Below are 138,327 nucleotides of genomic sequence, written 5' to 3'. Positions count from 1 at the left end.
CACAAACTCACACTCTCACACACACTTACACACACTCAAATGCTCACACAAACTCACACACATTCACGCACACACAAACTCACACACACACATTCACACAAATTCACACACTCACACACAAACCCACACTCACTCACACACTCACACACACTTACACACACACAAATTCACATACACAAATTCACACACTCACACACAAACCCACACACACTCATGCACACACAAACTCACACTCACTCATAAACACACATTCACACACACAAATTTACACACTCACACAAACTCACACACACACTCACTCACTCACATGCACACACACTCACACACACACACACTCAGTCACAAACTCACACACACACTCACTCACACTCTCTCTCACACACACACACAAACTCACACTCACACATTCACACACACATACACACTCACACATGCTCACACAAACTCACACACACATTCACACAAATTCACACACACACAAACTCACACTCACTCACACTCATGCAGACTCACACTCATATACTCACAAACTCAAACTCACACACACACACAAACTCACACTCACACACACACACACTCAGTCACAAACTCACACACACACTCATTCACACTCTCTCTCACACACACACACAAACTCACACTCACACATTCCCACACACATACACACTCACACATGCTCACACAAACTCACACACACATTCACATAAATTCACACGCACACAAACTCACACTCACTCACACTCATGGAGACTCACACTCATATACTCACAAACTCAAACTCACACACACACACAAACCCACACTCACACACACACACACATTCACACACACAAATTCACACACTCATACCCAAACTCACACACACTCACACAAACTCACGCACACACACACACACACTCACACACTAACTCACACTCACTCACACACAAACTCATACTCACACACACACACGTACACACAAACTCACACACGCACACACACTCACACACAAACTCACACTCACTCACACACAAACTCATACTCACACACATACACTCATGCAGACTCACACTCACATACTCACACACTCACACTCAAAGGCTCACTCACATTCACACACACACAAACTCACACTCACTCACACACTAACTCACACACACACAAACACACTCACACACACACACACACACACATTCACACACACAAATTCACACACTCATACCCAAACTCACACACACACACAAACTCACACTCACACACAAACTCACACTCACTCACACACAAACTCATACTCACACACACAGACTCATGCAGACTCACATTCACATACTCACACACTCACACTCAAAGGCTCACTCACACTCACACACACACAAACTCACTCACTCACACACTAACTCACACTCACACACACACTCATGCACACTCACTCTCACATACATTCATTCACTCACACACACAAACTCACACTCACTCATAAACACACATTCACACACACAGAAATTCACACAGTCACACAAATTCACACTCACATGCACACACACGCACACACACTCACACCCTCACACACACATACACACACACTCACACACAAATTCAGTCACAAACTAACACACACACACTCACTCACACTCACTCTCTCTCTCTCACACACACACACACAAAAACAAACTCACACTCACTCACACACACTTACACACAAACTCACACACACTCACACTCACACATTCACACACACCTACACACACAAATTCACACACAAACACACACACACAAACTCACACACACACACACATGCTCACACAAACTCACACACACACATGCTCACACAAACTCACACACACACATTCACACAAATTCATACACACACACACACACACACACTCACACACAAACTCACACTCACTCACACTCATGCAGACTCACACTCATATAATCACAAACTCAAACTTACACACACACACAAACTCACACACACACACACACACACACTCACACATGCTCACACAAACTCACACTCACACACACTCACGCACACACAAACTCACACACGCACACACACTCACACACAAACTCACACTCACACACACACAAACTCACACACACACTCATGCACACTCACATACATTCATTCACTCACACACACAAACTCTCACTCATGCACACACATCCACACACTCACACAAATTTACACACTCACACACACTAACTCACACTCACACACACACTCATGCACACTCACTCTCACATACATTCATTCACTCACACACACAAACTCACACTCACTCATAAACACACATTCACACACACAGAAATTCACACAGTCACACAAATTCACACTCACATGCACACACACGCACACACACTCACACCCTCACACACACATACACACACACTCACACACAAATTCAGTCACAAACTAACACACACACACTCACTCACACTCACTCTCTCTCTCTCACACACACACACACAAAAACAAACTCACACTCACTCACACACACTTACACACAAACTCACACACACTCACACTCACACATTCACACACACCTACACACACAAATTCACACACAAACACACACACACAAACTCACACACACACACACATGCTCACACAAACTCACACACACACATGCTCACACAAACTCACACACACACATTCACACAAATTCATACACACACACACACACACACACACTCACACACAAACTCACACTCACTCACACTCATGCAGACTCACACTCATATAATCACAAACTCAAACTCACACACACACACAAACTCACACACACACACACACACACACTCACACATGCTCACACAAACTCACACTCACACACACTCACGCACACACAAACTCACACACGCACACACACTCACACACAAACTCACACTCACACACACACAAACTCACACACACACTCATGCACACTCACATACATTCATTCACTCACACACACAAACTCTCACTCATGCACACACATCCACACACTCACACAAATTTACACACTCACACACACAAACTCACACACACAAACTCACACTCACACACACATTAACACACACAAATTCACACTCACACAAACTCACACTCACATGCACACACACACACTCACACACATATGCACACACACCCTCACACGCACACACTCACACACACTCAGTCACAAACTCACACACACACACACACACACACAATCACACTCACTCTCTCACACACACACACAAACTCACACTCAATCACACACTCACACACACTTACACACACACATTCACACACACAAATTCACACACTCACACATGCTCAGACAAACTCACACACATAAACTCACACACACTCAGTCACAAACTCACACACACACACAATCACACTCACTCTCTCACACACACACACAAACTCACACTCACACACACTTACACACACACATTCACACACACAAATTCACACACTCACACATGCTCACACAAACTCACACTCACACACACAAACTCACACACACTCACACACACTCACACAAACTCACACTCACGCCCACACAAACTCACACTCACTCAAACACACACCTTCACACACTCACACACACACTCTTGCACACTCACACTCACATACTCACATACACACTCACACAGTCACACAAACTCACACTCACACACACTCACACACAAACTCACACTCACACATAAACACAAATTCACACACACACAAATTCACACTCACACAAACTCACACTCACACACACTCACATGCACACACATACACACACACACAAACCCACACTCACACATAAACCCACTCACTCACACGCACACACTCACACCCTCACATGCACACACTCACACACACTCAGTCACAAACTCACACACACACACTCACACTCACTCTCTCTCTCTCTCTCACACACACACACACACACTCATGCACACATAAACACACATTCACACACTCACACACACACTCATGCACACTCACAGTCACATACTCACACACACTCACGCACAAACTCACACTCACTCATAAACACACATTCACACACACAAATTCACATACTCACACTCACACACACACATTCACACACTCTCACACACACACTCATGCACACGCACACTCACACACACACTCACACACAAACTCACACTCACACATAATCACACATTCACAAACACACAAATTCACACTCACACAAACTCACACTCACACACACTCACATGCACACACATACACACACACACAAACTCACACTCACACATAAACACAAATTCACACACACACACAAATACACACTCACACAATCTCACACTCATACACACTCACATGCACACATACACACACTCACACACACACTCACACCCTCACATGCACACACTCACACACACTCAGTCACAAACTCACACACACACTCACACTCACTCTCTCTCACACACACACACACACGCACACACAAACTCACACTCACTCACACACACATTCACACACTCACACACACACTCATGCACACTCACATACTCACACACACACTCACACACAAACTCACATTCACTCATAAACACACATTCACACGCACAAATTCACACTCACGCACACTCACACTCACTCACACACACACATTCACACACTCTCACACACACACTCATGCACACGCACACTTACATACTCACACACACACTCACACACAGTCACACAAACTCAGACTCACACACACTCACACACAAACTCACACTCACACAAACACACATTCACACACACAAATTCACACTCACACAAACTCACACACACACACACACACACACTCACATGCACACACATACACACACTCACACACACTCACACATGCTCACACAAACTCACACTCACACACACTCATGCACACACAAAACACACACTCACACAAACTCACACTCACACACTCACACTCACTCACACACACATTCACACACACACGCATGCACACTCACACTCACATACTCACACACACACTCACACACAGTCACACAAACTCACACACACTCACACACACACACATTCACACACATACAAATTCACACACACACACACACACAAACTCACACACACACACTCACACGCACACAAACTCATGCTCACATACACTCATGCACATACACACTCACACTTACATACACTCACACACAAACTCACATTCACACACTCACACACACACACACACACACACACACACACTCACACTCATACTCTCTGGCCTGCGTGATACAAACAAAACTTGAGATTATATTGCTTATATTAAGATCTTTCAACATAAATGCATTTCTGGATCAATAACACAACATAATTAAAATGTTTTTATTATATTAAACATAATAATCTGCTTTTGTCAACTTCCGTTCTTCAAAACACCCTCAGAAACTGTAGGGGAATTGTGCTGTGATTGGTCAGAGGGGTTATTTGGATATTTGAATATTTAGCGTTATGCGAGAGGCCAACATTGCTACATCGATTGACAGTCGATATATCCTAGCTGTCATGTCTGAACCTCCATATCTCCATAACAGTAACTTTAAAAGAGGAGGAAGAAGCTTCTTTTGAATGGAAGTCATTGAGTATTTTTACATGCAATTCATAATCTGATAACAGAAGAGAATCAGATTTTGTCAGTAATCTGATTAATGGGTTTACATGCACTTGAGTAATCAGATAATGGGGAAACTCTGAGTTCTGCATGAGTCAGACAGTAATCAGATTTCTGCTTTACAACCAGCCAATAAACTCACAGAATAAGACATGAATGTAACATGAAACTCAAACTTCATGCCAAGGCTTTTTTTAATCATCGCACCACTTTACCTGAAAATATGAACATACATCATCTAGATTATGAAGAATCAAGCATGTATTTTGTTTCACTGTACTGGAAATAAGCGAGCAGCGTCACCGTGCTCACTTATTTCCGGTACAGCATTCTGTTTTCATACACGCTCAGACTGAGAGAAATGAAAGAAATCAGAGTAAGAGTTCACAGCACTGAGAAATGGATTTCTTCATCAGATTTCTGGACCTTACTCTGATCTAAGAAATCAGACTGTGCTGTTTACATGACCATTTAAATAATCAGATAACTGCAGAAATCAGATTATGCACGGATTATTGAGTGCATGTAAATGGAACTGGTGCACAAGTCACTGTGAGGACTTTATGGACTGCATGCAAGGGTGCTTCAACAATCCGCTGCCGTTCAGCCCTGATAACTATATAATTCTTTTCTGGCAGTTGCTTGTTTTTTAGCATACACACTTAAAATCTGGTCTATATAGAGTCTAGATAGAGCCAAATCGTGCTTAAAGTGTTCATTGTGAATTGTTTCTTCAGATTGAAGGAGAGTGTGTTGAAGAACCTCTATATAGCACCAACAAGTGTTCTGTTACTGTTACAAGCTTGACATCATAAGAATAGCAGAACCCTTTTGGGTGCTATATAGGGGCATTTCAAAAGGATTCTATGTAGAACCATATACAATACATTCTACATCAATCTGAAAAACCTGAAAAACCATTATAGAACTTGTGGTTCTAAACAGAACCACTCCTTTCACTAAAAAACGTTTTTAAGTTAATTCTGATGATTTTCCTGGCATTTCTATTTGGATTAATTACTTTCAATACCTTCTCAGTCAACGTCACAATATCAGTGAAAATAAATGCATGGAATTATATGGAGAAAACAGACTTTTCATCTTCACATGATCTTCAGGAAATCTGACTGATGCCAGCAGTGTTGAGTGAATGTAGAGGGACAATATGTACATCTTTCATAACCTACACTTGATGACTCATGAAAAAAAGGCAAAGAAAAAAGAGGTTTAAAACATGAGATGTTAAAGGGTTTTAACATCAATGCATATATATATATCTATCTATATCTATCTATCTATTTATATATATATATATATATATCCCAAATAGCACCACATTTGTAAAATCACCCCACACAATTCATTTTTCTTACTTATAAAATAAATTACATATTGCATATACATATATTTCCGTGTAACACATATGGGGTATATTATTATTTAAATATTCATGCACATTTTATATATTACACATTTATAATACCTATGGAACATATTATTACATACTGTTACTATATTATATATATATATATATATATATATATATATATATATATATATATATATATATATATTTATATTTGTGACATAAAAAAGGTATGTATACATATGTAACATGGGAAATTTTATTAAATATATATATATTATGCATATATAATACATTCTGGGCATATTCTTACATGTAGTTACTTACATATATATATAACATATAGATGACATAATAGTGTTAAATACATATGTATATATTACACATGAAACATATGTATGACCCCACATCCTGACGAGGTGTATGTGTGTGTGTGTGTGTGTGTGTGTGTGTGTGTGTGTGTGTGTGAGCCGACAGCCGCTGCAAAGTGAGAGTATAAAAAAAAGAAAGAAAGAAATGAGTGGAGCAATGCCAAAAGAGTCCCAGGAGAGAGAGAGAGAGAGAGAGAGAGAGAGAGCGCGAGAGAGAGCGAGCGCGAGAGAGAGAGAGAGAGAGGGAGTCACAATAGATACCAATCTAACCCCATACCTCTCCCTCTCTCTCTCTCTCTCTCGCTCTCTCTCTCTCTCTGTCCCAGCCGCGTGTTTTCCGTGTCTTTCTCGTGTTCTCTCTCTCTGTCTTCCACGGCCTTTTCCTTCCCTTTTTCCGCGCGGTGCGATCGCTGTATGCAAATGAGCCGGTTATTACCCCACTGCTCATCAAGCAGCGCGTAGGAGACATTAATAGGCTGATGAATATGCATGCGAATTTGTTAATTAAGTTAATTATTCTGCTGAAAATGCATTCGTCTTCCAAGGACATCTTCCCCAGGATCCCAACCTGCTTCCCTCATTAGTCATGCGATATTTCATACGGAGAGTGTGTGTGTGTGTGTGTGTGTGTGTGTGTGATGGAGAGAAAGAGACCAAGACAGAAGGAGAGAGAGAGAGAGAGAGAGAGAGAGAGAGAGAGAGAGAGAGAGAGAGAGAGAGGGAGAGAGAGAGAGAGAGCAACTTCGGAGGCCGTCCAAAGCAAAACTGTCCAGGATCCCATTAACTCTGCTTAGGGCCATTTCAACATAACATACGTAACATTTTTTCCTTCTTACCTCAAATGTGGTCATTCAGCTTCGACACCTTTGGTGTCTGAAGTTTACTTCTTTAGTTTTGCACTGGAGCTTCAAGGCTAATGTAGATAACGAGTAATGGAAGCTTAAATCTCAGTTAGCACTGTGCAGACAGCATGGCTACATCAGCACCAAACCATTTTGACTCACTGATCTCAAATCGACTTGCTTACATGGTTTCTGAGACTGAAAGACCAGCATTAAGACATGATTATCAGCGCTATAGGTCTTCATTTGTGGGCAATAACTGTCAAAACTGGGTAAACAACAAGGAAAACGCATCTTTCTACAAAAAAGCTTGTTTCCGCTAGCACACCTATGGGATTCTAGTAGTATGTTCACATTGAATTCACATTCAAATTTTTGACGCTCTGGAGATTTTATCTGAAGCTTGTAACGGACATTAACATATATCACTGCTGATGGAACAAAACCTTGTATCTCCACAATGGTAACTTTACAGGAGAAGGAAAAAACATACTTTACTTTGAATGTAAGTCAATGGGACCAGACGTCTTTCTGGATAATTTTGAGCCGTTTCTTGTGGTCCATTCATCATGAAATTTTACACATGATGTAAAAGTCAACAGGCATTTTCAAATGATGGTAAAAACTGAACAGCAGCGATATTTGCCACATCAGATGCAGCGTCTTCACAGAAATTATATTGATTTTAATACATGGCTGGTGTTGGAACAAAACCTCGTATCTGCATTTTTGTAATTTTTCAGGTTTTTAATTTAAAAATGCCTGTTTATGGGTAAATTTCATCATGAATGGACCAATAGAAAGGACGCAAAATCAAAAAATGACTTGGAATAAAATCTGGTTCCATTGCCTTACATTAAAGCAAAGTATGTTCCCATTTTGGAGAAACGAGGTTTTGTTCTGACAGCAGTGAAATATGTAAATGTTTAAGTCTTAACAGTGGACAGATCATCTGGGTGAAACAACATTAGACTGTATTGATTTATTTGCATTTCGCATTGATTTATCAAACTTTTCTGGTGAACGTGACAACAACACTGCAAAAAATGGTGTCTTGTTAAATGAAATGATCTTAAATGTAGCCGATATACGTCATATATTGCATTTTGAGACAGTTGTGTACTGATTATAATATTGCCTATCTTATTTCTAAGTATTTTTCACTTGTTTTCAGTCGTTTTATTAAGTAAAATTATCTCACAATAGTGGCAGATAGTTTTGCTTATTTAAAGCACATTTATTAAAAATGACCTTCCAATACAGTGAGATACTTTTACTTAAAAAAAATACTCAAAACAAGGGAAAAATGCCCAGAAATAAGGTAAATAATCTATATTATAATCTAAATTATAAATAATCTTACAGCAATCTCAACGGGAGAAACATTAGATTTATTGACTATGTTTAAAATCATTTTACATAGTGAGCCCCTCTATGAGGTTAGCTGTAACGTCTGCACTCAGCTGTTCACACAAGGTAGATGCTGGAAACGAACCTCTACAGTACTTTAAGAGATGAAATACAAAGCGTGTTGATGATATTAAATAAAAATGAACTAAATTACAGGCATGTATCTTATTTCACAGAAGTCATTAGCCCCTCTCTGAAGGCCTAGACAACCCTGAGGGTCCCTCATTGCGCGTAACACAATGATATCCACAAAAATGGACCTTCTTGCAAAACAAAAGTCTTTTCCGTTTTCTTGCGTAAAGCAAAAGCCGTTATAAACCCACCCTCCCGAAGCGAGTTTTCTGGCTGACGGTGATCCTCCGCCGCTCGCTCACTCGTTCGCCCGGTTGTTTTCCCCTAATTGCTTATTAAAACCCTCTTAAATGAACTTTTTGTGCCAACTTTCCAACACATTAATTAATTGTTGTAGCCAATTAAGTGCCGTCGTGCAAATGAGCTTCAGCGCAAATAGTCCTGCAGGGGCCGCCCCGAACCCCCAAACGCCCCCCCGCCTTCACCAAACCAGCCCCACACACACACACACACACACACACACACACACACAGCCTCACATGCTCGCATTCAAATCCGCACGCTGAAGGCCCTCGTCTCCCGGACCTCCCATTTGCTTTCCCACAAGTCTTTGCTCCCTTAAAGACGTTGGCCAACCTGCGCTACTTCTGGCTGCAGTTCAGCTTTTAATTTACAGTTTCGGGGGGGGAAAAAACGTTAGTGCACTTTTCACACACTGCCGCTTCCGAAAATATCACTTTACGTGGGATTAGCTTGGGAACAACACAGGATTGATGATAAGCATATGCTTACGTTTCATGCTCTTCATTCAAAATGATAAAAAAAGACTCAGCTTCAGGCCTAACTGAGATTTACTGCACACAAATGTTTTCTTTCGACATTTTCTGAAAAAGAATCTAAGAAAGAAACTTTCGTAGCTGTTTGTTAGCTTATATGAACCCTTCTACCAGCTATGTATCATTCAGAGCTCAGATATTTACAAGGATTATGTTACGATCTATGTAAAGCCAAGGCATTAGTGGAATAGTAATAAGCTAAATATCTACAAACTTGTGAAAATAATGCTTATATATCTTTTTAATTTTTTAAAAAATGGAACATTTTAGATTTAGCATGACTTTTATTCATATATATATATATATACTTTGTTCAAAAAGTACTGTCCTGTATTTTCATTTAATACCATTCATTTAATGGTGAGCAGTTAGATCCCATTGTTTTGAAGTAAATGTGTCCCAAAGTCTGAAAATCAGTGAGGAGCATTAAGAATTGTTACTACCGAAACACAGATTTTCACAGATATATATATATATATTACAGTGTTCAGTGAGTCACTCTGTCACGATTGGCCCCTTCCAGTCCTCCATGTGCTTTTGTTTTGGTCTTGTCCATGTGCTTTCTTTGTTTTGATTCTTCCCTGTCCTGCCCCCTTGTTTCTTGACTCCTCCCTTGATTGTTCTCACCTGTGTTGTCGACCTGTGTATTGTTAACCCTCATTTCCCTGCATTTAAGCCCTGTGTTTTCCCCTGTGAGTTTGCTTGTCTTTGTATTGTTTGAAGTGTTTGATATTGTTTGGTGTTTGTTTCTTCTGGTCTCTGTTGTATATATCCTGTGTTCCTTGTCATGCCTGTCTCACAATCTATCCATGTTGGCTCTCTGACCCTGTACTGTCTTGACCCTGATTATGGATTTGCCCCTAATAAATCTCGCTTCTCTCAACGTGTGCGTCCGCCTCATCGCTCCCATGTTATACACTCTCTACCTTTATTTCAGCTTCCATTCTTTCCAGGAGACTCACTTTCAGCTCCTCAAAGAATCTGCAGACATGCCTCCAAGATTCAGTTTTAGAAGCTGGTTGATGATTTTCTGAAGTAATCAAACCTATTCTGTGTTGTTGAGGTCTGGACTTTGGGGTGGCCAGTCCATTGTTCAGCTAAAGCTTAATAACAAAAGGGTGGTCTCTGACTTTTGCACTGTACTGTATAGTCATGTACAGGTCCAATTATGACATATGTTTCCTATTAAATACCCAAAATCTTCATAATTTTGAATTGTACAAGCAGTTTTTTGTTACTGTGCCTTTAAAACTGAGAGCTTTGTCTTGATTGGCTGCCCTGTATTGGGCCTCATGAAAACAGTCCAGGCTGAAACACTCTTTATAACTTCAGCGTGACAGGCCAGCCCTAAAACAACAAATTTAAATGGGCTGTTATCACATGGTTTTTTATACATGGACTCGTGGACTGGGGTGTAAACTGTGTTTTTGAAACTTTAACCATGTTTACATACATTAACCACTCTTGAAATCAGTTTACAGGGTGCCCAAACTTTGGCATACAACTGTGTTTAAGGAATTCTGCAGCTGCCCAATGGCTTCTATCATAAGAGATAAGAGGAAAATTACTGTGTGACCAGATAGACAAACACTAGAGTATTCCTTTAACCATTTAAATGACTGGAGTCCACTGGCAGGCCCAAGGTTTTGTTACACAATCCTCCCTGTAGTTACTATATAATAAGCCTTACTATGTAATAAGCCTTGGATTTTAAAGAGTTAAACCTTTAAAATAATTTTCAATAAGCCACTGGCCTCCAGTCAGCTACTGGTCGCTGACCTCTGCTTATTAATTTGAAAGAGCCACAAATCTACAGCCTGTTAGTCTGGCTTTATAGCAGATTAAAAGGTCATGTGGTGGTCAGGAAGATGCCAGTTGGCTATAAACTTGATACTGAATGAAACTATTAAGCAAATTAATTTGTTTTGGCACCATATATAAGAAGCATAAAGCTAAAAAACACTGCTGAGTTCAGCGTACGGCTGCTTCCCACTGAACTACAACCATGTTCCTTAACTATGTAGGCTGAGGCCAGTGGGCTGTATTCCAGTAAAGCCTGACTGAAACACGTATTTCTCTGCTTTTCACTATCTCAGCAAATAGTGAAGTCAAAACCCTTCGGCTATTGAGTCCTTGAAGGACTCATATGTAAAACTGCCCTACCTCTGAACTTCCTCTCTTGTGGTTATAAGGCCCTGATCAGCCCTGACCTCAACCCCACTGTGAACACCTTTGGGATAAACTGGAATGTCGGTCGTGAGCTAGAACATCAGTGTCTGACCACACAAATGCTCACACGCACACTCTGAAATCTTGCGGAAAGCCTAATAAAGAATAACAAATCTTAAGGGTAACAATAAAAAAGAAACAGAATTGTTTTCAAGTGGTGGACGAAGTACAAGTTAAAGTAGAGATACCCAAGGTAAAATATTACTCCAGTAAAAGTAGAAGTTCCTCCCTTTAGACCTCCAATTGAGCAAAAGTACTGACGCATTTTCCTTCAAATGTACTTAGTATCAAAGTAAAAGTACTAAAAGAGTTATTATGGCTCTGATGTCCTGTTATCATTTTTATAACAAGACTCGCTTCATGAACTCATTTCAGGTGAAAGTCCTCCAGTGTCTCTCTTAGTAAACCAGTCTTTTAATAGAACGTCATTAATTAGTGACGCTGACGTCTATTAAAATGATCATAAGCGCAAAACACTGAAGGTAAACAGTTTCCATCAGGGAGAACCGAGTGGCTCTGAAATCACTTTTTACAAACAAGCAAAGTTTCAGTTTCAGATTTATTTACAACTTATTTCCAAGTTTAAGCTTAATAAAAACTGGCTTTAAACTCAGGATCACAGATGAGCTCCTTTACTATGTTGATCTGTAGGCCTCTGTTCATAAACATAAACCAGCCCAAACTAATTTACTATAAAATGAAATGGTGTTTGTATAAATTCAGAAAAAAGCCGCGTCAGTCACGACTGCATATGTGGACATATTTCTATATTGTGCTCTATTTACACAAAGTTAGGTTAGTTCATCATTTATGTTGAACAGACTCCCAAAATTTTACACTGCTGCGCTGACATTGAATCATGTGCTGCACTGGGTCGGTATGACCAACAGGTCAAAACCAGCTCTAAACAAAGTGACCGCTGTGCCCTGATTGGTGCTCTTGCTTTGTGCTTCTTTCGTTTTGACATGTTACGTTTTTATACACATATAAACCAAAAGGAACGACAGATTTCTCAAAATGTCGTGGAGGGAAAAGTCAGATATTAGACTTTCAAATGTAGTGAGTGAAAGTAAAACGTCACCCAGAATGGAAAAACTTCAGTACAGATACACAAAAAATACTTAAGTACAGAAACTAATTACATTTACTTAGTTACTGTCCACCAATTGCTTCTACATACAAAATTCACTGCCCCAATGTCAATATTTAATGTTTACAGATACATTACGTGGTGGGCACTCAAACATATGTAGATGCGGCAAAGATTTTCCAAAAAATGACATTTTTAAGCATTAACATCGTTTTTTTCTTTCCTGCGGGCCTTCATGCTTTGTAGGGATAACTTGGTATGCGTTGAGATGGAAAAAATGATCAAATGATCAAAATCAAAGTATTTCAATATGTGAGTTCTGCTGATTTCTTCTCAGTGTTGTTTATTGGTGCTGTCACTGTAGCTGCAGCACATTTGGATGTCATTTTCATGTTGTTTTGCTCCTGTGTTGGTGAGTTTTCCTCTTCTGCGTTCATTCAGAGAGGAATGTGGAATTAACTTTGACTCAGTATTTATAAAATACACTATATTCCCAAAAGTATTCGCTCGTCTGGCTTCATAGGCATAATAATTTGAGTGACATTCCATTCTTAATCCATAGGGGTTTAATATGATGTCGGCCCACCCTTTGCAGCTATAACAGCTTCAACTCTTCTGGGAAGCCTTTCCACAAGGGTTAGGAGTGTGTTTATGGGAATTTTTGACCGTTCTACCAGAAGCGCATTTGCGAGGTCAGACAGTGATGTTGGACAAGAAGGCCTGGCTCGCAGTCTCCACTCTAATTCATCCCAAAGGTGTTCTATCGGGTCGAGGTCAGGACTCTGTGCAGGCCAGTCAAGTTCTTCCACACCAAACTCACTCATCCATGTCTTCATGGACCTGAACATGAACATGCACACTTTAAGCTATGCAAAAAAAAATCATTAATATATGAAATAAAAATATTGCTCCCTGATACATTTAAATACTTTATAAAGATATAAATCATAACTGCACTCTGAGGCACAAATCAACCATGTATGACTCATATATAATACTATATGTCCAATATTTGATACTTACATATATGTACATATAGCCTGACTCTTTATGATATGAGTACATACATGACCATATATCAGATTTCCTTATAAGCCTTTGCATTTTTTGGCACCAACTTGGCACCGAAGTTCTGGTTCTTGTACTTCAATCTTATAAATGCTAAGCTAAGGCAATGCGAAATGCAAAGTATAATAGCATGTTTATAGTAGCAGCCATCAGTTCTAATTTCTGAATAGCGAATTATACAATGAAGACCTACAGTCCACTCAAAAATATGATAGCCCGCCTTTTCACGCATATAAAGTCAGCTAAGGAGAGCAAAATGGTGGCTAAGTAGCATTTTCCCAACGTGGTTGGGAAAAACATCAATTCCCATAGAAATTTTACCCATCCACAAACTGAGAAGCAGATCTGATATCAAGTTTATGAAGATAAAAAGTGTACACAGCAGTAAAATCCATCGTGCGCTAGACTCAGATCCAAAATGGAATGAAAGAGATTGCTGGTTTTTCCGTGCCCACTGTATAACAGGACGGGTGGGGCAGGAGAGGGTTATTTAGCACCACTGAACGTGCCCCTCTAACCCACCCCATGGCCCAATAGGGGCTAACAGTAATAGAAAGCTTTTCAAGCCATCAGTTAGCATGGGTCCATAATGCTAACTGATGTTTGCTTTCATTCACTGTTAGAAAGATTAGCATTATTTGGTTTTGTTTACTTCATTCTAAGTAGCATTTTCCCAACGTGGTTGGGAAAAACGTGAGTTCCCTTTAGAAATTTTACCCATCCACAAACTGAGAAGCAGAACTGATATCAAGTTTATGAAGATAAAAAGTGTACACAGCAGTAAAATCCAGCATGCGCTAGACTCAGAACCAAAATGGCGGATCAATGAAGATCTTGATGGCATGGAATGAAAGAGATTGCTGGTTTTTCCGTGCCCACTGTATAACAGGACGGGTGGGGCAGGAGAGGGTTATTTAGCACCACTGAGCATGCCCCTCTAACCCACCCCCATGGCCCAATAGGGGCTAACAGTAATAGAAAGATTTTCAAGCCGTCAATTAGCATGGGTCCATAATGCTACCTGCTATTCGCTTTCATTCAGTTTTAGTAAGATTAGCAGTATTTTGACTTTGTTTACTTCCTGAGAAGTAAACTGAGAAGCAGATCTGATGTTAAGTTTATGAAGATAAAAGGTGAACACAGCAGTAAATTCTCTGGTGTAGCCTGTCCTCAAGTAGCCCAAGTCTTTTATGCTAAGCAGTTAGCGCCTAACAGCAAAGTATCTGCATAACAAGGCAGGCAAACCTGTAAATAAACTGACTAAAAAACATTTTACTCACCCACCAACCAACAAGCTTCCACCGTGAACCCAATTCACATCAGACAGAAGACTAGCGTTGGAGCCAAGATGGCGGCTTATGGCGCATGGGTGGTGCCAGCATGCGCTAGACTCAGAACCAAAATGGCGGATCAATGAAAATCTTGATGGCACGGAATGAAAGAGATTGCAGGTTTTTCTGTGCCCACTGTATAACAGGACGGGTGGGGCAGGAGAGGGTTATTTAGCACCACTGAACGTGCCCCTCTAACCCACCCCACGGCCCAATAGGGGGGTCCCTGCTGCCATGGCGGGGTGAAGTACCCTCTGATTGATGGCACGGCTTCAGCTTGAAGCCTCCGTGCCCATGTGCAGTGCCCCCTCCTTCCTTTATTCTACTGATATGCTGGCACTCATGCCAAGCCCATCCCCTGCCAGCTCCCAGCAGACACATCAATTATAGCGGGCATCTCTTCTATCGCTCTTCTCCCTCCTTTCCTCACACACAACCTCATGCAAACACACCTTTTCAGCCTGTTTCGTGTTCCCTAACTTTGCGTAGGCCACATTCCCATTTTCTCATTACCGCTTTGAATCACAGCATCACTATATAAAAAAATGTTGATGGGTTTTTATAAGCATATGCTTATTTGTTATCTGATGATCATTTTATGGGATGGATGTTCTGGAAAAAAAAAAAAAGAATTCCAAGCTTCTTCATACTCAGGAGCTTCCACTCAACCGTAGCGTCACAGCCTGGACATGACGGTCTGCGCTGCTCTCTGCTGTTTGGATCGTGTTCCTACAATGTGAATCTTGTGCATTCAGTCTAAAACTGAAGACGTGTGTTTGTTCACCAGTTATTCTGATATTAAGTACAATGCTTGCTTTGTAGACATCGCAACCCCTGGTTTCTTTCACCACCACCGTAAAGAAACCAGAGTTGGTAGATTTTTCTCCAATGCAATTTTACAACCAGAGACATCATGACATTGTTTACTTACTCCTAACTACTGAATTATGTCAACATTCTGAAAAAATTGTGGAATGTCTCAACCAAATATGCTAACTTGGCTAACGGTCATAGAAAGCTGATAGCTATCAATTAGCATGGATCCATTTTCATAATGCTAACGCATTTGCTTTCATTCACTGTTAGTCAGATTAGCATTATTTGGACTTTATTTACTTCCTAACTCCTGAATTATGCCAACATTTGGGAAAAATGGTGGAATTTCTCAACCAAATATGCTAACTTGGTAGAATACTGTTAGCCAGATTAGCATTTTTTGACTTTGTTTCTTCCTTAACTCCTGAATTATGCCAACATTCTGGAAAAATGGTGGAATTTCTCAACCAAATATGCTAACTTGGCTAACAGTAATAGGACGCTGCTAACTGGCATTTGCTTTCATTCAGTTTTAGTAAGATTGACATTATTTTGACTTTGTTTATTTCCTACCTATTGAATTATGCCAACATTCTGATAAAATTCCTAATAGCAATAGGATAGTCGGTCACTGTCGGCCCACTGATGGGAAAATGGGTGGTCCGCTGGTGTTTTGCTCAGCGTTTTCCGGGCAGCCCACCAGTGGTTAAGCAAAGTGGGTGTTAGACAAAATTCCACTTATCATCACTCATTTACCACTCACTGTGCAATTTACTGATGTTTCTATAAAACCATTTTATATCAGGACTAGTTTTTTCTGTCCCTGTTGTTTGTAACATTTGTCTTAAGACTATTTTCATTCAGAACTGGGCAGCTTTCAAAGATGTTTTCTATCAACATCTATTCTGGCCTCTCTGTTCTCCTTTTGAAGAAAGAACCAAACTGTTGAATTCCTAAAGTTTCTGCTGTCTCTCTGATGGGTTTGTTTTGTTCCTATGAACAAATGCATATGCATATTCCAGATGCATATTTAACACTCAGAATCAGCTCCAGACCTTTTATCTCATTAATTCTTCATAAAGAAGCAAGGGAACAGGCCACTGGCTGTGAAACTGCTTATCAGTCAAAAATACAGTTTCTATCATGCCTATGAACATTAAGGCACTGTGTAAAAATGGCTGTAATTCCTAAATGGTTGATGTAATATTTTTGTTAATCCCTTGAATTAAAACTGAAAGTCTGTGCTTCAATCACATCTTGACTGCTTCATTTCAAGTCTATTGTGGTGGTGCACCGAGGCAAAATTCCAAAAATTCCAAAAAAAAAGTTACAAAAATTCTGTCACTTTCAGAAATACTTACGGACCAGACTGTATGTTGTATTTTGGATGCAAAATCTCTAATTTTCCAAGGAGATCTTATCATATTTGATCTTTACTCAAACTACTTTGTTTTTGTCCACTTTGAGGATTTTGTCCACTTTGAGGACCCATGAAATATTAGTAAAATAATGTTAATATTGCTAACACGGAATGAAAACAAATATCAGGTAGCCTTAAACTAATTTAAAAAAGGAGAACAGCGAGGACAGAATAGACGTTGATAGAAAACATGTAAAAAAGCCTGCCCAGTTCTGACACGCTCAAGTGGTACAGCCTTGGTTTTTTCAGCAAAAACGTATTGTAAAGTGTAGATTAGCTTATTGCAAAGGCCTTCAAAGAGTTCCAGTCCTGGATTTTGTATACACTAGTAGTTAACTGAACTGTTTATGTAACTGACTGGCTAACTAGAGTCATACACACCAGTGGTTACAAAATCCAGGACTGGAAACTGGATTCAAGGCCTGGATTCAAAGCCCTGTGGCCTATCAACTTTGCTGCAGCAGTACAAAGCTAGAGTTATTTGATATAACAGACAGTGCTCTACAAATACATAAAAAATTATGGTGAGTAAGCAAGATTAAAAACATATATACACTTGTGGAGCATGCTCTAAAATACTGTGTATATTGCAATATTGCAAGCAGGTGGGCAGCATTTAATGCTGACGGGAACTTAATTAGATAACATTAATTTGAAGCATATTAACTGTAATTATATGACATTCCATATACAAATGTTCTCCAGTTTTACTTTTATCACTAGCTGAAAACCTCACTATATAACATATAACACTAAAAATGCTGCCGTGAAGAAGATAAAAGTGACTAGATTTTAGGAAAAGCACTGAGCTAACCCAAAATCCTGATTTGAGCGTAGTGTTTAATTAGCTCATAGCTTTCTCTCTTAGTTTTTAGCAAGTAATAATTAGTGAATGCACATTACAAAAAAATGTCCCATAGGAATGAATGGGGTGGAAAAGGTTGTGCACCCAGCTTATATCACACTGACACTGATAAGTCTATAAGCATCACCCTATTTAACCATAGCAACCGCCAGCAACCACTTAGCCACCGGCTAGCAACCACCTGGGATTCTACAGCAACTGCCAGTAACTGCCTAGCAGTCACCTGGGAAACCACAGCAACCATCTAGCAACACCTTAGCAACCACCTGGAATACCATAGTAACTACATAGCAACACCCTAACAACCACCTGGAATACCATAACAACTGTGCAAAAATTACTTGAGATACCACAGCAACATCATAGTAACAACCAAGCAACCATCTGGGATGCCATAGCAACTACATAGCAACATCCTATCTAGCTTAAACTGTGCACTCTGCTTTCTCTCCAAAAAATGCACTTTTCAAGTTTAGCTGTTTCAAACTTACTGTGTGAGCTTTTTGATTTACCTGGCCAATTTAACGAGCTGGGTGACTGTAAACCTTCCCAGGATGAACACAAGGGAAAAACTGGCACTCCCAGTGCTCCCTTAGTGTGAAATTTGAGACAAGGCGTCACTGACTGTTTGGTGTGTGATTTGGGATAGAGCCAAACACGGGCCATACCTTACCATAGCAACAACCTAACAACACCCTGACAACCACCTGGAAAACCATAACAAACTGCGCAAAAATTACTTGAGATACCACAGCAACATTATAGTAACAACCAAGCAACCATCTAGGATGCCAAGACGACTACATAGCAACATCTTATCTTTAAAAAAATGCACTTTTCAAGTTTAGCTATTACAAACTTATTGTGTGGGCTTTTTTTCTTTTCATTTGCCGAAAAAAATGACCGTTTTGAACTCAAAGTCACTTTACAAAAGCATCATACATAAAGTCAGAAACAGAAAACACAAGGCAAGATTCTGTCCCAAATCAACAAAAGGTCCACTCACCTTGATTTACTTACTTACACCTGGACAATTTAAAGAGCTGGGTGACTGTAAACCTTCCCAGGGTGAACATGAGGGAGAAACTGGCGCTCCCAGTGCTCCCTTAGTGTGAAATTCGAGACAAGCGTCGCTGACTGTGTGGTGTGTGATTTGGGACAGAGCCAAACACAGGCGCCCTCATTGCGTCACATTTGCCGTGAGGGAGCGAAGATGGCTGCGGTGCCGATGGCCGGTTGCAGCCCCGCCGCGGAGCCCGCAAACCCCGCCGCGGTCCCGGGGCCCCCGGACCGGCCCAAACTAGAGGAGGGAACCGGTACGTCTGCTCGGCTCACATTCACCCGACTGGACAAGAATAAAAAGCTTTCTTTAGAGCGGATTTGTCCTCTGAGCTGAGCTCAGCTCCGTTAGCCACATAGCATCGTTAGCATTAGCTGTTTTTAATGCCAATAGATGAGCAAAGCGGCTAGTTAGCTTAGCATGTTTAGTTATAGTTCATCTACTTTACTTGCTTAATTAAAGTCCACACGACTTCTAATAGCAACGTGTGACCTTTACGTGGGAATTGGATAACTACAAGCTAACTTAACGTCAAAGTGCTAACGTTAAGTTAGTGACAGTTGTTTCGCCGCTTCAACCCTGAGGGAACGAGTAAAGGCAGCTGACTCGAGTCAAAACACAGTATTTGTCCTTGGAGGCTTTAAGTCTGAATTAAGAGACTCCAGGACTGACTGTTAACATATCAGCATTACTGGCCAGCACTTCAGTGCGTTGATATGTGTCTGTGCATCTTGTCTTACTGTTGTGGTCACTGCTGCACTCTTGAGGTTGGTTCTTCAAGAGTTCTCCAGCACAGAAAACGGTTCTGTATAGAGTCCTGAACGCTTAAAGAACACTTCGCATGATTCAGGAGCTGTTTGCATGACGAAAGGGTTCTTCAGATAGACGGATAATGTTCTGTAGATGATCTTATGTAGAACCTTTGTGAAGAAGGTTGTGTAAACGAGTTCCTCTATTGATACAAGCTTAATATCATAACAACAACAAAACCCCTGAGGTTGCTAAATAGAACCCTTTTAAAAACGTTGCATATAGACTCACATTCGTCATCAGTCTGAAGAACCCTTTCATGGTGCATAGAACTGCATAGAACCCTTTGATCATGCTAAGGGTTCTTTGAGTGTTCATGGTTCTGTGTAGACCCATTTTCTTTACTACTGAACCCTTAAAGGACCATCAGTGTTGCAGTCTGGCTGCATGAGCTGGAAAAAGTACTGATTTTGGCATCAGGGTTTTTTCTAGAACTTGAAAATATCTGGTGCTTTGGAGAAAACGTTCAGGGCTAGTATGGTTATCATGCTGTTTTAAAATCAGCGTTTAGGACCTAGGCCAACCTAGATAACCTAGTCTTGTTTATTAACAAATTACATTACCTAGTCATGTCTCAGACACCCACATTACTAAGTTCTCATGCTCCACAGGCTGTGATGCACATCATGTTGACAGAGGATTTTGTCTACTGAGCACATAAAGTGTCGTAATTTATGAACGATTCGCAAATGATATACATTGATGTACATTTAGGAGCAGAATGATCCAATATGGATCCAATATGGATATATATATAGTATGTGTGTGTGTGTGTATATATATATATATATATATATATATATATATATATATATGTGTGTGTGTGTGTGTGTGTGTGTGTGTGTGTATATATATATATATATATATATATATATATATATATATTATTATTATTATTATTATTATTTTTTTTTTTTAGTACTATGCAAAAGTTTTAGGCATCAAAGCACATTTTTAAACAATTGACCTCAGCAGTGAGTTTAACACAATATACATTCGAATAAAGTCATATTCATAAATCAAATAAACATAAAAACAATAAAAAGTAAGAAGAATTTCTTGGGTCCATATTTTTCCTTGACATCTTCACAGCCGCCACAGAGACTTGTTAATATCATCAATTACATCATGAGCACAATTTACTGAAGCACTGATTGGTCAAACCAGGAGCTGCTTTTTAACTACATATAATACTGGGCTTCCTCGAGGAGAAGTTTGAAAATGGGTAAACAAACATGCAAACACACTAACATCCAGAAAATCACTATTTATTATTCACACACACACATATATTCTATACATTTTGTTTATTCAATTAGTAACACTTTTCTCAACAAATAAACACAAACTACACAAATATATAGAAAATGTGTGTGTGTGTGTGTGTGTGTGTGTGTGCGCGCATATGCTTAAAATGATCATGTAAATATTAATCTCATCAAAATGACTTATCTGTTTCTAGCACATACATATCACTACTGTTGGAACAAAACCTCATATCTCCAATATAGTAACTTTACAGGAGAAGGAAAAAACCTTCTTGACTTTTAATGTAAGTCACTGGAACCAGAATTTTTTCCAAGTAATTTTGGGCTGTTTCTTTTGGTCCATTCATCATGAAATTTACACACAATGTAAAGAACAGGTATTTTCAAAATATGTCAAAAACTGAAAGATGACAAAATTGGAGATACGAGGTTTTGTTCTGGGTTTTGTTCTGACAGCAGTGACAATACATTAACCTTTCTGGATGGTTTTGTCTCTGCATGTCTAATTTCTGTCACTGCTGTGGTCAAAATTTGCTTTACCTCCTAGAAAACCGTGAAATAAACATAACTAGCTATAAAGGGAAGATTCCCTTCTTCATGAAAATGCAGTTATTGGGCATCACTTCCTTTATATTCATATATTGTTTTTTTATTAAGTTAAACTTTTTATGTGCTTTCACAACTCAAGTTCACAGTTTATTGTCACCAAAAATCAGACAGAAACATTTGTGTTCAAGAGAGAATCTTCACTTTCTAGTTCACTCAACAACCCACCCTTATCTGAAAGTGAATAAATAATGACAACCAGCCTTACAGTAACAGGCTGCTAGTTATAGCCGGTTTCTCTGCACCTTGAAGAGCAACATGAGGCCTCTCTGTGAGGTCCAGCCATTCTACTGTGCTCTTGAGTGCGGTTTTAACAGGGTTTTGGTACGACTACCATATGTATGAACGAGTGGTATATGTGAGGTCATGTGGAAGACATCTGTGATGTATAATAAGATCTTTGTTGTTTTCAGAGGCGGAGAAGCAAGGTCGGGTGGCTGCTCTGCTGGAGAGACTGCATGCCAAGCACAACGCCTCTCGGCCCTGGCAGGAGACCAGCAAGATCGTCAGGCAGGCCATGGTGAGATCAGAGAGGCTGAGGGGGCTGGAGTGGTGGGAGACACTGAGCGGACAGTATGGTCTCTTATTCCCTGTCTGTTTCTAACTGTGACTGTTACTCTCTCTGCTCAGGAAAAGCGGGGCGTGATGAATTCAGCTGGACACCAGCTTTTGCTCAACTGCTTAGAGACGCTACAGAGGGCACTGAAAGGTAAGGTCTCGAATGCATCTAGTGGGCATTACATACCATATGTATGCATTTATGTTACACTGATCAGGCATAACATTCTGACCACCTCCTTGTTTCTATGCTCATTGTCCATTTTATCAGCTCCACTTACTGTATAGCTGCACTTTGTAGTTCTACAGTTACAGACTGTAGTCCATCTGTTTCTCTGATACTTTGTTAACCTGTTCTTCAGTGGTCAGGACCCCCATGGACCCTCACAGAGCAGGTACTATTTGGGTGGTGGGTCATTCTCAGCACTGCAGTGACACTGATGTGGTGGTGGTGTGTTAGTGTGTGTTGTGCTGGTACAAGTGGATCAAACACAGCAGTGTTGCATGAGTTTTTAACCTCAGTTTTTAACCACACCAACCAAAAATATCCAGCCAACAGTGTCCTGTGGGCAGCGTTCTGTAACCACTGATGAAGGACTAGGGGATGACCAACACAAACTGTGCAGCAGCAGATGAGCTATCGTCTCTGACTTTACATCTACAAGGTGGACCGACAAGGTAGGAGTGTCTAATAGAGTGGACAGTGAGTGGACACAGTTTTTAAAAACTCCAGCATCACTGCAGTGTCTGATCCACTCCCACCAACACAGCACACACTAACACACCACCAGTGTTACTGCAGTGCTGAGAGTGACCCACCACCCAAGTAGTACCTGCTCCATGGGGGTCCTGACCACTGAAGAACAGGGTAACAAAGTATCAGAGAAACAGATGGACTACAGTCTGTAACTGTAGAACTACAAAGTGCAGCTGTACAGTAAGTGGAGCTGATAAAATGGACAGTGAGCTTAGAAACAAGGAGGTGGTTATATTATTATGCCTAATATAAAAATATAAACTGCAAAATATGTGCGAACTTCATGTTTTCTTCTCTATTTAATTTCCACTTGGACAGTGTCCTCGCTGGCCTCGATGACTGATCGTCTAGAGTCTATTGCTCGTCAGAACCTGTAAGTTTGTCTTTATGCTGTTTGTTTATATGCTGCTTTTTATTTTTCCCTGAAAGAACAGCGCCTTCATTAACTTATAGAACTTATAGAATTATTGTTGTCATTTTTGTTATGCGTTTCATTTACATTAGTTATTTAAATGTAATTTACACCGTTTTATGAGTAGTTAGGAATTGAATTTATGTTCTGCATCAGCAGGTTTGGCTTTTTTCCTGTTAGTTTCAGTTTCACACATGAAAAAAGTGGCAAAAATATAAAGGCTGATTTTCTTTTCCACAGTACAAGACTAGAAAAACTTCAATCAGAACAAAAATATCCCCAATTTATAATATACATATAGATGTGGTGTGGATTTAATTCTGCACTTCCACAGAATTTCCCTGTTTCAGTGAGACGTAATTAAGCAAACTGCAAGAAGAGGAATTTGGTGTTTTAAGCCTATGAAGGTGCATCTCATCCCTGTTATAATCCCTCCCCCCCTGCAGGTTAGGCTCTCACCTCAGCCCTTCAGAAACCGAGTGCTACATCACCTCCGACATGTTCTACGTGGAAGTGCAGCTGGACACGACGGGACAGCTGGTGGACGTCAAAGTGGCCCATCATGGCGAAAACCCTGCGGTGAGAGAGGAGCTGACACAGATACTCAGAAGTACAGCATGGATTGGATCAGGCAGAATAAAGATATTTTTTGCTTTTTTAGTTTTTATCTTAACATTGAATGTTTTTGTTTTCTGTAGAGTTGTCCAGAGATGATACAGCACCTAAGGTAAGCACATTTCACCTGGATATGCAGATTTGGCAAATAATTGTTTGTCAAAAGTACTTGAAATAATTTACATAGAGGTTTGATTTATCATAATGAGTTCTAAACTGCATGGTAACAGTGGTACTGCTGTTTTTGCTATTTTTGCCAGCCCATTATGCAGTGAGCGTATTTTATTAATTTTATATGATTTTTTTTCCTTTTTTTTTAAAGAAGTATTTAGAGTTTCAAACTTCAGAAAACTATCACTTAGTGTTTCTTGTGTTTTATATTTAAAAAAAAGTTTCTTCAGTTTTGTTATTTTTTTGCCAAATTGCCTGACTTCTGTTAGTGTAAAGTGATTGTATTGGATTTTCACAGGGAGAAAAAGTTTGAGGAATTTTCTAAACACCTTAAGGGTTTGGTCAACCTGTACAAGCTTCCTGGAGATAAGTAAGTTTTTTTTAGCATTATTATTATTATTATTATTATTATTATTATTAGTTTGCTTCATGCTTGTTCCATTGTACACTTTACGTTCAGCTCATCACAGTTCAGAAGTGAACTTGCAGACCATTTTGGTTTTTGTTTTTAAGTAAACTGAAGACAAAGATGTACTTGGCCCTCCAGTCTCTTGAGCTGGATCTTACTAAGATGATGCACATGTTCAGGTATGTAGCATCCTTTTGGGAATATAGGTAAACTCAATTTAACATGTACAGTAAAATTTATATGTGTAGTGTACTGTATATTAAATTCTATCATTTTATTTTTGCTCAAGGTTGGCCACCAACGCTAACACTGTCGAGACTATACTGCATGGCAGTGTTGGTCTGCTGACTGCGAGGAGTGGTGGTCATCTCCTGTCCCTACAGTGTTACGTGTCTCCATATGACATCTTTGAGGAGGGCACTGGAACCCAGCTCAGTTTCACAGATTCATCCAGTGAGTAATCCAGTAGTCATAAACAGTACAGAACATTTTGAGTTTCCAACTAGGGATCTTCCAAAGACCTGATTTTTAAGTCATACAAAACATTGAACTATAGCATGGGTGGGTAATGTACTTCTGGCGCCGGCGAGAGCAGCAGCCTGTTACAACAGCTCCTGCTTACTTTCGTGTTTTTTCCTACATTTTGTACTTTCTTCCTCTCTCTGTTAGTATGAAAGTGCACTGTGTGTCTAGCGAGTGTGAGTGCACTGTTTGTCTTCTGCACTATGGACACCAAACTAGTGGATTTTGCTCTGGTCCTCGCTCTACTTTTTTCTTTGTTTACGACCGCATCTGGAGACAGCGTGCAGAGCCACGGCTCTATTGTTTACAACCGGGCTCAGCTGTTGGTGCTGCACCACACGGTGGTGCTGCCGGACGAGAGACCTGACATCCCTCGCGAGCTGTGGAGGAAGACACGCGGGTGTCGTGCCGGAGCTCTACGTCGGGCTAAGAGGAGACACTACAGACCTGTTCTCCCCTCCGTTGTTATGGGGAATGTGAGATCTCTCCTCAACAAGATGGACGAGCTGGCGGCGTTGACACAACACCAGAGAGAATATCGCGAATGCAGTGTTATGCTGTTCTCAGAGTAACTGTATGCCCCCTCACCCCCCCTCTGCCAACGCTGAGACTCATCTGTGAGCATACTGCAGACACAGCACCCACAAGCCCTCCTTCTCATCTCCGGGGACTTCCACCACGCTTCTCTGTCCTCCTTTCTGCCCACCTTCACCCAGTATGTAACCTGCCACACCAGAGACAATAAAATACTGGACCTGTTTTATGCCATCACAAAGGAGGCATATAAGTCATCACCCCTCCCTCCCCTGGGAAGATCTGATCACAACCTGGTTCATCTCCTGCCTGTGTACAAACCTCTTGTACAGAGGGAACCAGCAGTCACCCGCACAGTAAAGAAATGGTCTGAGGAAACTGAAGAGGCTCTGAAGGACTGTTTTAGCACAACAGTGTGGGAAGTGCTGTGTGATCATGAAGAGGAGGACATAGACAGCCTCACACACTGCATAACGGACTATGTGAACTTTTGCGTGGAGAACACTGTACCCACCAAGACTGTACGGTGTTTCTCTAACAGCAAGCCGTGGATTAACCCTGACATAAAGGCTCTTCTGAAGGAGAAAAAGAGGGCCTTTAGATTAGGGAACAAGGAGGAGCTGAAAGCTGTGCAGAAGGAGCCGAGGAGGAAGATCTGGGAGGGGAATGCTAGCTACAGGAGGAAGATGGAGGAACAGCTAAAGCAGAATAATGTCAGCGGAGTCTGGAAAGGCCTTAAAGCAATCTCCGGCCACAAGAAGCCCGACTCTCAGGTGGTAGGGGACCAAAAGTGGGTGAACGATCTCAATCTGTTTTTCGACAGGTTTGATCACTCACCCGCCCCTCCCACTACACAGACATCTCTGCCGAAACCCTCCTGTCTGGCTCTTCCTGCATGCTGCTCTACCCCCTCACTCACACCCAGCCCCACAACTTTCAGCTCACACCCACCCCCCACTGGTTCTTCTGCTGGTTGCCGTAACCCTCAGTTCACACATTCCAACACTCAGCAACCCCCGCTCCAGTCTGACCTTCACAATGGCCCAGGTGAGAAATGAGCTCAGGAAGATCAAGGCAAGGAAGGCTACAGGGCCGGATGGCATCAGTGCCAGGCTCCTCAAGTCCTGTGTGGGATAGTGGAGCACATTTTCAATACAAGCCTGAAGCTGGGGAGAGTACCAGAACTGTGGAAGACATCTTGTGTGGTGCCATTGCCAAAAACGCAGCATCCAAAGGATCTCAGCAGCTACAGGCTGGTGGCACTAACATCACACCTGATGAAGACACTGGAGAGGCTGGTCCTTAGACAACTCTGGCCTGTGGTGAGCTCATCTATGGACTTCCTGCATGGAGCTCTTTCTCACCTGGAGAAGCCTGGGTGCACTGAGAGAATCATGTTCTTTGATTTCTCCAGTGCTTTCAACACCATACAGCCTGGGCTCCTGAAGGACAAGCTGGAACAGGCAGGGTTGGACCATCACCTAACGCACTGGATCTTGGACTACCTCACCAACCGTCCACAGTATGTGAGGACAAGGGACTGTGTGTCCGACATGGTGGTCTGTAACACAGGGGCCCCTCAGAGGACGGTGTTAGCACTGTTCCTCTTCACCTTGTACACTGCAGACTTCATGTACAACTCACCAAACTGCCACCTTCAGAAGTTCTCTGATGACTCAGCGATCGTCGGCCGCATCACAAATGAGGACGACTTAGAGTACAGAGAACTGATACAGGACTTTGTGGACTGGTGTCTGCGGAATCACCAGATCAATGCGGGGAAGACCTAAGAACTGGTGGTGGATTTCCACAGGCGCACATATCCCCCTCCAGCAGTGAACATCCAGGGAACGGACATTGAAAGAGTGGACTCTTATAAGTACCTGGGTCTGAACCTTAACTGTAAACTGGACTGGTTAGACAACACTGCTGCACTTTACAGGAAAGGACAGAGCAGACTCTACCTACTCAGGAGATTGAGGTCGTTTGGAGTGCAGGGGTCACTCCTGAGGACCTTTTTTGACACAGTGGTGGCATCAGCCATCTTCTATGGAGTGGTCTGCTGGGGCGGCAGCATCTCCACTGCAGACAGGAAGAAACTGGACAAACTGATCAGGAGGGCTGGCTCGGTCCTGGAAACTTCTCTAGACCCAGTGCAGGTGGTGGGAGAAAGGAGGATGCAAAACAAGCTAGCATCCATGCTGGAGAACAGCTCCCATCCCATGCATCAGACTCTGGCAGCACTGGGCAGTTCCTTCAGTGACCGGCTCCTTCACCCCAAATGTGTGAAGGAGCGCTATTGCAGGTCCTTCCTTCCTGCTGCTGTGAGACTGTTCAACCAGCACTGCTCCCAGTAGATCATACAAACATACAACATACACAAACACACAATATACACACATACAATATACACACATTCAGAATGCAAATATTTTTCATTGTGCAATATGTTCGTAAGTGCAATACAGATCTTATGCAACTCTTATTTTATTATTATTCTTATTTTGTTGTAAATAGTCTAGAGATTTAACTTTAATGTTTATTATTTATAATGTTTGTACTGTTTCCCGTTTCTATTACTGAGTGCCTTATTTCTATTACTCTGCTGCTGTAATACTGTGAATTTCCCTGCTGTGTGACTAATAAAGGATTATCTTATCTTATCTTAATATGGCACAAATACCACAACAGAGTTTTAATAAGTTGGAACAGGTTAAAAATAAACATAGTAGTGCACTGCACCAAGGCTGGTAAAGCATGACTAATTATGCTTTCTTTTTAATGAAGCATGCAGTTGTTCAGTGTTTTTTAAGTATTAGTATCCACTCTGAAAAGCATATTGTGATATAATGTGTTTATCATGATCGTCATATTGTCAATGCCTGTCTTGCACTATAAATGAAAATATTCTAAAATATTTGGGAAAAGAAACATTCATCACATTAAGGTACATTAAAAAGTACCAGAGAGCATAATTTTTTATTTTACTCTTTTGAGGAGTTCACATTCCACCTTCTTGGAATCATCTTCACAAATTTCAAAAGTGCCCCCAGGATTTTTTCACATTATAAAAAGGAAACAAATAAATTTGAGTACATTAATGCTACAGAATCTTAAATGGCCAAAAGCATTATGACTGATGAGTCAGCTTAGAGGGGAGAGCCCTAGTTTATCTTATCTGGTTTAACATGGTGGTATGAGAAGCTTTTTTTGTTTCTTCTGCCCCTCCTCCTACTCCTTTGTGACTCCTTTCTTCTTCGGTGCAGTCCCTCGTTCGCTGGGAGTGAGTGTGTCCGTGACTGTGGAGGGGACGTCATCTGTCTATAAGCTTCCCATCGCTCCTCTCATCACTGGATCACACCCAGTGGACAACAAAGGGTGAGTTATATGACATACTATTTTACAACAACACTGCCAAACATCAAGCAGGGACTTTTCTGCAATCTCAGTCTTGTGTGAGAGGTATGTGTTATGATTTATTTAGGAAGTTGTGTATTTGATGTAGAAAGGCAGTGTGTTGATTGTGGCTCAGGTTATGTCTATCCGTATGTCTGGGTGTAATTCTGTTTTGTAATAACTTAAGACAGTATAGCAGGGGATGAGCAAAATTATGGAAATGGTGATTAGGAGATGACATCAGCAACTGGCCTTTGGGCAGTTTTAGAGCAACTATAGTCATTTTGGGAAATATCGTACATAATTTTAACAGTATGAGGAAATAGAGCCGTTCTTCACGAATAGCTGGCCACCAGGGATATTCACTAATTGAGAGCACACACACACACACACACACACACACACACACACACACACACACACACACACACACACACACACACACACACCTACCTTCTAAGCCGATTCTCCTTCTGGGTCGCGGGGGGTGCTGGAGTCTATCCCAGCTGTCATTGGGCGAAAGGCAGGATAGACCCTGGACAAGTCTCCAGTCCATCGTCTGAATGTGTATCTGCTTTGGATGGGAAAAAAAGGTTTTTGTTTCTGAAAGCCTTAAAAGGATGTAAGGTTATTTTAAAGCTATTTTCCTTGTGTTTATCTCAGGACTCCAACATTTTCTCCAGTGACGAACTCAAACTGTGTCGACTTGCCAGCATGTTTCTTCCTGAAGATGAACTGCCCCATGCCTTTCTCGCTGTCTTTCATTCAGAAAATGGGCAATGTTACAGGTAGGAAAGCAAGAAAAATTCAGGTTTGTTGGTAATGCCCTGTTAAAAGACTAGGGAATATGTTTGTATAAGTCGGTGTATGTTTTCTCCTTTTGACCATGCATTATGTCTCAGGTATCCCTGTGTTTGAGGCTGCCCCTGCCTTGTCATCACTTTACGATCTCATAATTAAAAGCCAACTCAATGAAGAAGAGGGAGTCAGTCCTCCAGCTTCTGCCCGATCTATGCGCTTCTATGCAGTAAGTTCTGATCTCTTTATCAATGTGTAGTGCAGAGTCTAATGTAAAGGTATTCAGACCTGAATCTCAAATCCAAATCTGTTTCTGTTTCTGTGCTTAAGGTTAGTGTAATGTAGGTTAACTAATTTCAAGGTCTAGCGGGGATGAATAATCTGTAGTATTGAGGCTTAAGGGCTCTAATTAGGGCAGGATGATGTCTAAAAATAATTATTGCAATTATTTTGCTGTGACTATACCGTTTGCTTTTCAGTAACCTTGTAGCTTATTCATTTTCTATGACAGTGCATTATTTTTATTGTCTTTGGTCAATAACAGTAAAAGAGAATTAACATGTTACATGTAAATATTATTTAATTAATATGGTGAACAATTTAAATTAAATTGATATTAAATCTGGTTATTAGTTGTCGCCTGTACAAAAGATCATCAGTCTGTTGCTGCGATTTACCACTGTCTTAGCTGAAACGTGCTTGTTGAATTGCTGATTTAATAACTCTTCTTATCTGATCTTTTTGACTCTTCTTTGTATTTGTTCATTTAATCTTTGCGCTTTGTAAGTCTTTGCCAGGACAACAGCATTGTTATTTCCTGAATGGAGACGCCCCTGTGCAGGATGGGAGATCTCTGCAAGGAGCACTGGTATCCAAAATTCCCTTCAGACACCCTGCTCATGTGCCCCCTCTCCTAGACATCATACGACACCAGGCAGCTTATAACACATTGATTGGCAGCTGTGTCAAAAAGACTTATATAAAGGAAGGTGGGTGTCCTTTCTTAAAGAATTTGCTGAAAAGCTTTGTGTTGGCTTGTTTTGTTGTTGCGGTTCTCATCTAGGTCTGTGATCACCTTGCAAAACTTAAATTCTAGTAGACAGAACACCAGGAGACAAAATTAAGTTAAACAAGTAAGCAAAGCAGGGAAAGTACACTGTACAATAACTGTCTGCAAGTGGCCACAAGCTCTTTTAAAAAGCACATGCCTAAAATGTAGGTTGTCAGAATTAAGCCCTCCTTAATTTCATCCTTTATGCATACACTAAGTGTCTTATTTTGCTTAGTTTCAGCCTTGAGGTTGGCTACTGCTGTCCATCTCATATTGGTGATGGACTGTATAGTGGCATAATTTATCAGGCCATTGTCTGTATTGGACTGAAATATTTGTGCAAGATCAACTTTTTGATTCTCTGTTTCATTATCATGTTCATACATTACCAAATAAATGTTATATATTTGTTCTATGAAAATGTTTCTCAGGTCCTCAAAAACTATGATGTAATCATTTATGTGGTACTGTAATGTGTCTTGTTCTTTTTATAGATACCCCAGGGCTTCTGCAGTTTGAGGTCTGCCCACTGACAGACTCCAGTTTCAGTGTGTCCTTCCAGCACCCTGTGAATGAGTCACTTGTTTGTGGTGAGAACATGTTTAATCTACTTTTATTTTCATAAACATTTAATCATCTGATTTTAAATTTAAAAAAATTTGAGGTAGGTGTGGTACCTCAGATTGGTTGGTTTTATGATTTTTCCATGTCTTTTTCCCCTCCCTCCCTTCTTCTGCTCGTCTTAGTGGTGATGGAAGTGATTGACTCTAGGCAGGTGGCCTGTAAGCTGTACAAGGGCTTGTCGGATGCTTTGATCTGTACAGATGAGTTCATTACTAAGGTGGTTCAGAGGTAAGTACAGCAGTCTGCTTGTGTTGAAGACTTTTAATTTGACTTAAACCGTAGAACAGGTGTGTGCAGTTTTACTCTCAGAGGGTCAATGATTTAATGAGTGGAATCAGGAATGCGCCAGCTGCAGAGCTTTTGTATGGTTTTAAGAGAGGTATAAGTGTCAAAAGAGAGGTACAAGATAGTGGAACGGATGTCCGTTTATTTGTGTTTAGTTATGATTTCCTTCTTTAATTTTTGCCTCCTTAGATGCATGTCCATTCCCGTGACCATGCGAGCTATTCGACGCAAGGCAGAGACCATTCAGGCAGACACCCCTGCTTTGTCTCTGATTGCTGAAACTGTGGAGATAATGGTAAAGAAGAACTTGCCCCCAACAGGCAGCCCAGGTTATATGGGAATGGGCCCAGGGCCTGATGGGAATAATCCCATGGGCCTCCCAGGTGTTGGAGGATGCACCACACCTACAGGAGGCAGCAGTGCTGGAGGTATGGGTGCAGGTGGGACATTCCAAGGCCCAATCACCTCACTGTTTAACATGAGCCGTCAGGGCAGTTCAGTTGTTGATAGTATGGGACAAGTGGGAGGTCAACAACAGATGCAGCAGCAAGCATCCCAGCACAGTCATAATTCGGATGACTTCAGCAAAGTGACTCAGAACCCAATATTAACCAGCCTGTTGCAGATAACAGGCAGTGTGGGCTCTAGTCCCACACCCCAAGCCCCTGCAGGTTCGCAACCACACCAGACACCTCCACCAACCACCTCACCAGCTAGCAACACCAAAAACCATCCCATGCTGATGAACTTGCTGAAGGACAACCCATCACAAGATTTTGCTACGTTGTATGGTAGTAGCCCTCTGGAAAGACAGAATTCCTCTGGGTCTCCTCGTACAGACAGCCAAGGTCAGCCTTGTCCAGTAGGAGGTACTAAGGGCAAGAAAAAGCGTCCAAGGGCCTCAGACAAAGGTGTGATGGGAGTAGGAGGAGGGATAGGGATGAAACAGCAATCTCAACAGCAGCAAGTGGGAAGTTTGAGTCAACAGCACCATCACATGCACCACCCTACTGAAGACGACTTCCACCGTGAGCTGTTCTCCATGGATGTTGATGCCTCTCAAAATCCTATCTTCGATGTCAATCTTCCAGGTGACGGACTAGACACTCCTCACAGTATCACGCCAGCCCCAAGCCAATGTGGGACCCCACCCTCTGGTCCTGGAATGCCATACCACCCACAGTCTCATGTTCAAGCTCAGACACAAGCTCAGTCCCAGCCACCAGGACCTTTACCTCGCATGGTTCGTCTCTCTAGCTCTGACAGTATTGGGCCTGACATTAATGATATTCTGTCTGATATTCCTGACCAGGCCACTAAAGGAAGCAGTGGTAGCCATGGGCAGCATCATATGGGTGGGGAAGACGGTGGTTCCTTGGGCACCCCATTACGGGATTCATCCAGTTCAGGTCAGGGTAGTGCGGTATTTGAGGCTGACCTGTTTAATGCCAATAGCAATGAGAATCCATTTACTGATGCAGCAGATCTAATTGCAGAGGCCACTACTGCAGCAACGCCAAATAGTGATGCCTCCTCAAGTAACTTCTTCCCAGACACAGACTTCAATCCAGAGTTGCTTCCTGGACAGGGAACCTTCTCACAGAGCTACTTTGAGGACAGTTCACCCAGCCCAGAACCAGATCTTGACCTTGTCAAAGGCTTTAGTGGGGGAAGTCAACAGAACACTCCTTCGGGCACTCCACAGAATCCCACCTCGCATGGACGTAGCACACCTGATGCCTCATTAAAGGACCCTTTTGACATGGGCTTGGTTTTCAGTGGGAATAGTGGAGGAGGAAAGCCTCTGCTGGGCCCAGCACCAGACATGGGAGATTCACATTCTTCTCATGGTGGTGGTAGCCAAAGTCCGCTCTTGACTGGCTTAGGAGGAGTGGTCACTGATTTCAAGAGTAGTGAAGTAAAAGTCAAACAGCAGCAAATGAGGCCAAAAGAAGATAATGGGGGAGGAAACTCTGGAATGGTGATGGGAGGAACAGGCTCTTCTGAAGGGAAACAGATGAAGCGTAGTCGTACACCTTCTAGTGAAGGAAAATCAAAAGACAAACCACCCAAACGTAAGAAGCTGGATCCCGATGGCAAGTCTCCCTCTCACAGCTCAGGAGGTAGGCCCTATACTCCTCCGAGTGGGAGTGCCAGTTCAGGGGGATCATTGAGTGGAGGGGGATCCAAATCACCAGGGAGCTCAGGTCGTTCTCAGACTCCACCAGGAGGTGCCACACCACCTATACCTAAAATCACAATACAAATCCCCAGGACTTTAACTGGGGGAAAAACATCTTCTCACGGGGGTTATACATCAAGCAGCTCAACAAGTGGAAGTACTAGTGGGGCCAGTGGCACAAGTAGCAGTAAAAGCCACCATTCTCACTCCTCTTCATCCTCGGGAAAGATAAAGAGTAGCAAGATGGAAGGTTCCATGGGTCAAGGAAATAGTTCCAAGCCACCCAGTGGAGGAGGTGGGAGTGGCATGCCTTCTCAGTCAAAAAGCTCTTCCCTAGGCATGGGCTCAGGCAAACCAGGCTCTTCTCCAATCACCAAGCATGGTATGTCAGGTTCAGGTAGTGGTAGTAGTAGTGGATCAGTTAGTGGTAATAAAATGAAGCCCCAAGGAGGCAAGCCTCCCGGATCAATGATGAACCCGAATATTAAACCTAACATCTCTCCTTCACACTCACGATCTGGTGGTTCTGACAAACTTTCTTCCCCAATGAAACTTCAGCAGGGCCAGGTACCTGGGACCCCACCATCCTCAAAAGCTAAGTCGCCAATTGGTTCTGGAAGTGGGAGTTCAGGGGGGTCCAAGTCCTCTTCCAGTGGTGGAATGAGTTCCCAAAAGCAGTTAGGAAGTGGGTCTTCCTCTGGCTCTTCCTCCTCCTCCTCCTCTTCTGCTAGCTCCTCCTCTTCCTCAGGTTCCATGTCTTTTTCCTCCAGTGGTCAGTCCCAATACGGAGGCAGTTCAGGTAGTGGTGGAGGTGGCGGAGGTGGTGGAGGAGGAGGGGGTGGGAACAATCCTAATGCCAAGGGTAAGTCCCCAAGTCGAAACAAAAAGCCCTCTTTGACTGCTGTCATAGACAAATTGAAAAGTGTAGGTAGTGGAGGCATCGGAGGGGAAGAGGGTGAAGGAGGAGGGGGTGGCAGTGGCGGCAATGTTGGGAGCGGAAGTGGCGGAGTACCTCCAAATGTTGGCTCTGCTTCCTCCAAGGGAGGAGAGTACCTAAGCAAGCGAGAAAAGGTCGATAAAGAAGGCAAGTCTAAAGTGTCTGTTTCAGGGGGCAGCTCGGGCGAGAAAAAGATGATGGACCCAAAGGGTAGTGGGGTGAGTAGCACTGGCGTGGCTAAGATTATCATCAGCAAGCCAGACGGAGGTTCTCCAAGCATCAAGTCAAAAGTAACCCTCCAGAAACCTGGAGAAGGGGCAGGAGAAGGCTCTATGCGCCCCCAGCATTCAGGCCTTAAAGCGTCACCTCTTTTCAGTGGTTCAACCCCAAAACATGACCGCAGTTCCCCAAGCCATAGTCGCTCCCCAGGGTACACCCCTCTGAACCAAGACAGTGAAAGTGAATCAGGTAGCAGTTCCGTTGCAGAGAAGTCCCATCAGAATAGCCCCAGCTCGGACGATGATCAGACCATGAGGCCACTCCAGCCACCGCAAGACTACATGAGCTCCATGTCCGTCAGCCAGGGTGAGAAACACAAGAAGCACAAAAAAGAGAAGAAGAAGCAGAAGGACCGGGAACGAGAAAGGGATCGGGACCGAGACAGAGAAAGGGATCGGGAGAAGGAGAAGAAGAAATCAATGTCCTGTGGTCCTTCCTCTCACCCAATGAAAGCAGACAGTTGGTCCAGATCCCCCATGTCTTCCTCAGAACCCTCCATATCTATGCTGAGCTCCGAGCGCCCCTCACGACCAAGTCCTATGTATATGCACACAGAAGATGATGATCTCATGGATTCAGCCCTAACTGGCAACCTTGAACCGTTCAAATAGACAGAACTGTTACCATGTGGCTCACATGGGCCGTGAACCTTTTCCACCGTTGTGTTTTGTTTGTTCTTTGCGTTAAGAACATGGCATTTCGGAAACTCAAAGATTTTAATGTTACACTCGCCGCTTTTTTATGTGTACTTAGTGTGTTTCCCACTTTTTAAGAGGGGAGGTTTTTAAGGCTCTGAAATGACAAGAATTTTAAAACCACTGGAAAATATGATGATATTGAGTCGCCATCATGCTTTTTTCGTTCCGACTTCGTCAGCCTCTGCCAATGATTACTGAAACTCAGATTCGCGTCCTGATCCTGTCAATCAAAACATACACTGTGAAATTGGGCCCGATTAGGCTGTGTCTAAAATGATCTAAATTATTTGTAATCACTGGTTCGCATGGTAATTGAACTAGTGTTTTTTTTTTTTTTTTTTTTTTTTTTTTTTTTTATTGTAATCTGTTAACTTTTTAATCTGAAGAAGAAAGTCCATGTATTTTTAAAAGAGACTGTAAAGGAGCTGCTTTGCCACTTCAAATGCTCTCCAAGTGTTGAAACAATTTTTTTATACTGTTAGGCCTAATTGCCTTAAAACTTTGTTAAAGTATTTTAATACATTCTTTATGCATTTCACCATGATTATTTAACAGTGTAATTTTACATGTAGCTTTAGATGTGTAGAGGAGCATCGTACATTAGACGATTGTTTTCCTTCTTGTGTAAATAGACCAATAATTTTACAGGATGGAAATAAACATTTCTGAGAAATGTAAATATTTTTTGGAAGTGCTTTACTAAACACAGCCTACCAGCAGGTGTCACTGTTGAATCATTGAAAAAAGAGCTCAGTTAAGGCTGGCATGATGAAAATATGAAAGCATATTCTGATGACACATTACCCTAGAGTTGCAAGCTCATGCATATCAAGCACATCCCAGCTGAAGGCTCCTAGTGCAGGATCAGTATTCTTGCAAATATAATTACATTAATGGTATGAAAATTAAATAACTGATCCTTATAATCTCTGGTCAGTTTGTCTTTGTCTACTAATAACATGCATGAGGCCTAACATTCTGACGACCTCCTTGTTTCTACGCTCATTGTCCATTTTATCAGCTCCACTTACTATATAGGTGCACTTTGTAGTTCTACAGTTACAGAATGTGGTCCATCTGTTTCTCTGCATACCTTATTAGCCCCTTTTACCCTGTTCTTCAGTGGTCAGGACCCCATGGACCCCCACAGAGCAGGTACTATTTGGATGGTGGGTCATTCTCAGCACTGCAGTGACACTGATGTGGTGGTGGTGTGTTGGTGTGTGTCGTGCTGGTCTGAGTGGATCAGACACAGCAGTGCTGCTGGATTTTTTAAACACCTCAGTGTCGCTGCTGGACTGAGAATAGTCCACCAACCAAAAATGTCCAGCCAACAGCGTCCTGTGACCACTGATGAAGGACTAGAGGATGACCAACACAAACTGTGCTGCAGCAGATGAGCTGTCGTCTCTGACTTTACATCTACAAGGTGGACCGACAAGGTAGGAGTGCCTAACAGAGTGAAGTGAGTGGACACAGCATTTAACAATCCAGCGTCACTGCTGTGTCGGATCCACTCATACCAGCACAACACATACTAACATTCCACCACCACATCAGTGTTACTGCAGTGCTGAGAATGACCCATCCCAAATAGTACCTTCTCTGTAGGGTTCATGGGGGTCCTGGCCACTGAAGAACAGGGTAAAAGGAGGTTAACAAAGTGTCAGAGAAACAGATGGACTACACTCTCTAACTGTAGAACTACAAAGTTCAGCTATACAGTAAGTGGAGCTGATAAAATGGACAATGAGCGTAGAAGCAAGGAGGTGGTCATAATGTTGTGCCTGATCGGTGTACGTCATACAATATCCAGTAAAAAGGGAACTTATCCATAGGGCAGTGTACCCTCAAATGTGCTACATGGTCCTTAAGGCCCAACGGTGTACCGTGAGTAAGGTAAGTGTAAATGTTCAGCATGTTTATATGATACTAGAAATGTCGTATTAAAAATTCAGGAGTGTAAAATAGACAAATAGAAACCCAGAATGAATCACATGGTCTAATATTCTGTTGAGCAAGAATAACTGAGCCCTCAGACCCACCGCACTGAAGCAGAACCAGACAGCGTCAGGCTGTTGATACACAGGTATTGATTGTACCCTCACTGTTTCCACGACTCATGAAAAACAGTTGTCTGGTTTTTACGCACTGACGTATTAAAGAAGGTTCTAATTTACTTTACTGCTGGATGTGCATCCAGGGAATGCCGGCGTGGCTGGTTGATTGAACGAACAGGCACTACAGAAATGTATCGGTGTAAAAGTGAAACTGTAATGTGTAAAATTGCAATGTATTTGTATGACTTTCATTTAAATTTCCTGCACAAATACTGAGCTCAAAACGAAAAAAAATCTGATTCAATTCTACAATTAAGATTTACTGAGGTTTAGATGCTACAGGTTTAGACATTACACTGTTAGAAATGAAGGTTCTGTCCATGTACATTTTTCGTTCATCAAGGTACAAACAGTGTAAATGTTCCCTCAAAGCTGGTTTTAAGGTCTGATTGTGAACCTTTTAATCAGTTTCTCCAGGTGAAAATTTGGTATTTGTATCTTTTCATAACCGAATGTTTTAAAACAGAACATATAATTTCAGTGGATTATGGTTGTTACGTTACCTGACTAAAGGTACTGAGATTGTACCCTTGAGGGTCCCACCCCAGTGACCGTTTACTACCTTTTTCCTGTGACTGGATGTCATGAAAAGGTACAAATATGTACTTTTCACCTGGAAAAACTTATTTAAGCTTCATAATTGAACCACTGCTGTAGCTTTGAGGGAACATTTACATTGTACCTTAATGAATGAAAAATGTACCTGCACAGAACCTTCATTTCTAACAGTGTGCATTGTTCCTAACCTAAATGTACTGAAGGTACAACCCCAGTGACGTTGTACATATATTTTAATATTGCTGTTTTTATTAAGCGCTCTTTAAGATGGGTACTAAATGTTCTTGAATGAGACATAACCCTTCATTTTGAAGGTGTATAAAGGTTGCCATGGAAAATGACTGTGTTTTAGTTTTTGGACATTAAAATTAAATGTTTATATTTTGATGATAATAATAAGAAGAATGAAGTAAGTGCTGTTGCCTCACAACAAGAAAGGCCTGGGTTCGATTCCCCGGCCGGGCAACCAGGGTCACAGGGTTCTTCCCGTGTTTGTGTGGGTTTCCTTTGGGTTTCCTCCCACAATCTGAAGACATGCAGTCAGGCCAATTGGACACGCTAAATTGCCCCTAAGTGGGAGTGTATATGTCTCTGTTTGTCCCGCCCTGTGATGGACTGGTGACCTGTCCAGGGTGTATCCTGCCTTCCACCCAATGGCTACTGGGATAGGCTCCAGCACCCCATACCCAGAAGGATAAGTGGCTTAGAGGATGTGCGTGCGTGCGTGCGTGCGTGCGTGTGTGTGTGTGTAATCATGACTTCCAGACCCTATTTCCTTTTGTCCTATTTGTGTTGACTTGTTAGAGGCAGCTGTTGAGATTTCTCTGAAGCAGACGTTTTTGTGTTTCAAGCTTTTTTTGGATCAAACATGGTCTGTTTCTAGAACCTTCCTGTTTCTTTCATTTTTTGCTTCCTTTTTAGCTCCTTTGAGCTGAAAATAAGCTATTTGAACACCTGCCAACTCCACAGAGGACAAGACCATGACATTTAATAGTGAGATTTTATTTTAAGACCTGTGGGAAAGTGTGATATTTTTGTGGCAGCATTTTTGGTGCGGTTATATTCATGTCACCAGTACTGATGAATTGTTTCTGGTCTTCAGTTTTATTAAGATTAAGATTAAGTGACCCTTATTAGTCCCACGACGGGGAAATTTCACCTCCACATTTAACCCATCTGTGAAGTGCAACACCACATACACACTAGGGGGCAGTGAGCACACTTGCCCGGATCGGTGGGCAGCCCGATCCGCAGCGCCCGGGGAGCAGTTGGGGGTTAGGTGTCTTGTTCAAGGACACCTCCGTCATGTGCTGTCGGCTCTGGGGATCGAACCGGTGACCTTCCGGTCACGAGGCTGGTTCCCTAACCTCCAGCCCACGACTGCCCCATCCATATTGTGCTTATGGATAGAACCAGGAACACTCAAGAGAACCCTATGCACAATTACGTGGTTCTTTGCATTGAAAATTGATTCTTCTGATTGAGGGAGAGTGTGTTGGATATGGTTCATAGTACACCCTTAAAAGTTATGTTTCAAGGGTTCTTTAGTAAAGAAAATGGTTCTATTTAGAACTATGAATGCTCCACAAACCCTTCATGAAATGGTTCTTCAGATTGATGAAGAATGTGTTGTAGATGGCTGTGTCTAGAATCTTTTTGGAAACTGTTCTGCGTATAGTTCTTTATAGAACTATACGCAGCTCAGTGTGAAGTACCACATCATTATGCAATGAACCCTTTAATCATGCAACCATGAATGTTCGTGGTTCTATATAGAACCATTTTCTTTACAGGAAAATCTTGATGAACCATAATTTAAGTGTGCAGAAGAACCCTTTTTAAAAAGGTTCTGAATAGAACCATCAACAGCATATTTTACATCAACTTTTCATCATGCAAAGAACCTAACCCTAACCTTTATGTTTCTCTATCGAGAAACCCTTGAATCATCTTTTTAAAGAGTGAAGGGCAGCTGGAACTTCTGGGGAAAATAATAGGAACAGTCAAATCCACAACCTTTTCCCGAGTTACATCCGTAGACAGGAAAACGGTTTGGTCCTGACTAGGGATGTAGTTCGGGATAAGGTTTCTGTTTTCAGTTTATTAGAAACAAATGCTGTAATGTCTCGATATTCGTGGGCAGTTGTGGGCTGGAGGTTAGGGAACCAGCCTTGTGACGGGAAGGTCACTGTTTCGATCCCCTCAGCTCACGGTACATGACGGAAGTGCCCTTAAGCAAGACACCTAACCCCCAGCTGCTCCCCGGGTGTCGTGGATAGGGCTGCCCACCACTCCGGGCAAGTGTGCTCGCTGCCCCCTAGTGTCTATGTGGTGTTTCACTGCACAGATGGGATAAACGCGGAAGTGAAATTCCAATGTGTTTAAACACAATTGGCTAAAGGTTCTGAATTCAGTTCAATATAGTGTTTGAGCCACAAACTAACATGTAGCTAGACAAGATAATGAAATACAATACACTGTGTTTTATCCAGAGACCCAGACCTAACCGAACGTGCTGTTCGTTGGCTACAAGTTCACCGAAACCATTTATGAATGTATTTCATATTTTGTTGTTGAGGCTTTTGTGCAGTTTTCTGTAAAATGTTTTCTGCTTTTTTTCCATGATAACACTGGAAAATGAATAACTTGTACATAATGCATGTTGTGACTGGAAATTATATAAATGAAGGGTAGTCTCTGACTTTAGTACAGTACCAAACATTATTAATTTTTCCTTCTAAACTTGCAACTTGGATACATTTCAGTTTTGTACTGATAGGATTGACAAAGAAATCTGTCTTGTTATTCAAGCCCACATTTTTAAACACATCACATTGTGTTTAAGACAAGTGTCTTGAAAATATGTTAGTGACTTGCAGTTCTTGTTTCTCATCTTGTTTCTTTCAATTGAGGTTAATTAAGCTTTTCTCTGTTTATAAATCAATTCATCGATCTCTCTATCTGTATGGAAATGGCTGCTGAAGCACCTCTGGGCCTTTCCCTTCCTCCTCCTTAAACCCGCAACCTTCTTCCACACCTCTCACTTTTGGCCATCTTCTGGCTTTGGTCCACTCTTTTAATTAGTTCACACCCCCATCCTCCCTGCTATGTATTTTCCTCTGTCCTTGCCGTCCCTTCTTCTGGGTGGCTGCTTTCTCTACCTCCGCTCTGCTCGCAGTGCCTGGGGCTGGTTGTGGTTGAGTGGGACTCCGCCTGGCTGGCTGCTCGTCTGCTTGAGCTTTGATAAGCCGTTCTGTCCTCAATCCCAGTGAAGGCCTGGCAGAGCCCATGGCCATCCTTACATGGCCTTTAAATCTCGTCTGCATGTGTTTCGCCCTGTATTTTCAAGCCTGTCAAAAATGACTCCTAGATGGAGAATAAGGGCACAACAGCCAACCTGAAGCCTGAATTGTTGCACTTTTGTTCACTACTGACAATTAAATAGACTCAAATACACAGCAAGGAGAAATTCCCTACTTATTTAAGATTTTTACCACCACTCATAGGTACAGATCCAATGTGTTAAATTTATCCTGTTTATGCTCTATGGTCTCCCATAGCAACTGTTGTGAGGAACACTACAAAAACAAACAAAAAAACATTCGACCTAATAAGTAAATGTGGCACAACTGAGACGCATTATGAATTTTGAATGAAACAGTTGCCACAAAGTTAGAAGCATATAATTCTCAACAGTGTATACTGTACCATTGACATTACCCTTCACTGAAACCCAGAAAAACCGCCCCAACCCATTGTCCCTCCTCATCCAAACTTTACTGTCAGAACTGTGCATTCTGATAGTGTTCTCCTGGCATCCACCAAGCCCAGATTCATTCATCAGACTGACAGATAGAGAAGTTGATTCATCACTCTAGAGAACACGTTTCGATTTCTCCAGAGTCCAGTGGCGGCCACTCCAGCCGACACTTGGCATTGTGCATAGTGACCTTAGGCCTGTGAGCAGCTGCTCGGCAATTCATGAAGCTCCTGACTCAGTTCTTGTGCTGATGTTGCTTCGAGAGGCAGTTTGCAACCCTGTAGAGAGCTGTTGTTGCTCCTAGACACTTCCAGTAACAGCACTTCCAGTTGTCTGGGGCAGATCTAGCATGGCAGAAACTTCACTAATTTTGGTAAAGGTGGCATCCTATGACAGCTCACTTTTAAAGTCAGCTCTTCATTACAATTCATTCTACTGCCAGTTTTTGTCTAGGAGACTGCATGACTGTGCTTGATTTTTATACACCTGAAACATCTGAACTTAATAACTAGGAGGGGTGTCCACATACTTTTGGCCATATGGTGTATAGCAGTAAAGTATAGTTACAGATGCTCAACAAGCCGCATGTAATTTAACCTAATAACAGACTCTAAATTGAATTTGATAGTTTGTAGTTTCTCGTTGGGTATAAAAGGGAATTTTGCCAACGTTCTGTCCAACCTCACAACAGTAGCTTCAAAAGAATACATTTGTAGGTGGAGCCTGAGCAGATCAGTTAGGTTGTCAGCTAGGTTGTGTCAGCAGCCTGGATATAAAAAGCATCTCAACAGGCACACCAGATTTGCATGTCAAATAAAGTGCTGAAGTGTCCCAAAACAGTGTAATGTTTACTGTGAGAGATTTATGCTGGCAGCAGTGTTCAACTCCACAGCGAAGGATTGCTACAGTGGCAGATTAACCCGCGCATGCTGAACAGACGCACTTCAAACGCCTCACTGTGGCTCTACGGCCTCTCACTAATGAGCTGTTTGGTACGAAAATAACTTCCATGCACACGCCATTGGCTTAGAGCAGGCATAACGAAGCAGTCTGCCAGGTAAGCTTGAGGCTACAGAGAATTGTCCTCAGGGAGGAGAAAGAGGATGGTATTTTTGTCCCTGCATTGTGGAGAAATCGTTAAGGATGTTGGGACGTGCAGTTTATAAGCATGAGGACTGACATTTCATAGTAAGACTTTGTTTGAAGTGCAGTGGAAGTAGAGATGGGTGGCAAAACCAAGTGGCCTTCAGAAGAGCTTCAGTGCTTGAAGCTACGTTCACATAACAAGCCTCATTGCTCAGATCCAATCTCTTTGACACGATGGTTCACACTCATTAAGGTAAGTGATGTTTTCATGATGGTGGTAGAGAGTGCTGGTCCAGAAGCTCTCTTAAATGTTGAAGGGGTTTGAGATCTGGTGGGATTTTCATACTCATCAAACTACTGAGTGACCCCTCATGCCTTGTGAATGGAGGCATTGTCATTTACATTTATGGTGTTTGGGGGATGCTCTTCTCCAGAAGTGTAACTTACAATTGGATTATTTTACACAGGTAGGCCAAGATGGTGTTAGGAGTCTTGCCCAAGGACTCTTATTGGTATAGTGTAGGGTGCTGGCCCTGGTGGGGGATTGAACCCCAGTCTACAGTGTAGAAGGCAGAGGTGTTAACCACTACACTATACTACCATCATCAGTGTCATCCTGCAAGAGACTACAATCCTCTTGATAGGAATGTTTGAAGTCCATGCAAAGGTAAGTCTGAGAAAACACGTTCTTGTTAGTTGCTTTGTTGACTACTTTGTCTGCAATTTTCCCAAAAGCTAATGCAAAATGATCAGCAATAAAACTTTGATATAATCACAACAGTGCCCTCAAGGCCTTGTTACCACAGCAACAGCATACCGGTGCCGATAGCTCATAGTACAGCAATCCCACTATACTATAATTGCATATGTAAAAAAGTTGTACAAACGTCCTTTACAGTCAGGTCCATAGATATTGTTATAGTAGCTGTCTGCAACAGCATATTGGAGTTGAAATTAAATATCTGTTGAAAGTGCACAAGCAAGCCATCATAAGGCTGAAAAATCAGGGCTGTGGCCACATTAACTGATATTCTTAAAAAGAAATAAACACCAGAAAGAGCCCGGAAGATCATGGAAAACAACTATGGTGCATGAAAGAAAAGTTCTTTCCCTGGTGAAGAAAAACACCTTGGCCATATCAGGAACACCCTCCAGGAGGTAGGCATATCGGGGCCAAAGTCAACAATCAACAGAAGACTTCACCAGATTTAATACAGAGGGTTTAGTGCAAGATGTAAACCATTGGTATCCCTCAAAAACAGGAAGACCAGATCTAAAAAAAAAACAAAAAAAAAAAACACCTGGACAGTTCAGGAACATTATTTTATTGATACAAGATCAACTTGTACAGGAATGATGGGAAGAGACCAGTATGGAGAGGGAACTGCTCATGATCCAAAGCATATTGCCTCATCAGTGAAGCATGGCGGAGGTAGTGTTCTGGCAGGGCCATGTGTAGCTGTGAATGGAATTGATTCCCTTCTATCTATTGATGATGTGGGTGCTGACAAAAGCAGCAGGACAAATTCTGAAGTGTATAGGGCTGTACTATCACAGTGCAAAGCATTTTGTAAGATCAACCTTCAAGTCTTTTCGAAGCCATAGAAGTGGAATGTTCCTTAATGGCCAAGTCAAACACCTGACCTTAGTCCAACTGAGCATGCATTGCAGCATTCAGGAACTGAAGACAGCTGCGGAAAAGGCCTGGCAGAGCATCACCAGGGAGGAAACCCGGTGCCTGGTGATGTTCCAGACTTCAGGCAGTCATTGACTACAGAGGATCTGCAACCATGTATTACAAAAGTCAATTTAATTTTATATAGTTTGTCCAATTACTTTGTAGATCCTAAAAATGGGAGGCTATGCATTGAAATGATTGCAGTTCCTACAAAGTGCACCAGTCTGTATCTCTGTGCCTCATTCAGAAGACCTTTTAATTTGAAATAAATATTCCTGAAGTTTGTACTTTAGAGCACTTCATTCAATTCAAATAATATATATTTTTTGCAATAAGGCTGTTATTTTCTGTTCTAGTACATTATAGTATGACTTGCTTCAGCCTTATTCTGCAGCGCTCTGAGCTAAGCATCACAGATTCCTTTCAAATTCCTCACATACTTGGCTGCAGCTCTACAACCTACAATCAAGGACACAACCTGTGGCATTTAGCTGAAAATGACAGACACTTTTCAGACCTTTTTACTGGGTGCAGTGAAGAATTTCACTCCTACAGCTCACACCTTTTGCTAAAATCGTGTGAAAGTGTGTTTAAAGTAAAAGCAGAGTAGCTGAAGCGAAACTTAAATGAAGCTGTGACTCTATGATGCTAACATGACCTTAAATGTGACCTCCACAGAGAAAGCACATGGGGAGCAATTAAAATGACTGAATATAGACAAACTGGGCTTAGGATGTGGAGGCCACATTAAAGGGTGTGTTAGCATTAGAGTGTGGCTTATTATTCAGTAATTATGTGGACTACAATGCAAACTGGTTAGAAATGTGTGATAAAAGTGGGTAGCATTGTCACCTCATAGCAAGAAGGGCATGGGTTCCATTCCCAGCTGGGCAACCAGAGTCCTTTCTGTGTCCAAAGACATGCAGCCAGGTCAACTAGACATGCTAAATAAGCCCTCGGTGTGAGTGAATGTCTGTCTGTCTGCCCTGTGATGGCCTGGCAACCTGTCCTTTGTGCATCCTGCCTTCCACCCAATGACTGCTGGGAGATGCTTCAGCACCCGCCGTGGCCCAAAAGGATAAGTGGGTTCAGAAAATGTATGTTTCTATATGTACATATATTAACATATACACACCAATACAGAATAAATCAAATTTTCCCACACAAATCCATCTTTTCTGCACGCTAACTGCAGCATGCTGTTCGCATCCACTCACCAGTAGAAATGGGCCACACAGTCCCATGTGAAAGACCCCAGAAGATGAAAAATTCTTCAAAGCTGTAAATAAAAAATCTGCACGCTCTGCTATTTTGTACAACGCGTTGTTTTATAAATGAGGCTTGAGTGCTTTCTTCCACTTTCCTTTCATGTACTGGAATGTACTGAATTGACCAGGGAGAAAGCAATTACTTACCACACGCAGATTTAATGACGAATTCAGTGCTGCAGAAGCTGCAGCTCAATAGCTTTGACTTTTGATGTGGTACCTTCTGGTTCCTCTCTGTGGAGCTTGGACATGATTTTTAGCTTGTAACTTGAAGCTCGTTCACCTTCAGTATGATTGCTACTTGTTGCGTGGTTTTAAATATACGTGTTTAAATATGAAGTGGACATACGATTAATTCTCCCGCAGTTCCAAAAAAACGTAATTGTGATCTGTTTAAAGGCATTAATTGAGATAGTAATAAGCTAAACATATACAAAATGATCATTTATAGGGTGCTTCTTCTTTATTGGGAGGTACTACATTTCAAGTGAAAATAATATTTATATTATTATATATAAATATTTTTATTTCTTTGGATTTATTTGATTTTTTATGTTTTTTATAAAGCTGAAAGGTTTAGATTTATAATGAGTTCATTTTTTTTTAAATTAAAAAACTATTAAAAAACTGCTGTCCCACACTTTCATGTCACTTGCGAAAAAACAAGGCGTTTTAGTCCATAAGCGGGACCTTATTTCAGCCATGCCCCTGCATTTTAGAGCAGGATGTGAGGCTGCATCCCTGTCCCTCATGGCCACATGGTGAGCACTTAGATCCCATTGTTTTGAAGCAAATGTGTCACAAAGTCTGAAAAACAGTGAGGAGCATTAAGAATTGTCACTACCGATACACAGATTTTCAGCAATTAAGTGATTTCTTTTGTGTTTTAATGGAAAATAGTATGATTTTATGTGTGCACAGCTGTTTAAAGCTGTGTTTGCTGGTCCTGCTCAAAATGAGCTAAAATTGTCACTACTGAAACATTTGGTTTTGTTTTGGTAGTGAAGTAAACACAATCGAATTACAGGGTCACTCAAAGCAAAGCATGTTATGCTAAAATCCAGGTCAGTTAAAAGTCCAAAATGTGGCTTCAGTACTGACTTTGAACCAGTCCAGCAGAATGAGACACATATACTATAAATCCTAACTGCAAATGGAATATATATTGCTTAGAAAATGGATGGATGGATGGATGGATGGTACACAGATTAGTAGAAGCTGTGTAGTTATAAATAAAGAATAATACATGCAGGGGGAAAAAAAGGATGTGCAGGAGGTCCGCTAAAACAATGCAGATGCAAAAGGTGAATTAATTCAAGTGATATGGGTATAAAAGAGCATTAGGTAATAGAGGTACAGAGATAAAGAAGGGATTCAGAAAAAAATTAGGGCAATGCAGGGATAGAACAGCGGAGACTGACAAAGGAAAAAGCAAAAATAAATATGGAAATCAGAAGCAACAAAAAGAGGACGTGCGAGTTTGGAGCGAGAGAGGGACTGAGAGAAACAAAAAGGTGATGGAGGAGCAGGAGATGGAGCAGAAAGAGAGGAGAGAGGAAGAAGAGAGGGTGGAGAGCGAGCGAGAGAGTAAAGCATGTATGCAAATTCAGCAGGGAAGAGGATCAGGTGTTTTCAAAGGTTCAGCAGGATGCTCCTGCTCCGTGAGCTGGGAGTCTAATCCCGCATCTCTTCTCACTGCGACGCCACACATCCGAACACGCCCAGTCCACATCCTCTGATACATACAAACGCACACTCTAACGGCTTGACGACACATGCAAGACTTTTCATTGCCTTTTCTCTCGCTAAGCTGATCTCTCGGCTTAGAGAGAGAGAGAGAGACATATATGGTAGGCAACAATGACGAAGGTGAAAATGACAGTTAAATAGAGCCACAAATGATATCTGTCCAGCAAAAGTAGGATTTGTTCGCTGCTTTTGCAAGCAAGGCACCAGAGCAGCAGTCTCTCTGCAGTTGAGTAGGTTCCCGGGAAGCACATCTTGCGTTTCGCTTATAGAAGAACTCAAAATGATCTACGCTAATCTGTTATCAAGCACATAGCCATGCAACCGCCATCTAATATCTAACACTGGCAGTAGAATGGATCATACTGAAGAGCTCAGCAACTTTAAACGTGGTGTTGTCATAGGATGCCACAAGTCAGTGAAATTTCTGTCCTGCTAGATCTGCCCCAGACAACCATACAACTTTTACTGGGAGTGTCCAGGAGCAACAACAGCTCAGACCATGCAAACTTACAGGCTGTCGTGCTGAAGCATTTAGGGCATAAAAACCACCTGTCCTCTGTTACATCACTCGCTGTGGAGTCCCAAACTGCCTCTGGAAGCAACATCAGCACAAGAACTGTGTGTTGGGAGCTTGATGAAATGGGTTTCCAGCCAAGTAGCTGCATGGATGCCTAAGATCACTACATGCAATGCCAAGCGTCGGCTGGAGTGGTGTACAGCACAAAACCACTGGACTCTGGAGCAGTGGAAACGTGTTCTCTGGAGTGATGAATCACACTTCACTATCTGGCAGCCTGATGGATGAATCTGGGTTTGGTGGATGACAGGAGAATTGCACAGTGCCAACAGCAACATTTGGTGGAGGGGGATAATGCGCTGGGGCTGTTTTTCAGGGTTTGGGACCGTTAGTTCCAGTGAAGGGTGTTGTTAGTGATGGATGGATGGATGAATGGATGGATGGATGGACAGACAGACAGATAGACAGACAGATAGATACTTTATTGATCCCGAAGGAAATTTAGCAACAATATACAAAGAAACATCCTGAGCCAGAATTATTCCCAATTGTGGTCATATGAACCAGATGTCTGGAGACATGTAAAGGCTTTAAAAGCTGCCTCACTGAAAGCTGCAACCTCAAATGCTTTCGAACTGAATCTTTAAAAAATGAATGAATTTGGATTCCCCTTCAAAGCTATTCTACTGTAGATGACCTCTGGATGACCTTTCACCTAAACTGGACTGAACTGCTTTAACACCAGCCATCGTGGCAGGATAGCCGAGAGTTCACCATCAGTCTACTCATCAGTCCAAGCCAACCCCGCTAGCACATTAGCTGTTTCAGTGGATTAGAATATCCTATAAATAAACAGGTTTTTCAAAAGAGCTGTTATCCGAGAAGTGGCCCTCTGGGGACGTCATACAAAGCACCACTCTCTTCTTTCTCTTGTATTAAACGACAAACTGATACTAAATCTGCATTTTCAATGCATGTCGACAGAAGTAAAGCTCGATGTGTTTGCTCCAAAATTAGCTTAGGACGTTTGCCGATAAGCTAATTTTAAACCTTAAGTAAAGGAGGACAGGTGACGGTGGACATATCAGGATCTGTAACGGGAACTGCATACTCTTGATCTTGTGTAATCCCAGGTTAAGCCTTCACCACACAGTGTTCTGGAGAAAGTCCTATATCTGATTATAGGAGTCTGATCTGTCACCATTAGAGCAAATCCAGACTCACCACCCTTCCCAAAGCCTACGATATACCCTAATACAGTCGAATCCACTCAAGCATATTTGTAGGGAAAGTCATCTGCTTCCTCGGTTCCACTGTAGGCCTTTATGTTTAGTCTCTAAGTCTCTTTTTTGTTTGTTTTTTTTTTCATTCTATTCTTTTGGTAACAACACCTTGGTTGCTATGCTGTTGCTCACACATCCCATGTTGGAGCTTCAGCATTTTATTTTGTACCAAAATGATCCAAAAGGAAGAACAGAGCTCAAAACACTTCAGTTCATATGCTGATAGAGGGTTGATGTGGTTCTTCAAGGGCTCTATAGTAAAGACAGTGCTTCAATAAAGGTAAAGGGTGGTTGAATCTGGAAGCATGAACACTCAAATAACCATTTGCATGCATAAAGGGTTCTTTGCATGGTGAAATGGTTCTTCAGTGTTGTCTGTGGTTCTGCATAGACATGGTTCTGCTATGGTTACGATGTCTAGCTTGTTGCTATAGCGGAACCCTTTTTTGCTGCTATACTGAGCCATTTTTAAATGAAGCATCTCATTCCATCATAAAGAAAAACATAACCATCCAAAGAACCATTTCATTGCATTCAAATGGTTCTTTGAGGTGTCACGGTTCTACCTAACCATTACCATTACTGAGCAACATTGGACGAAGCCCTTTTTTAAGGGTGTAAAGAAAGTGATCCTATATAGAACCATGAACACTCTTGTCTGACTCAAGGGTTTTTTGCATCATGACAGGGTTATTCAGACTGATTGAGAATATGCTGTACATGGTTCTATGGTTCTATATAGCAACGAAAGGGGTTCTGCTAGTGTTTAGATGTCAAACTGGTAAGAATAGAAGACGAAGAACCCTTTCTGGTGCTATATAGAACCCTTTCAAAAAGGTTCTACATAGAACAATCTACAGTACAGAAGACAGTCAGTGGTGATGCTGAGATAGAAAGGTACACACTTCAAGGGTTACTTAGTAAAGGCAATGGTTCTAATTAGAACATTGAGTATGTATAGAACCATTTGTAGTGGTCCTTCAGATTGATGGAGAATTTGAAATGGTTCTATATAGAACCAAAAGAGGTACAATGTCAAGCTTAACAACAGAAGAACTCTTTTTGGTGCTAAATTAAAAAGGTATATAGAACCGTATACATCACGTTCTCCATCAATCTGAAGAACCATTTCACCGTGCAAACAATCCTTCAAGCATGCAAATGTTTCTGTATAGACTTGATGGTTCTAGAACAGTTACTTTTACTAAAAAGCCATGAAGAACCATGTGTTTTAAAGCGATACTGTGAGAAACTACAGGATTTATACATGTTTTCGTCTCTGTGCTGTACTTGTCTAGTACGCTGTATAGTAACGATCTATATGATTGCTATAAGGTTCTAATAGGAGCCCTGCAGAAATGTATGTAATATTTATTGTAAGGGAGGCTTTGGCTTTGAAATTTGTAGCTTAGACTAGTCTGCAGAGCTGGTTTATAGGTAAAAAGACACACAAACGCTAAATGAAAGTGTAATGTACTGAGCTCGGGCGCTGAAATCATACATATACAGTGTTAATCCAACATTAGACTCACTCTCACTCAAAGCGCGGCAGAGCACATAAACAGCGCGTTAATAACGAGTTCATTAAGAAACACGCAGCCGTTGCTGACTGATTTCTTTGCGTCATCCCAAAACAAAGTGCGCAGTGATCCCGCCCCTTCTGCCTACGTCACCGGCCTGGACCAATCCAATCACAGCACTCAAGCGACGCGGTGGAGCTCTGTCCAATCAGAGCGGAGCTCTCTGGCAAATCAAAGTTGTGAGAGCGCGAGAGCGAGGCAGTGCGTTGTGGCGGTGGGGTTGAGAACGCGCGCCGTAACGGTAAATAACGGTCGCTGCGCGCTCGCGTTTTAAATGAGCGGATGGAGGAAAGTACTCGACCGGCTGAGGGGCTTTAAAGGAGACCACCGAACAGAGAAGCAGATTTCACGGATAAACCGGACTCTTGTTTTTAAAAAGAGCTCTTTTTGTAGGCGGACTTATTTTGGCGCTTCACTGACAGGACGCGCGCGAGCTGGTGGAGTGGCGGCTGGTGCAGTAAATGCTGATAAGGTAAATGTTGGCCAGTAGCCACTGTTAAGTGTTTCTGTTGGTCCCTGAAGGTTTTGTAAGGTGTTTTGACATTTTTAATGGGTTGATGTTAAGTGTGAAGGAGCTTAATGATTTAACGGGTGACCAGTGGCTGATTCTCAATCCATTTGATGGTTTCCTAAAGATGCTCTACAGGGAATTACATAGTGGCCTCTATTGGAAACCATTCAGCCAATTCCCATTAGAAAGCAAAACCATTAGGTTTTAATGGCAGTTGTTTTCTCATAGTTATTTTTCATTAGGGAGGTAATGTTAAAGACTGAATGGAGTATATGTTGGGGATGCATACGTTGGTGTTGGTAAGGTAAATGTGGGTGAGGTGTGGTAATGGTGAGGTAAATGATGGTGAGATAAATATTGGTGTTGGTGAGGTAAATGTTGGTGATAGTGAAGTAAATGTTGGTGTCGGTGAGATAAATGGTGTTGGTGAGGTAACTGTTGGTGTTGGTGAAGCACATGTAGGTGAGACAAATGTTGGTGTTGGTGAGGTAAATGTTGGGGATAGTGAAGTAAATGTTGATGTTGGTGAGATAAATGGTGTTGGTGAGGTAAATGTTGGTGTTGGTGAAGCACATGTAGGTGAGACAAATGTTGGTGTTGGTGAGGTAAATGTTGGTAAGATAAATGTTTGTGTTGGTGAAGTCAGTGTTGGTGTTGGTGAGGTAAATATTGGTTAGATAAATGTTGGTGTTGCTGAGGTTAATGTTGGTGTTGGTGAGATAAAGGGTGTTGGTAAGGTAAGTGTTGGTGTTGGTGAGGTAAATGTAGGTGAGATAAATGTTGGTGTTGGTGAGGTCAGTGTTGGTCTTGGTGAGGTAAATGTTGGTAAGATAAATGTTGGTGTTGGTAAGGTCAGTGTTGGTGAGGTAAATGTTGCTAAGATAAATGTTGCTGTTGGTGAAGTCAGTGTTGGTCTTGGTGAGGTAAATGTTGGTAAGATAAATGTTGGTGTTGGTAAGGTGAGTGTTGGTCTTGGTGAGGTAAATGTTGGTAAGATAAATGTTGGTGTTGGTAAGGTCAGTGTTGGTGAGGTAAATGTTGCTAAGATAAATGTTGCTGTTGGTGAAGTCAGTGTTGGTCTTGGTGAGGTAAATGTTGGTAAGATAAATGTTGGTGTTGGTAAGGTCAGTGTTGGTCTTGGTGAGGTAAATGTTGGTAAGATAAATGTTGGTGTGGGTAAGGTCAGTGTTGGTGAGGTAAATGTTGCTAAGATAAATGTTGCTGTTGGTGAAGTCAGTGTTGGTCTTGGTGAGGTAAATGTTGGTAAGATAAATGTTGGTGTTGGTAAGGTCAGTGTTGGTGAGGTAAATGTTGCTAAGATAAATGTTGCTGTTGGTGAAGTCAGTGTTGGTCTTGGTGAGGTAAATGTTGGTAAGATAAATGTTGGTGTTGGTAAGGTCAGTGTTGGTCTTGGTGAGGTAAATGTTGGTAAGATAAATGTTGGTGTTGGTAAGGTCAGTGTTGGTGAGGTAAATGTTGCTAAGATAAATGTTGCTGTTGGTGAAGTCAGTGTTAGTCTTGGTGAGGTAAATGTTGGTAAGATAAATGTTGGTGTTGGTAAGGTCAGTGTTGGTGTTGGTGAGGTAAATGTTGGTGAGATAAATATTGGTATTAGTGAGGTTAATGTTATTGTTGGTGAGATCAAAGTTGGTGTGATAAATGTTGGTATTAGTGAGGCTAATGTTCGTGTTGGTGAGGTAAAAGTTGGTGATGGTGAGGTAAATGTAGGTGAGGTGCATAAATGTTGGTGTTGGTGAAGTACATATGAGGTGAATGTTATTGAGGTAAATATGAGATAAATTGTGTTGGTGAGGTAAATGTAGGTATGTTGGTGTAGATGAGATAAATATGAGGTAAATGTTGGTGTTGGTGAAGTAAATGGTGTTGGTGTTGGTGAGGTAAACGGTGATGGTGAGGTAAATGTTGGTGTTGGTGAAATAAGTGTAGGTACGTTGGTGTAGGTGAGGTAAATATGAGGTAAATGTTTCTGTTGTTGAGGTAAACGTAGGTGAGATAAATGTTAGTGAGGTAAATTATGATAGTGAGATAAATGTAGGTCAGATAAATGGTGTTGGTGAGGTAAATGTTGGTGTTGGTGAGGTAAATGGTGAGGTAAATGTTGGTGTCTGTGAGCTAAATATGAGATAAATGTTGGTGTTGGTGAGGTAATAGTAGGTGAGGTAAATGTTGGTGTTGGTGAGGTAAATGTTGATGTCTGTGAGGTAAATATGAGATAAATGTTGGTGATGGTGAGGTAAATGTTGGTGTCTGTGAGGTAAATATGAGATGTGTTGGTGTTGGTGAGGTAAATGGTGATGGTGAGGTAAATGTTGGTGTCTGTGAGGTAAATATGAGATAAATGTTGGTGTTGGTGAGGTAAATGTAAGTGAGGTAAATGTTGGTGTGGGTGAGTTAAATGTAGATGAGGTAAATGTTGGTGTGGGTGAGGTAAATGGTGATGGTGAAGTAAATGTTGGTGTCTGTGAAGTAAATATGAGATAAATGTTGGTGTTGGTGAGGTAAATGTAGGTGAGGTAAATGTTGGTGTTGGTGAGGTAAATGGTGATGGTGAGGTTAATATGAGATAAATGTTGGTGTTGGTGAGGTAAATGTAGGTGAGGTAAATGTTGGTTTTTATTACATAAAATGGTCCTGAATACACTGCCTGATATCTGAGACATTGTTTTACAGTAGATTTGTGACAAATATTTTAGTCTAAAACCTGTTTTATTCAGTTTATTTTAATCCATTCTTGGTGGATGGGTACCATAAGGGTAGTCTAAGGCAATAGCCCTCCTTCTCAAATTTTCCACTATTCCAGTATTATCAGGAGGCAAGTGCAGGTTCGCTGGTGGCTTTGGACTGTAAATAAAATGGCTATATATTTTTTGTAGTCATCAAGATTCCTGGTTTCTATCACCAAATGTAAGTCAGTAAGTTTGTCTGTAATGAACCATTTCACACCAATCCACTCTGGATGCTTTTGTTTACATCTTAACCACTGAATCATGCAGAAATTTTGAACGGTCAGCAGAATTCCTTCAGTGGTAATGAAGTGAGGTAACCATTGGTGAGGTAACTGCTAATGACTGAACTGGTTCTTTATCAAACACAGCCTGCCTGATTTGGAGAAAATGACGGAAATCAGCGAGAAGGAGAACGAACCTCAGAATCAGCGAGACTTCCAGCGCTCCCCTGGGACTGTCACCGGCCAGCCTGAGTCTAAGGTGAGCCAGAGCTGTCAAACTCACAAAACGCTGCTTACAGTAAGGGGGGGGCGAGCACAGCTGTAAAATGGTGAAAATAAATGACTTTATTCCCATCGGTTACTTTAGAGAAGTCAGCAGTGCATGATTTGCCTCGCTGGCTGACAAGAGACTGACAATCAATGGCTGCGGTCCGTGCACTGTGAATATGTGCAGAAATGAAAGTGTTGAAGAGCTCTGTAAGTCTGAAACATGGGCATGAAGAGAGGAAGCAGTAGTGGAGTCCAGGCTATTGTAAGAGTTCATGATAGATAAACTACAAAGCTGAAACTTAGACAGAACAACAGAGTAGAACCAAATGAAGAACAGTCAAACAACCTGGAATTAGCCATGAACCGAATACCATTCGCCAAATGTGCAGTCAGTTTGGGAATTTGGTGTAAGGAGCTGGAGAACGAACTGCCGGCTGTGCAGAGAGTGGGCAGAGCTCGTTACTCTGACGTAGCAACAAGCTGCTTGTTAAGGAACCGTAATTTGGTGGAAGGAACTGAACATTAAAACATATTAAATGACCCAATTTATTAATTTCTTACTTTATTTATTTAGCTGTTGTATTAAAGCAGTAGAACACTCGAGGAGTGTGTTATCGTGAAATAACATCACGGCTGTAATTTGGTCGCTGTAGATCATCACAGCCATGATGTTATTTCACGATAACACACTCCCTCTCGGGTTCTATTTCTTAAATAGAAGAGTATGGAATAGCTTGATAGAACAGAACATGATAGAACATGCTAGGATGTCATGAGATAGAACAGAGTAGAATTTAACTGAATGTATTAATAATGAGTGATAGAACAGAACAGAATGGGGTAGTGTAGAATGGAGTTGAATTGAATAGTATAGAATAATAGAACAGATTGGGCTAAAATAGAACAAGAGAATAGGATAAGACATCATGGACAAGCATTTACTTGAATCGGATAGCTCAGAATGATTGAACCGAGTTGAAAGGAGGGCAATTGGATAATAAGGAACAGAATAGGACAGAATTGCAAAATAAAATGGCATAGGATGGAATTAAATATAACTGCATAGTGTGCACAGTTCATTGAGGGTTCTTTAGAAAGGAAAATAGTTCTATATAGAACTATGAACACTCAAAGAACCCTTTGCATGATTAATGAGTTCTTCAGATTGATGGAAAATGTGCTATAGGCAATTCTATACAGAACTTTCTTGAAAATGGATCTATATAGCACACAAAAGGGTTCTTCTATTGTCACAATGTTTGGCTTGTAATAACATAAGAACCCTTTTGGGTGCCTTATAGAACCCTATTAATAAAGGTTCTCTGTAGAACCATCTGTAGCACATTCATACATGTTTTCCATCAATCTGAAGAACATTTTCATGAGGCAAATAACCCATTAGTCATACAAAGGGTTCTTTGAGTGTTTATCATTGTATACAGAACCATTTTCTTTACTAAAGAACCCTTGATGATCCATCTTTTTAAAGAATCTAGAGTAATAGATCTGAATAGATTGGCATAGAATAAAGCAGATTAAAATATGAACTTAATAACAATATACACTCACCGGCCACTTTATTAGGTAGACTGTTCAATTGCTTGTTAACACAAATAGCTAATCAGCCAATCAGATGGCCGCAACTCAATGCATTTAGGCATGTAGAGGTGGTCAAGCCAACTTGCTGAAGTGCAGGCCGAGCATCAGAATGGGGAAGAAAGGGGATTTAAGGGACTCTGAACGTGGCATGGTTGTTGGGTTCAGACGGGCTGGTCTGAGTATTTCAGAAACTGCTGATCTACTGGGATTTTCACACACAACCATCTCTAGGGTTTACAGAGAACGGTCCGAAAAAGAGAAAATATCCAGAGAGCAGCAGTTGTGTGGTCGAAAATGCCTTGTTGATGTGAGAGGTCAGAGGAGAATGGGCTGACTGGTTAGAGATGATAGAAAGCAACAGTAACTCAAATATCCAACCAAAATCTCTGAGGAATGTTTCCAACACCTTGTTGAAAGTCTGCCACGAAGAATTAAGGCTTTTCTGAAGGCAAAGGGTGGTGTACTTAATAAAGTGGCCGGTGAGTGTATGTAATGGGACTGAATGAAATACAGCACCTTCTAGAATTACCAGCCTTGAAAAAGTGCAGAATTATCAATAATTGAGAGGTGTTTTTTGAGAAAAATGTTTATTTTTGTATATTGATTTATTTTAAATTGAATAAATTTACCTCAGTTTCCATCAAGCTGGTAAAATTAATTTCTTCATAGGCCTTTGCCTCAAGGGTGCTAATAATTGCGGAGGGCACTGCAGAATATTATAGGTCCTAAAGTGCAGTAATGCCATAAAACCTGTCAGGGTTTCAGCTCGTTATTCCGACCCTGAGTCTTTAGCCATCAATCCCAGTCTCAGTGTGACAGTCCTATCAGCCTGTAACACTGGAAGACCAATATGCTGCTATGCCTCATGACTTCTTACGTAACAAGGCATATCTGCTGATGGTGGGGAAGCAGGGAGAAGAGTTAGGGCTAGAGCTCTGTGGCTTCTTGTGGAGAAGTTGGCCTAAAACTGTTTGCATGTTCATTGTCAACTGCTCTGTGTTAAGCTAGTTACACCTACTTTATACCTGCTCTGATGTGCCATTTTATTAGAGTCACCTGTCATATAGTTACACTTTGTAGGTATAAAAATAATGATTCTTTTAACCACCTCCTTCTATCTTGTCCATGAATAGAAAGGACCCCCCTATAACCACCACTGACCAGATATTTTGAGTGGTTGACCACTCACAGCACAGCAGTGATACAAATGTAGTGTAGTCAGTGAGTGGGTCAGAGAGTGTATATGGTAGGTTTCCCAAGTAAACTATCCGTTTAGTAGCCACATTTATATGCATCTTGATAGTCTATTAATAATCAGACTAAAAGCTCGATTGGAATAGAATACGTCCATGTATACACTTAAACTGGACTGGACTAGTCCCATTAAGGCGATACAGTTTGTGGGTAAGGTGGGTAATCCTGCAAAAAAATCCTTTAAGTACACTCTCAGAAATAAAGGTACTAAACTGTACCTAATAAAGTGGCCGGTGAGTGTATATAGTAAGTTGAGCTGATAACATGGACAATGAGCGTAGAAACAAGGAGATAATGTTATGTATATAGCACCCAAAAGGTACTTCTATTGTTACGTTGTCAAGCCATTTTCAAAGCGGTTCTGTATAGAACCATCTACAGCACAGTCTAAAGAACCATTTCATGATGCAACAAACCAACAAATCATGCAGTGGGGTCTTTGAGTAGTCATGGTTCTATGTAGAACCATTTTGTTTACCAAAGAACCCATAAAGCATCAGCAGCAGCAGATCTTGTATCTTTACCCTGTAACTTTTTTCCGGTTTGTGAAGAATTAACTGACACCAAACCTGATAAATTAATCAAATGATGGTGAACGTTTTACTCTAGCAAGTCTATATGGGTGTGAAATGTAAACTGGTGCTCTCGCTGTGAGGTGTTTTATCAGGTGTAGCTGCACTGTGCGCTGCCTGCTTTACTACACAGCTGGAACACCAACTGCCAGCGTCAGCACATTTAAGAGAACTTATTCTTTTTACCCGGAGTTGATCGACGGTGCAAGTTAATTTCTGAGGCTTGTGTCGAACATCTTGTTTGTTTGTGCTTGTTTGTCTCCGAACCTGATTACGCTGTTGTGTCTGTGCATTCGTTTGTGTATCTGTCTGTGTGAGTCGATGTCTGTGTTTGGGCTTCAGAAGCACACGGTAAGATGGATGACTCTATCAGGTAACAGATGCTGTGCCTCTCTTCCCAGCGGCTGTGCTATAACTCAGAGACACTTAGAAAGCAGCAGTCAGGCCCAAACAAAATGCAGGCCCTGTCTTCATGCAGGTACTCTCACCAGGAGAGCTTACACATCTCCCGCTGAACTACTGCTGACGCACTTTGAGGAGCCTTCTATAAATCTTAAAAGGCCACTGGAAGACACCACTGCTTTATCTTTAGGCGTATTTTGATTGCTTTAGCACGATGGCTGGGTGTTAAAAGGATACAATACAGAATGTGTTCATTAGCAGCTATAAGCAGAATCTTATGTCTTGTGCATTTGCTATGGTATAGACTGCTGCATACAGCTGAAAACTGTAGAAGGCAGCGTGAAAATGAAATCTTCATTTTAAATGAAGATAAATCTTGGCATTGGTTGTGTTTTCGTGGTTATACATGCAGTCTTGTCAAAGCTTTGGCAGTTTGGGGCCCAGCTGCTTGTAGTTTGGAGTACATGTATTAGTGGTGCCCACTTGCGGTTCTTGAAGAAAGAGCTCTTGGAAAACGTTTAAAGATAAATCTTTAGGCCACAACACACCCGCCTAAACACCAGCAGTCAGTCTGAGTCACAAAACTAGGTTAATGATCCAGAGTTCTCACAATACTTTAATAAGCTAAATTAGGAATTTATTTTAATCATATTTTTGCACAAATTGCTAAAGACAGTAGAGCTGAGAGACAAGAGAAGTCCTGTGTGAGTTCCTGATTGGTGCTGATCACAAACTTCTCTGTTCAGATTATTCAGTCACATTATGGGACATCGTAGTTCGGCAGGAGTTTGGTGCACTGGGAACAAAGCAACAGAACACCCAAATGCATAAGACTAAATTTATATTATACTGACAGCAATTGCAGTTTATGACGAACTAGTTAGCATGTATAGCAGCAGGCAAACTCGTTAAGAGTCTTTGATTTGAATTAAAACAAATTATGACATTTTGTTTGGCAGTTGAGCAGTGGTGGACAGTAACTAAATAAATGTAATTAGTTTCTGTACTTAAGTATTTTTTCGTGTATCTGTACGTTTTCCTACTATTGGGTGACTTTTTACTTTCACTCCACTACATTTCAAAGTCTAATATCTTCCTTTTTCCTCCACTACATTTTGAGAAATCTGTTGTTCCTTTTGGTTTCTGTGTGTATAAAAACGGAACATGTCAAAACGAAAGAAGCGCAAAGTAAGAACACCAATCAGGGCACAGCGGTCACTTTGTTTAGAGCTTGTTTTGACCTGTTGGTCATACCGACCCTGTGCAGCACATGGTTCAACGTCAGCACAGAAGCGTAAAATTTTGGGAGAGTCTGTTCAACATAAATGATGAACTAACCTAACTTTGTGTAAATAGAGCACAATATAGAAATATGTCCACATATGCAGTCGAGACTGACGCAGCTTTTTACTGAATTTATACAAACACAATTTCATTTTATAGTAAATTAGTTTGGGCTGGTTTATGTTTATGAACAGAGACCTACAGATCAACATAGTAAAGGAAACTCATTTGTGATCCTGAGTTTAAAGCCAGATTTTATTAAACTTAAACTTGGAACTAAGTTACGTTAATTAATATTTTAGTACTTTTACTTTCGATAATTAAGTACAATTGAAGGCAGATACTTTAGTACTTTTACTCAAGTGGAGGTCTAAAGCGAGGAACTTCTACTTTTACTCTAGTAATGTTGTACCTTGGGTGTCTCTAGTTTAACTCTTTAACTCTACTTTAACTTTGCTTTGTATACCTCGACCAGCACTGCAGTTGAGAGAGTCTGCTACCGTCTGCTCACTGTTTACTCACCATTTGCATTAGATAACAACCGTATTTCTGTTGCTTAGTAACAAAATCAAAATCATAGTGTTTCAGATAAAATCAAAATATTTTACAGTGTAAAACCAGATCTGGTTACAACAGTGAGAAATCACGTGATTAAACGAGTAGATAACAGTAGATAAAAAAGGCTAAAATATTTTTGATATTGAAGCGTTAAAGGACGAATATCAGCCAGGCCTAACGAGACCTAATGTCTCCGTCCATTATTAGAGCTTTGACACAAGCAGCACTTTAGAGAATTAAGGTAGTGGCAGGAAGATAATTAGATAATAACAACTGAATTACGGCCTTGATTCAGAGCGCTGGATTAATGATGTATGCAGTGCAGAGATTACTATACCAAATGACCCTGCCGTTAAACAGGAACCTTCAATAGTGTCAAGCATACAGCTAAATGACCTGCACATGCACTTTTACTGTGGGACACATGGGTAACAACAAAACAAGACCACACAGGCTGTACAAGCTGCAGCTGTGAGAAATCTCTGTTCTGACACCGCCTGTGTGTCCTCCAGCGCACCAGCAGGAAATTCAGTACGAGGTGAGAGAGGGAGTTTGGCGAAAGCTCAGGCTGACGGAGCAAGAAACTATAGACTGGGAGTCATGAATGATTTATTCTGTGCTTTACACCTGTTACTGAATAAACTCAAACACTAATTTGATTGTTCCCACAAAATGAAGACACATATTATAATATGTAGTTATTCACTCAAGTGAGAGTTTAGAGTTAGTCACTGTTTCATTGTTAGAAATGTTCATTGCCATTTAATGCATTTAGTAATGTTTCACATTTTTGTTGTTTATTAATTTTACATTCTTTTTGATTTGATTTTTTTAGACGTCCAGTGTGTATCAGATCATTTACACAACAGCAGAGCACATCAAACAGCCTAATTTGTAGGTTAGGTGTAAGTAGAGCGGGGAGATTCTTGCTTTCACAGTAAAAATAAAAATGCACTCAGTGTGTTGTTACACCAACATGAGCACACTTTCAATCATTGATAAGTTTGCTAGTGGTTAGAGTTAGTCACCATCTTATTGTTTTAAACTATTCATTACCATTTAATGTTTTCTTTACATTTCTGCTGTTTGTTACAGGGGTCGCAACCCAAATGTTAAGAAGAGACATTTTGTTCTTTCAACAAAAATAAAACCACCTTAGGAGCCACAACATTTATTGTCAGTTTTACCATTTTGGCTGTAAATCTGTCTCTGTATGTGCTGATGTACTAGTACAGACTAAAAATATAAAAGAAAACAGACTCACTTTGTTCTGCTTTAAGCTTTCGCTCAGTTATAGCTGCTTTTCTCGCATCTCCAGCAGGAAACTTTTCCACAAAATAGAACGGTTTCTCATAAAATGTCTCTCAACGTTTGACTTTTTACGAGGCTGAAGTCGCTTCTCAATCGCCAGCTTCTTGTTCAAATTTTCCCTTTCCACCTTAAATGGTGCCTGAGGTCCCAAAAGCACCAGAAATCAACTGCTGCATCATTTATGGTGGAACAGGAAAATTCAAATGAGAAACTGATTTCAGCTTCATGACTTTTTAGCATCTGACCGTTTCTTGTTGCAGATTAAACATATCAGGAGACCAGCTGGAGTGATTATAAATGTAAATACATCCATTATTGACTCTTTGCTGTTTCGTTAGCTACTAGCTGGGCGAGACTGTTGTCTGTTGCTATTGTGACCAGCAGTCTTTATGCATATCTTCAGGGTTGAAGGGTGAATTAGTAGTTCTACATTAACTCCAGCGTTTAAGACCATTTACTGTTAAACTGTGTTGAACGATCAGCAGAGCTTTATTTTACTGTAAAGGAGGATTATTTTATTATTACCTACTGTGCTAATTCTGCTGTGGAGCCACAACAGGACAGTAAAATAGCCGTCTGTTGCCAACCCCTGCTCCAACATAGTAGAAAACAGAAAGAACACAACACAAAGATTGCTCTAGTAATGTTTACATAAAGCGTTCCCAATAGCCCAGTCAGAGCGGGTAACTGAACCACACTGAAACGATTTTTCTTCCAACTCCTCAGTTCTTCGTTTCACTCTCCGTCTTTAATACAAACAAAACAGAAAAGCAGCACATGAAACGTCTGGGTCAAGATCAGTTTCATGCTACCAAACAATAGCAATGAAAATAATGAAGTAATCTCTGTGGTTGCGACTTCTTTAGTAGCTTGAAGGATTTTGGTAGCACTGCAGTTCGAAATGCTGTTGGCAGCGAGGAAAATAGAAAAGAATAGCCTTTTAAAAGCATTCTGTCGCTGTGGCCTTGGCACCACGCTGGCTATTTGAGTGTCTGAGCAGCTTCAGCAGCACTCAGGACGGTAAGAGGATGCGAACAGAGAGAGATTCGCTGCCACCTTCTCCTCCTCTGGCCATGTGACATTTATGCTTTTTTATCTTTTTTTTCCCTATCTTGCCTTCATTTCACACTCTTCCTCTTTCAGAGAATCTGATTGCAGTGATGGAGATGGGATTAGAATAAGAGCTCCAGGGATGCTGTCAAGTGGCTCTGCAAATCGAATGCTTTACAGGTTGCTGATGAGAGCTTTACTCATTCCATTATGCGTGTATCTCAGTTGCGGCTCGATTTTCAGCACAGTTAATGCAATGAATTGTTTCTGAGAAGAGAGTAGGCAAAGTTGCAAAAATCTGATGCTGCAACTAAAAAAACTAAAAAATCTCTGTCACAGATATCAGAAATTTGTTTGTGACTAGAAGATGGAGGATAAAGTCACTTGGCTTTAGGGACGCTGCCTAAATTCTTCTAGGCTATTGTAAGTAAGTAAGTCAGTAAGTCAGTCAATTTTATTCATAAAGTGCTTTACAATAAAAAACGATTTTGCTTCCGATCACCACCACCGTACATTAACACAACAGCGTACAGTCCTCAATCCACAGTTGAACAGTTTAACAGCTGCTAAAAGGTTATCAATAAAGATGTGTTTTATGCTTGGTTTTAAAAACAGTCACCTATGAGAACTTTCCAAAGTCTTGGGACGACGACAGCAAAAGAACAGTTCTCTTTTCGTTTATTATGTGACCGTGGAACAGTTAAAAGTCATTGAAACACAATTTAGTGCGCATACATACAAACATGTTCACAACATTTCGCCATTGTCAGAACAAAACCTCATATCTCCAAAATGGTGACTTTACAGGAGAAGGAAAAAACCTACTTTACTTTTAATGTAATTTTTCCAAGTCATTTTAGGACGTTTCTTTTGGTCCACTCATCATGAAATTTACACACCACGTAAAGGGTAACAGGGATTTTCAAATTATGTCAAAAACTGAAAAAGAACACAAATGGAGATACAAGGTTTTGTTCAAGGTGTCACACATCCCTCTGGTTCCAGCTCACCATTGGCCTCCATGTCCCAGAATCCCATGTCTGTTGGACTTCCACAATCATCCAGTCACCAGAATACTGATGTGTTGCACCTGCTGTATGTATCATATGATCAGTCTTAGTTCAGTTTAAAAGCCGAGGCTTTAGATTAGTTTACTTGTAAGATGTTGCTTCTCCTAATAGAGCTACGGAACCTTTTTCGACCTGGTTGCCTTTGTTCTGTTTGTTCTTTTGATCTTCTGGCTCTTTTGGATTTGACCTACGCCTGTTCACCGACTACGATACTTGTCACACCCTTTTTAAGTGAAGCCTAATTTCTGTTTTTACTTCTGTTTTTATTTCTGTCACGTTACACAAGGTTTTAAAAACCATCAATGGCATTCTATATTAAGCTCTGTAATGCACTGGGAGTCAGTGTAAGGATGCTAAAACTAGACTAATGTGCTTAGTAATAGAAAGTGTATTTTTTTAGACGTTTTGATTTTTTGGGTTGGCTTATAGCTGGGCTGTCCAATCTTATCCACAGAAAGGCCAGTGTGACTGCTGGTTTATGCTCAGCCTCATGTTATGCTCATTTAAACCATTTACAGTTTATTGCATTGTTCTGTAATGAAAAAAAAAATTGAAATGGGATGAATCTTTTTGAGTCACCCTGTTTTGTGGGGAACAGGCGAGTATGTCATTGCTGTAGGTACAAAACCTTGTATTTGCCGTTTTTCAGTTTTTGACATAATTTGAAAATCCCTGTTGCTCTTTACACTGTATGTAACTTTCATGACAAATGGACCAAAAGAAACGGCCCAGAATGTCTTGGAAAAAAACTCTTACATTACAAGTAAAGCATGTTTTTGCTTTATTATCATTTTAGAGATACTAGGTTTTGTTCCGACAACAGCAATATAGTGGTCGAAAACTATAGGAGTGAAGCTGAGTAAAGCAACGGGTCTCACTGTTTAAATTCATTCAAAAGCAGCAGTGGGTTCTAGCTAAGGAAGGTCATTTAACACAGTAGTGGTAGCTTATGCATTGTATTTGTCACAGTGTGTAAAAAGAAAGAAGCATTTCTTTGTTGGCCTGGTGACTCAAACACAACGTGACCTGATGAAATGGATCTGAATGCTAATCCATAGCTGGGTGTAATCTCAGCGAGGAGTGAGATCTCAGTGAGTGAATTCAGTGAACAGGATGTCCTGCACCATTATTGGTTCGACTACTGGTGCCTCAGTTTTTCTCTCGAAGTACATTAAATAAGTGTGATATTGTCTCAGATTCAATTTCATGTGGTCTCTGACATCACATCTCACACACACTAAAAAATACAGGGTCACTGTGGTGATGCAGGGCTTGCATTAAACTAAGGTTACTTGATGTTGCAGCAGTATAGACAGGAACACAGCAAAATGGGTGGGAATTTTTGGTATTTAGGACATTATCGCTTGAAATTTGGCCTTAAATTGCATTTGAAGTGACTTTTACACATCTTATAAACATTTTTTAACTCATGGATACCTGTATGAATTATGGCGCATTACAAAATCAGCACCTCTTTAATCAAATGACATTTAGGACCTAATAAAGTCTATTTCCTGATTTTTTTAATTGTTTCTTGTTTTTTTTATTTTTTCTCTTTTTTTTTCTTTTGCTTTTTACTGAAACTGCTGACATGACGTTCAGTGAGATCCAGAATAGATTAAGAAATCAAATTGAAATCATAATTGAAATTATTGAACCTCTCTCTAGTGTTTAGCCTCCACAAGGGGGTGCTATAAGAATTAAACTTTACTTTGGGTACTTAATTGAGAGAGAGTAAACCACCATGAACTCAGAACCTAACACAGGGCGTCGCAACCCAAATGTTAGGAAGAGCCATTTTGTCCTTTCAACAAAAATAAAAGCCACAACATCATATGTCCATTTTGCCATCTTGGCTGTAAATGTGTCTCAGTATGTGCTGATATACTAGTAAAGGATAAAAAATAAAACAAAAAATGAAAACACAGCCTTACTTTGCTCTGCTTTAAGCTTTAGTTCAGCTATAGCCGCCTTTCTCACATCTCCAGCAGTAAAATTTTCCTTAAAAGTAGAACAATTTCTTGTAAAATGTCTCTTAACATTTGATTTTTCTGCAAGGCTCAAGTCGCTTCTCATTCACCAGCTTCGTACTCGAATTTTCCCATTCCGCCTTAAACGTATGTAGAATGTAACTGCTGCACCATTTAAGGTGGAACAGGACAATTCAAACAAGAAGCCGGGGAATGAGAAGCGACTTCAGCCTCGTGACTTTTTAGTGTTTGACAGTTTCTCGTTGCAGATTAAACATATCAGGAAACCAGCTGGAGTGACTATAAACACTAAAGTCCATCTGTCTCCAAATTATCGATGTTCGTCTTAAATCTCTCTTTGCCGTTTCGTTAGCTACTAGTTGGGCGATATTGTTGTGTGTGTTGCTATGGTGACATATGGTGACTGAGGTTAGGGTTAAAGGGTGAATCAGCACTTCTATGTTAACTCCTTACTGTTAAACTGTGTTGAACGATCAGCAGAGCTTTATTTTACTGTAAAGGAGGATTATTTTATTTTTACCTACTAATCTAATTCAGCTGTGGAGCCACAACGGAGCAGTAAAGAGCTGTGTGGTTCCAACCCCTGACCTTTTAGAACCTCACGCATGTCAGTGGTTTCATTACTTCTTAATTCAGTCACCTAACTAACCTATGAGCCTTTCTGCTTCATTTTGGAAGTGTATAAAGTAAAAGGCTGAATTTACATCACATTCAAATACACTGTATTCATTGCTGCTGCTACTGCAGCACAAAGACTGTTCATTCGTATGAGAGTTTACTCGACCGGAGGAGCAGAACCTCAGCTACACTCTACTCAACTGGGTTATCAGTCAGTGATGTTGCGTGTTCGAGTTTTAATGTTACCTCTTAATTCTCACAGTCAACCAGCTAACCCTTCAGCCTTTATAGGGTTTACAGGGGGCTCAGGGGGCACTTCATATTTTTCCTTCCACCCCTATTAGACTTTCAGCTTGAAATCGAAAGGCAGTGCTTTTCTCTAGTTGGACAGTGATAAGTTTGAGGTGGCAGGTTGAAGGTGCTTAAGGACAAACTAAAGATAGGGCTCACTCTCTTTTTCACACACACACACACATGGACACACACACTGGTTTCTGCTCCTGCCAGCCTGAATGAGCTTAACTGATGCTGACCTTTCAGTCAAGCTGGAGTCTATACTGGGAATAAATGAACAGAGGAAGCATAACGAGAGAGAGAGAGAAAGGGAGAGATAAGAGCTGATGGGCTTGGCATGTTTTATTATTTAATTTGTGAATAGTTTTTGTTTGTTTTTTAGCAAGCAATGCAGCTTCTTTTGACTACACTGCATAAAATGTTATCTTGTCAAGTGAAATGATCTTAAATCTAGTCGATGTATCTAATATTTCCCACTTTGAGATGCTTGTGCACTGATTACAAGATTATCTAGCTTATTTCTAGACATTTCTCACTTGTTTTAAGTAATTTTATTACTGACATTTTTCTCACTATACTCACCTCACAGCAAGAAGGGCCTGGGTTCAAATCACGGCTGGCCAACCAGGGTCCTCTCTGTGTGGAGCGTATGTTCTCCCCGTGTCTGTCTGGGATTCCTCCCAAAGACATGCAGTCAGGCCAATTGAACGTGCTAAATTGCCCCTAGGTGTGACTATGTGTGTGAATGTATATGTCTGTGTATCTGCCCTGAGATGGACTGGTGACCTTCCGCCCTATGACCGCTAGGATGCGCTCCAGCTGACCCACGACCCAGAAGGATAAGCAGCTTAGAAAGTGTATGCATACTGGCAGATAGTTTTGCTAGTTTCAAGCTCATTTCTTACAACAAGCAAAATTATCTTCCAATATTACTGAATTGCAAGTAAATAATGTCTAGAAATGTAAAGATAAATGATCTTAAATTAATCTTACAACAATCTCAACAGGAGAAATATTAGGTTTGTGTATATTTAAGATAATTCTACTTGACAAGATGCCATTTTTTGCAGTGTATGACACGTGTGGCTTAATTTATAGGGAACCTGTTATCTAGAGGATCGAGCACTCATGCACAGAGATGCACTTTCAGGTCCATGTTTGCGTGGCACGTCGAGATGTGATGACAGGATTAGTGGAGCCGTCAGTTTATTTCAGCTGATTGTTATCATGATTTTGTGCCCACGTTCTAAAAATACCTCGACAAGTAGAAGCGTCTACCTTTATCTTTAATTTATCTGCTCTACTAACGCATTATTTTTAGCCACATCTTCAAACGCAGCCGTAAGAAGGCCACTGCATCTGAGAGCGTGTGCACAGCTGCATGCGTACACTCGCTAGTCAGCTGTCTGAGCTCAGAACTGATCAATAAAGAAACAGGGACACGATTTCAGCTTATGTTTCACCCTCAAACCTCACTCTCTCTCTCTCATTCTCTCTCTCTCTCTCTGTCACTCCTCTGTGCTCTGAGAGCGCTGTCAGTCTTTAGAGGGGTCCTCGGCTCATTGTCTAATAATAGCCACCCGTGTTTTTGAGGGACGCACACAGATGCACAAGTGTAGCGTCGCAGTCAGTCTGGATCTGTATCGCCTGGACGTTGTCTTCTCCAGGTTTCTGTTTCAGGACGTTCCACGTTTCACACACTCTCTATCTCTCTCTATCTCTCTTTATCTCTCTTTTTCATGCATGGCAGTCCAGCTTGGTCAGTGTGACAGAATGCAGAACAAGCAGTTCCTTGATTCTGTTGTGTTCTCGGGTTATTTTCACAGGTTTAGTTTATTTGGCCAGATTAGATCTTAGCTGCTGTATTTCAGTAAAATTGCAGTAGAGCCTAAAATATTGAGTATATTTACATGCACTTTATAATCTGATAACTTTAGAAAATCAGATTTTATCAGTAATCTGATAAACATGTTTATATGCCTTTGAGTAATCAAATAATGGGGAAACTCCAGGTCTACATGAGTCAGACAGTAATCAGATTTCTGCTTTGCAACCAGCCAATAAACTCACAGAAGAAGACGTGACGTAAATATAATGTAAAACTCAAACTTCATGCTGCCGCTTTACCTGACAATGTGAACACACTTTATCTAAAAGATGAAGAATGTTTAAATCCTTAATTTCATCAAGCATGTATTTGGTTTCAGTGTCGCTCTAAAAGTGTTTTGCTGCATCTCGTGGCGACGCTGCTCACCTATTTCTGGTACTGCCATCTGTTGTCGCACATGCTCAGACTGAGAAATCGGAAAGAAATCAGAGTAAAAGTTTACAGCACTGAGAAATCTGATTACCGAGCTAAAATCCAGCCTCTTCATCTGATTTCTTAGCCAGATTTCTAGATTGGAGGATGGTGGCACGACCATTTGAATAATCAGATAACTGCATAAATCCAATTATGACTGGATTATTGAGTTCATGTAAACACACTCACTGTCCAAACCCCACAGGACCTGACTGCTCACATTAGGTTGGATGTCCTTTCCTGAAAATGTGTCAGACTCCAGTTAAGTTCAAACCCTGATTCATGAAAATGTTCTTAACAAAAAACTTTAAAGGTTCAAAAAAGGTTCCTAAGACAAACTCTAAGTTCATAAGAATGTTCTTAAATGCAGTTCTCCAAAAAATGTAAGAAGTTCTGAAATATTCAAATAATCTTAAGAGTATCTTAAGAAAATATTGTTTTCTTATGTATACTTTTTTTTTTTTTTTTTTTTTAATGTGACCTGAATTTTGATTCATGGCCATCAGTGCATGAACCGATTTTGTCCTGAATAGTCTGCTGCTTCACTGGTTCAACAGCCAAACTGCCTTTTGTATACCTTTCCAGCACCTTTTTCTACTTTTTATGTATTTTTGAATAATACAGAAAGGAAACAAAATCAGTTCACTGCTAAATTTGTAAACCAAATTCTGCTTTTGACATTAAATCGATATTTTCTACACTGATTAAGTTAAAATGTTATTCCGTGTATTTCAGAGTGCACTAGTTTATATATAAAATATCTGAATTCCAGTCAGTGGGGCCAAAAATTTATTTAAAAATGATTTACTACACTGCTCAAAAAATAAAGGGAACACTTAAACAACACAATATAACTCCAAGTAAATCAAACTTCTGTGAAATCAAACTGTCCACTTAGGAAGCAACACTGATTGACAATCAATTTAAAAAATCAATTTGAATAGACAACAGGTAGAAATTATTGGCAATTAGCAAGACACACTCAATAAAGGAGTGGTTCTGCAGGTGGGGACCACAGACCACTTCTCAGTACCGATGCTGTCTGGCTGATGTTTTGGTCACTTTTGAATGTTGGTGGTGCTTTCACACTCGTGGTAGCATGAGACGGACTCTACAACCCACACAAGTGGCTCAGGTAGTGCAGCTCATCCAGGATGGCACATCAATGCGAGCTGTGGCAAGAAGGTTTGCTGTGTCTGTCAGCGTAGTGTCCAGAGGCTGGAGGCGCTACCAGGAGACAGGCCAGTACACCAGGAGACGTGGAGGAGGCCGTAGGAGGGCAACAACCCAGCAGCAGGACCGCTACCTCTGCCTTTGTGCAAGGAGGAACAAGAGGAGCACTGCCAGAGCCCTGCAAAATGACCTCCAGCAGGCCACAAATGTGCATGTGTCTGCACAAAAGGTTAGAAATCGACTCCATGAGGATGGTATGGGGGCCCGATGTCCACAGATGGGGTTGTGCTCACAGCCCAACACCGTGCAGGACGCTTGGCATTTGCCAGAGAACACTAGGATTGGCAAATTCGCCACTGGCGCCCTGTGCTCTTCACAGATGAAAGCAGGTTCACACTGAGCACATGTGACAGACGTGACAGAGTCTGGAGATGCCGTGGAGAGCGATCTGCTGCCTGCAACATCCTTCAGCATGACCGGTTTGACAGTGGGTCAGTAATGGTGTGGGGTGGCATTTCTTTGGAGGGCCGCACAGCCCTCCATGTGCTCGCTAGAGGTAGCCTGACTGCCATTAGGTACCGAGATGAGATCCTGACCCCTTGTGAGACCATATGCTGGTGCAGTTGGCCCTGGGTTCCTCCTAATGCAGGACAATGCTAGACCTCATGTGGCTGGAGTGTGTCAGCAGTTCCTGCAAGATGAAGGCATTGAAGCTATGGACTGGCCCGCCCGTTCCCCTGAATCTGATTGAGCACATCTGGGACATCATGTCTCGCTCCATCCACCAACGCCACGTTGTACCACAGACTGTCCAGGAGTTAGTGGATGCTTTAGTCCAGGTCTGTGAGGAGATCCCTTAGGAGACCATCTGCCACCTCATCAGGAGCATGCCCAGGCGTTGTAGGGAGGTCATACAGGCACGTGGAGGCCACACAAAATACTGAGCCTCATTTTGACTTGTTTTAAGGACATTACATCAAAGTTGGATCAGCCTGTAGTGTGTTTTTCCACTTTAATTTTGTGTGTGACCCCAATTCCAGGCCTCCATTGGTTAATAAATTTGATTTTGTGTTTTTCAATCATCATTGATGATTTTTGTGTGATTTTGTTGTCAGCACATTCAACTTTGTACAGAGCAAAGTATTCAATGAGAATATTTCATTCATTCATATCTAGGATGTGTTATTTGAGTGTTCCTTTTATTTATTTGACCAGTGTATATTATTCAACACCATTAGTCGAGCTGACTAGTGTCAAACACCAAACCACTGCTGGCCACTCAGAAGGCCTTGTGGGCGTTAGCTGCTAGTTGGTTGAATAAGTGTGAACAGAGTTACGTGGACTAATATCCTGCTCATGCAGTGTGGGGTATCGAGAGAGATACTGGTCTGGCAGGACCCGGAGGACAGAAGAAGGATCCTTGAATTAAACTCTATAGTTCAGCAGTTCTTAATCTTGGGAACCTCATGTTTGGCACATGTTTAGCTGATCAGTTGTTTTAGAATTACTGAGATAGTTAAAACACCCACAGTTCAAATCTGTATAGTGGCCTCTCATAATGTGCAACATACTCAAACATAAAAGAGCTGTGTTATTCTTCTCAGTCTTACATAAAGCTCATTATTACACCTTCGTTGTATCACCTTCAGCTGCCACAGTGCCTTGGATTAATACCTGTGGGAAAGTGTTTTATTGCATTGGTACAGAATATTATGAGGAGAAAAATATTTGTAGTGTTCAAGGTTGAGAAAGATCTGAGGCCGTGTTACAGGAAGTTCTTAAGTCTGAAATCTTATCTGCTTAGTCACCATGACAACTTTAGTTAGGACTGAATTTAGGACAGAAGCTATTATAGAACAAAAGTTCTTAAATTCATAATCTTATCGTTAACTCTAGATAAGAAAACAGCATCACACAAACATCGTAACTAGACTAAATCTCCTAAATACTGTCCTGACTTTAGGATAAACCCCAGAGCGTCTTAACTTCTGTCTTAACCGTCTGGTTCTATTGTTTTGAACAGTAACAGGCAGCACAGCTCACTATAACTAGCATAATGGCACTACATTTATGTAGTTTTTTACACTTTATTTATTACACTGCGTTTAAAATCTCGTACAAGACTCGATCTCCACCCCCCCCCTTTATTACTCTTATTACGTGTGTCAATATCAGATAAAATATTACAGAGATGGTGGTGAATAAGGAGGAGACAGAGCTGAACGTGTGTCTGTTTATTAGGAGGAATAACGTTAGTGCGCTCGGCTGAAGCGTTTGGGAAATGGAGACTGAAACTATGGAGCAGCAACACAAAGCGCTGACACAATACTATTTACTTCAAGTTTTGTTTGACCTTTTTAAATCAGTAACAGCAGCTAACTTTAGCTGCCTGGCTAAGTTGCCTGATTATTTTGATGACGTGTTTACGTTTCAGCTGTGCGTGTATGGTCGGTTGCTAGGTATCAGACCTGACAGTTGATTGCCGACTTCCATTAAGTGAGTTAAGATTTCCTAACCGGATATAAGAAGCTGTAAGATAAGATTCCTAAATCAAGATCAGATTTGCTTCTCTTTTACAAATGTGTGAAAAATCTTATCTTGACCTGTCGGATCTGAAGTTAAGCCAAACAGATAGGAAGTTTGTGTAATACGGCTGCTGGTTTTGCAGGTAGAGTAGGGAGGTTTTATCATTATGGTGGCAAATTATATCCTGATATGCTTTTCTGAGCATGCCACAGATATCAGTACTCAATGAACCCCCTGACTAACTATGTTTCATTACAGAGTGAACACAGTTAGGCTGTTTAAGTGGATATAGTGCAGTGCAGTTAAATACCAAATAAAAATCATTGTAGGTTGTGGTTGTAAGTGTATTATTAAAATCAGCAAAGCAAGCAGTGATGCAGTGATGCACGTCATATGTCGTGAGAATGTTTTGCGGTATTATGATGGTAAATTTAGGCCCTTCACTGCTTTTTTGTATGCATTAAAAATCTCAAACCCAGTTGTTCTACCAGACAAGGGCACTACTGCTGCGAGTTCTTAATAGGTTTGGCATGTATCACCAAGGATGAATATTGAGAGCTGTGCTATGTCAGTATTGCTCTCACCCAAAGCAATAGAAAAATATGTGAGGTAATTTATTCTGCTTTTTAACAGGCTGTATGAATTACTGGCCACATCAAAAATGCGTCGCTAAACGGTTGTTCTTGAGAGCCTAATGTTTTTCTTTGGCTTGAGTGCAAAGTACATCACAAACAATCCTATATCAGAATCAAAATCAGAATCCTTTATTGATCCCAGAGGGAAATTGCAGCTGTTACAGTTGCAACCATTTATGTAAAAGAATAAACACTTTAATAATTTAAAACAACAAAAGCTACCAATGGTACATGCTAAAGACATTGTAGTGAAGTAACCTGGATTAATCTATTTACAGCTGTAGGTTTTGTGCTTTATTTTTTTTTGTTTTGTTTGTTTGTTTTTGTTTTTGTTACCAAAACAAAATATAGAATCATTACATGACTGTAGAGGTGGGTAATCCAGGTCCAAAAAGTAAAAACCCTCCGCACAATTTTGTTCCAACTGCACAGGAGACGTGACGTAAGAGTAACATAAACTCAAACTTCAGGCTTTTTAACATTGCGCCGCTTACTTGAGAATATAAGCACACATCATCTATATGAAGAATATTCAAATCCTTCATTTCTTAAGCATGTATTTGGTGTCCCAAAAGTGTTTGCTGCTCTCTTATTTTCCAGCACCTCAGTCTGTTCTGCACATGTGCAGACTGAGAATCCAAGAGAAATCAGAGTAAGAATTTACGTGCATCTGATTACTGAGCTAAAATCCAGCTCTCTTGATCAAATTTCTCAATCGGGATTTCTAGATCAGAGTATGGTGTTCAAACAGATTGTGATCGGATTATTGAGTGCATGTAAACACACTCTGTGATTATCTAGTCTCTCAGTCAATGTTTAGTTACATTGACTATTGATTAAATATTGAATTTAATGTTGATTAGCTGGGCACGTTAGATGCACATCTCTTAGTAAATAATAACCATCAAGTATTAAGACAAGCCAGGGTGTAAACAGTGTTTTATATATGAAAATGTATGAGAGGAAATTTGGGGGAGGTAGTTTGAGTGGGCCTAATGCAGCTGCTAAAATTAATAATAGTTTTAATCTATAATTTTCCAGGTGCTGTGCTTGAGTGTGCCGGCATTTACGTTGATGTAAATATTCACTTTTCTTTAAGATCGTTTGTTCTGTACAGATATACTCATTCTTAGAGTGACAAATGGAGCTGTTTTAAAGAAGGGAGGACTGCAGTGGGAGCTCGGGGTGTCAGGTGTGACTGTGTGGCAATTGCAAATGGTTTAAATGATTCATGGGTCGATTAGGATGGCGCCTTTGCAAAATTTTGCTTACGACCCCATCATTTTCATTGATTTGCCATTTTGTATTGTTTAGAAAAACCATTTTGAGCTAAGCCATTATTTCCATAGAGTAAGTACAGCTAGCAACTAGGTCACGAATGCCTGTCATATCACTGGGATTTGAACTTACATCCCAGTAGTGGAACGCTTTGTTTATTTAAAGCCTCCATGGTTGAGTTATGCTGTTTAGCAGCCCTGGATGGTTGCGTTAGGCTACATGAATGGTAGAAAAAAGCTTCAGACTCTGATCAGTGAGGGGATCTGCAAGGAGGTGGACTGACAGGCCTGCATGACTGAAATACTGAACTATCACTTTGATTGAAGGCACCTAGAAACATACAGGAAAATCTCAAATAATTTCTACCCATACTCTTAAATATCAAAGTGTCCATATTCGACATTTTTACTTTATTTTATTTTATTTCATCTTTTTTTTTCCTTGGGCTTGTGGTTTTATGTATCAAATACATTCCTATCCCAGCCTGTCTTTATCACTTATAATTAAACAGGTAATTCTTAGTTGTTACTGTGCCTAAAAGACTGCAAATGATCTCTGTTCTCATTGGCTGCCCTGTATTGTTCCTCATTCAAAAAGCAGTCCAAGCTGTAACATCCCTGCTAACATCAGCGCGAGTGGGTAGGGCTAAACCGCAGTGGACTGAATAGGTAGATAGTGTTTTCATGTATACACAGCGAAGTTAATATGAGCTGCTTTTGTAGCTTAATTTTCATACCTGGACTGAATGAACTGGAGAGGGAATGGTTCATTTTGAAACTTGTTTTCATACCAAACACTTTTTTATACAAATGACTATGTAATTATATAAACTAATCAGATAATGTCAATAGACTGTTTTGCAAACATCACTGATAAACTTCTGAGGGTTTAAATTACTGCTGAGATGGATCAATAATCCCCTCTTCTGCTTTGTTCTTTCTCTTTTTCTCTCCTAGCTACAAAAACTGAAGCGCTCCCTTTCCTTCAAGTCCGTGATGCGGAGTAAAAGCGTCGATAACTTCTTCCAGCGAGCAAACTTTGAGGCTCCACCTCCCCCTGACCTCATCGCTGAGTCTCCACCCCCTGTGATGGAGTCCCCCTCTCCACCATTCTTTCAGGAGCGCCCTTTGACTTTTGACCGTTCGCCATCTTTGTCGCCGTCCATCAGTCCAAACCCATCGCTTTCTTCTCGTTCACCCTCTGTGAGCCCGTCCCTCTCCATCAACTCGAAAGCCCCACCCCAGTTGCAGCCCTGCCCACAGAAAACACACTGTTTCCAGGAATACGTGTTTCGCCGACCGACCGTCTGCCAGCAGTGCAAGCAGGTGATCACAGGTATACACACCCATACACACACATGTACAGTGTGAACTGAGCGTGTTTTATAAAGTCCTAAAACCTGATTGGCTGAGCTGCAATCAAAGCCAGAGCAGCGAGTGGAGCACTGAGTGTACCAATGACGTAAGAACTCGTTTTTTCTTTAAACTGTGGGGCTGGCACTTGGCTGGTCAGCTAGCTAACAGGCTAAACTAGCCAACAGCCTAAACATCCCCATCATAATTATTACAGGCTTGAAGTAAAACACTTACAGTGTGATTTACTGTAAAACAGCAGTATAAAAAATGTCACTTGAATGTTTTACACACATCAAATGACCGTATTTCACTCAGAAGTCGCGTCAAACCTAGACTGAATCCCAAACAGCTCCGTACTCCCTAAACAGTATTCTAGCTATGAAAGTGTCAAAATCCTAGTCTCTACTGCTCTGTTGGGCTGCAGGATCCAGTATTTAAACTCCTACGTAGTGCACTGTGTAGGGAGCCGGGAGCCGTTTAAGATTCAACCCTGGCGTGACAAGAGGGCACTGCTGGATTGGTGCTAAATAAGACTTGTGGTGGTGATTTGGTGACCATTAAGTGCTTATAAAGCAAACATTTCTGCATTAAACAGTGCTGTGGTATCATATTTTCATTGTTATACACCAAAAAAGTTAATAAATTCATGAAATGACCGCAGTTTACTATGATGAGCGACCAAACGTTCTCTTCATTCAGTGAGCGGTCCATGGTTGCTTGGCAACAGTATGCTAAAGAAACTACATTTCTTGGCAGAATACTGTTTACGTCAATTATTATTAATAATAGATTATTTTCAAAAACACTTGAAGCCGTGCGGCTTTTCTGCTTCACTTCATGCCTAGGAACACCGTTCCTGTGATATTATTGCTTTATTAGACTGTTTAGAGCTGGATTCGTTTTCCCTGAGGAGGCTGTGTAATGTAATTTGGGTTTGATTGGCTAGTTGGTTTGGTTAGTATCTGTGCCATTTCCCCAAATTAAAAGGTCATTGCATGTTTTACGTCAGCATTACGCCACAAGACACAAAGGACACAATACAATGTTGCACTTCCATGTCTGTTGTCTGGTAGTTATCTTATTAGCATGAGATGGACTGGGTCAGACTACAGACTACATCTATAAACACTGTAAATCTGTACTGGATTAAAATCAATGATTCTGTAAATTACAGAAATTCCCTAGATATGCCCAATTCATCTTAGACAAATGTTTATTTAGGTCAGTCTCTTACTGCTCCTCTTGCTGGACAGTCTTCAATGGTTTGAGTTATCTGGACTGCTGAAAAATACCCTCAGCCGGGACTGGGCCACTAAAATGAACAATCTCTTCTACATAATTATGTGTTCATTAATAGAGGGGAGCTCATTTATTGGGCAGCATCATGTGGGGGTCATCCTACAGAAACGTCCATTTTTTGTGTCCCTAGCGTTTACATATATATTACACTTGAAAAACATGTTAGAGCTACACTTTATTTATATTTTAAAATAGAAAAATTAGTTATTTCAACAATTGCACCTTCTTGAGCAGCAAATTTAGCAATTTTGGCTTTTAAATAAATCATATAAAATTCCAAGCACCATAGGGGAGCTCATCCTCACAGTCATATGTGAAAGCTGAGGCCATATTTTGAGGTAAAAAACATGTTTTTCTGCTATTTTAACTGCTAAACTAATATTCTATTCATGACTATGAAATAAATGACATAAAGAAAGTACATGCCAAATAAATATTATAAAATATATCATAAAAGTTTCCCAGGAGGTGCATCACTGGTGTTACTGCATAACAAAAAACTCTTATTTTGAAATAAAAGTCACACTGATGAAACTTGACTTTCTTTGACCTGTTTTCTGAGGATCTATGAAGAAAAGCTCATGGTGCGTCCACTGTGTCTTTCAGTTCTCAGAGATTTTCTCATTCAGCTCATGATTTCATAATGAAGGTTTTAGCTGATGTCACTGGTGTAACCGACTTTATTCTGAGGTAATTGTTAAAAAATAGAACACAGATGGATTAAATTACATATTTTGGTGGATATTCAATGACTGGCAACATGTATTTTGATGCTCCGTAGCAGCCGTTTTGTAAAAATGTCTCTGGTGTCTCCTTTCTTATGTGTAACACCAATGACGACCAGTAACACCAGTGACTCCTATGGAGAGATAGAAAAGTGTACGTTTCTGTTGATTGACCCATGGGCTACAGTAGGCCAGCAGCAGAATCCTCTTATTCAGATAACTCTGTATTTTTTCCCTTTGCTTTATCTTTTGACAAGGATAAGCTTCATAAGAGTTTCCAATAAAATGGCCAGCTGAGTAACAGATGAGACATGTAGCTACAGGTAGTATAAATACCACAAAACAGATTTATACACTTCAAAAAACTGTTAAATGATATTAATTTGTTATGCCATACATATACATTCAAACAAACACAGCGGAGTCAGCATATGTGGACTTGCACATGCAACTGTGTTAATTAATGTTGGTATATCTTCAGTTTAAATAAATAAGCAACCCTCCTGTTGTGCGTTTATTCTCGCTCTGTCTCACTCTCTCTGTAGGGAACTCGAAGCAGGGCTTGCGCTGCAAAACATGTAAACTGGGAGCTCATCTTTGGTGTTCTTCTGAGCTTTCGCAGCAAGTTTGCAATGGCAAGGTGAGTCTCTCTCTCTCTCACTCTTTCTCTCTCTGTCTCTCTCTCTATCTCTCGCTCGCTCTCTCTCTCTCTCTAGCTCTCTATCTCTCGCTCTCTCTCTCGCTATCTCTCTATCTCTCTCGCTGTCTCTCTCTCTCTCTCACTCTTTCTCTCTCTGTCTCTCTATCTCTCGCTCGCTCTCTCTCTCTCTAGCTCTCTCTCTATCTCTCGCTCTCTCTCTCGCTATCTCTATCTCTCTCGCTGTCTCTCTCTCACTCTTTCTCTCTCTGTCTCCCTCTATCTCTCGCTCTCTCTCTCTCTTGCTCTCTCTCTCTCGCTGTCTATCTCTCTCTCTCGCTGTCTCTATCTCTCTCTCTCGCTCTCTCTCTCGCTCTCTATATCTCTCACGCTCTCTCTCACTCTGTCTCTCTCTCACTCTGTCTGTCTCTCTCGCTCTCTCTCTCTCGCTGTCTCTCGCTCTCTCTCTCGCTTTCTCTCGCGTGGTCTCTCTCTCGCTATATCTGTATCTTTCTCTCGCTCTCTCTCTCTCACTCTGTCTCTCTTACAATCTCTCTCTTGCTCTCTCTCAATCTCTCTCTTGCTCTCTCTCAATCTCTCTCGTTCACTCTCTATCTCTCTCTCGCTCTCTGTCTCTCTTTCACTTTCTATCTCTCTCTCTCACTCTCTCTATCTCTCTCACTCTCTATCTCTTGCTCTATCTCTCGCTTTTTCTTTCGCTCTCTCTCTTGCTCTCTCTATACCTCTCACTCTCTATCTCTCTCTCGCACTCGGTCTCTCTCTCGCTGTCTCTATCTCTCGCTTTTTCTTTCGCTCTCTCTCTCTCTCGCTCTCTCTATACCTCTCGCTCTCTATCTCTCTCTCGCACTCGTTCTCTCTCTCGCTGTCTCTATCTCTCGCTTTTTCTTTCGCTCTCACTCTCTCTCGCTCTTTCTCTCTCTCACTCTCTTTCTCGCTCTCTCTCTCATTCTTTCTTGCTCTTTCTCGCTCTATCTCTCTCACTTTATATCTCGCTCTCTCTCTCTCTCTCTCTCTCTCTCTCATATACACACACACACACACACACACACACACACACACAAACAGAGCTGTGACCTTATCAGCTTCTCCTGTTCTGAGCTCACACAGTGAAACAAAATATCCGCTATAGTGTCTTGCATACCAGTGCATTCTCATTCCCTCAGACATAATTGAGTCTATTTTTACGCTCTGTTCTCCGGATCTCCATGTTGATATTCCAGCTTTTTTCAGAAACAGCCCAATTAATACCACCAGTCAGTTCGGTGCTGCCTTCCCACTGTTAGTTGACCACAGTAGTGTTTTAGGTGTCGTCAGGCTGACAGTGCCTGAGAGAGATAATAACAATGAGCGTGTGAGTCAGCGAAGAGCCGGCGTTTGGTCCTCACTGACTGCACAGCCTCTTCTTCACCATTAGCTCACTTTAGCAAACTGGGTCAACGAGGCCGCCAGTGTGTAGCCTGAGAAACGCTGTTTAGGCGAAAGAGAAACAATGTTTAGACGAGTGAAAAAATCAAAAAAGTATTTAAGGTATCTGATATTCCCCGTTATTAGATGGTTGTGAGAATATTCTAAGATGATCAGAATCAGAATACTTTATTGATCCCAGAGGGAAATTGCAGATATATTTCCAGACATTTCACGTATATGAAGTGATTTTATCATGTCAGATTATCTGACTGCGCAATAAAATAGGCTGAATAAAATTGCCTACTTTGGGTATTTTGCCTGTATAGATATTTTGCTTGAGAACATTTTTCTCCCGGCTGCGAATACAGGGTTCAAACAAGGAGAGCGAATTAAGAAGATCTCCGAGAAGGAGGGAGGGTAGAGGATGGGAAAGAGAGAGAGCAGAAGAGATAAGAAGATATAAAATGATCCCAGATGAGTCTGAATTAGTGATATAGAAGCAGCAGGCGGGTTCTGTCGATGGAGGGCGGCTGATAATGTTACTGAGGATCCCTCGCTGCATCTCTCTGTCTCTGTCAGTCTTTCTGTCTCTCTCTTACCCTTCATCTCTCACTTTTCCTCTCTCTTTGTCGCTCTTGCTGTCTGCAGTCTTTTATCAGCCCTGTCTTCTTTTCTCTGACTCTCTGTCCTCCTTTTCCTTGTGTGTCCAACCTTGCTGCACACCTAAAAGTCAGTAAGTGAATCAATATCTTGTCACAGCAGACGGTGTGTCCAATACTGCGTGTAATTCAGAGAGAGCAGGAGGCGTCCGTGGCCAGCGTCCAGAGAGGCAGCCGAGCCGTGTACTCAGACAAACCGCATTCATAAATGAACATGTTGGTCAGTTTGTGTTGTATAATGCCACGAGTTTCAGCACCTTATGAAAGTTTTGCCTGGAGGACTTAATTACATGTCGAGTGGGAATTTTCCATTAAAAAGCTGTTATAATCCAGGGCTGGGCTTTACCTGGGCGTGAGTAATTTAAAGGGCCTTTATGGTGGAAAACTGCTTTTTGCTGTAGGCGGTGAAAATTGTTACAGTTCGAAACATACAGTTCACTGTTCACTCTATATGAACATTAATTATGGGAAGCAGTTGCATTGCTGTTTTGTGTTTTCATGAAACAAGTGCATTTACATCTGCTTATTCAGCCTAAAGCCATTCAGCTCTGCCCATTTTTGCTGTAGTTATAAGGAGGGATTCAGCTTAGACCACATTTACATTTACAACATTTAGCAGACACTCTTATCTAGAGCGACTTACAAGAAGTGCTTTGTCTGTCTAGAGAAAGTATCTTTGCTAGTTACCAATAGGTTAGAGAGAAAGCCATTCCTGAGCTCAGGTACTGCTAGAAACCAAAAGTCACTGTTGATACCCAGAGATACTGCTTCCACAATTATTGACATCCTTTGTATAAGCCAAGAGTCAGCACTGTGCGGCTCTTTTACTGTCCTGTTGTGGCTCCACAGCTGAATTAGATCAGTAGATAATAATAAAATAATCCTCCTTCACAGTAAAATAAAGCTCTGCTGATCGTTCAACACAGTTTAACAGTAAATGGACTTAAACACTGGAGTTAATGGAGCTTGTATCTACTACTTCACCAACCTTTATCCCAGCTAGTGTCTAATGAAACGGCAAAGAGACAGATTTAAAACAAACATAGATAATTTGGAGATGAATGGACTTACTCATATTTATAATCACTCCGGCTGGTTTCCTGATACATTTAATCTGCAGCAGGAAACTGACAAGCAGTAAAAAGTCACAAAGCTAAAGTTGCTTCTCATTCATCAGCTTCTTGTTCGAATTGGCCCGTTCCACCTTAAATGGTGCAGTAGTTACATTCTGGCATCTCAGGCACCATTTAAGGTGGAATGGGAAAATTATAACAAGTAACTGGTGAATGAGAAGCAACTTCAGCCTTGTAAAAAGTGGAATGTTACACGAAACAGTTCTACTTTTGCTGAGAAGTTTCCTGCCAGAGATGCGAGAAAAGCAGCTATAGCTGAGTTGAAGCTTAAGGCAGAGCAAAGTAACTCACCATTTTCATTTATATCATATTGTTAGCCTATACAGGCATATTAGCACATACTGAGGCATATTTGTAGCCAAGATGGTCAAATGGACATGTTTTAGCTCTCAAGGCTGTTTAAATTTTGCTGAAAGGACAAAATGGCTCAACATAACATTTCACTTGCTGACCCCTGGTATAGGTTATGAGGAAAAACAAACCTTTGTTGATTATGAATCTGATCTCACAACGAAAATATCTGGAATTCGAACTGTTCAGTGAACGATATTGTGTGTGGTGCTGTCATTTTTACATGTCTGCATCACATAGGTTAAGAGTGGATCATCACCCAGCCAGGAGCAGCCACCATCCAGCCAGGGGCAGCTCTGTGGTCATAACTGAACACTGATGAAGGGCTAGCAAATGTGCACAAATAGATACGGTTCGTAAGTGCACTGTTAAGTGTTGTATTAGCCTATATGTAATGTAAATTAACATGCTTATCTTAACATTTAGATTTTCTTCAAGTAATACGTTCACAGTGTCATACAAGTTATTCTCCTGCAAACTTACTATGAGAAGTTAAAATACAAAATTTTAGCAGGAACTTTTAAGTTAACTTAATGGTCTCTAATGAAGTGGACAGGGAGTTAGTGGTGCTGTATGTTAATAATGAGCATTAAAATTGTCAAGATGAAGATGCTAGAAATGTAATACTCTGAGGTTTTTATTGCAGGAGCTTGGGTGAGATGGCTCGAGCTTGTTCTCTCAGAAGTGTGGCGTTCTCTGCCAATTTGAATCAATTATTTAGAGCTTTCAGTGTGAATTCTGCACTTGTTCTTGTGCAGACTCTCAGTGGAGCAGAGCCTGTGTGTGTGTGTGTATCAGTTTGTGTGCGTGAGAGAGATATAATGAGCCAGTTAAGAAAAACTTCCAATTCACCTCCCAGAGCCAAGATCTCTCTCTCTGGGGCTCCGGCTGCTGATTCGTCGTCTGCTCTTGTGTCAGTATCAGCAATTATGAGACCTTCGCGTTCTCAGGGTCCGATACTGCTGACCTCCACTTTTGACACCATGCATTTTTCTCAGGTCCCTTATGGCCATGTTGGCCATTTGTTAAGTAAGAGTGTTGGAGAGAATAGCAACTTTAGGACAAGTGCAACATCCTCAGTTATTGACCTTCTGTAAAGGCTCTAGAGGTCATAATATATTATTTCTTTTCTGGCTGTGCCACTCTCCAGTAGATTTTTTTTTTTGCATAAATATATATTTTACAATGTCATTCCTTATATATTTTATTGCATATATATATAAAATAATGTTCATATTTATATAAAAACATACAACCTAATTTCCAAAAAAGTTGAGACACTGTGCAGAATGTACATAAAAATAGAATGCAATGATTATGCACATCATTTAAACCTTATTTTTTTAAGGAAAATCTTACAAAGACAACATATCAGATGCTGAAATTGAGAAATGTTATTGTTTTTTGAAAAATATGTGCCCATGTTGAATTTGATACGTTCCAAATGGCATGTTTACCGCTGTTCTGCATCACTCTGTAAATGTTTGGGAACTGTGGAGACACTGCTGTAGGTCTGAAAGTGGTATGTTTTCCCATTCTTGTTTGATACAGAATTTCAGCTGCTCATCAGTTCAGGGGGCTCATTTGTTATATTTTTCATTAGAAAATACACCAAATGTTTTCAGTGGTGAAAGGCTGACTCTTTTCATATAGAGCAGTGCTGTTGTAATACATGTCTGTGGTTTGACACTGTTTTGCTGAAATAATCAAGGCCTTCCCTGAAAAAGACATCGTCGGGACGGCAGCATGTTACCAAAACATGTATATATCGTTCAACATTAATGGTGCCTTCACAGATGTGCCAGTCACCCATGCCATGTGCACTAATGCCCCCTTATATCATCATACTGGTTTTTGAACTGTGCGCTGATAAAAAACTGAGTGGTCTTTAGCCCGGAGGACACAGTGTCCATGATTTCCAAAAATCATGGCAGCATTGTGGCATGGTGGCAGCATTTCTGGATCCTGTTTATGTACAGTTTCTTTTAATTAGCATTTGTGGATTCAGCGACAAACAGTTTTCACAGACAGTGGTTTTCAAAAGTGTTTCTGAGCCCATGCAGTGGTTTCCACAACAGAATCATGTCATCAAGTGCTGCCTGAGGGCCCAAAGATCTTGGCCAGCTACCACTGCTTTTCAGCCTTGTCCCTTGCGAACAGAGATTTCTCCAGATTTTCTGAATATTTTAATCTTATTATGTACGATAGATGATAAAAAGAAAACGTTCTGAACCCCTCCTCATCTTTAGCTCTGAAAGACTCCGCCTCTCTGAGATGCTCTTTTACATTCAATTCAAGCTTATTTGTATAGCGCTTTTTACAACAATGTTGTCACAAAGCAGCTTTACAGAAGTTTGAAAACGCACAGTTACAACATATGTCCCCCAGTGGCAAGGAAAAACTCCCTCAGTCTGGAGGAACAAACCTTGGGAGGAACCAAGACTCACAAGGGGAGACCCATCCTCCTCTGGTCAAACAGTGTTTACAATTTAATAAGCTAAATACCAAACAGAAGCTAAGAGGATCTCTGTTTGAAGACTCAATGGTAAAGCTTTAGAAACTGCACTGGTAGACGCAGTTTCTGAATGAGTCTTTATGAAAGTGGAAGTGAGCTGAAACAGACCCATTCTATCTCAATGCTGGTACATGTGGATAGCACAGTGATGTAATTGAGGGTGTTGTAGTTGGCACAAATGAACAGGAGAGCAGGTTGGTGATGGTGAGGAGGAGGCCCTGATGGTCAGTCTTCAGCAGGATGGGAGGGCAGTCACTAACACAGGAAGAGTAAAGTTATACTAGTTATACCCACTAGGTTTTTTTTTTAGCATTACCCAAATTAACCAATCTTTTGTTATATTTTAATGAAATATAGGGTTTAAATAAATTGCCCATCATTGTATTTTGCACAGCATCCCAACTTTTTTGGAAATTGGGTTGTATCCCATTTGTATGTATCTGTATCTCTTTTAAAAACAATTTTTTAATATTATTTCTCACTTTGTCTCCGGTATATTTTTACATTTTCTGTTTGGTTTTTGTTTATCTGTACACAGATTTTTGTATATATATTGTTTAAATTTACAAAACACCCATGCATTTTTTACTCTGCTCACAGATACACCCATCTGTGATGTTTGTCCTCCCCAAGCTGACACATTGTCTTGTGAGTCGACAGCTTTTGACTCAGCAGCACCTAATAGGTGCAATTACATTAGACTGCGTGAGTAGAGAGAGGAGGCAGTAGTGCTCGAGTCAGACACGATCAGCAGAGGTAATGAGCAGTGAAATTACTCCTATAACTCACATACAGCATCACACGCACGCGCTCGGGAAATAGAAAGCCTTCATTTATTGACCACCCCCTGCTTTTGGCAGGGAGATGCGGGAGCGATGAGTGGATGAAAAGTGATGCAATTATGCTGTTCTTCTCTCTTCAAATCACAACTGGGTTTGGCCAGCATGGATAACATGTCACAGGATAACAATAGTGCATTTTCTTTCCGCCATTTCTTTTCTTAGAAGAGATTAAACAGAACGGATCTGCTTAAAATGCCCAGCACATACATACTCCATCCACTTTAGTAGAAACCTCTGTCTTGTATGTACCTCACAGGCCACTTTATGAGCTCCATCTGTCTTATAGATCTGCTTTTATAGGTGCAGTTATAGACTGTAGCCCATCTGGTGCTGCAAAATTGATCAACCCCATCTACCCCATTCAATGCTGGCCTGTTTGTGACCACAGGGCCCCTGTTGATCAGATATTGCATTTACATTGGCTTATTCAGCCTAAAGCCATTAAGCCCTGTGCATTTTTGCTGAAGCTATAAGGAGTGTTTTAGCCTACATTCCCAGAAATAAAGGTAGTAAACTGTTTCCTCTTCCAGAAGCATTTGTGAGGTCAGACACCGATGTTGGACAAGAAGGCCTGGCTCATAGTCTCCACTATAATTCATTCCAAAGGTGTTCTATTGAGTTGACGTCAGGGCCTCTATGCAGGCCAGTCAAGTTCTTCCACATAAAACTCACTCATCTATGTCTTTACGGACCTTGCTTTGTGCACTGGTGGGCAGTCATGTTGGTACAGGAAGGGGCTGTCCCCAAACTGTTCTCAGAAAGTTGGGAACATGAAATTGTCCAAAATCTCTTGGTGCTGAAGCATTAAGAGTTCCTTTCACTGGAACTCTTTTGGCAATATAGTGTAACTACCATAATCCACTGAAATTCTATTTTCTAAGCTGTACTGACTCCACACACGTCATTTTCTGTTAATTTGAGGGACTTTTACAGAAGATAAATTAATAAATAAAATTAAAGATTTACAATTATTTCACGCAGTTCCTGAATAATTTGCTGTACAATTTGGTCATGTAAATTCAGATGGAAAAGCCAAAATATACCCTGGAGAATAAGAGGTAAATATTATTAAATGTGTGTTTCCATTAAAGATTTTCAAAAAATCAGTTATTGTAACAAAGAATATAAGCTTAAAAGGAATAGAAACTTGCCCTACGTTGCGGCTGACCATGTGTATTTGTTGGAGGTGGAGTGTGGGGCGATATTAACAAGAAAATATTGTACTAATTATTTTTAGATAGTGTCCAGGCAGTGTTGGGCTCTGCCAGCTGAGAGTTGTTGTTCCACTCTTTTCTCTAAATTTAGAGCCAAGAAACACACACGCCTTCCAGTAATGCAGTTCATAGGATTGAGGCACAAACACACAGTCTGCTCGGCGTTTAGCATGAAGAGAAGATGCCGAGAAACATACAAACAGAAACGCAGACTTTTGCAATACAGCATCAGCGGACGGGTCTTTAAATAGGCTTGCAGCACTTTTCACCTTTAAGCTTGAGTAACAATGACATTCTAATGGGCATCTATTTCTGAATCCCTCTCTATCTCCTCCTCTCCCTCTCTCTCCCCCTTTTATCATTGTGTCATTCCTTCGACACCCCCGAGTCTCTCCATTCCTCAGTATTGTTTCTCTTTTCCCCCATCTCATTATTACTGTCGCTATTTTTGGCTTTGCCCGATTCTCACTGTTACATTTCTTGTTGACTTGTAACTCTCCTGCTTGTCCTTCTCTCTCCCCCTTCCGTCTTCTCATTACCCTCCTGTCGTCGGCCAGTCGGGGGCATTCAAACGAAACTTCAGCTCACCTTTGCTCACCAATGACCTGTTTACAACCGTAAAGGAAGCTCCACCTCCCCAAGGTAAGAATAACACCTGTGCTTTCTTGGTTGACGTTTCAGACTTTTATGAGTTCTCCTTCACAAGAAAGATAAGGATTTTCTTCAGGCGACAGAGGAGATGGTCACCTGTCTTTTATATCGTTGCAAAATGTTCTACACTAGCTGTCCACTTCATTAGAAACCCCTAGCATGTATGAAGCTAATTCCAAAAAAAATTGGAACAGTTCTGAATATGAAACTGTTCTTTGGGGGGCAGTCATGGGCTGGAGGTTAGGGAAGTGGCCCTATGACGGGAAGTTTGCCGGTTCAATCTCTAGGGCCAACAGCACATGACTGAGGTGTCCTTGAGCAAGACACCTAACACCCAATTGCTCCCTTTTTATATGCTTATGCAAAAAAAGTTGGGACAGGAGTGTGTTTACCACTGTGCTTATATCGCCACTCACCTGTTATGATTGCCTGTATTGTTCTGCTGCTTACCCTGGATTTGACCCCTGCTTGTCTCCTGACTACTCTATGTGATTATCCCAGTAAAGCTTCTATTTTGCTTCTTATCTGCGAGCGTCTGCCTTCTGATTGCATGTCACATTATGTTAGAATAAGTGTGGACATCCCTGAAACATATGCTGTCTAAAAGGCAGTTTGCTGTTCCAAAATGTGTACATAGTATCTTTCACCATAAATGGTGCTTTTACCGAAGTGCATGTTTCCCAGTAATAACAACAGTAACAGTCTGGATGGTCCTTTACTTCTTTGGCATGGAGAACAATTTCCAATGTGCATCAGTCCATATCAGATGAGCTTAAGCCCAGAGAACACGGCGGCATTTCTTGATGTTCTTGATATATGACTTACAGCCTTAACTTTGTGTTTGTGAAAACAGCAATGAACAGTGTTTAAAAATAACGGTTTATCAAAGTACCGCTGCGCTTATGTGGTGACATCCATCACAGAAGCATGCGTTTTAGTGCAGGGGTAGGTCACAGACATTCAGTTCCATTTCCAGCCTTGTTTTTTATTTGCTTTTCAAATACTGTCCCGCATTTATTGGAAATGGGTTTGTTCTACCTCTTGCTGGCTACCTAATTAGAAACCCCTACCCTGTACTACCACTCTTTGGCCACTTTACAAGCTACACCTACCTTACAGGTTGACTACAGACTGGCAGAAGCCAACAGAAGTCTCTTAACAGTACACCAGTATTTATTTCTAATGAAGTGACCAGCAAGTGTGCATTGATTGGAGGCAAACTCACTCATTCATAGTAGACCGTGAATAATGCCTCAGATACCTGAAAGCCTATCATTTGCAGGCACACCTGCATCCACAGCCTGCTGTAGTGAGATGTTAGGACTATAAAATAATACCATAGTTAGAACACCATAATACAGTTATTAAAAATGTAGCCCAAAAAACATCAGCATCCCTCTTTGTTTACGCTGCTCTATTTTTGAACTTGACTCTGTTTTGCCTTGGATTAATCTCTTGTTTTGACCCTTTGTCTGACCCTTGCCTGCTTTATTTAATATCAGTTTCATGTTCCAGCACAACTCATAAGTATAGTAATACATTGTTGTGTGTGTAGAGCATGGAAAAGGGCCTATGGACCCTGTGTATGAAGCCTTGAAATATGGAACGTCTCTCGCACACATGAGCCGCTCCAGTTTTGGCAGCATCTCAGAATCGCCATGCCACCAGGTAACCCAGCAGAAACCTCATTTAGAATGACTGTGGTGTTTGTATATTAACGCAGCTGTGACAGTTGATGATTAGAAGACATAAACATCTATCAGTGATGATATAAAGCCTGTAAACTTTGTGGTCATTAAGTTGAATTAAGGCTTTCTAATAAATGTGTGTTATGGTCGCTTTTTAGACTAGACTAGCATCTCGAGCCTGCAAGACTTAGACTCCACCATTATCAGTTATATCTCTTTCCAATTAATTACCCTCTCACCACTGTCTCTTTCTCACTCTCTGTCTCTCTCCCTAGAGTAACGGAGGAGAAGAGAAGTTAGAGAGCCAACCGATTGCTGAAGAGTCCGTCCATGAGTCTGAAGGTAAGACATTTTAAGCCTTTCCCACAGTAGGCCTGTAATAACCCTGCATTCTCATGAATTGTATCATGATCCCAAACTGTAATAATTTCTTTCTTAAATTATGACATGAAATACTGGGAGAAAAAAGAGATGTGACACTTCAGATGTGACCTTCTGCCTGTTTGTAGCTGCTAAAACATTTCCTCGCTTCTTCTCTCTAGTGGCTTCTCTGGCTGACAGTGAAAAGGGTGAGGCAGAGGACAGGGTCAGTTTAAAGGTGAGAGATTAATGGATATTTATGAATTTATTCATGTCTGTATTTATTTACCAACTCCCATGGCCATACCCTCAGCATCCGCAGAGAAACCTCTACCTTGTACTTTCACTCACTAGCCACTTTATTAGAAGCCCCTACTTACTAGTTGCACTCACTGGCTGATTTATTAGAAGCCCCTACTTACTAGTTGCACTCACTGGCTACTTTATTAGAAGCCCCTCCTTATTAGTTGCACTCACTGGCTGATTTATTAGAAGCCCCTACTTACTAGTTGCACTCACTGGCTACTTTATTAGAAGCCCCTACTTGTTAGTTGTACTCACTGGCTACTTTATTAGAAGCCCCTACTTACTAGTTGCACTCACTGGCTACTTTATTAGAAGCCCCTAGTTACTAGTTGCACTCACTGACTGATTTATTAGAAGCCCCTACTTACTAGTTGCACTTACTGGCTACTTTATTAGAAGCCCCTACTTACTAGTTGCACTTACTGGCTACTTTATTAGAAGCCCCTACTTACTAGTTGCACTCACTGGCTACTTTATTAGAAGCCCCTACTTACTAGTTGCACTTACTGGCTACTTTATTAGAAGCCCCTACTTACTAGTTGCACTCACTGGCTAATTTATTAGAAAGCCCTACTTATTAGTTCCACTCACTGGCTACTTTATTAGAAGCCCCTACTTGTTAGTTGTACTCACTGGCTACTTTACTAGAAGCCCCTACTTACTAGTTGCACTCACTGACTGATTTATTAGAAGCCCCTAGTTACTAGTTGCACTCACTGGCTACTTTATTAGAAGCCCCTACTTACTAGTTGCACTCACCTGCTACTTTATTAGAAGCCCCTACTTACTAGTTGCACTCACTGACTGATTTATTAGAAGCCCTACCTACTAGTTGCACTTATTGGACACTTTATTAGAAGCCCCTACTTATTAGTTGCACTCACTGGCTACTTTATTAGAAGCACCTGCTTACAAGTTGCACTTACTGTCTACTTTATTAGAAGCCCCTACTTACTAGTTGCACTCACTGGCTGATTTATTAGAAATCCCTACTTACTAGTTGCACTCACTGGCTACTTTATTAGAAGCCCCTACTTACTAGTTGCACTCACTGGCTACTTTATTAGAAGCCCCTACTTACTAGTTGCACTCACTGACTGATTTATTAGAAGCCCCCACCTACTAGTTGCACTTATTGGACACTTTATTAGAAGCACCTACTTACTAGTTGCACTCACTGGCTGCTTTATTAGAAAGGAAAAGATCCATTATGTAGAAGAACAGTTACAGACTTTTGCTCATCTTTTGCTGCACAGTTTGTCAGCCCCCTCTACCCCATTCATCATTGGTCATTTTCTGGCCACAGAATATTATGTGGGTGGTGGACGATTCAGGCACAGCACAGTGGATCTGGCACAGCAGTGTTGTTGGGCGTTTACCTACATAAGTGTCACTGCTTGTGGTCCAAAGAGTCCAGCCAAGAGCAGCTCTGTGATAGAGGTCTGCACGGGCATGAAATTGAAACCCAACAAGTCCAAATCTGTACCTGCCACTTTGAGACCAGACCCAAGTCAGGCATGACTGGTGCTGCTAAATTTCAAACCTGATCCCAACCCAAACCCACTCACACTTGCTGACAGAGACAGATTATCACAGACATGGTTTTCAGTGGTTTAATTTGTTACTAAGCACTCAAGCCCACAGAAAATGCTGTACACACTCATAAGTAAAGGTGCTAAAATTTATAGGTGCTAAAATTATATGTTCTAAGATGTACTGACTCCACTGGCTTTTATTTTACTGTTCTGTTTTAAAACATTCGGTTATAAAAAGGTAAAAATATGAACTTTTCACCTGGAAAAAGTGATTTAAGGTTCGAATCAGACCTTAAAACCACTGTAGTACCTTTGAGGGAACACTTGCACTGTTTGTACCTTGATGAACAAAAAATGTTCCTGAATTAAACCTTAATTTCTAACAGTGTAGTGGGATAATCTAGTATTTTACACATCTGTAATACACCAACATGACATTTATCATCAGTGTTTTTTTGTGGAATTGCGGATTGTTCCTGGTAAAGAACAACATCCATTTCTTCTGCAAGGAAGCCCTGCTCTTAGCTACCGCTGCTACTTGCAGAAACCCTTTACACACCTTGGGTGCGCTTAACAATCTTGAGATTGTTGCACTACTGTGGTCTTGATACCAACCCAACACATCCCTCTTATCTACTGTGTGACTGAGACTGATGTACTGTTGAACTTTAACCTGAGCCTCAATCAGGGGCCCTTCGCCCACTCCTCAGACTCCGGAGCTGTTCTGAATTCACCTGTACACTGTAACTTTAATGGAGCAAGAGAAACAGAGTCAGAGAAACAGTGCAGGAAATACGTAAGATTGTGCAAAATTTGCATAATCAAATTCCTTCAAATCTATTGCATAGTAAGTAGTGCATTAGAAAACAAGCCTGAAAATGATTAGAAGAATGCACTCATCTTCAATTTGTCAAGGGCATTTTGTTACACAGGGTGATTCAAAAAGATTCATCCAGTCATTTAAATTGTTAGCATAAAGTTTATGTAATTCTACAAGTGCTCAGTCTGAACCTCCTCCAGCTGTATAGACAACATCAATGCCATAGTCAAACTCATCCCATACTCAGTTGAGCATGTCGGGTGTCAGGGCACTCACGGCTCTTTCAGGGCAATTTTGGAGATCATCCAGTGTTGTGAAAAATCACGCTCCTTCTTTCAGTTGCTTCCTAGGCGCCTCACAGTTGTAAAAGATCTAAGATTAGATTAATCTTTTTTGAAACACCCTGTACAATTCAAGGTAGTACGTCAGCTTAATTGGTGTAAGGTTAGACTGTCCAAAATTAGATCTGATTTGGACTCTGCACACAATACACTATAATTCCAAAAGTATTTACTCACCCATCCAAATCGTTGAATTCAGGTGTTCCAATCACTTCTATGGCCACAGGTGTATAAAACCAAGCACCTAGGCCTGCAGACTGCTTCTACAAACATTAGTGAAAGAATGGGTCGCTCTCAGGAGCTCAGTGAATTCCAGCGTGGTGCCGTCCAGTCCAGTCGTGAAATTTCCTCACTACTAAATATTCACTACTAAATAGCAATTGGGAACGACAACAATTCAGCCACGAAGTGGTCAGCCACATAAAATGACAGGGGTCACCAACTTTCTGCAGATTCGTTTGCTACAGACCTCCAAACTTTATGTGGCCTTTGGATTAGCTCAAGAACAGCGTAGAGAGCTTCATGGAATGGGTTTCCATGGCCGAGCAGCTGCATCATCAAGCACAATGTAAAGCGCCGCCACTGGACTCTAGAGCAGTGGAGACGTGTTCTCTGGAGGGACGAATCACGCTTCTCTGTCTGGCAATCCGATGGGCCAGTCTGGGTTTGGCGGTTGCCAGGAGAACGGTACTTGTCTGACTGCATTTTGCCAAGTGTAAAGTTTGGTAGAGGGGGGATTAATGTTGTGGGGTTGTTCTTCAGGAGTTGAGCTTGGCCCCTTAGTTCCAGTGAAAGGAACTCTTAATGCTTCAGCACCAAGAGATTTTGGACAATTTTATGCTCCCAACTTTGTGGGAAGAGTTTGGGGACGGCCCCTTCCTGTTCCAACATGACTGCCCACCAGTGCACAAAGCAAGGTCCATAAAGACGTGGAAGAACTTGACTGGCCTGCACAGAGTCCTGACCTCAACCCGACAGAACACCTTTGGAATAAATTATAATGGAGACTATGAGCCAGGCCTTCTCGTCCAGCATCAGTGTCTGACCTCACAAATATGCTTCTGGAAGAATGGTCAAAAATTCCCGTAAACACACTCCTAACCCTTGTGGAAAGCCTTCCCAGAAGAGTTGAAGCTGTTATAGCTTCAAACGATGGGCCAACATCATCATTAAGAATGGGATCTCACTCAAGTTCATATACGTGTGATGGCAGACGAGCGAATACGTTTGGAAATATAGTGTAGATGCAAACAAGACCCTGCAAGTTTACTGCATTTGTTTTGGACATGCCCAAGATTATATCACTTTTGGAAATCTATTTTTATACTCTCTAAAATTCTGAAAGAACCAGTAAGCTACTGTCCTTATATTGCGTTATTGGGACTGTTTGTCTTTTGTATGTTGTGATATCTTTAATAAAAAGACCTTGAAGCCCAACCCTGTAAGTGTTCAGTGCACAAGCACACGTTTCAAAATAAACTGCATGTGTGTGTGTGTGTGTTTGTGTGTTTCTAGGCCCCGAGACGCATTGAGGTTCACTCCATTCACACATACGTAGCGCTGTACAAGTTCCTCCCTCAGGAGAAAAATGACTTGGAACTACAGTAAGTGACACACTCGTCCATCTGTGTGTGCGCGTGCTTGTTTCTTTGTCCTTGTGTGTTTATAAGTCTAATTTACTCTCTTACATACACACAAACACACACACTCCTCCCTGAGACATCATCACTTCCCACTGCGGAATGAAATTCTGATGAGGAAGCAGAAACTGACACCAAACTCTAATCCCAGCGGATCCTGCAGGTTTTTTCCAAAGCCCAGTGTCTCAAGAGTAGTCCAATGTCAGCGCATCCCTGCACCAGGCAGCGAACCACTTGGGTTTTTGTTTCAGAATGAATTACTTGTTTTTCTCAAGATAGCTTGAGCCATTCAAGCTGTTTAATTATTAGTGGCCGGAATGATTTGATCCAGAATGTACTGATTCCGACTTAGTCACTTCTCTTTAAGCTGTTTTGTGCATAGAGGTTCAAAACTGGACTGGTCGTGGATTTTAAAATCACTGTTGATTTAACAGTTAAAAAATGCTTTTTTGGTTCATGAGCTTAACTTTAAATTCATGAATAGGATATACTTTGCATGTGTTCACCTACAAAAGATGTTTCCAGACAGATCAAATTTGTGCTTTAAATGTAAAAACGTCCTTTCCTGCCTTTTGGCAGTGTAAAAAAAATGGCACATTATGTGTTATATACACATTACGGTAGAAAATATCTTTCAAACATGATTTCAGAAGTCCCCTGCCCTGTATCTTTTGGAAATAGGCGCAGAACATATTTTTCATACTGATGACAAATTTTTGTTTTCAATTTTTTCATTTCTGGCAAAAAAATGTATCCTACTTCAATGGGCCAGCTGCCCACCATATGTTAAGCACTGGCATTCCCAAGCTGCAACTGTGCTTCCCTTGGAAAAACTGACCTACGACCTGCGTCACCAAACGGACAAATTCTGGAAACTTTGAACCCCCCTTGTAATGAGGCAGAATAACTCAGACGCTCGTGGGTAAAAAGAGAAAGTGAGGCTTTAATGTTAGGATCCATAAACGTGGTCAGAGAAGAGGTTGAATCCAAAAAAGACAAAAGGCACAAAAAGACAAACATAACCTGGCAACCAGTTCAAGGGCAAAAAGGGCAAAAGTCCAAACAGCAAAACAGAGTCAGAACCACAAAAATCACAATAGTCCGATGAATAAGGCTCAATAGCTTGTGGAACAAGTAGCAATACCTCACAATTAACTAGTCTAAAAGCCCAGACTTTAAACTAAGCTAATCATACCAGAACAGGTGTAACAAGAGGCCTCTGAGCCTGAGGGATGCATGACACCACTGAGGACTTACGTAGAAAATCTTTCTTAAAATTCTTTATATGGTTGCCAGTTGTGTGGGATTTAAATGTATAATTGTCAATACTGAATTGAGTTCAATTAAAAAAAGCTTTTTTTGTAGTCATCTCTATTGATCAGCTGGATCTGTATCGTAGGGCTAAGATGTTAAGAAAGACTTTTCCAATAAAAATGTGTAATTAGATGTAGATGTCAATAGGCTGAATTCCAACAGCATAGATTCTGCAAATAAATTATACAGATTTACAATAAAATTTTTACAAAATTAACAAATATCTTTGAAATATTCATGCCAATGTTCTTCAGCATTCAGCAGCTGAATGTTCAGCAGCTGACTATTGGCTCCTGTTAGAAGTGTTTATCAAGTCTGCAGGTCTTCTGTTCATCTCCAGAGAAACGTGCCTGAATTGTTGTATTATTGGTAATACGACACAAATCATACGATAGAAACGCAGCAGAGAGAGATCAGGCTGAAGAAAGCAGACGTTTTCATTTAATGGACACTTTTTCATGACTTGTCTGTAAACAAAGGGTGGCAAATCTGTAACACCTCGACTTCAAAGGCTATGATTTGAATATTGTGCAAATGGTTTATTGTTCTAGCTTGTGTTGGCTTTGTCTCTCCCAATTTTGATGATGTTTTGGCAGACGTGGGGATTCAGCGTGCTCAAGTGAACTGTACTGAACTAACAGTCTGTGTAAGGAGCATTAATATGCATGGAAAAGGCAGCTTTGCACTGGACAAGCTTGAGGGAAAAGCAAGAAAGGACAGGAAAAAGTGCAAGATAAAGGGGGAAAAGAAGGCTGGATTTGTGATTTGTGGAAAGGTGGTGGATGAGGGGACTGTGAAGGGGCTACACCCTTAAAAGAGAGAGAGAGATGAAAGGAAGAGAGTGGAGTAAAGACAAAGAAGCATTGTGGCGAAAAGCTCCCTTTCACCATCTGCTATGGCTGCGGGGGGGCGGAGAGGGGTGTCATGCTGTTCAGATTCAGCGGGGTCCGCAACACAGTGTGAGTCGATGCAGAATAATAAAGCACAGTGCAGTACAGCGGACCAGTGCACTGGGCTTCTGCAGCAAGGCAAAACTGGGCTGCTTGACTTTTTTTATTCTACTGAATACACACGTGATCATCTTTCTGATGATCAAGACTCTGTTGCCAGACTAACAGCTGTAGGTCAGATATTTCTCAGTGGACGTCGAAAAACATCCATCCATCTCTACAGTTAAATCACAAAAAAAATTAAATGCTAAAAAACACTGTGAGAAACTTGGTTCTTCAGCTTCATATACCAAACCTGGCATAGGAAACCTGGGTGTGATTTAAGACTCTGAGCTCTGATTTATCTGCATGTAAACACTAATGTTGCTTTTTATCATTTGAGAAATATCGCTAAAGTTCGTCCTTTTCTCTCTCATAGCGAGGCAGAGAAACTTATTCATGCATTTGTTCAGCAGAGTTAATCACTGTAATGGTCTTCTTAATGAACGTCCTAAGAAAACAGTACATTCTTTACAACTCGTACAAAACGCAGCAGCATCCTAACAAAAACACACAGAGATCAGATCAGTCGCGTTTTATAGAGCTGCACTAGCTGTCTGTGTCATTCAGGATAGATTTTAAAGCTCTGCTACTAGTTTTTAAGGCTCTGAATGACCTTAAAGCTCCGCTGACAGCACAAATTGCCTGTTTATGATTTTAGATCTGCAGATACTGACCTACAAACGCCTTCAGTAAAACACAAAAAATGTGGAGAGGCTCTTTCGGTTATTCTGCTTCTGAGCTCAGTTCACCTTGTATTTGACAGTCAAGCTCAGAGCTCACTTTTAATAAACATCTGAAGTGAGGATTTCATTAAAATTCTGCATTTACCTTTTAATTTGATGTTACTTTCTTATATGATTCTAAATTAATACTTAATATACTTAATACATAATTCCTTGTATAACTGTTTTTTACCACCTGTAAAGCACTTTGAGCTGTCATCGGCATGAAAAGTGCTACATAAGTAAAAATGATATTATTATTGTTATTATTATTATTAATAAAGAAACAGTGATAGCCAACACTTACATTTGGCCCACCCATGCTTTAACCACAGATACCTTTATTTTAAGTTACTGATCTAAACATCTTCCTTTCAAATTAGTGGCAAATTGAAGCGCATGAGTTTTTGTCCAGATACATTTCGATTGCATTATTAATTTAAAAAGCTTTATTTGTATGTATCTATGTTAACCCTTTTTTTTAGATAAACATCTGTCTGAGTTTCTGTTGACTAAAAACATTAATGATTATGTTATCGTAACTCAAACACAGCTAACCTTGAAGTACATGTAGCACATGGATAGTTAATTGTAATCTAGGTTCACTGTTTTTAGAAGCTTTGCACCTTCTTCACATGTTTATACTGTTACTCTGTATCTTCTTTCTCCTCCACTGCCTCCTGTATGGATTTAACTGCTAAGATGACCAGTCTGAGTGTAGTTACCCTGATTTATTTGTTTGTAGATAGCGTTTGCATGTCCTAAAGACATGATTGTGAGGATGTTACAGTACTACTCCCATCTCATTTCTCTCTGGCTTCTCCTGTGGCAGGCCAGGTGACCGTGTGCAGGTGATGGATGACTCAAATGAGGACTGGTGGAAGGTGAGTGCAGTGCCTTACTAACAAAAATGAGCATAAATGAATGACACAGGTGTCTCTTTGCAGCAGGGTGTATATAATATACTATTACAGGTGTAACAATTCAAGTTTTGATTAAAGTAGTACTTTGTACATAATTTCTTTGGTTTTTGTTTTTAATACACTCACTTAAGAAAGCATAACAAAATGCTAAAAATGATGATCATGGAGCCCAAAAGTGAGATAACATGCCCTATTACATATGCCATGTTTAAGAGCCTCAAGGCTAAAGCTTTATCATTAACATGAACAGTTGCTATGTCTGTCTAATAAACTGATAACCAATATCTTTAATCCTTAAATACAATTTTTATTGTATTACTGAATAAAACTAGAAATCTAGTAAGGTTAGCACACAATAGCACAGTTTCGACTGAGTGGCCAACAACAGGACCTGCATTTACTGAAAGGAAAAAATTGTGACAGTCAAAATCAGACACTGCTTTTGAATGATTTTCTATGGAGTCAGTGATGTCAGCTAAAAGCTTCATATGCAATCCTGAGATGAATGAGAAAATCTCGGATAACTGAAAGACACAGTGGACTCACCATGTGCTTTTCTTCATAGATCCTCAGAAAACAGATCAAAGGAACAAAGTGACGTCATTAGTGTGACTTTTATTTAAAAATAAGAGTTTTGTTACGCAGTGACGCACCTTCTGGGGAACTTTCATTATGTTTTATAATATTTATTTGGCATTTGTTTTTTCTTTGTCATGTAAATCATATTTCACAGTCATGTACAGATTATTGTAGTTACAATTGCAAAAGAAATTTTTTTTTACCTCAGAATATGGCCTCAGCCTTCACACATGACTGTGGGGACGAGCTCTTCTGTGTGCTTGGAATTCTAGATAATTGATTTAAAAACCAATATTGCTAAATTCAGGCTCAGAAAGGTGTGATTGTTAAAATAGCTTACTGTTCTGTTTTAAAATATAAATAAATTGTAGCTCTAAGTTGTTTTTCAGTGTAGTGTATTATACCTGTAATCACAAAAATAGACGTTTCCATAGAATGACTCTTCAGCAAAAGTAGCCATATTCTCCCGGTTTTACTTTCTCAATCACTGCCTTCTCTCATTTCTCCTTTTTCCTTTTTCCTTATCACCCCACCTTCCATTTGAAGCCCATTGCTCTGAGTCCTGATCGAACACAGGCTGAAGCCAGTGTGAAGCCCCATTTTTCATTCTTTGGGCTGAAGCACTCACTGCTGCTATTCATAGAGTCCTCGTCCACAATAAGAGCGCGTAATGGCTTTGGTGGAGGGCTTTGACAAGGAGGAAACAGCGCTTAATGAAAAATTAATAAGCTTTCCTTTCCCTAATGGAAGAGAGGCCCTGAACGAGCGCAAAGCGAAATGCTAGCTCACCCCGGAATAAACAAAACGCACGTAGGCCAACGCACACATAAGTGATATGGCCTTGTGGACACACACAGCCATCGTTTACTTTCTCCCACTTCTGTAGTCTCTTAAGACCTTACATAGGCTCAGTCTCACACTGTCACTCGGTTTTAGTTTTAAAGAAAATTATGTAGATACATTACGACTTGCTTTTAAAACACCCATATCCTATATTTTTGAGCATTTTATGTTTTGCCTGAGGTCCAAATATGGCATTTGTGTGGATTTTTGTACCAAGCACAGTCTTGGGTGAGCTTTATATGATTATTTTCTAACCTTTCTTTATCTCTTAGAATTAAGCAGGCTCTTCTAGGTCACTGTACCTTTAACCCTTGTGTGTTATTGGGGCTGTGGGACCCACCTTCTTTGTTTACCACAGGAAAATAAAGAGCAATTTATTACTGTTTCAATCCCAGATTGATGGGTTATAAAATAACCCATTTTCAGTGTCTTCACTTTGTTCACCCCCAACACATTTATATTACATGTGTGGTGTTGGGCTAAACCCACGTGGAGTAAAAGTGTGGAAGTGCTGTGTCCTTCACTCTGTTCCCCTCCTACATGGCCTGCTGTTAGTGTGTGTGTGTGTGTGTGTGTGTGTGTGTGTGTGTGTGTGTGTGTGTGTGTGTGTGTGTGTGTGTGTGTGTGTGTGTGTGTGTGTGTGTGAGGGTGGACAGGCTGCTGACTGGCTACAGCTGCTAAAGGAGAACCCGACACTGGACACTTGTGCTATTTTAAACATCTAGTGTTTTTACATAAATTGTTATGGATGTATTGATTTAATAAAGCAATAATGTGGTGGGTCCACCAGACCACTGAGCAGCAAACATATCAACACCACACAAGGCTTAAGACTGTTATATATAAATGAGCTCTGTTCTGATTGGCTACCTTGTCTCATTCAAGCAGCAGTCCATGCTACAACACTCCTTATAAAGTCTACATGAATGAATGGAGCTAAACAGCTGAAGGGTGAATAAGTAGATTCTGAACAATAAAGGTTCTAAACATCCCCTGACTCCAGAGTCCATACAGTCCATATATGGAAACTAAGCTGCAAAATAGCCCATTGTGAATGAACTGCTTTTGAGATATCACAAAAAACAGCACATCTTCCTCCATCTACCTATTCAGCCTTCAGCAGTCCACGCTAAAACACTCTGTATAAGATTATATATTTACATGGGGGCATACCGCATGACACTATGGGCCCTTCAGTGCTGTATACATTCATTTATAGTACTGTAAATGAAGACTGAGTGTCAGAACGTCGTAATGTTGAGAAAAGGTATGAATTACTGCAAAACAAGCCTTGGACAACTCTGAAGGACAACTTCAGTCAATGACAGGTGTAACTCGTACAAAGGAATGGAATAATAATAATAAAATAAAGGACTTGACGATGTAATTACAGTGTAATGTAAGCGGTAATAATCAGTAATCTGTTCATGACCCTTTGATGCATATTTCATTTGACAGAGTGTGTTTTATGAGTCATACAAATCGAAAGGCCCCAAGAGAAAAATCTCAGAGAATTGTGGTTGGGGTTGCTATGGAGACTGACTCTGTCTGTGTGTGTGTGTGTGTGTGTGTGTGTGTGTGTGTGTGTGTGTGTGTGTGTGTGTGTGTGTCTGTCTGTCTGTCTGTCTGTCTGTCAGGGGAAGAGTCGCGATAAAGTTGGCTTTTTCCCAGCGAACTTCGTGCAGAGGGTGCGTCCCGGGGAGAGAGTGTGGAGAGTCACTCAGGGCTACCACGGCAACCGCGAGAAAGGTCAAATGACCGTGAAAGAGTTGCAGGTAAGTTGATGCTTTAACGCGCACTCAGAGGAAAACATGACTCATGCAGACTCAACAGGACTGAGCTGTATTATTTTCCATTCTTTAAAGCCTCCGTTTCTGTTCTTCCGTTAACCCTCCTACATCCTCCGCGGTGTTTATGCAGTGCTTCTGCTCACATGTTGTTTGTTTCTTTCATAAGAAATTGACATGTAATCAAATGTTCAGATTCTGAATTTTACTCAAGACCAGGTGCCGCAACCCAAATGTTAAGAAGAGCCATTTTGTCCTTTTAGCAAAAATCACATTTTATGTCCATGTTACCATCTTGGCTGTAAATATGTCTCAGTGCTAATGTACAAGTATAGGGTAAAATATATTTTACAATATATATAATATAAAATATAGACTTAGCTTTAAGCTTTAGCTCAGCTATAGCTACTTTTCTCGCATCTCTGGCAGGAACCGTTTCTTGTAAAATGTCTCTCAACGCCCACCTTAAATGTAGTTGTAGAATGTAGTTAACTATGTAGCCAACAGTTGCACTATTTAAGGTGGACAGTGAAAATTCGAGAAGCTGGTGAACAAGCAACTGACTTCAGCCTCGTGAATTTTTAGCGTTTGACTTCTCGTTGCAGATTAAACGTATCAGGAAACCAGCTGGAGTAAAGGAGGATTATTTTATTTTTACCTACTGATCTAATTTAGCTGTGGAGCCGCAACAAGACAGTAAAAGTGCCATATGCATCTCCATATGTTGCCGACCCCAGCTCTATACCATATTTGTATATTTTATTGTGAATTAAATTTGAATTGTTCCTCAAACAGTCATGTTTTCTGGAAGAAAACCTATTTTTCGCAAGAAAAAGTGCAGACAGAATGTAATCAATTGTGTATGTGATTGTCATGCATCCCTCTGGTACACTACAAGAACCTGAACCGAGCACTGACAACTCCAACTCCCAGGATCCCTCTGAGAGTCATGTGACAATCACACCACACAATCGCTCCACCAATCATCTCTGCTCCAGATCACAAGACTTCTGATTACGGACAGCTGTTTCTCATTAACCACCTGTTTTAAGTTCAGTCTTTCCACTACACTTTGCGAAATATTGCCACTGTGTCAGCACGTGCTTACTAAGCCTTCTATGTATCTTGTTGCTACTTTTTGTATGACCTGTTTTTGTCTCTTTGTTTGCCTTTGGACTGCCCCTGTATTGTTTGATTTCTCTACCGTTATTTGACCTTGCTTCCCGTTTTCGACTTCACCTTAGCTTTGCCCTTTTGTTTACGTCTGATCTGTTTGGTTTTGACATCCGCTCGTTTGACTTCCGTGTTTTTGCCTAGCCCCTTTTGTAATAAACACTTTGCTCTGTTTTACCTGTGCCTACCTGTTCTGTACAGAAGCCTCACAGTGATCCTTAGGTTTTTAAAAGCAATGTTCCTCATCAGTCCAAACTTTCTCTTTAAACCAGCCTCTGCCCTGTTCCTGTTTTTATAGCAAATCAAATCAAATTTATTTGTGGCACTTTTTACAACTGATGTTGTCACAAAGTAGCTTCACAGAATTCTAATAAAGACAAAGTTTTAACATGAATGTAAAAACCTCCAGGTGAGCAAGCCAGGGGCGACAGTGGCAAGTAGAACCTCCCTCAGAGCTAAGGAAGAAACCTTGGGAGGAACCAAGGCTATCAAGGGGGGACCCATCCTCCTCAAATTAGTCAAACTACCTACAACATTATTGACCAAAAAAAAGGTCCCTATAGCATATAACAAAACAATTGTATTGGCACTTAAATTTTAATTGTTAAAATTTTAATTGGTGTAATTCTTCTCTCTCTTGTCTCAGATTTGCGTGGGTAAAGGGGAAGAGACAGACGGTTTTCTGAAGTTGACCAGCGGAAAAAAGCGCGGCCTCGTGCCCTTGATGTGCTTGGTGGAGATATGAACCATACTCTTTTTCCTCCACCCAGATTGGGGGACGTCCTCACCTCTCACACCCCGACGGCAGGGACGCACCACACATGCATACACACACACTTACCTGTGCACACACACTTATTCAGAAGAGAGGGAGCACATGGATGTTGCTCAGTAGAGGATGCATCTCAGCCTCCAGCGGACATTATGGAGATTTTGTTGTTTGTAGAAGCAACGAAAAGATGAAGTAGAAAGATGAGGCTTTCAGGAGGCTGAAGTGTTGGCGTTTAACCGGCTGCTCTGACCTCTGACCTCTCTTACCAACGGAATGACCTCTGTTGGACCAGTTGCACTGTATCTACTAATCTGCTGTATGTATGTTGGGCGACCCATTATAGTAGCAGAATTACTGTAGATGACCTTTGTCTATATTTTTAGTCTTATATCACACTGTCCATCATGCACATGGACGTTTGGTTGTGCTGTCTTCTGTATTGGCGTTAATGTGGCTGTCAAGGTATGACATCTGGAGGGAAATGGTTTGCATGGTGTCATTTCCATGATGGTTTTGTTTATGAATAGCTTTTTTGGATGATGCTGAAGGCTGAAAGGGTGGTGTGAGTATATAAAACTATACATGACTCCTCAAAGTGATATGAATTGTACATGTAGGACGGCGAGCAGAAAGCTGTTTTTGTGAATTCAATGTCTCCAAACAGTCATTTCTAAATATTTTGGCCATATTGGGTGGTGGTCATATGTCAACTCTAGTCTTTTCTCTTAAGTCTCTTTGTCTGTATGTAGTTCTGCCTAAAAGGGCTTTTGCACTTGCCACATTAATCTGTTTTTTTCCCTGAAGCATTACCAAGGCATCTTTTTTGCCACTACATTAGACTCTCTCTCCATCTGTCAGTTTTCTTTATACTTCCCAGTTCTCCTGCTCTCTAAATCTTATCCAGTTCTTGAAGCCCATTTCTTTCACACAGAATATGATGATAGTCCAAGATGACCTTCCAAATATCCCAGAGATTCTGACTGAATCTTCTTCCCTGTGGAGTATTGTAGTGGAGCAAGCCAGAGCTAGAAGGAGTAAGGTACAGTTTCAGCAGAATTAGTAGTGTAGTGCAGTCGTTACAAAAATTTGTTCCATTTACTCTGTATGTTCTAAAGAGGAGTGCATTAGCCTTTATTTATTTATTTATTGTATGTAACAGTACATTAGCTAATCAGATGCTGTCCAATTCATGGTTTGTATTATAGCAAGTAGACGTAGCTACATGTTGTTCTTCACTCCATAATTAATTACATTATCATCCACTTAGCCGTTAAATTAATAATGGAAATCAGATCATGAAGGTAACTCTAGTAGGAAAACAACATACACTCTACAATGGCCACCAACTATTCTGCAAACTGTAGCCTGATTATTAAAAATACAGTTATACTTCAAAGCAAAATGTATGTGGACACCCAAACATACCATCCACATGGGCTTGAAGATCTCATTCCAAAACCGTGGGCATTAATGTGGCCAACACTTTTCTGAGAAAGCTTTCCATTAGGTTTCAGAACATACTTCCACTCAGGCACAAGAGCAGAAGTGAAACTGAACACTGATGTTGGGCCCACAATCATCTGTAAGACTGCCTGATAGTGAAGCATGATTCATCATTCCATTCACTCTCAGAAATAAAGGTAGTAAACTGTCTCTGGTTCGGTGCCCCTCTTGTCACTGGGGTGGGATCCTCAATGGTCCATCTCAGTACCTTTAGTCAGGGAACATAACTGAACCATAATCCACTGATATGATATGTTCTAAGCTGTACTGACTCCACACCCTGCCTCGCCTTCTTCTGTTTTAAAACAGAAGTTATGAAAAGGTACAAATACCAACTTTTCATCTGGAAAAACTGATTTAAGGTTCACAATCAGACCTTAAAACCACAGCTGAACCTTTGAGGGAACATTTACACTGTTTGTACCTTGAATATCAAAAAATGTACCTGGACAGAACCTTTATTTCTAACAGTGTAGAAATCCAATGGCAGTGTGCTTTACACCACTCCAGCTGACACCTTGCATTGCACATGGTGATCTCAGGCCTGTGTGCACATGTTCATCATAGAAACCCAATCTATGAAGCTCTCGACTAACGGTTATTGTGTTAACCCTGCTTTCATTGACAGTTTGGAACTTGTTAGTGATGTTGCGACAGTGTTTACACTCTATGTGCTTCAGTAATCTGTAATTCTGTTCTGCAACTTGTGTCGTTCATCCTAGATGTTCGCACTTAACGATAACAGTGCTCATGCTTGATTAGGGCAGCACTGGCAAGAAAGAAATTGGTTAAAAGCCACATTATTAGAAAGGTGGGATCTTGTAAGAGTACTATGTGGAAAACCACTCTGCTGGCACTGTTTGTCTGTAGCGATTTTATGGCCACTTGATTGATTTTGTGAGCCCTTTATCGCCAAACCCATTATTTAGAATGGGTGTCCACATACTTTTGGCCAAGTAGTTGTTTTGTCTTGGACATTTCATATAAGAAGTTAACATATTTTCTGATATAAATGTGTCACGGTGGTTAGTAGTACAGAGTTGGGCTGAACCAGTGTCCCAGATTCCAAACCTAAAATCTGATATGCAGTTAATACGTTTTGGATCAGCTTAAGCTGAATGGACAGACTGAGATTTTAAAAATCAGTCAAGAGCTTCTGGTTGCCTTTTTAAATTCTGAAAGAACTTCTGTTAGTTGTATCCCACTGCAGCCCTTCTGAATGGTTCAGCCAACAGTCGGCACAAATTATTGTGTAAGTGAGCAGCTGGAGCAGGAACAAAACAACAGTTTTAAGTGTTAATTCTTCAAAGCCTGAATATGCATGAAACCTGCACACGACTAGCAAAATACAAGAGAAATGTGCCCACCAACTTCAGAAACTATCAAAGATGAAACAAAAGTAGAGCAGAGAGCACAAAAATGCAAGTGTGGAGAGAGAAAACAACTTCTACATCTACATTAATGGATAACGCCAAGCATGGCATTGGCCTTCGCAGCATGAGAAATCCACAACTCATATTATTAGTGAGCTTACGAAAGCCTTAAGGCAGCTGCCAAATGTCATGAATGAGTGATTGTCATTAGGAGGTTTTTAACAGCTGAATCATGCATGTGCTGAAAAGCAAAGAGAAATTATTCTCTCATTGGGAGAAAATGCAAAAGGCTTTGGGACCAGATGGCGTAAAATGGAAGCGAATCTCCCTCCACGCTTACTATTCGTTCTTCATCTGTTTCGACTTTTCGTTTGTCTAGCATAGTTTGTTACTCTTACAATACATGTATATTTATTCAAGCACACCTATATTCAATGGCATATGATACTCTTCCTGAAACTTAGCAATAATCCTTTTCTCTTTGCTCTGGAAGAAGCCAGTCTAATGTAAAAAGCTATTGAAAAATCCAGTCACTGTGGGTTTTTACGCCACTGGTTTACCAGAGAAACCGTTACTTACACCACAGCCTCATGGCACCTTTATTGAATACATATTCATGTTAGAATTACGAAGCACATGATTTAAAATGCTCCCATGTGGGAAGCACTCTGTGAAGATTGCTAAGCTTTGAGTGGGATAGTCACAGTACTGATCTAGTTTAGAAATGTAGCATTGCACAGGGTGAATGAGAAAAGCTGATTTACATGACCTTCACAACAGAATTCAAGGTTTTTCTTTTCTGATTCCCACGTCTGTGGCTAGAAATCCAGGTCCGAAGTTACTGATACCTCATAATATACAGGCCTGGGTATATCAAATCCGTAATCAAACACCAACAAATCCAGGCACAGCACTCGCCCTCCCCTGTGCGCATGTAAACATCCTGAATCCTGATATGTTTCAATAAATATGCAGGAAAGAATCTGGATATTGCGTCTTCTCTGACTTTGCAGTGTCATGTTGGTCAGTCATCAGTTGTGTGTTTTGAGCAAGATCTCATTGACTGTTTCAAAACTGAAACTTGGAACACTTTCAGAATTGTGACCAGTCCACAGTCACATTCTGTACTACGCCAAACCTTTTGTGGGTCACTTATTTCACGCTTAAGCCACTTTAACCTCCATCAGTGTGTCCCAAAATTCACACTCACACAGGTTTTATGTACTTGTGTGTTCTGGTAAGAGTTCAAGTTACACACATGTCTGAAACATACAAAAGCTCAGAGTTTAAAACCACACTAAAAGCACTCTTTGCCGAGAAGCACACTGAAGTAGTGTAGTTCCCACAGTTGCACGTCTTGGTAACGTTCAGACATCCTGTAATGGAAATACAGGCAAAGCATGTTACCATCACAAGAACGTCAGTGACTGCCTGTCCCACAAAGAACAGATACATCTCTGATCACTAGCAGTCTTCAGAACTGCCTTAATCCTTCATGGTGTACTTTCCACAAGGTGTTGGAAACATTCCTCAGAGATTTTGGTTGGTTATTTGAGTTCCTGTTGCCTTTCTATCATCTGGAACCAGTCTGCCCATTCTCCTCTGACCTCTCACATCAACAAGGCATTTTCGACCATACAACTGCTGCTCTCTGGATATTTTCTCTTTTTCGGACCGTTCTCTGTAAACCCTAGAGTTGGTTGTGTGTGAAAATCCCAGTAGATCAGCAGTTTCTGAAATACTCAGACCAGCCCGTTCAGAGTCACTTAAATCCCCTTTCTTCCCCATTCTGATACTCGGTCTGCACTTCAGCAAGTTGTCTTGACTACCTCTACATGCCTAAATGCATATAGTTGTGGCCATGTGATTGGCTGATTAGCTATTTGTGTTAACGAGCAGTGAGTGTATATACACACACATATAAATAAGTCTTACATATTCTGATCCTTCAACATCTTTGATTTGGGAGAGTTAATTTAATGCTAAACCCAGTTGGGTTGCGGTGTGGAACGGATTGCTTTATTACTTCAAAACACCCAAATGATTAAAGTTCAGAAAAAAAGTATTTCGCTGCTGTCGAAAGAAAACCTCGTATCTCCAAAACGGCAACTTCACAGGAGAAGGAAAAAACCTACTCTACTTTTAATGTAAGTCAATGGAACCAGACCACCCCCCCCACACACCCCCACCCCAAAGTAATTTTGGGCCGTTTCTCTTGGGCAATTCTTCATAAAATGACACTAACAGGTATTTTCAAATTATGTCAAAAACTGAAAAACAACAAAAATGCTTTCATACAATGCTTTCTTCAAACAGCAACGAAATGCTACACCCAATTTACTTTATAAATTTAAAATTAGATCATTATTGTCATTTATGTCGCTCAGCACTAGTTAGTATGTATATGTATGTTTTGGGCGTGTCCTAACGTAGATGTCTTTTGGTCCTATGTTTGTCTCTAATGTTTTGGAAAAATTGTACACAAAAGTCCGTGGACTTTCCTTTTACTTGATGACTCAGCAGAAAATGATTTTTTAGCCAGCCTCACAGCTGTCAAAAAGACAATACTGAAAATATGGTTTGAACCCTACTCTCCCACACATCTTCTTTGGCTTGCTTATTTTCAGGACATTACTCTGTTGGAATGTACAACGGTGAGAATAAATAAGGCCAAAATAAGAACAGTTGTGTTCTGGTCAAATACTGAGAAGGAACTGTTAAAAATAATGAAAGTATAGTGACCTTTGTTAACTGAGTTCATTCATTCATTTACTTTAATATATGTCTCTGCTCCTCGTATGTGAGTATAACACTGACCAACGCTACCATCATCATTAGTATTACTATAATTGGTATCTAATGTTAACTATTAACTCTATAGTATATCTATAAATACACATGGCCATCAAAACTGATTCTGATTGTATTGTGAAGAACTCCATGGGCATATCTTGGGCTTTTTGAATACAGTTCTTATGTTCTTTGTTATTATTTTATATCCAGGTATATGTATTTCACACAAATATGTTTGCCAGGGGGGAAAAAAATGACAAACTAAATGAAATCAAACTACCGCCAAATGCTGTTGTAAGCATACTTGAAATGAACTCATGTTTTTCTGATACCCAGCGTCACTACAGGCCCAGTCTAGACCAATCAAGCTCTAAATACCATGTCGTCCTAAACAAAAAAAATCATTTTGCTTTGAAATGTTCTCCAATTGAAGTATTCCAGCTTAGAAGTCTGCTTTTTAATTTTTCAGAAGAATGACAGAGAAGGTGAACCAAAAATTTGGACTATGAAGTTTCCTTTTTACAGTGACTTTGAACTTAGTTGCAACGTATTGGCATTGTAAAGAATCTGGGTACCGACATGAATTCAAGTTTGCCAGTCTATGTTGCCCAGAAGTGCCTCAACCCAGTCTTGGTTTCATCTGGTGGAGTTGAGCCCTTGTGCCATTTGAAAAGCATGCAGGTGCAATACTTAAGGCACTGCAGATGGTGTGCAATGATGTGTTGAAATAACCCATCATATTCCAAAGCTCAGGGATCAGTTTGTCCTCACTGTCTCTGTTTTCAGCCATTGGACCTGTCACCTTCAAAGAGTTTCTCTAAAGTACTGAAGTGGCCTAAATTAATGGCACTCTATGATACTCAGTCCCACTATTATGGACTACTTGGAGAAAGCGATGATGTCATGCGTCAATAACACTAAGTGCGTTTATGTGCGCTTAATAATCTGATAACTGCAGAAAATCAGATTTTGTCAGTTATCCAAAAAACATGTTTATATGCACTTTACTAATCAGGTAATGGGGAAACTCCAGGTTGACATTCAATCACAGTAATCGGATTTCTGCTTTGCAACCAGCCAATAAAGTCACAGAAGAAGACGTGACGTAAAACTCGAACTTGATGCCGTGACTATTTTTTAAAACATTGCGCTGCTTTACCTAAAAATATGAACAAACATCATCTAGAAGATGAAGAACATTTAAACCCTTTATTTCATGTTTGGTTTCCGCGCCGCTCCAAAAGTGTTTTGCTGCTTCTTGTGGCAACACTGCTCGCTTATTTGCAGTACTGCTGCCTCTCACGCATGTGCAGACTGAGAAATCCAAAAGAAATCAGAGTAAGAGTTCACAATCACTGAGAAATCTGATTACTGAGCTAAAATCCAGCCTCTTCATCTGATTTCTTAATCAGATTTCTAAATCAGAGGATGATGTTTACATGACTATTTGAATAATCAGATAACTGCAGAATATGATCTGAATGTATAAGTTAACGTAAACACACTCAGTGTTGCTGGCTGCTTTTAGGACTGAATTTTTGGCCCAAATTGGCATGAAGAAATGGCCTCTCAGGTCGCTGCCCATTGGGAACTGACATCTTTGAGCAAGGGACATAACCAAGCATCACCCCATGTACCTTTGCTCAGGATGTACTCACAAAAGATGAAGCCCCAGCCTTGTTTCTGCTGATACAACAATATCCATGTGTCATTTGTAATAAAGAGAATAAGATCTATTTTAGTAAGCAGCACAACCTCGAGCGCCGCTGTCCAAGAGCAGAACACAAAACACCACGCTACCCGCCACCGTCGCAGACTGTCCTAGCCTCCTGGGCCTGGCAAAAGGCACCGCAACATCAAAACACTGACCACCGGATGTAAAAATAGCTACTACCCCGAGCTGTCTGCCTCATAAATAAACCCGACTGCCTCGTATAAAAACACAGGCACACAAGGAGAGACACATCAAGTGAAGCACAAACAAACTGTTCTAGAAGCAGCATGACTGAACAGGGAAGATGTTTTACATTCTGTTTTTCAGAAAAATGGACAGATAAAGAGAGGAGGGGAAATGGAGCTACTGAAATATCAAAGACGCAAAATGACAACATTCAGCCTTTCAGGCGGTATTACAATAGGCCCAAGATTGCGAAAGCAAAGAATGTTTATTTTTCTCCTCTGAAGTTTCCATTTTAGAGAAATATTTGACAATTTATTTATCTATACATTAGCTTTTTAGGGTCACAAAAATTCCAGAAAATTAATCTTTCATGTTGATATCAGAGATGTGGAAAGAGCTTCGCTAGAAATGAAACTAAAAATGAAATTCAATCACGTTTAATGTCACATTACATTTACAAAGGTGCTCAACTGAGTGAAAACCTCCTTGTAGTACTAAAATACAGAAAAAAAAATATTAAAAATATATACACATTAATGTATACCAGTACTGCACCATTTCCAATGTGCAGTTTTTGTAATAGCAGTATAGGCAAGTAAAAGCTAGGATGTGTACAGTTGTACACATTTCTATATATACAATCAGTGAGTTTGAGGTAGAGAAATGAGATGCAGGTACACAGTGGATAGAATATTGCTATTTTAAAAAGTAGGAACAGTGCAACCGATGGACCTTTGTCCATTTCCCATATCGCCCAGTGTGAAAGTACTTGTGATAAATGATAAACACTGAAAAGTTCATCTCTAATACCGAGTAAACATAATGTAGTTTTGTTAGAACTGATCCAAACGGAGGGGGAGCATGGCCGAAACCCCTCCTTCTTCCAGTTTAACACCATATAAATTTATATCCTCACCTTCCGTTCCCGTAATGAAGGGTTCGCAATCCCCACCGCCACCCTGTCTCCTCTGGCCTTCTGGCTACAGGCAGAAACTACACAGAACTCCAGCCCAAGTTCTCAGAGTTCTCCCCCTCACTCAATCAGTCTTCCCTCATACTACCACCGCCATGTTGAGGGCACGGCCTGAACTCACAAATTCTTAGATAAGTGTTTGTTGATGAATAGGTGACCAAAACCACTGCAGTCCAAAAAACAATTAATAAAATTTCTATTGTTTACATATTACGAAGATTATTGGACATTAGGCTTCTATGCTTTATGGAGTGAATAAATGATGCAGTGTGATTCTAAAGGGCCTATATCCTTAGTTTTTCTTGTATTTTTCAGTGTTTTCTCCTGAAGTCCACTTATAATGTTTATGTGAATATATGGACCAATAATGGTCATTAAGTTTTACAATTTACAACTTAAACAGGCTGCCACTGAGACGATGTATGTATCATCATTGCTCAAAGAAAAACAAGTATCTCCCAAATGGCAGCTTTACAGGCGAGCGCAAAAACGTTCTTTACTTTAAATGTAAATTATTGGAAAGAGATTTTATTCCAATAAAACCAGTATTCCAGTTTAATCTATGGCCTGTCTATATGAGATGTCTTTCTTGTGTGTTAACATTGTGCACTAAAAAAGTGATGCATTTAATTTACTTGATACAAATAAACCATTTCCTCATAAATTACTAAAATAGTGTGGTGTCAGCATAGAGTAAGGCATATTGGAGGCCATGGTTCTGCTGCAAGGGGTGCTCTTTTGTTAAACACTGGCAGAAAAGGCACATACAAAGCACTGAATTCATCACCAGCTGTAGGCTTCCACTCCACGGGGACCAACTCCCACCACAAAACACCCATGGAATAACACAAAGAACACAGGCCTTTAAACTAACCAATGGCCACATTAACAGCATAAATGTCCCTTTTTATGGGGAGCGTGCACCTTCCATGAGCCTCCTCACATGGCCCTCTGCATGGCTTCTGAGCCACTCATGGCCATGCTCAGCCAGTGATGGGATACTATGGCATGTTATCTAAACACAGTTTTGTTTTTTAGTTTACTTTCAGCTCTACTTCACACACACACTGGGTCACAGGGGGAGCTGGAGCCTATCCTAGCAGTTATTGAAGCGGAAGGCAAGATACACCCTGGACAGGTCGCCAGTCCATCACAGTATTCTTCTCTAAAATCTCCTAAGTAAAGATGATAAAACCCAAAAGCTAGAAGTGTGACCAATCACAAATCAGTTTGGCTGCTGTGACCAATGCAACATAATGAAACTGACCAGAAAAGGAATGAGTAATCACATATTCACGACTAGGAATACAGTTTAAATCGATTAAAGAGGTTGATTTAAAAAGAAAATCCTAAATTGAAATGTTTCATTCATTCAAAGTGGTTTGATGCTGTTCTAGTGAAACTTAGCGAGTCAGAATAATTCTCAGAGGTGGTGACTGGAACCAGAACAATTCTGACTCGGTAAGTTTCTCTAGAACTGAGCATTTCACACCAAACCACTCTGAACGACTCTGTTTACATCATAATAAATTAATCACACAGATATTTTGAACAATCGGTGGAATTCAGCTTTAAAATATTACTTGAGTTCATGTAACTGAGTAAATGTAAATACGCTCTATGGCGAGGGAGGTTTGTGGGAGAGGTTTCACTTGATTTTTCACCAACAACAAAGGAACCTCACCCACACACTGCATGACAGCACCGTCACAGGTCTTTTCCATGGGGTCTCCATTAGAACAAGGTGACACAGCTGAGCTGAAGTTTGGTCTGTCTTAATGAACTTTAATTAAACCATCAGTCGTTAATTATACTAACTGGCTCTGAAGGAGCTGGAGGCAAATGGAGCGCTGAGGACACTTGCACAGGCCGCTGGGACAAGTTTCCCCTTCAGCTGCTCAGGAATTCAGCAGGATTCCCAACCATCCTGCCAGCGGCCTGCAATCCCACAGTCGGATTGTTCTGCAAAAAGAGGAGCAAGAGTGGCTGATATATACACCAATCAGGCGTAACATTCTGACCACCTCCTTGTTTCTGCGCTCATTGTCCATTTGATCAGCTCCACTTACTGTATAGCTGCACTTTGTAGCTCTACAGTTACAGACTGTAGTCCATCTGTTTCTCTGATACTTTGTTACCCTGTTCTTCAGTGGTCAGGACCCCCATCGACCCTCACAGAGCAGGTACTATTTGGGTGGTGGATCATTCTCACCACTGCAATGACACAGTGGTGGTGTGTTAGTGTGTGTTGTGCTGGTCCGAGTGGATCAGAAACAGCAGTGCTGCTGGAGTTTTTAAACACCTCAGTGTTGCTGCTGGACTGAGAATAGTCCACCAACCAATAAGGTCCAACAGCGTCCTGTGGGCAGCATCCTGTGACCACTGATGAAGGACTAGAGGATGACCAACACAAACTGTGCAGCAGCAGATGAGCTGTCGTCTCTGACTCTACATCTACAAGGTGGACCGACAAGGTAGGAGTGTCTAATAGAGTGGACAGTGAGTGGACACAGTGTTTAAAAACTCCAGCAGCACTGCTGTGTCTAATTCACTCATACCAGCACAACACACTCTAACACACCATCACCACATCAATGTTACTGCAGTGCTGAGAATGACCACCACCCAGATAGTACCTGCTCTGTAAGGGTCCATGGGGGTCCTGAACACTGAAGAACAGGGTGACAAAGTATCAGAGAAATGGATGGACTACAGTCTGTAACTGTAGAACTACAAAGTGCACCTATAGAGTAAGTGGAGTTGATAAAATGGACGAGTGTAGAAACAAGGAGGTGGTCATAATGTAATGCCTGATTGGTGTGTATAACGCTATTGTCTGATTGTACTTTGGTATCACCTGCGCTAAGTTTAATCCCACCCAACTCAAACCAAACAAGAGAAAAAGGCCGAAAATAATCATTTCAAAAAACTCTCACCGGAAAAGACCAATAGTGTTCTTTCTCTGCCAGTTCTTGGTAAAACATCACAGAAACTACAGATACTAGAAGAAAAGCATGAATTTGAGTAGACAGGGGCCTTAAAACCTGCCCATTTTTTTCAGTAAGTATATTTAAGGTGAAGGGAAAATGATTTTCACTGAGCTATCACTTTAACATAACTTCTGCCCTCAGGTCCTCATGTCACGATGGCCGTAGCTCATCAGCGCTGAAGATGATATTCATTGTATTCCATTTTCTTCATCTCTATCCACTCAATCTATGACCCCTAACCCAAAGCTCACATACAATATGCATGTCTCATTCATCATGACTCTCTCTCTCTCCTTCTTTTCTCTCCCTCCCTCTCTGTCTCTGTCAGATGACAGGCCGCCCCTTGTAAACCAGCTCCAGTTATCAGTTCATTTCCATACGCTTGGCAGGATGGATCAGTCTGCACTGTAGAGGTCAGTGAGGTCTTTCTTTCTGTCCATTTTAGCCATTTAAACTGCACATTTGTGCGAGAAAACGAGCCGCTCTTTCTCTCACCTCCAGGGAGCGTGGGCCACCGCCGGCGCAAAATGTCAGATACGGAATATTTCCCTTCGGTCTTTCTGTTCAAATGTCAAATAAAACATTATCAGAGTTGAGACAAGGAAAGCTGTTCTACATCCCGGGCGACTGCGGCACGTCCTTTGTGCCTGTTTCACTCCTTCCAGCTCCAGTCAGCGGGGTTCCTGTAGGGGCCTCATTGTTTTGAAAATGGTGCAGTAGAACTGCAAGGGAAACCGAGTATAACGTGTCGATGCAGAGGATTGATATGGGCCCCTTTATAGGCGTATGAACAATGGAGTAGTAGTGTAATATGGAGCAATATGCCCGTGCCACCACTTTAATTAGCACAGGATTGAACGCCCACCTTCTGCTCCCCATTTTTAGAATCAGAATCAGAATCAAGCTTTATTGGCCAGATATGTATACCAATCCATAGGATCCAACTGGATCCAGTGTATATCAATCCATAGGAGTCACTTGGGGTACATGATCGTCATTGGTGTTCACATGATAAAGGTAACACCAGAGACACTTTTAATGAAAAACAATTCATTTTCCTTCTAATAATTTTACTAAACGGCTTCTACAGAGCCTCAAACCACATGTTGTCAATCATGGAATATCCACCAAAATATGCAATTTAATCCATTTGTGTTCTATTTTCTCACAATTACCTCAGAATATGGTCGGTCACACCAGTGACTTCAGCTAAAAGCTTCATATGGAATCATGAGCTAAATGAGAAAATCTCTGATAACAAAGACACAGTGGACTCACCATGTGCTTTTGTTCATAGATCCTCAGAAAACAGGTCAAAGGAAGTCGAGTGTCGTCAGTGTGACTTTTATTTCAAAATAAGAGATTTTTTTTTATGTGGTAACACCAGTGACACAACACCTGGGGACTTTCATTATATATTTATAATATTTATTAGGCATTCGTTTTTTTATGTCATTTAATTCATTTATTTCATAGTCATGTATAGATTATTGCAGTTAAAATTGCAGAAAGACATGGTTTCTAACTCAAAATATGGCCTCAGCCTTCACACATGACTGTGGGGATGAGCTCTTCTGTGATGCTTGGAATTCTATATGAGTGATTTAAAAGCCAATGTTGGTCAATTGAGGCTCACGACTTAAAATAACATGTTTAATTTTAAAATATAAATAATCTGTAACTCTAACATGTTCTTCAAGTGTAATATATCTGTAAACGCTAGGGACACAAAAGGGACTGTCTGTAGAATGACCCACTAGTTATCTGTCAATTACTGATAATCTTGCTCAGCAGGTCTTCCTCAGTAAACATTGACTCCTCCACTTCTACACAAAAACCCAGGCATTCATAAACTCTGGGAACATTTCAGCTTCATTAACAGCTCTTAGTCGTGCAGGAAAAGGCCTGGTGCCTTTTAATGGTTGAGGGGATCTTCAGTCACTGGCCCTCTGCTGTTGGACCGTATTGCAGTTGACATGTTGAAGCGTTCAGCATGCTAATGCCAGCGCATGCAGTCTAAATACAGCCAGCATGCTGTAGGTGAAGGACCTGACACTTGTCAGATCTACTAAGCGACTGAACGAGGAGCTCCAGGCAGCTGAAGCGCTCGAGTCACATTCATGGGGTGTCATTCGTCTTGCAGTTTCTCAAGCTTCTCTGTCTCGGCCCCCCGTCGTTTGACTCAGCCACGTGTCGCTCCCTGCTGCTTTTGATCAAGGCAAATATTAGAGAGTGAAGGCGAGGAGGGTAAGGAGGAAATGACAGTTCTCCAGGGCCGCTGTGGGGGACATACGTTTCCTGTTAAAAGGACACAGAACTTGCAACATGAATTGTTCAGGGTGTAGATTTACACTCACCAGCCACTTTATTAGGTAAAAGTAAAGGTTGGACCCCCTTTTGCCTTCAGAACTGCCTTAATTCTTCATGGCATACTTTCAACAAGGTGTTGGAAACATTCCTTAGAGATGTTGGTTGGTTATTTGAGTTACTGTTGCCTTTCCATCATCTCGAACCAGTCTGCCCATTCTCCTCTGACCTCTCACATCAACAAGGCATTTTCGTCCACACAACTGACGCACTCACTGGATATTTTCTCTTTTTCGGACCGTTCTCTGTAAACCCTTGAGATGGTTGTGGTGTGAAAATCCCAGTAGATCAGCAGTTTCTGAAATACTCAGACCAGCCCGTCTGGCACCAACAACCACGCCACACTCAAAGTCACTTAAATCCCCTTTCTTCCCCATTCTGATGTTCGGCCTGCACTTCAGCAAGTTGTCTTGCCCACCTCTATATGCCTAAATGCATTGAGTTGCGGCCTTGTGATTGGCTGATTAGCTATTTGTGTTAAGCAACTGAACCTAATAAAGTGGCCAGTGAAGGGCTCTTACTTACCTTGTGTCTGTCGATGTAGTTTCTGTGCACAGGAGGCAAAACACTGATGTGTGTGCAAACCTTGTCGCACCAAAGCAGTGGTGCTGCTGTGCGATAGTGATAGAGGTGGCTATTTGCATGTCAAAGTGAGAGAAAAGAAGAAAAAACTGATGAACATTAAAAAAAGCAGCAGGCAAGTTGAACTGAGATTGGATTAACCTGAGGCTAAAGGAGGCTGAGCTGGTTCAGTAAACACAGTTTGTTCAGCTCGAGTCCTTTTAAAGGGTAAATTATGCAAATGAATTCAAAAGATGACATGACAGATGCAGCGGAAGTTTAAGTGTCTAGAAGAAGGTGAGATGATCTGATCACTGGGTGATGTCACTCATTTCAGGTGGGCTTACTCAGTCCTGTCCTGTCACTGTGCATAAGCCCACACTGCAGAGCTATGCAGCCATGGAGTACAGCCTAGGATATTCCAGACTCTTCCTTAGCTCTCTAGTTGATCTGAACCGAGGGGAGGAGGTAAGCCATTAGCATTAAAGCTCTGACTTAAGCACATTTGATGGTAAAGACTGTCAGGCAACATTTTTTACTTTGGTATTTTTATTTATTTTGACTTATTTATGTATTTATTTATTTTGCTATGGGTTAGGCCTTTATCAAGAGTAGATTTATATAACTTGTTGCAATAATTGCCCAAAATTTTCCATAAAAGGTGAAATAAGCATGAAGTATTTTACAGAACTGCAGTGGAACTTCGGCATTGAACAGCGCAGGAACTGGAGTTTGACCGGCTCGGTTCTTTGGTCATTGATTATTTTGGTCTACAATAAAATGCTAAAGTGAGAGTTGTGACCAATCATAAAGCAAAGCTGTGCAGATGTTGTCACCAGCAAAACGATGAAGTTAACCACAAAAAAAGGAAACGGTCACTAAGTATGAATTGCTAAAATGAGTAAAAAGTAGATTCCTTTGCTTACTAACAGTAGAAGTAAAAGTATCGTGATTTGAGAGGCCATCAATATTTTTTGTACTTGAGTAAATGTAACTAGTTGCTATCTACTTCTGTTAATGTCCCTCATAGAAACCATTAAAAAAGGCACATGCGGCTGATGTTGTTACCGTTTAAACTGTTTAGCATGTCTGTGGTGAACGGCGTAAGAGAATGAAGGGAACAGAGTTTTTAATCACTATTCTCATTTTCAGCAGAAATGTTGAAATTATTTCATAAGTTCTAGAATTTGACAATTGTTCCCCTGTATAAGCTTTAGGCTTTTCTTAGCCAAACTTTTTACAGTTTTTCTATTGGTGACAAAAAACAAAATGCCATTTTCATCTGAAATTTCATAACAATGGACTTCTGCCACACCAAACCAATGTTCAGTGCTGTGCTTGGAAGCAGGTAGGACACCAACCCACTGCAGGTGGGAGCGGGACAAAGTACCCATGAAGAAAAGTCCTCCAAATTAATAAAGAGCCTAAATAAAGTAGAACATTCATATACAAACCAAATTAAATCATAACAGTAAAACAGTTAAAGTGAATGAAGTCATTCTGAAGAGTTGTGAAGCAGCCAATTAAATTAACAACATGCAAGTTCTCGTAGCTTTTAGAGACAGAACCTTCAGTCTGATGGCAACAGCTGCCTAGCAAAACTAACAAAAACAACCCCAGCTCACTATCCCTCCTCCACCAAACTTTACTGTTGGCGCTATGTATTCTGGTAGGCAATGTTCTCCTGACATCCACTAAACCCAGATTCATCCATCAGCCTGCTGGATAGTGGAGCTGATTCATCACATCAGAGAACATGTTTCTACTGCTCCAGTCCAGTGGCGGCGCTTTACACCCCTCCAGCCAACACTTGGCATAACGCATAGTGATCTTAGGATTGTGTGCAGTGGTTCATCCAGTAAACCCATTTTATGAAGCTCCTGATGCGCAGTTCTTGTGCTGATGTTGCTTCCAGAGGCAGTTTGGAAGTCTTTAGTGAGTGATTTAACAGAGGATAGGAGATTATTGTGCTTCAGTGCTCAGAGGCCCCGCTCTGTAAGTCTGCATGGTCTACTGCTTCGTGGCTGAGCTGTTGCTCTCTGATGTTTCCATTTCACAGCACTTTCACAGCTCATATAACATGGCAGCAATTTCATGAATTGATGTAAAGTCACTGAGCTCTTCAGTACGACCCATTCTACTGCCACTGTTTGTCCATGGACACTGCATGGCTATGTGATTGATTTTATACACCTGTTAGCAGTAGATGTGGCTGAGACACCTGAACTCAATGATTTAGAAAGGTGTCCACATACCTTTGGCCATATAGTGTAGATGTATTATACAAAACTCTCCCAGTAAGGTGTGAAGATATAATTATATTTCTTTGGGTTCAAGAAGGCAGTGTCTACTGACACCAGGGACAAAGACCAGAGATGTGGGTTTTAACTGCAGTTTCTTTGTGCCTGATCCATTTTTAATGACCCTCAACAAACAGTATGAGCTCAAAAACACACAGATACTTCAGCTCAGCCTTAACTTTGCAGGTGAATTCCTGTAGACCATGAAGAGAGAGCAATGACATCACATTCAGGCTTTCAGAATGTAGCCTAGATTGTGCTGACAGTGGTGTAGCAACCAAGGGTAAAACTAAAGTGATGCTCTTCTGGCTGACTCAACTTCTAATCATGAATGCTTTCCCATGGTCGTCTCTCGTCTCTATTCTTTTCTGCTCTTATGCTCTTAGATAAATCTTTCCTCTGGGCTTTTTGGCATCCCTTAGGTCATTTGTTAAAACCCACTGTTAACCCTCTCTTACCTAACATTCAGACCAGGTGCCGCAACCCCAAGGTTAAGAAGAGCCATTTTGTCCTTTCAACAAAAATCAATCCGCCTTGGAGGCCACAATGTTTTGTGTCCATGGTTGTAAATGTGTCTCAGTATGTGCTGATGTCCTAGTATAGAATAAAAAATATAATTTAAATGGAAGAACAGCCTTACTTTGCTCTGCTTTAAGCTTTAGCTCAGCTACAGCTGCTTTTCTCGCATCTCCGGCAGGAAACTTTTCCAAAAAAGTGAAACAGTTTCTTGTAAAATGTCTCTCAACGTTCGACTTTTTACAAGGCTGGAGTTGCTTCTCATTCGCCCGCTTTGTGTTGAATGTAACTGCTTCGTCATTTAAGGTGGAACGGTAAAATTCAAACAAGAAGCTGACTTCAGCCTCGTGACTTTTCAGTGTTTGTTAGTTTCTCGTTATAGATTGAACGTATCAGGAAACCAGCTGGAGTGATTAGAAATGCAAATAAGTCAATTCGTCTCCAAAAATATGGATGTTCGTCTTAAATCTCTCTCTTTGTCATTTCATTAGAGATCACTTATTTAACTTATTTCAAGATATTTATTTACAGATAATGGCTATGACTTTCTTTATTTTAAAAATGTAATTATTTTAAATATAGTAATTTATTTCAAGATAACTTTTATGGCTATATTTTTTTGGACTTGGATATTTTACAGTCTCAAGATAACAACTTTTGCAACAGATACTAGAGCAACTGCCTAACCTTCTTAGCATTAGTGCAAACTTATTCAACTTGGCTCTGGACTTGTTTCCTATGCCGTCTATCCTACATCATTAAACCCAAACACACTTAGCTGTCATTTTTGGCTTTTTTAGGCTGTTTTTAAGCACTTTTTGGCCTGTCATGAACATGTTTATTATGGCAGCAATGCTAACTTATAAGTGTAATGCCGAGTTAACTCTGAGGTAAATTTCACTTTTCTTCCACAGTTTCTTTCACTTCTGTTACTGGGAGTGATAAAGGTCTAAATTCTTGTTTTAAAGTTAAAAAGTGGGAGTTGAGAACAGTTGCATGTGAATAGGCTCACATATTGAAAGTCTAAAGGCTCTGCTAGCCCACAAGTGCAGTATGAAGGGTTCTTTACCTTTCAGGACAATATGGCAATGCAAAGCTCAGAAGGCATTGCCCCCTCATGGGCCCATGGTCCCACTGGGCCTAGGATGAAACACATCTTTAAAACTTACAAACCACAAGGTCATTTTGTGTTTCACTCTGATTCAACTCGCCCACAGTTAGCAGATAGCGAAAGAGTCTGATATGATGATGTTTCGCTGTCTGCTCTAATAGGTAGGGATGAAAAGCCAAGAATTCATATTGAATATGAAAGCCCCCTTTCATTCCTCATGTCTCTGAATGACTTCTTCAGCCCTGGCTGGAATGCTGATAGCACTAATATGCTTTTGCTGGCAGTCGCTTGGCCTGTAGCGTCCACGGAGGTCTGCCCTGCTTTAAAGGAACACTCCACGCAAAATCCTTTAATTTCATGTTTTACACTGAGTGTGAGTTCAGTTCAGAGGGATTAGGCTCACATTCCCCAGGCTAGAAACTGAAAGCTGGACAAAAAACGCAGTGAATTACTAATCACATGATCTCAAGCTGTTTTCATGGTGAGTGATCGCATATTAAATTAGCGGAGGTTGCGTGATGCGCTTCGCTAACAGACAGATATCTCCCAGGAGCCTCGTAGCGGCCTTTGGCAGTCTGGTGCTCCGTGGAGGAAGGAACTTGAGGTTGTGCTGGTTTAATTAGTTCAGCCTTTCTTCCCATTAACCTCCGGATTAATCCCTATCACTGCACCCTGCAGAACCCAGCTAATGAAATCAGACAGTGAGGCTGCATTGGTTCCAAAGGCTCTTGATCTATTCTTTCCTTTGCTACACTGCAAATGTTCTTTCAAGCAATTGTTAGTTTGGGTTCTGTGTTGACAAGCTGTAGAAACAGATTCTGACTTCAGGCTATGCCGTCTTCAAGTCCCAGTTAGGAGCTGGAATTGGCAGCTCAAGCTTAATCGGCCGGTCAGTTTATAAAGTAGCAACATAATAGGACTATATTAGCCATGCTTTCTGTTAGCAAGAGCTGATCCTGTTGCAGAAAGCCGGAAAACAGGCTCACTGCAGTGTGTTGGCGTCATTGGTGGCCTAATAGATTTAACTGATTTCATATAAAAATCCTTTTTATGTAACGCTACTATTTCTAACATACAAAGTTTTGCTACAACACTGTTCTTCAGTGGTCAGGACCCCCATGGACCCTCACAAAGCAGGTACTATGTGGGTGGTGGGTCATTCTCAGCACTGCGGTAACACTAACGTGTTGGTGGTATGTTAGTGGACACCCAGGATTAAAATAAGAACTAATCTTATAATAAAAGAAGGACTCTTCCTATTCAAAGAGAGGAGTCTGGTCTTGTACACCTGGAAATAACTGCCATTTTGTCCTTTCAACAAAAATCAATCTGCTTTAGGAGCCACAACACTTAATGTCCATTTTAACATCTCTGCTGTAAATATGCCTCAATATGTACTGATGTACTAGTTTAGGCCAAAAATTACGCAGACTTTGCTCTGCCTTAAGCTTTTGCTCAGCTATAGCTGCTTTTCTCGCATCTTCAGCCAGAAACTTTTTTGGCAAAAGTAGAGCAGTTTCTTGTAAAATGTCTCTCAACAGCTGCACCATTTAAGGTGGAACTGGAAAATCTGACAGTTTGATAGTTTCTTGTTGCAGATTAAACATATCAGGAAACCAGCTGGAGAGATTAGAAGTTGGAAGTCTCTAAATTATCGATGTTCGTCTTAAATCTTTCTCTTTGCCATTTCTCTAGACCAAATTTTTGTCTGCGTTGCTATGGTGATCAGTTGTCTACGTGCCCAACCTTCAGTGAATATGCAGATATAGGCTACATTAACTCCATAATTTATGATTAATTATTGTTAAAACTGAAGGATCAGTAGATTCAGCTTGGGAGCTACAACAGGGCAGTAAAAGAGTGCCCTGGAGCTTCATGCTGCCAATAGCTGCTATAGAGACCTTGATATAAAAGATTTGTAATCTGTCAAATGGATCCCAAACTGAGGGATACCATGCTGTACTAAGTCCACAATATTGCATAACATGACAGATAATATAAGTAATATGTAAGTATAAATAATATATAGTTTTAGGCTGGAATGCCACGTTGAATTAATAAGAATCCATCTCTCTGTGAAGAAAGAGGTACTGTTTATTAAAAATATAATGTGACCCTTACGCCACTTTATTATTGGTACCATAATGATTTGATTGGTACTGTAACAGGGTAACTGTAGTTCCCACAGTTGTCCAGATGTCCAGTGGTATTTCTGGTTGCCCCTGTATGAGGTGCACACTACCACTCTGACAAAGTGCTTTTGCTGCTGCAATGATTGCTTTTTCCTTCAGGTGGGATATTTTCCCCTCTGTTCCCCTCTCTAACCTCTCTGCCGTAAATCCATTAGAATTCAGTGTGGTTATAAAAATCTTGAAAGCAGAGTTGGAATCCATTAGAGTGGCAGAGGGAAGGATCTTAAATCCACGGGACAAGTTCTTTTGGCTCTCTGCAGCTCATGTCACGCTAGATTTGAGCATCCCGGCATATTAATTTTTCAGCTGCCATCAGCCCTCCTTTCAGCTTTACTTCCCCGGCTTTACCCATGCATCTCTCTCGCTCGCTCTCTCTCCCGATCCTTCTCTCTGCAACTGCATGTACAGAGTGATGTCAGTAATCTGTACTTTTTGTGCTGTTCTGTCCTGTTAGACAGGAAAAAAAAGGAGTTTGAGAAGACGGGACGATGAAGGTCAAGGTTTCCTGCGTCACCATTAAACTGCTGCAATGCTCTGCTTACTCTTGCCTTAAAAGACTGTAAGCTTTGCACAAAATTAGGCCCAGGTGGATTAGACTTTGAAGCCACACTGGCTGTAGGAGATATCTTTGAGGTCACGTGTTCTGGTGAATAATGTCATGGCTGTGATGATCTACAGCGACCACATTATCAATCATGATGCTCTTCATGTGAGAAATTGGAGAAAATACACAAGCCAACAATTCACTGAAACATGACATTTGTGAGCTAAGATGTTATGCTGTGGTTTTGCCATGTTACCAATGAGGTGAGAAGGCAGAGATACCACAGCATTACATTAACTGGGTAGCTATTATAGCTAAAGTTAGCAAGGTCCAGAAATTATTGCTGTGTTCAGAACAGCCTACATACCTCTCACGTACTCATTCGGACCAAAATTAGAAAGCAGTATGTGGCCAACATGAATTTATCCAGTACGCCAACGATACCCAGATGACATACTACTCCGGCAAAGTTTCCCATTATGCTGCCAGAGCTATCTCCATGATATACTGCTTCCCAAAATGCAACGCTGCCATTTCAGGAAGATGTAACCACTGACATAACCACCTGGCTATTTTTAGTAGCTCTAGATTCAGTCTTTGTTCTATACATTAAAGAAAGCCAACAAAGACATCTGACCAAGTGCTGCTGCTAACTTTGAGCATAACGTGGATAAAACAGGAACACCTAAACACAAGCAGAATATTCTCAGTATTCCCAGTATTGTTTACATACAACACTATTAAAACTGGTGTGCTCATATAGCATTGGTCTTAGTATTGCGACCTGAGGAACCCCTATTTCTATCTCAAAGAATTTTACATTCCCACCAGTTTAAGGTGCATTCAACAGTATTTCTAGGGTTATGATGGTGACAGAGTGACAGCCTGGGGACTTTCGTCACTTGCAGTGACTCCAGTCTTTTAAGTAAATGAAAATGAGCAAATAAAACAGAGGAGCGTGCTTCACCCTCCTTAAAAATTCCAGCTTCGTATACATAAATACGCACCCCTGCAATGTAAATGTGGTATCAGACTATTGAACAGCTAGATAAAAGCAGAGAAATCCCTGTTGTACTCTAATTCACCATCCATGCCTGGGCTGTGATTAACTCCAATGCTACGCTAACCAAACTGTACACCAGAGATGCCTCATCCACTCATGCATCCAAAATCAGGCCCTCCTTCTAAGTGATTCAATATTTTCAAACCTCTTACTCTTTATAATCACAGCCTCATTGATTTCAGTTTAGCTCAAGGGAGAGAGACTTTTGAGGGCTTGTGGCAGACGATGTGCTGACCTTCAGGAGGAGTCAATATTAGGGCAGTGCCTTTTCTCCTGCGATACTTTCAAGAACAAATTACTTGATATACAGGCAGAAAGAAGAGGAAGGAGTGGCCAATGGGCCACATATTATACTGCTAACTTACCTTTTAGCAAGGTAACTGACTGTCCTAACCCTGGCCAGCCAGCTCACCAAGGAATCACTGCAGAAGAGACCACCATTTCTGACTTCTACAGAGTTGGCTGGTTTCACACTGCGGATTAGAACATCTTGCTGACTTGCCTTGAGTGGGACACGTTGCATAACACTGCAGGTGGGGGTGCTAGATCTTCTCCTTCTGCTACAGACGAGAAGCGCATTGCTACTGTAGGTTATGCGGAGCAGAGGGAAAAGGTTACTATTGCATACATAAAAGCAAGCTGCCACAAACCATCCTAAAACCTGAAAAGGCGCCAATACAGACTTCCACAAAAGCCACATCTGCTCTATCTGACTCTTACATAAGATGCCCGTCTTTGGCGAAACACTGAACCTGCAGTAACCCTTCCCTTCATCTCTATCAGGGACTGAAGTCTTGAAAATTAATGTTCTCCCCAACATGAAGGAGACGCTGGAGTATGATCAGCACAGTGTGAGCAGACCCCATTACATTTTAATAGATATTGATTTTGCTTGACGTCACCGATCACTTATCAGTCTGCTTGCAAAGATTAAAGGAACACTCCAGCGTCTTTCAACCTCAGCTCTTTGTGCCGCGTCTGTGGATTATGTTTGATTACCATGGACGGTAACTTTGACTCATCTCTCTGTGCTTAGTATGTATTTTTGCACTTGAAAATGGCACAGTTGCACTTCAAGCAGTATTTTGTAAAATGACTACATATATTTATACATACAGTTTGAAGAACAGAATATATGATGTTTAATGTTTAATTTAAAAAAGAAATACTATACAGAATGTGTAGATGCCATTGTAGAAAGCAACTGAACCAAAACTGAGTACACCTGCAATGCCATTTCCAACTAAGACTAATTATTTAAGCCCTGATATAGCAAAACTATATATGGCTGCTTGACTTATGTGCTGTGCGTAATCCATTAGAGCTCCATCCAATCCATTAGACAAGGAATTGTCCAAAAAAGTAATAAACCAGACATGAAAACTTTACCCAAATGGAAAAGAACATTAAACTGCTGAAAAAAGGCTGAAACCCAGCTGAAACAGTTACAAGGAAGTATCAGAAGAGTCGCAGAACATTTGGAAATTAACATAAAAAGAAGTCTGTCGAATATTGGCGGCACACTGTTAGATCAGATTAAACTAAGCGTAGCTTGTTTGGGTCAAATGGCTTTCAGCATGTTTGGCGATAACCGTGAAACATGGTGGAGGTAGTGTGTTAATATAAGGCTGGACAGGAAAGGTTCTAACACAGCAATGATCTCAAAGACATTGCAAAAAGCACACAAGAGTTTTTATAGAAGAGTATTTCACCTGGCATGAATCATCCATCCATCCATCCATTGTCTAAACCACTCCTCCGTCAGGGTCGCGGGGGGGTGCTGGAGCCTATCCCAGCAGTCTTCGGGCGGAAGGCAGGATACACCCTGGACAGGTCGCCAGTCCATCGCAGGGCAGACAGACAGACACAGACAGTCACTCACACCTAGGGGCAATCTAGCATGTCCAATCGGCCTGACTGCATGTCTTTGGACTGTGGGAGGAACCCCACGCAGACAAGGGGAGAACATGCTAATTCCACACAGAGAGGACCCTGATCAGCCGGCCAGGGAATCAAACCCAGGCCCTCCTTGCTTTGAGGCGACAGCACTACCCACCACACCACCGTGCCGCCGGCATGAATCATTTCATTATTTAAATAAAAACAAACTAATTGTATGTAAACCATTTGAAATTTACCACACATCTATGTGATATTGAGCAAGGACGTCTTTTTGTTGTACACTGTATGTCTCATACAGTGCTAAGAACACAGTACTAATTCCATTTATATTCCACATTATATCCACAAATAGTCTTATGTATCTTATCTGTGGTAGTCCTTGGACAAAATTTGTGAACAACGGTATAAAACATTATACCACTGTAAATTCAATGACCAATTGGTCAAACCATCTAGTTAAACCAGTATGAAACTAATGGACAAAGACCTTCATGCCAGGGCAGTCGTGGGCTGAAGGTTAGGGATCTGGCCCTGTGACCAGAAGGTTGCCGTTTCGATCTTTGAGGTGTCCTTGAGCAAGCAACCTAACCCCGAACTGCTCCCCGGGCGCTGTGGATAGGGCTGCCCACCACTCCGGGCAAGTGTGTGCTCACTGCCCCTTAGTGTGTGTGTTCACTAGTGTGTATGTGGTGTTTCACTTCACGGATGGGTTAAATGCAGAGGTGGAATTTCCCCGGTTGTGGGATCAAAAAAGTGTCACTTAATCACTTAATGCCAAGGAAGAGCTTCAACCTCATAGAAGCAGACCAGGCTCAATTATCCTGTAGGAATAGTTCAGTAAGCTTCATAATATATTCGTTCAGATTAAACAGTCCAGGTTAAAACAGTCTTTATAACTTCAGAAGGAATGGGTGCAGCTGAACTGCTGTAGGCCGAAGAGTTACATATAAGGAAATGTGGAGGTTTGCGTGACATTACAAAAATAGTGAAATTAGAACAGGCTGTTTTTGCAGCTTAGTTGACATATGCACAGTAAATGGGCTGGAGAGTGAACAGAACACTTTGGAAGTTTAAAAATGTTTACATACTACATAAAAAACATTTTCTGTAGTTATCTGATTATTCAAATGGTCGTGTAAACAGCACAGTCTGATTTCTTAGATCGGAGTGAGGTCCAGAAATCCGATAAAGAAATCTGATAAAGAGGCTGGATTTTACCTCAGTAATCAGATTTCTCAGTGCTGTGAACTCTTACTCTGATTTCTTTAGTTTCTCTCAATCTGAGCATGTGTGAAAACAGACTGCGGTATCGGAAATAAGCAAGCGGCATCACCACAAGACACAGCAAAGCACTTTTGGAGCGACGCTGAAACCAAATACATGCTTGACAAAATGAAGAGTTTAATTATTTTTCATCTTCTAGAAGATGTATGTTCATATTTTCAGGTAAAATGGTGCAATGTGTAAAAAGAAGCCACAGCATGAAATTTGAATTTTACATTGTGTTCATGTCACGTCTTCTTTTGTGAGTTTACTGGCTGGTTGTAAAGCAGAAATCTGATTACTGTCTGACTCATGTAGACCCAGAGTTTCCCCATTACCTGATTACTCAAGTGCATGTGAACAAATTGATTAGATTATTGACAAAATCTGGTTTTCTGCAGTTATCGGATTAGTAAGTGCATGTAAATACACCCAGTGTTAGAACAGATTTGTTCACTCAAAACACACTTGTTCATATTATTGTCTTAGCTAATTAACCAGATGTTACAGACAGAGATCAGACAGAAAAACATTGGAATATACCTTTAAAGCTTCAACACCATCGAACACTTTCCACTCTCTTCCGTTCTCAGCCTGAGATCTGAGATTTTTTCACTTTTGTAAGTGTTCTCAAACAGGCCTTCAAGAAAATTGCTAATGGAAAAGCTATGCCATTACATAACACCAAAGAGGGAAACTGTGTAGATAAAATCTGATGTTTTTTGACGTGATTGTTATTCAATCGCTCTGCACCTCCAAAAAAGGCAGTGGTAGAGATGGATGGGGGCCAGATTTCTCTTTCAAACAGCAGGACTGAGGACATTACGGAAGGCAGTAGGAGTTGAAGTAAGTTACCGCACAGCTCGGCCAGGGGGGCTTTTAAACCTGCCTCACCACAGATGAAGAAACAGAGCAAAACAAAACAGCTGGAGGTAGATTACAAACAGCGGGGAACATGGTCAATGAAGCAGCAAGATCAATGTCCTTTTATCTACTTATCTTCATCAAATCTCCCTGAATTAGTGTTGCACAGTCAAGCAAAGGTTCCACACTTCTTCAATATATAGCAACTAATTTAGGACTCCAACTTTATATAAATGTTCTGCTGCTGTGAGGACACTGCATTCTGCCTATAGGCTAACCAAACTGTGCGTGCTAATTTAATGATCAGAAATGTGCAAATATTTGATCAACATAAGGTTTAGCCTACTTTTACAGGCTCCTGATACACGTTGATGTTTCCAAATGAGTACTCGTTTTTAGTGCTATACCTAAAAAAAATACAATATGCAATCAAACATAATTAGATCATTAACCATAAAGAGTTTATGATACAAAAATTGACACAACATATATTGTTGTTTTTGTATCACGATACAAAGCACTGAATACAGAATAAAAGCAGAAATGATAATATCACCATGCACTGTGCCACATGTCGGCTGGAGTGGTGTAAAGCATGCTGTCACTGTTGTCTGAAGGACAAATTTTGGGTTTGGTGGATGCCAGGAGAACGCTCCCTACCGAAACGCATAGTAACAGTAAAGTTTGGTGGAGGAGGGATAATGGGCTTGTTTTTCAGGGGGTCCTATGTTGGCTGGCTGCCCCCATAGTGACACTAATGCTGGCTTCAATGGCAACAAAACGTATGGTTTAAACCAATCCATCGGGAAATTGGGAGAGTTTTCAGGTTTACAGATACACTGCAACATATTCTGAGGTATCCTGGGCATAGTTACGGTTGCTAGGCTATGAAGGAGCAACTGGGTGAGCCAATTTGCGACAGCGCCACCCTGTGACAGACCAGTGCTGCATCTTTAGTTAGTTAAGAATATCAGAGACAGAAGCTTATTGATTGTGGGTGAAGCAACTAAATACTGAACATCATAATAAGTTTATTTTCAGACACCACCTCAGGATTTTGATTTTGAGACATTCACAGGGTCCAAGAGGTTAATCAGGGGATCCAAGAACCCCCAGGACCACCCTTACTTTGCACCTTTGCACAGTCTGGGCCGTTTTCCAGGGTTTGGGCCCCTTAGTTCGAGTGAAGGGTGATGTTAATGCTACAACATACAAAGACATTTTAGGCATTTATATGCTTCCAGCTTTGTGGCAGCAGTTTGGGGAAGAGCCTTTCCTGTTCCAGCATGATTGAGCCCACGTGCACAAAGCAGCTCCATAATGACATGGTGTGATGATTTTGGTGTGGAGTAACTCCAGTGGCCTGCACAGAGCCCTGACCTCAACCTCACTGATCACCTTTGGATGAGGTGGGACGTTGATAGTGAGCCAGAACATCAGTGCCTGACCTCGCAAGTATTCTTTTGACTGAATGGGCAGAAACTCCCACAGACTCACTCCAAAGTCTTGTGGAACACCTTCCCAGAAGAGTGGTGAGGTGTCCACATACTTTTGTCCCTATAGTGCATGTCAAGGTTCATATTCTGTTATAACTGCTAAGCCATTTCACTTCATCCTTTTTGTGACGAAGCCACGGGTAATCCTCTCACCTGATCTTCCCACAGAGGGACTGAAGATGAGCAAGATAATCTCTCATCCAGTCTGACGGGCTGTTTCGACACTCCTTCCATCCCTCGTGCTGCTTGTTCCTTCTGCCTGTATACGAGTAATCTTGTTAAAAAGAGAATGAGGTTCGTAGAGAATTACGCAAAGAGGAAAAGACGGGCCAGGAGGGCGTACCAGTGCTTTGAGTGGAGGTCAGAGGTTAAATGGGATAACAGTGAAGATTCATTGAGCATGGGTTTACACACACGCAGAGGTGAGGTCATGCACCTTTCATCCTGAAGCAATCCTATTAGCGAAGGCTTACACCTCACAGAGCAAGTCAAAGGGCTGAGATTAGAGGGCTGTTTAATTAATTCGGTAATGTGGCGAAGGCACTGGCTCTGACACTGCGCTCTCATTTACCCTCACGTTGCCTTTGTCTACTTTCACTTATATTTGGTGAAGTGTTCTCAGGTCTTGCTTTGCTTTGATGTCCCAGCATGGAGCACATCTGATTTTTACATGGCTACAATCAAGCTTATGCACCAGACTGTATTAATCCCTCTGTGCTTTCAGGGCTGCAGCCCAGGGTCTGGAGGCCTTACAAGCATGACTGCAAAAGGCATGATGCTAGAAGCAACTGGAATATATCGCTGTTGTCAGAAGAAAACCTTGTATCTAATCCTAATCCTAACCCATTTTTCATGAAATTTACACTCAATATAAAGGGCGACAGGTATTTTCAAAATACGTCAAAAACTGAAAACTGGCAAAAATGAAGATGCAAGGTTTTCTTCTGACAGCAGCGATATGCTTATGTTGAAGGAGATTTTTCCTTTTAGTAGTTTTTCAGCTTTTAACATCACTTTCAGATTTTAATACAATGCCAGACAAAGGCAGCTACCATCAGTCAACTTTAACCCATGGTCATTTTATTTACACTTCAGGCTGTTAAGTGTGTATTTTTGTGCCATTTATTTGGATGTAAATGAATTCAAGCATGTGTAAAACTGATACAACAAATGCGACTCTTCTGAAATGCGTGATTATTTTACTCACCCTTTGATCTTTGTGAGCTTTTACCAGCGACATGAACTCCCAGACCAATCTCGGTCGTCTGGTGTTTCCACACCTAAGATCAAGACGTTTAATTGCAACTGGAACATTTACACAAATGTCAAAATTACCAGAATCACCAAAAGCAGCTCAAACAGAGCTTGAACATCTGAGTTAAATGCGAAACCCCTGCAGACATGGGGAGAATCTACAAACTCCACAAAGAAAGGACCCTGGTTACCCGGCCGGGGAATCAAACCCAGCAATACTGTGCTGCCCCTGAATTTCAATAGATTAAATCAAATCAGTGTTCTGTGCCAAACTTAAGTAAGACATTTCATACAGATGGGCCATAGACGTTATTAATTCAAGCTGTCCTTACTACATGTTATTTTGTAGCGATTATGATTATAGCTGACTGGTTGATTAATAATTAATCTTACCATTCAATAGCATACTTTATAATGTAGCTATGCTGCATAATGAGCTACACCTTCCTCTTTGCTCAGGAAATGATCTTATCAGAGGAACTTATTGCAGAGAATTTAAAAAACATACTTTAATTTGAATGTCGATGGAACCAAAATTTTATCCAGGTCATTTTAAGCAGGTTGTTTTGGTCCATTCATCATGAAATGTAAAACATAAAGTAAAGGGCAACAGGCATTTTCAAATGATGTCAAAAACGGAAAAACAACAAAAATTGAGCTACGAGGTTTTCTTCTGACAGCAGAACGCATTAACATGTGTTAATAAAACATTAAACACAGCATAAACAGACTCTTATACCTGATTTGTACCCTGATTGGATAAGTTTCATTCTAAGGTGCCCATCCATTGGTTGGTGAACAGGGCCTCAATCTGCTCCTGGTCCCAGAATACCTTAAAACGACCCTTATGATCCTGAGACAAAAGTCAACAGAGCATCAATAAAAAATGAGAATATGTACAAAATATAAATTATGTATAAGTTTGCTGAATTCCTTTCGGCCTCCAGGCGTCCAGGAGGCTTTATAAGTTCCTTCATGAAGATGGTCTGAAACGTGTCTGGAGCTGATAACAGAATGAGGCTTCTACAGGAGCTTGGCTGCTCCGTGCTGCTGTCCAGATGTCAGAGCCTGCCTGATCCCATTAGGGAAAATACTGGAAAAATGCAGCGAGGGTGGCTCGATCTGGAGCAACAGGGATCACCATGACTACAGTATCCAAAAACTAGACCCATGTCAGACACTGTGGTGATCAGAACAGTCACTTTAAAGTGAAGCCAAAAATCTGATTTGAGACTGTTTTTGAAATATTTAAAAACTTTGCACTTTATTAGAAATTCTTACCTCTAGACACTTTATGGGCTCCACCTACCTTACAGGTCCACTGACCTGTAAAGGACATTTGTACCGAATTAGTTCAACCTACTGTACTAAAACCTATTTAAAAACATCTGGTTATGACCTGTTTAAACCCAAAGCACTAGCTGGGATAGTAAAAAGCTTAATATGAACAAAATCATTATTTATAGGCTGCTTTCTATTGAGAGGTGTCTGTCCCAAAAACTAAACCCTATATTTACAGTTGTGAAAATTATTTTTTTGCACTTAGGAGGCAGTCGTGGGCTGGAGGTTAGGGAACTGGCCCTGTGACCGGAAGGTTGCCAGTTCTATCCCCAGTGCTGACAGTCCATGACTATGGTGTCCTTGAGCAAGACACCTAACCCCCAGTTGCTCCCCGGGCGCCGTGGATAGGGCTGCTCACTGCTGCGGGCAAGTGTGCTCACTGCCCCCTAGTGTGTATGTGGTGTTTCACTTCATGGATGGGTTAAATGCAGGGGTGGAATTTCCCCATTTGTGGGATTAAAAAAGTATCACTTAACGTTTATCTCTGTGTCTCATGGCCACATGTTGAGCAGGTAGATGTGACATTAAGAACGGTCACTACTGAAACACAGATTTTTGTAATTAGATAAACTTGTTTGTGTTTTAATGAAAAATATTATGATTTTATGTGTGTACAGCCGTGTTTGCTAGTCACATGCTGGCTGGCATTTTGAGTTTTGCTCAAAATGAGATGAATTTTCATCAGCAAAACAGTGACTACCGAAGCATTTGGTGAAGGTTAAGTAATGTTATGATTGACTTTGAACCAGTTCAATAAAAACATCCAGATATTTTATATTTATACGTTACAAACATCTTTGTCTGCAATTTATTTCAGGTTTGAAAAGCTGATATTGATAAGAGGGTCGTGGGGGTTGCTGGAGCCTATCCCAGCGGTCATTGGGTGGAAGGCAGGATACACCCTGGACAGGTCACCAGTCCATCGCAGGGTAGACGGACAGACATACACATTCACACACACCTAGGGGCAATTTAGCTTGTCCAATTGGCCTGACCACATGTCTTTAGACTGTGGGAGGAAACCAGAGTACCCAGAGGAAACCCACACAGACACGGGGAGAACCCACACAGACAGGACCCTGGTCACCCAGCCAGGGAATTGAACCCAGGCCCTCCTTGCTGCGAGGTGACAGCACTACCCACCACGCCCAAACCAGTGACAGCTAATCCACATTTAGACGAGTTTCCTTCATCAGTTGTATGCTCAATGAGAGAAAACCAAGGACATGCTGCCTCGAGTCCTACCAAGACAACACTGAGCTCATGGGTTGCGAAATTGTAATTCAGCTCTTTTGAGTCTGACTTCATTGTCAGAAAATCCTTGAAGTTTCTTTTAGTCCGTATCCAGCCTAAACACACTGCAGTGATCACGTTCGGTTCGGTCATAAATAAAGAGCTATGAGTACGTTTATATGAGCGCATTCGGGCCTCATTGCTGCTGCGGTGATGACACTGCTGGACGCACCTGCGGCCTCGCAGGATGAATAGATTATGAGCTTGTGGCGACGTGCCTTGTGTTTTTGCAGCCAGCAGATTCTCTCTCTCCCTTCAATACACATCAGAGGCAGATTAAAAATGTCAGCGGCCAGGAGACAACTGCTCCGCCGAAAGGCAAATGAATCGATTAGCCTTCAACAGGGGACGGCACGTACGCACTCAGGTTCACTCCCACATTGTTGTGGGTTTATGGAAAACTTGTATGTCTGGTTATTTTAGCAGAAAAGAAAAGCAAGATCCATCCATCCTCTAAGCCGCTTCTCCGTCAGGGTCGCGGGGGGAAGCTGGAGCCTATCCCAGCAGTCTTTGGGCGGAAGGCAGGATACACCCTGGAAAGGTCACCATTCCATTGCAGGGCAGACAGACACTCACACCTAGGGGCAATTTAGCATGTCCAATTGGCCTGACTGCATGTCTTTGGACTGTGGGAGGAAACCCACACAGACACAGGGAGAACATGCAAACTCCACACAGAGAGGACCCTGGCCCGGCCAGGGAATCGAACCCAGGCCCTCCTCACTGTGAGGCGACAGCACTACCCACCACGCCACCGTGCCGCCAGAAAAGCAAGATTTTAGTATTAAACCTTCTCTGCACTATGTGGCCATAGGTTTGTGGACACCTGACCATCATACCCATATGAGCTTGTTGGATATCCCTTTCCAAAACCATGGACATTAACATGGAGTTGGTCCCCTCTGTTGCTACAACAGCCTCCTCTCTTCTGGGAAGCTTTATACAAGATTTTGGAGTGTGTTTGTGGGAATTTGTGTCTAGAAAATGTTTCCATTGTTCAAGAGTCCACTGGCAGCGCTTTACACCACTCCAGCCGACACTTGGCATTGTGCATAGTGATCTTAGGCTTGTGTGCAGCTGCTCAGCCATGGAAACCCATTTCATGAAGCTTCTGATGCACAGGTCATGTGCTGATGTTGCTTTCAGAGGCAGTTTGGCACAACTCTGTGTTGAGTGATTCAACAGGGGATTGGCAAGTTTTATGTGTTTCAGCACGCCATTAGTTTGTGTGGTCTACCGCTTAATAGCTGAGCTGTTGTTGCACTTACAGTTGTCTGGGGCAGACCTAGCAAGTTTTATGAATTGACTTTGGCAATGGAACCAATTCTGAAGTCATTGAGCTCTACAGTATGACCCATTCTACTGCCGCTGTTGGACTGCATGGCCATGTGTTTGATTTTATACACCAGTTAGCAATGAATGTGGCTGAAACACTTGCATCTTTGTTGAATTTGTTATTGCAAATTTGTAAAATCGCATATGTCCACAAGAATTGGGGGTGGCAGGTACATCTAGCAAGTAGGGTTGCAATGATTGATGATGTAAGTTATGGTAAAAAAGTCACTAGTGAAAATACACAATATGATCCT

At 41.1% G+C, this 138,327-nt stretch overlaps 2 protein-coding genes across 3 annotated transcripts; both read left to right on the top strand.

The window, feature by feature from the left end:
• The first annotated feature begins 20,479 nt into the window (after positions 1–20,479).
• On the top strand, positions 20,480–37,949 carry med1 (mediator complex subunit 1). The gene is made up of 16 exons (XM_017683022.2): positions 20,480–20,614; positions 23,456–23,562; positions 23,673–23,751; positions 24,676–24,730; positions 25,216–25,348; positions 25,468–25,496; positions 25,854–25,925; positions 26,069–26,143; positions 26,254–26,417; positions 30,287–30,398; positions 31,080–31,204; positions 31,319–31,443; positions 32,002–32,203; positions 32,760–32,855; positions 33,012–33,117; positions 33,364–37,949. The coding sequence occupies exons 1-16, from the start codon at positions 20,512–20,514 to the stop codon at positions 37,181–37,183; spliced, it is 5,403 nt and encodes a 1,800-aa protein (XP_017538511.1). The 5' UTR covers positions 20,480–20,511; the 3' UTR covers positions 37,184–37,949.
• A 7,395-nt stretch (positions 37,950–45,344) lies between these two features.
• On the top strand, positions 45,345–106,792 carry LOC108411454 (SH3 and cysteine-rich domain-containing protein 2-like). 2 transcript variants are annotated; one of them, XM_017683029.2, is made up of 12 exons: positions 45,345–45,461; positions 56,496–56,607; positions 77,492–77,870; positions 80,460–80,554; positions 89,251–89,335; positions 90,900–91,012; positions 91,308–91,374; positions 91,575–91,630; positions 95,910–95,998; positions 99,895–99,946; positions 103,045–103,182; positions 105,014–106,792. In XM_017683029.2, exons 1-12 carry the CDS (start codon positions 45,454–45,456, stop codon positions 105,110–105,112), a joined length of 1,293 nt encoding a protein of 430 aa, XP_017538518.1. In that variant the 5' UTR covers positions 45,345–45,453; the 3' UTR covers positions 105,113–106,792. The 2 variants fall into 2 exon arrangements, with proteins under 2 accessions (XP_017538518.1, XP_017538517.1); XM_017683028.2 differs by lacking the exon at positions 45,345–45,461 and adding an exon at positions 53,088–53,341.
• Positions 106,793–138,327: the final 31,535 nt, after the last annotated feature.

This window comes from Pygocentrus nattereri, chromosome 13 (assembly GCF_015220715.1).
Source record: "Pygocentrus nattereri isolate fPygNat1 chromosome 13, fPygNat1.pri, whole genome shotgun sequence".
NCBI lineage: Eukaryota > Metazoa > Chordata > Actinopteri > Characiformes > Serrasalmidae > Pygocentrus > Pygocentrus nattereri.
This window is presented reverse-complemented; position numbering and strand designations above follow the sequence as displayed.

Excerpts from the sequence above, each read along its gene's own strand:
- LOC108411454 (XM_017683028.2), top strand. Across the intron at positions 80,555-89,250 it reads AGCAAGTTTGCAATGGCAAG|TCGGGGGCATTCAAACGAAA; the intron begins GTGAGTCTCTCT and ends GTCGTCGGCCAG. Across the intron at positions 95,999-99,894 it reads AAAAATGACTTGGAACTACA|GCCAGGTGACCGTGTGCAGG; the intron begins GTAAGTGACACA and ends CTCCTGTGGCAG.
- med1 (XM_017683022.2), top strand. The coding sequence starts at position 20,512 with ATGGCTGCGGTGCCGATGGCCGGTTGCAGCCCCGCCGCGGAGCCCGCA. Across the intron at positions 26,418-30,286 it reads CAGTTTCACAGATTCATCCA|TCCCTCGTTCGCTGGGAGTG; the intron begins GTGAGTAATCCA and ends TCTTCGGTGCAG. Across the intron at positions 31,444-32,001 it reads GATCTATGCGCTTCTATGCA|TCTTTGCCAGGACAACAGCA; the intron begins GTAAGTTCTGAT and ends GCGCTTTGTAAG.